Below are 144,179 nucleotides of genomic sequence, written 5' to 3' on the forward strand. Positions count from 1 at the left end.
GTAATTTGTAAAGTACAAATTCCCCCACAAATGACCTACCATATTTCGCCGTACACTGAGGTCCTGTGATAATATTAGTCCCGTCCATCAGCATCTCTGTAATTTGGCAGGGTCGTATATAATTTTTTCAAGGTTTTTGTTTCCTGTGTGCTTTTTTATCCATCTTTCGCGAAGAATGAAGGCTGCGTTGGAGTGTTTTGATAGTATTTTGGGTGCTGGGTCATATTGCTATACACTATACGATACAACTATACAATTTGCAGAAAGAGAAAGCTGAAAACCATCAGAAGAGCAAAACAAATTTTCTTTAATTAAATTTCGTTAATTTCTTAATCACACAAGGTCCTCAGATAATACTAATCCAGTGCGAATAGGGCTTTATTTGCCCTTTTCTGTTCATTTAATCACCCCATCACATCCCTTTATTGTTGCTGTCATGACCCTTGTTTCTTGTATATCTAATTTTTTTCTGACTACTTCCTGTGCTTAAATAAGCATTGCTCCCCTGCAGCCTTGCCATCAGACTTGGCCGGTCTGGTGATTAAACACTACATGCTTATATAACAAAATGTGCATGTCTGAGTCATGCTTGTAGGTCAGAGTGTAAAGGGCTGCAAGGCATGTGCCCTTTAGTTCCACCGATGCTGATGCTATTTGAGGATTTATCTGCATCTCTGTTTTGTGCATGGATGTTCTTGCACACGTGCCTGTCTCCATCTGCTTTCCTGAAAAAAAAAGAAAAAAAAAATGTGTGTGTTGTGTTTACAGGATGTTCATTCATGCAAGAGGAATGTGCTTTGATAACAGGCTGCAGAAGATTGTGTTGTGTGCATGTGTGAATCAGGCTTGATGGCAGTGCTGAAAGGTATGGCAGAGATCTCCTCTGACTCTTCCATGGATTGATAGATCCAGTCGCTGCTCATCCACCACAGCCAGACGAGTGTGTGCCCAGAATATGACTTTATAAATATCCCTGTAACTGTGCCATTAATTTCAGTGATGTGATCTGTCATCACAGCCAGACTTTAAATCCATGCACTATAGCCTTCTCACTCGTCTTAGTTGACAGTTTTGCAAGGTAAAAATAAAAAAGATGAAAAAAAGCACTAAAGAGATGATTTTAATGTCTCAATTGTTTCTCCTAGACAAAAGTGAGAATGGTGAGTAAAGACTTTTGCTCACGCCTCCTGATTTTCAGAAAATTTCACGTCTTCTCAAAAGTGCTCTCCACAATATTTTAAGCATGATTTGTAAATCAATAGAGTGAGATATTTCTTGTGAACTTGAACATTCCTCATCAAATACTACTTATATAATACTTGTATAGTTGCCATAGTATTTTAAGAATATGAGTTTTAGGATTCAAGATTAATTTCTATTGTGAATTGTTTAAAAATTAAAAGATTAAAATATGATCTTATGTAAAATATTAATGATTTAAAATTATTAATAATAATTCAAATGTATTTTTATTCAAATATATTTATGCCTTTTCCTTTATTATTTAGTACATTTATAACTAGGAATTATATTGCTATTACCTGCATGTTTTTGTGTTGTTGTTGTTGTTGTTGTGTTTTTTTTTTTTTTTTTTTTACATTTGTTTTAACTGCTTTATGGTCTTTGAACAAATATATGCACTGCTGGGATTTTGCCAAATGTTTTTTTTTAAGAAGCGCACCCACTAATTTAGGGCATTTTTACACTGGGCACATTTGCTTTCACGTCTTCTCAAAAGAGCACTTTTGAGAAGATGTGAAATTTTCAGAAAATCAGGAAGCGTGAGCAAAAGTCTTTACTCATCATTCTCACTGGGCACATTTGCTCCGAGTCCGATTGTTCCCAAAGCGTTGGTCTGGTTTCACACTCAACTTGACTCTATCGAACCCTGGTGCATTTGCGTGCATCTTATGTCATCAACGTGCACGGAACGAGGGTCAATATATAGATTTTTTTTATTAATATGATGCAATTATACAGAAGCAGGAAATGCCAGACTATAGGCTATGATCTTGAATGTTGTCTTTAGTGGGACTAGAATCCCAGTCTCCTGGACACAGTGCTGATGTTTTCTCTGAGTGAGCTAACTCAAGGTTGAGGATTTTGAGACCCATGTGTGGAGGAATAACAAAAGGAGACGTACAGTATAAACTTCAAGTCGCTTTTACTTTTAGAAGGTCCAAAAACAAAAGTACAAACACATAAACTAGAAGCAAAGCTTCCAATAGTCACAAAAAGGAAAACAAAACATACACAATAGCTCACAACAGACTCATGGAATGCAACGGGATACACAGGTAGGTAGGCTCAAGACTGAACAAAAAACAACGACTAAAGGCAAACTTAAAAAGGGCCCTACACAGGTGAGTATCATCAACAATGATTGCTTAGTACAACAGAGAGTGCTTGCCAATGGTTGCCCCCTGGCAACTGGGAGAATGATTTTCAGGCAAAAGACATCCTGCGCCCCCTTGTGACTTGGAGCAGTACCATTGGTCATGGCAGGAGTGTGACCCCTAGTGGCTGGAGGAAGTATTGCTGGCTAAAGTCTTACAGGAGCCCTCTCTTGATGAACGGCTCCTGACGTTCCGTACTTTGCACATGCTCAATAATCTCTGCAAGGAGTAAGCCAGTTGCCCCTCCACCATCCGAGGAACTGGAGGTAGTCTACCTACAGGAGACAAAGGGGAGTAGATGACAGGTTTGAGGCATGAGACATGGAATGTGGGGTGTATGCACATGGACCTGAGCAAAAGGAGTCGGTAAGAGACCGGGTTTATTTTCTTGAGAATCTTGAAAGGTCCAATGTATCTAGGACCTTGTTTAAGTGACTCGAGGCGCAATGGAAGATCCCGAGTCGAAAGCCACACTCTCTGCCCAGGACAGAGTGATGGACATATCCAGTGATGTCAAATGGCCTGTTTCTGTTGTTCCCGGGACAACTTTAACCCGAGGCCGAGCTCTCCGCCAACCCCCCGGCACCTCTGGAATAACTGGGCCGCTGCTGGAACCTGTGCTTGTAGGTCCGGTTCAGAAAACAGAGAGGGGGAACCCAAACTGGCATTCAAATGGAGACATACCCAATGATGAGTGATGGAGAGTGTTATGGGCAAATTCCACCCAGACCAGCTGGGAACTCCATGTACTCAGGATGTTCGAGATTAGACACCTGAGGGTCTTCTCAATCTCCTGGTTCACTCTCCCTGTCTGGCCATTGGATTGGGGATGGAACCATGAGGACAAGCTGATGGTGGAACCGATCAGACGTCCGAAAGCCTTCCAGAATCTTGAGGTAAACTGGGAACACTGATCAGACACCATATCCTGAGGAAACCCAAGAACTCTAAAGACATTTTGCATGAGAAGTTCCGCCGTCTGGCCTGCTGGCCTACAATAATCATTGTGTTATCTTGAGAGTTGGGTAGGCCATTAACAAAATCCATGAATATGTGGGACCAGGTCATCTCAGGATAGTGAGGGGATGTAGTTTACCTTGAGGGAGGGCTCCCATATTGTACAATATGGGATTTGAAGTAAATAGCTGTTTGAGTCGTTTGAATACCTGGTTAGCCTTCTCTGTCCACTGGAATGGTGTGCCAGACTTCCTGGTGAGAGCTGTGAGAGGTTACGCAATGGAACCGAAGCCCCGAATGAATCTCCTATAAAAGTTGGCGAAGGAAGCGTTGGATTTGTTTCAATGAATCAGGGTGCTTTCACACCTACCTCATTTAGTTCGGTTGAATCGCACTAGAGTTAATTTTCCCCATTGGTGCGGTTCGTTTGGGCAGGTGAGAATGTGGCAAAAATGTTCCCGCACGTTAATTCTGACCAATCGAAGTGCAGTTATGGAAGTGCGTTCAAGACACATCTGGCCATGAGTGATGTGGATGTTGTCCCGTGACTGCATTTTGGTTCGTTTTATCAACTCATAAACTGATCCGGACCAGAGCGATCAGTGTGGTGTGAAAAGGAACCAAAACGCCTGAAAAATGCTACAAAGTATAATTTTTCGCCCTTGGTCCGGACCAAATGAACCGAACTACAGATGTGAAAGCACCCTCAGAGTGGGGCCACTCCAGGACTGCACGAACCTTGCTGGGATCCATCTGTACACTGCCACATGATAGGATGAAACCCAAGAAAGAGACTGTAGTGATGTGGAACTCACTTTTCTCTAGCTTGACGAAGAGGTTGTTCAAGAGCAGACAAGACATAACCATGCCAACATGTTGAATGTGGTCTTCGTAACTCTGGGAAAATATTAAGATATCATTGAGTTATACAAAAACACATTGGTTCAGCATCTCTCTCAGGACATCTTTGATAAGTGATTGTAAGATGGCTGGGGCATTAGCTAGCTCGAATGGCATCACCTGATACTCATAATGTCCAGTAGGGGTGTTGAAAGCCATCTTCCATTTGTACCCCTCCCAGTTTCTCACTAGGTGATATGCATTCTGGGGATCCAACTTAGTGAAGATAGTAGCGCCCTGGAGGAGTTTGAAGGCTCTGGTCATAAGTGGCAGTGGATATCGATTCTTCAATGTGATGTTATTTAGGCCACGATTGTTAATGCATGGGCGAAGACCTCTGTCCTTCTTACCCACGAAAAAGAAGCCAGCCCCTCCCGGTGAATTGGAAGGCAGAATAAATTCATTCTAGAGTGCCTTATGAAAGTATGGAACAGTCAATGCCTTAGTTTTTGGCGTATTTGACTCATGCTGGATCCAGAGTTGTCGTTTAGGCCCCAAAAAAGACTTAGAAAAAGGCCTCAAAAAAGACTTCCAACGGCTGGAATTCTTACATCTCGTAAGAATTCCAGCCGTTGGACATGTATATTTCCATCTGGTGAAACGGCTAGTTGGCCAGTCAATCTGAGGATTTTGAGAAACTAGCCAAGGGTAACCAAGGATAACTGGGAACTCGGATGTGTCAATAATAAGAAAAGACAGTGATTCTTGATGAGAGTCTACTCATACTTCAACTCAAATGGGAATGGTACAGTGTGTTACCTGGCCGGACCTAGTGGTTGGAGGAAGTATTGCTGGCTAAAGTCTTACACCCCTTTAAAAATTACTTTCTTATCTGATGTCTTTCCTTCATAGCACACTCTGCTTTTTCATTCAATTGGTGAGGGTTAAAATAGTTCAATTGGTTTTCAGTCCATTTTGAAACATTACTTTTATGTAAAGTATTATTTAAAAATAAACCGTTAGCAGTATAACCACTGATATTTAGATTGCAGGCGTGTCTTTTACTCTGTCAGGAGATTTATATCAACAGCATGTTCGAGCAAAAGAAATACTGTATTTCCTAAAAAAGCCAATTATTTCTAGAACCAGATTATTATAGGCTTATTTCATCTGCGTCATCAGTGACCCAGAAGGAATAATCATCAGTATGGTAGAGGGATATGAGGCCATTTTTATCCTTTGGAAATGGAGAGGAGGTCTTGTATCCTAATATCTTGCACATACACTAATCAGAATGCCATGCTAGATTTGATCTTAGATGTGTGAGGTTTAGGCCATAGGTCATCATGATTTTGTTTTGAGTAAAAGTGCTCGACAAAAGAAATAAAAAATAAAATATCTATATATCTATATTATGGGCAGCTGCTGAATGCCACTGCTTTCACTGCAAGGATTTCACTGTGTTCATTGTCACTTAAAGCCTTAAAAACTCATTGAAAATTATAAATCAGTCATTTTTATTTAATGCTGTTCTTAAAAAACAAGACCAGATTAATGACTCAGCCTTAATGCTAACAAAAATAGGTTACAGATACTTGCGTCATTTCAATAATGTTATGAAATAGTAAATTCATGTTGCTTCAGCTGTATCAAAATCAGACTTCTCTTGTTTGCTTTCATGGTGAGAGCATGAGGCTGTTTATACAGTCATATGGCTTATCCCCATCTCAGAGACACAATAAAGCTTCAGTGTCAAAGGAGGTCAAAAGAAAGACAAAAGAAGATCGAATGAAGGCATATGATCAGCACATGTCAGTGCAGTTCCATTGGAAGCACTTGTCAATGAAACTATTTTAAGATCTGTATCGGGGAAAGAAAGAAAGAAAGAAAGAAAGAAAGAAAGAAAGAAAGAAAGAACAAAGTGAGTGGACAGGGAGAGAGGGAGAGAGAGAGAGAGAGAGAGAGAGAGAGAGAGAGAGGAGGGGGAGAATGACTAAACTCTCGGAAAAAGCAAAAGGGGAAGTCTGCAAATAAAGGGAGAGGAGGAGAAACGCTAGAAACCACATGTGGCTGTGAGGAGCCATAATCCAGCTATGGAGCGAGACAGAATTGCTGGTAAGTAAATCTTTCTCGCTCTTTCAGAATCTTGGTAAATCGTTTTGAAATTCACCCTTTACTTTTATTTTGTCTTTAGACAGATGTATAGAAAGTGCTGTTTTTGTGACACTCACTACTCTCAGTTTCTTCTCAGTTTGATTCAATCAGTTTAGAAGTACAGTAGTTGGTCCGAATAAACTGTACTGTGCCATTTGTTTCTATCTATTTGCCTATTTATCTATCTACTTATCTATATATCTAAGTGCACAAATCATTATGTTTGGTCTATCTTGATTGTGCTTTTCATTTTATAAGGAAGACACATGACCATGGGTGTGATTTCATCAATAAGGAAGTGGAACCTGATTTTAGTTTCTGCTTTTTGAGTTTTCTCATTCTACTTCTTTCACTCTGCATTTTAAGTATTTATTATTTTTTCAATACTGCCGTTAAACACAGTTCATTGATGAAGTGATTGGCATAATTGTTCAATGTGAAGGAGAACAATTTAGAAGTATACCTTTGTTGAATGTGGACAACTCCCTAGTAAATTTCACTAAGTTACTAGAGTATGTGTGTGAGAGTGACACAGTGAGAAGGTTTACCTTACTCAGCAGAATCTCCCATAAGGATTGTGTCAGTATCACACCGCAGAGCAGCTGTGCAGGGAGAGGTTTGCTGTGTGGCATGCCTCAAATCTTTGGAGCTACTGTAACATCAGCTGTTAGTGGGCAATGCCACACGCCTTGAACACACCCTGATACAGTATATTGTTTTGTATTTTTTCATTCATTCTTTTTGCACACCATTATGCTCTGTCTTTGTATTGTTGATCAGAATGCCATCTAAAACTGAGAATTACAAATATTTGTTTATATGTGTTCCAACATCAAAAGACTAACATTGTAGAATTGTATTGAATTTGGTCTGCTATGCAGTTTAACAGGTGACCACAGAGGGGCGTTGGAGCTTTTCTGCACCCTGAAATTATATATACTGTAGATTCGAATATAACTTTAGTTTGTGGTGAAAATGATGACAAGGAAATGGATGGAGTCTGTGAAAGTGTGTTTGTGTGAAAGGTGCTCATACAGTATGTGTGTAAAGCTGTTTGTGTTGTGGTGGAGTGTGTGTCTGTTATCAGGGATGGGAACAGATTTCCGAACTGTAAGTTCAGCTTTATCGAGGAAGTTGTGGGCAGAGCTACTTCCTGGTTCTGCGTATCCATTGGTTTGCCCATGTTGCCTTGGCAATTAACAAACCGGATTGTTTTGGAAGTGATATGTCGCAGAATCCTATAACTTTTTAACCCTTGAGTCTCCTCTCAGACACAAGATTATGTTACTTGTCAACACTTAAGCATAGTTAAGATAACAAGCACACAGAGAGAAACACTGATCATGTGTTACATGTAGATAACACTCTGCTGTTGCTGTGGAATATAGCAGAGAAAGCTTGTTGTGCTAATGCAATTTTAACAAATCGTATATGTGCCTGAAGTGGACTATCGAAATAAAGTCTTACATATGTAAGATTAATAAGGGAATTAGGATCAATATAACTCAAAGGTAATTGAATTACAGTGAATACCGAATTAATATGCAAATTATTCAGAATTAATATTTAACACTTTATCAACTATTCGTCCACCGATAAATTGAGATTAGGGTATTTTATAAATTCTGGACAGAATATTATCCCGTGGCCTACGGTGATAATATCATAAAATTATAATAACTGATTATGAGCAAGGTAACAGAATCTACAGTTTAAGGCAGTAACTTGTAAGCACACAGCACAAGACGCTTGTATATGTAAAATCAACCAAGACTTTATTGAACTACTCTAATACACACAAACTAAACTAACGAAAACACACACACATTCATTCAAACAGTGAGAGAAAAGTGATGTCATTAACGGAGGGTGAATGGAGTCCCAAATGTCTAGCGTTAGACACTATTTCTTGACCGCAACCTGAGAGAATCAATCTACTAGCACTTTAATCTTAGTTTGTTTTCTCAATAAGATTTGCACCAGTTCAGCCAGAATTAGGAGATATCGTGTACTTGCGTTTGGTTGCTCCTGTGTGCGCGTGCGTTCCCTTCTGTTGCGAAGTTGCTGGAGAGGGAATCTCTGGCGCTGATTGGCTGGCAGTCGGTCGATGATGCGTTCTGTGGGACCGCACTCGATGGTGAGTGGTTGGTTGGCTTTGCCGGGTGGCGCTTCGTTCGCGGGATTTCCTGGATTGCGGGTTGCTATGCAGAGTTTCCTCTGAGTCTGGAGCGACTCTGAGAGGGTTTCCTTTGACGAAGTTCAACGAAGGATCTTACGGAAGAGTTGATGAGTTTTGAGTGAGCTCTTGGTGGTTTGAAGAGTATGTAAGCATACACGCTGGACGATGGAAAGGTCAGCACAAACAAAGGCAAGAGCAAAAGTCACTGCAAGAGCAGGGCACAAAGCAGGCAAAGCAAAAAGCAACGCATAGGTGCTTGTCATTGGGTTATAAGCGTGTCCATCTGACCCGTCCTTCCTAGTGCGACAGCCAATCAGATATTGTCTTGGGCGGGACCTAAGCCCCGTTCTCCGGTTCTTGCATGTAATTAGCGTAATGTCCACGTGATCATGCGTGCCCAAACTCCTGAGAGTTTAGTTAAACGCTTTAATAAGCAAACTTAATAGTTTAAATATGGTGCATCCTACACACATCTACTTTATATCAAAATTCTAGAAATCATTTACCCATCAAGTAGGTACCAAAATACATATACTTCCCATAGTTGAGGTAGAAGTAAATAAGGATTTAGCTGTGATACGTGTTTAACACACAAAAATTACTTGAATAATATAAAGCATACATAATACAGAGAATACACATGTATAAGTTGAACTTCTGGTGATTAGCTCCTATAACTGAGGTAGAAAACCCTACAAATAGGCTGTAATGAAGTTAAACACACAGAAAGGACTCCACAGGTTATATACAACATACATAATACTTAAGATATATGTGAGGTAAATACTGGTGATCAATTCAGCTTATTGGAAGCAATTTTGAGACCGTTGTTTGTATTAAACCATAAGTGGGTTAATTTCAGTCTATTGGTTTTTTTTGAAGATAAAGGTCTCTGGAATTTACAACTGCAGAAAGGAGGTGTCCCCCTAGTTTAGGGTTTTGTGGCGATTCTGGGCCATAAGAATGCTTTAGCATCCTTCGTTTCCTGATAAGGCTGTGGATTTATGCCTTGGGGTCACCACAGGGTTCCTGGGCCATTTGGTCTTAAGTTTGGGGAACAAAGAGCACTCTTTTCCAGCTGTCCTGGCATCGCTGGTATGAGATTAGACACGCACCAAAAGGGAAAGGGGGGTGACGTCTCCTTTAGCCATCTCGGCACCATGACTGTGTTTTATGACTTACTAATGGTTAACTGGGGAATCGTTCCAAACTGTGGAATGCGGTGTTGGGTTCATATGAAATGAACTGTTCAAGGATAATCCTACATATTCCCCCTTTCGGTCGGTGATGTTCCAGGTGAGGACATCGGCGAGCGCTGGATAAAATAGGCAGAGAGAGAGAGAGAGACAACCACACATACAAACACAACACAACACTCCATCACTTAGCTGAGTTCTGGTGCAAGATTTCGCTTGAAATTGAAATATTCGCTATGTGATTGAAAGCTAAATCATTGGTATGGAAGATCTAGCCTACGTACAACTGCATGGTTATAATTATTTAATCGGTTGCGAGAGTGCCATGACCGGTAGCTCACGGGACTCTGCAATCCACGTTTTTGCACAGTGGACGTAGTGAGTCAATCCTATCGTCAGGCCCTATACCAAGTTTCTGTAGGTTTAAGATTGTTTAGGTGAGAGGAGTGGAAAGTGGAAGAGAAGGAAGGGAATAAAGAAAGTGTGCATTAGTAATGACTTCTAGTAATTACTTCTTGTTAGTGGGGCAATCTCAAAAGAGTGGGTGCATATCATTTGAATAACTCTGAGTAAGGTGTTTATGAAGACAATTGAGTGTTTCATTAAATGGGGTGTAGAGTGTGGTGAAATTGATCTGTGTCAGTCACTTTTGGTTTCCCCCTTTTCTTGTCTGTTGGAGCCCAAGTGCCCTTTTATCTGGTTTCGGTGGACCCAACGTAGGACTGGCTCATTGCGCTTTTGGCTCATCTTGATTCGGTATGCGACAGGTGAGAGCTTGTCCACGATTTCATGGGGTCCTGTCCAGCGAGGCAGGAACTTCTTTGACAGGCGATGGGGACCCGATTGTTGTGACTGCACAAAACTGTAGTACCACACTTTGTCTCCGATGTTGAGTTCTTGGTGAGAGGCCTTCTGGTCGTAATAGGCTTTGCGACCTTCTGCACTTTTCTGTAGTTGTTGTTGCGTAAAGGCAAAGGCGGTTCTTAGATGGCGATGCAACTCTTCAAGATACTGGTGGGTGGTATATGCCGTGACAAGGCTCATGTCACCTGGCTGGTAGAGCAGGTGGAGCGGCAGTGTCATTTGCCGTCCCGTCATTAGCTCAAAGGGTGGCACCCCGGTGGACTTGTTAGGAGTTGCTCTGATAGCCATTAGCACTAGCGGGAGCTTGATATCCCAATCCTTTTGGTTCGCAGACACATACTTCTTTAGCATGCTGACCACGGTTCGGTTGGAACGCTCCACTTGCCCAGAGGCGATAGGGTGGTGGCTGATGTGCAACTTGGCCTGTATGCCCAGGAGTTTCCAGACTTCCTGCATGATTTCGGCAGTGAAATGTGTTCCGCGGTCAGAGTTGACTTTCAGCGGCAGTCCAAATCTTGAAAAGATATGGTTCAGTAGGAGGCAGGCCGTGGTTTGAGCTGTATCATTGGGAGCGGGCAGGCACTCTACCCATTTGGTGAATTCACAGACAACGGTGAGGAAATATTTGTTACCCCTTGTTGACCTTGGAAGGGGTCCGACCCAGTCGATTTGGAGGTCCGACCATGGGAAGGACATTCCTTTTCGCTGTAGTGGTGCTCTGTGGTTCGGGTTCGCAGGTTGGAATTGGCAACACACCAGGCACCCTTTTACATATTCTGCTACATCTTGCTGCATGCCAGGCCAGTATGCCACTTGTCTTAGCGTTTCATAAGTGGCTTTGGCGCCGTGGTGTCCGGCACATGGTGCATCGTGGGAATGTGTGAGCATAACCCCCCTTTGGCACTGAGGGACAACAAGCTTGGGCGTAGTGAGTTCATCAGGGACATAAACCAGTATGCCATGGTTGAGATGTAGCATGTGCAGGAGTGCATTAAGATGCCGGAGGTCAGAGGAAGCAGCAAGGTCAGAGTTGGTTATGGGGTTTGATTGTGGGTCAGAGAGGTGATTAACAATAGTTTGGATGGCTGCATCCGAAGTTTGGAGAGTTATAATGTCATCATTGGAAATTTGGGGTGAGATGCTGATTTGGGAGGAGGCGGGGTTTTGCACGGCTTGTGCGTGCTGGTGGCGTGTGATGACAGAAACACATGGGCTGGGTGGGAGGGGTTTAAAAGTCCAAGGATCGCCATGTAGCGCGCCAGCTTTGGCCAGGGCATCAGTTTGGTCGTTGTAGTCTTTGTCTTGCCCTGGTTGCCGTGAATGACCACGGACCTTTTTCCAATAGACGAGCATGTCGTGTTTCGTGACTATGTCGTCGCATGCTTGGAAGAGATCTTGATGCTTGACAGGTTTGTTGTTGGATGTTTTGAACCCATTCTGTTTCCATATTGGTATGTGGCATGTGAAGCTCAGTCGAGCATAGTTTGAGTCAGTACAGATGAGGAGTTCTTTGATGTCGTGAGACACAGCAATTTGGAGCGTGATGAGGATGGCTGCTATTTCTGCATATTGTGATGTGTGAGGGCCCAGTTGGAGCCGTTGTGGTGGGCCGGGATTGTCGTTGAGCCAGACCACACCTGCTCCCGCCTTGAGGTTACCCTGGTGATTATATGAGCAGCCGTCAACATATGCTGTGGGCATCCCTTGACACACATTCTCCTCAAAGTATCTGTGGTTTGTTTGTGCTGGTTGTGGAGGTTCTTTAGGTTCAGGTAAATCGTTTGGGGTGTCATCGGAGCAGTTTTGACAGGCTGCCAGTCCATTGCCTAAGGAGGATTTGTGGCTTTGGGCATAGCGTGCTTCGACGTCACGTCCTTGGAGTGTCATCAGCCATGTGGCTATGCGAGCATTGGTGACCACGCCGTCTCTGATTCTCTGGCTGTTAAGGAAAGTTACAGGTTGGTGGCATGTCTCTATGATGACCTTTTGGGCACCAATGTAGTTTGAGAAACGTTGAATGGCCCACACTGTGCAGAGCAAGGCCTTTTCGCAGTCTGAGTATTTGGACTCTGGTGGAAGCAGCGTCTTGCTAGCATAGGCGACCACTCGCTTATCTCTGTCGTGGAGTTGGTATAGGCCCGCACTGAGACATTGGCTGGAGAATCCGGCTTCCAGGTAAAATTCTTTCCCTGGGTCAGGGTAGGTCAGACATGGGGCAGAGCAGAGGCGTTGTTTTAGCTCGCTCATGGCCTGGTCTTGAGCTTCTGACCACACAAATGGTTGGTCCTTCTTGAGAAGGGAAGTGAGTGGACGTGCAATGTCTGAGTAGTTCTCGATGAATTGTCGTGAGTAATTGCATACGCCTAAGAAGCTGCGAAGTTCTGACACATTAGTGGGCGTTTTGATGTTCTGAATTGCTTGGGTGCGGCTCGACTGTGGCTCGATACCTTGAGGTCCGATGCGCAAGCCCACATAGTTTACTTTGGTTTTACACCACTGTCCTTTGTGGAGAGCAATCTTAGCTCCTGCATTTGTTAGTTGGTTCAGAACATGATCTATCTCCTTCAGATGATCAGCGACATTGGTACTCTTCATGAGTACATCGTCCACATAGATAAGGTTGCCTCTGGTTCGTGCATCAGGGCATGCTTTGTTGAGGAAGATATTGAATTCTGCTGGTGAATTGGCATACCCGAAGGGGCACCGGGTGAATGTGTATTGTCGGTTCCCAAAGGTGAATGCCAGTTTGTGTTGGTCCTCTGGGTGCACAGGAATTGTCCAGAATCCTGAAGCGACGTCCAGAGTTGAAAGAATTGTTGCACCTTTGATTTTTGGAATTTCTTGGTCCAGCTGTGTCATGGGCCATCGTGATAAGGGCACCTGTTGGTTCAACTTACGATAGTCTATGGTGGGCCTCCATTTGCCATTGGGTTTCAGGACTGGCCATATGGGGGCTGAATAGGTGCTGTTGCAAGGACGGATGACTCCGTTTTCCAACATTGAGTCGATGATTTCCTGCACAGGCTCATATGATGCAATGGGAATTTTGTACTGCCGTACAAAAGTTGGTGGCGCACTTGGGTGCGTCGGTATGCGTACTGTGTGGATGTTGGTGAGTCCACAGTCCAAAGAGTCTTTTGCAAAGGAGTCTTTGTACTTATACAGGACTTTGTGAAGTCCCTGTCGGTCAGTGTCATTGTGGAGGGCGTCTGCCTCGTTCAGAATTTGTTGGAGCTGAGCGTTGAATCCTGCATACGGCTCTTCCACTGTAGGGTCGTCGGAGAGGCCCTTGACTGTGGTGGTTACCGGTTCGTTTGGTTCTGTCACAGGTTGTGTTGAGATGGTGTACACAGCGAGGTGTGCGTCATCCGTAAGTTCTGATCTGCAGACGTTTTCTTGGGACACTGGCAGGATGGAGGTGATGGCAATGGTTTTGAGGGGTGCTGTGAAAACTCTGTGGTCAATGCTTTCTTCTGGCAGTAAGTGGGCTGGTATGGGGCCTATGACAGGTACAGAGAGCTCAAAGTCATGGAATGTTTGGCTGATGAGCCATCCCAGGTGACTTGCTCTGGGGATCTTGATGTCGTTGGCAGTACAGTTGTTGAACAGTACATACACAGCACGAGATGACACTTCCATGAGAGGCGTGGCTTCTAGAGTTAGTCCCAGTTTTAAGCAGTTCTGGGAAGGCTCGAAGAAGCCCAGATTGTGGTTGAGGTTTTGGCCAGGTCGCATGTTGAGGCGGACACTGACACTCTTGGTGTAGGCAGGTATCGTGATCTCCTGTTCATTGGTTGTGGCACATACTTCTGGTATGGTTTGCCCAGATTGGAGATTCTTGAGGTTGACTGAAGTGCTTATTTGGCGAGACAAGGGAGCCCATATAGCTTCGTTCAAAGTGTCCACGTAGGCATTGATTCTGACCATAATGTCTGCTCCGATGTAGATATCGTGTGGCAGGTCGGGGACAACGAGGAAGTAGTGACTCAGGTGTCTGTCGTTCCAGCACATGTCTAAGGCACAGACAGTCTTAGAGGTAATCATGGTTAAGGAGCATGGATTCAGAGGGAAGCGGTTATGCTTGGTGGCATGTGGCAGTTCAGGCTTGTCTTTCTTTAAGGCTCTGAAGAGCTTCAGGCTGATGGCTGAGTTTTCTGCCCATAGGGCTAGCACAGAGTCAGGTACTGTAATGCCTTGAATGTCTATAGCTGTCATCAGTTGAAAGCCATTTGAGCCTGGTTCTGTGGTTTTGAATGCGCACAGAAGAGAAGTTTGATTCTTGCCATGTGGCACCAAGTTTGAGACTTGCTTTGGTCTTGGGCTTGAGTTTTCGCTCAGTGAGCTGGAACCAGTGTCTGTGACTTGACACTGCGCTTCTGTGGAGCATTGTGAGTGAAAGGGAAGGGGTTCCCGAACTTGGGCCCATATCTTTAGGTGCTTAAAGTCTATTAAGGGCTCAAAGCGATTCAGAAGGTCTTTGCCGATGAGAAGAGGATATGTGTCCAACGGCGAGATGTACACAGGGTGTATAAGGCTCATTGGTCCGACGGTCAGGTGGATTGGGGCCACCTGCTCCAACCGCAGTCCCGTGTGGGAATAGGCTTGAACGTTGAGTGCACACTTTTGAAGTCTGAGGGTTCCACTGGTTCTTTTGGTTCTTTCTTGAATTTCTTCTAAGAGCTGAGTGGACATTAGGGTGATGTCGGCTCCCGTGTCTACTAGGGCCTCTAGTTTGACATGGTGTTCTAGTGTGATGGAGAGATAGAACTTCCTTGCCACACCTTTCTCGATGAGGTCACCCAGAAGTTGAGGAACTGGAGTTTGGGTTGAGACAGGTAGAGTGTTGTGGTTTGTTTGCTGTTGCTCGCAGGGGTGACAGACAACCAAGATGGCGCTTTCTGGTACTTGAGTGGTTCCATCCTCCTCTGGTTCTTGGAGGTTTCCGTGGTATGAGTTGACATGTGTCGGATCAGGTTCTGAATCTGTTGCTAGGCATTCAGGTTCAGTCTCTTGTTTCCTTGACAATGGTGTTATGGCAGCGTTACTTGTCGTGTTTTGAGGGTGGTGAATGTGAGAGAGGTGGTTATTGCTCTGGCTGATGTGTACCAGGTGGTCGCTGTTCCCTTGCTTCGCCTCTAGTCACGCTGAATCTGACTTGTCTTTCTTTTCCCATTTCCTGTCCTCTTCATTGCGTTTGAAGAATTCTTTCATGAACATCTGCATCATTTCTTGTGAACTGATACCTGGTGCAGTCTGTTGTTCTTGTGTGGACTCAGTGTGGGGTTGGTCTGATTGATGCCTGGGTGGATTTCGTCGTCGACTCCTTGGGCTAGTTGTTCCTGGGGGCGTGTGTCGCTTTCCTTTAGACGTCCAGTTGGCCTCCCATGAACCTTTTCCTCTTGAGTTTCCATACGACCGTGTCTGGTTCCATGAATTATCCCAGCGGTTTTCGTGCGGCCATGACTGGTCCCATGATTTCTCCCAGTGGTGTCCAGACATGTGTGGCGGGTCTCGTTGCTTGTGCCAGTGATTGTTTGGTTGTTTGGGTCTGACACTGACATGAGAGTCCCGTTCTTTTCTGAAGGAGGAGTGTCTTTGTTCTTTAGGTGGCAGCTTGGTGCTTTCGTGATGCTGGGTGCCCTCTAGGGCTAATCCTTGATGTTGCGTATTGAAATCACAAACTGCTGGTGGTTTGGTTCCCTTTTCTGAGGCCATCTTTTGTTTGCCATAGGCTTTGTGGGCCAAATCCCTCAGCTGTTGTGTAGTCATTGTGCGAGGGCAGGCCATGACGCCTAGGTGGTGGCTTACTCCAGGGTGGAGGTTTCTCAGGAAGAGGGTTTTAAAGTTCAAGTCCTCCTCCATATCGGGTTCATTGCGTGAACCAAAGTACGCTCGTCTGAGTCTGTTGTAAAAGGCTTGGGGTGTCTCATGCCGGCCTTGTTTGGTTTCTAGGGCGGCCACCAGTCCTTGGTCTGCCTCTGGGTCTGCAAATTCTTTAATTAGGGCTTCTCGGAGGAGGTGGAAGTCTGACTTGGTGTGTGTAGGCTGTCTATCCAAGAAACTTCGCACCTCAGGACTGGATGTTGTTCGAAGCAAATAGAGTCTGTCTCTGTCTGTCACATTGGATCTCATTTCCAAGTGGAATTCAATATCTTGCAGGTAGGCCTGCACGTCTTGACTTCCTGACACATTTGGGGTGAATTTGTTGATGTTCCTGGCCAGTTTGTCAAGGTCTTTGAGTTCCAGGCCATGTGCAGCTTCATAGTCGGTTCGGAGAGACCCCCTTCTCTTGTCAGCAGGGTAGCGCTCCTCCGTGACAGCTGGATAGGGCTTTGGTGGTGATTCTTCACTTTTTCTTTGATGTGGCAATCCCAGGATAGGGGACGCAACTCTGCTGGGCAGGGGTGAGACCAGAGGACGCCTTGTCCTGGTTGGCTCAGGGTGCAGCTCATAAGCATGCTTGAGTTCTTCTCTGATTGAGTCGGATTCTTCTTTTACATAGTCGAGCTGTTGAGTCAAGTCGCTGATCTGATTTCGTGACCTTTCAAGATGGTTTTCAAGGGCCTTTATTCGGCTGTTCTTGTCTCTGAAGTCAGCCTTGGCCTTTTCCAGTAGCTGCTCTGCATACTGTAACTTGTTGGCCAGATCATCTTGGGCAGCCCTAGCTTGTTCTAATTCTCTGCTGGTGGTTGTTAATGTTTCTTGAAGCTTTTCGATTTCCTCTTTGGCGCCTGGCTCCACCTCGTCGGACCCTTCCTGTTGGTCCTGTGCTTCCAGTTCTAACTGGTTGATGCGTTGTTTTGCGCGAGTCAGCTTCTCCTGGAGGTGAGCTTCGTGCTCATCGCTCAGTTTGAGTGAGGCTATCAGCGTGTGACTCAGGGAGCCAGTGATCTTTGCTATTTCTTTGTGGTTATAGCTGCGGATTGGATCCTGTGCCGTGATGTCAGAGATGTTGGCATCCAGTTGTTCTTGCGTGTGCTGTCGTAGGTTGTCAGCAGCCTGGGGCAAGAGGCTGCTTGTCACCATACTTAACCAGTTCTCTAAGTCTTCCCAGTGGGTGGTGTGATCATCAGTGTGAGACATGTTGGCACAAGGTAGGGAAACCTGGAAAAGAGACTGGCACAGATCTGTGAAAGTGTGTGTGAGCTAAGTATGTGATGGGTGGTTAAGTGTGGTTTCCTGGAACTGTGGGCCTCCTTTGACGTGTACTGCTACTCGTAGTCTCTGTGGGAGAAAATAGTGCATACAGCTTGGAGGATACAGCTAAGAAGAGGGAGAGTGAGCAAAGACCAGACAAAGCAAGGTGATACTCAAAGATAGCAGATAGCAATCAGAGCTGTGAAACAAAGCACTAAAAATAAAAGAATAGTAATATTCTCAAGGAAGGGAAAATTATTTTTATTTTTTTTTGTAAATAATTTAATAGAGATATTTCAATGAAGATCAAATTGAAAGATACCTGGAATCTCTTAATTCCGTGTATTATTGTTGTTATAACTTCCTCCTGGTAGAAAGAAAGTGTTAACGACAATAATCGTGCTCCTTCTTATAGGATTGACACCATACATCTGTTACGTGCTCTTTTTTTTTTTTTTTGGAATGCGTTACGTGAGTGGTAGTCGTTTATTGCTCCTCCTATCAATTTATTTGGCTTAGACCGTATAGGATGCCAAAATCTGAGAGGGTAGTGTGCGGTGCAAGGAGGGTGAATTCACACAACTGTTAAAAACTTCAGAATGTTTGCGAACAGTTTCTTTTGAAAACTTCCTGTAATTACTGATTGATTCTCACAGGTTCAGTTACAGAAATATCATGGGTAGAAGAGAGAAGAGCAGAAAAGACAAGGAAGGAGTTAAATGCAAGTGAGGGAAGGGATACTGACTCAATTAGCATGTGGAACTAGTTGACCAATAGTTATGCTTTGGTTATATGCTAATCCACTAAGCCTTGCTGTGATTAAAGGCTGCTTTTATTTGGTGCACATCTAAATAAAACAATGTCAAAAGGGAGTTGTTTCCACTTTATCATTAAACTCGCAGAGTGTTTTATCTATACATTTATGTCAATAAATATATACATACATTACTGCTCCCACTGAAGATAGGAGAAGGGAAAATGGAGCGGAAGGGAAAACAATACTGGCAATAGGAGATTTTGAAAACAAAATTAATTAAAAGAAAATAAAAAAAAAATAAAAAAAAATAAAAATAAAATCAAATTAATGTAAAATTAAAAGTAAATAAACAAAATTTTAATTATTGTCGTCTCTTTATTTAAAACAAATGAACGATGAAGTTCCTCGTCATTTGTTTAAAAGAAATGAGACTAACAGTGTAATCCAAGCGTTAATAATAATTAACATGCAAAGGGACCGCCCATGACGGTACCGAATGAGAGAGAAAACAAATGAAAATGGGAAATAAACAATAAAACAGAGTGAATAAATAAAGTAAAATAAAGGAAGAAAAAAAAAGGAAGAAAAAAAAAATTAATAATAATAAAATAATACAAAAATAAAGAAAAATAAAATGGCTGATCTAATTGGTAACTGGTTTACTTAAACTTTGAAGGTCAAGATTTCCTATTACACAATTGAAGAGCTATTGCCAATGTAATGCTTAGGGTATTGGTGATTACGATTAGCCTAGATTTAACTCTAGTTAATTGTATATTCGTCACAAATTAAATACTTCTGAGTCAATATTCCTTTAATGGGGAGAGGGAGGTGAAAAAGAGTAAAACATAAAATGGGAATGTTCACAGATTGTTAGAGTGGAGATGTGAAAAGGTTAAATCATTTCAACACTGCTACACAACACACTGCATCCAGCTTCAGCGAGCCACACCAATGCTTGCGCTAACCTACGAGGCTAATGGCTTTAGCATAGACTTCCGTGAACACCTGAGTTGTTTACAACAGTGCGCGCATGCGCACTTGAGGGTCAACCCGAAAATCTTTTAAGACTTCCGTGTCACGGCTGTTACTATTTGGCACAGCCAAACAGTTCGAGACGCACGTGGGTATGTCTGCGTGCAGACAAAGTTCAAAACATTACATGAAATGGCGGCGCATTTCAGTATTACACAAACACTGGGCGCTAATTCTTTACGATATAGCGCTCAATAAATCTCAGCTCTTTGTGAGTGAGGCAAAATATTTCGTGCACTGCAGATGCACTGTTAAAACAATAACGTTTTGCGATCTCGGCGGATCGGAATTCTTCGTGTCAGTTTCTGTGGACACGCAACACAGCATGCAGGATTTACTGCATCAATTTTCTTGATCAAGATTAACAAAACTCCCATTCAAATCAGGCTCGGACACATGTAGTGTTTCGCGAGTAACAGTATCTACTTCACCAAGTGAGTCAATACAAACAGGTACATTAGTTAGCTACTCTAATGTCAACCTAGGGAGACAGCTTAGTTGATTTAATATTGGAACACGCAATAATTAATCAATCTAGCTATAACAAGGCCTTTTAGGAAGAAAGTTTACTTCTCTCCTGGTGCGCTGTAAGGCGACTTTCTTTTGTCTCAACAGACAATCTTAAATTCGTTTACTGCAATTTCAACAATAACAACAAAACACTTAAACAAACTAAACATGATCTAGATTCACATTCATTCACACAACGTCCTGTTATGCGCTCTTAACGTTACACATCAACAATAAAATACTCGTTTTCCTGTGTCTCTAATCTATCTTTCCGGACCAATAGATTAGCTACAATCACAAATGACTTGTTTTGTGCTTACAATTTAGTTTAAACTGCCAGCATTTTTCTCCACCAGATATGTAAGATTAATAAGGGAATTAGGATCAATATAACTCAAAGGTAATTGAATTACAGTGAATACCGAATTAATATGCAAATTATTCAGAATTAATATTTAACACTTTATCAACTATTCGTCCACCGATAAATTGAGATTAGGGTATTTTATAAATTCTGGACAGAATATTATCCCGTGGCCTACGGTGATAATATCATAAAATTATAATAACTGATTATGAGCAAGGTAACAGAATCTACAGTTTAAGGCAGTAACTTGTAAGCACACAGCACAAGACGCTTGTATATGTAAAATCAACCAAGACTTTATTGAACTACTCTAATACACACAAACTAAACTAACGAAAACACACACACATTCATTCAAACAGTGAGAGAAAAGTGATGTCATTAACGGAGGGTGAATGGAGTCCCAAATGTCTAGCGTTAGACACTATTTCTTGACCGCAACCTGAGAGAATCAATCTACTAGCACTTTAATCTTAGTTTGTTTTCTCAATAAGATTTGCACCAGTTCAGCCAGAATTAGGAGATATCGTGTACTTGCGTTTGGTTGCTCCTGTGTGCGCGTGCGTTCCCTTCTGTTGCGAAGTTGCTGGAGAGGGAATCTCTGGCGCTGATTGGCTGGCAGTCGGTCGATGATGCGTTCTGTGGGACCGCACTCGATGGTGAGTGGTTGGTTGGCTTTGCCGGGTGGCGCTTCGTTCGCGGGATTTCCTGGATTGCGGGTTGCTATGCAACGGAGTTTCCTCTGAGTCTGGAGCGACTCTGAGAGGGTTTCCTTTGACGAAGTTCAACGAAGGATCTTACGGAAGAGTTGATGAGTTTTGAGTGAGCTCTTGGTGGTTTGAAGAGTATGTAAGCATACACGCTGGACGATGGAAAGGTCAGCACAAACAAAGGCAAGAGCAAAAGTCACTGCAAGAGCAGGGCACAAAGCAGGCAAAGCAAAAAGCAACGCATAGGTGCTTGTCATTGGGTTATAAGCGTGTCCATCTGACCCGTCCTTCCTAGTGCGACAGCCAATCAGATATTGTCTTGGGCGGGACCTAAGCCCCGTTCTCCGGTTCTTGCATGTAATTAGCGTAATGTCCACGTGATCATGCGTGCCCAAACTCCTGAGAGTTTAGTTAAACGCTTTAATAAGCAAACTTAATAGTTTAAATATGGTGCATCCTACACACATCTACTTTATATCAAAATTCTAGAAATCATTTACCCATCAAGTAGGTACCAAAATACATATACTTCCCATAGTTGAGGTAGAAGTAAATAAGGATTTAGCTGTGATACGTGTTTAACACACAAAAATTACTTGAATAATATAAAGCATACATAATACAGAGAATACACATGTATAAGTTGAACTTCTGGTGATTAGCTCCTATAACTGAGGTAGAAAACCCTACAAATAGGCTGTAATGAAGTTAAACACACAGAAAGGACTCCACAGGTTATATACAACATACATAATACTTAAGATATATGTGAGGTAAATACTGGTGATCAATTCAGCTTATTGGAAGCAATTTTGAGACCGTTGTTTGTATTAAACCATAAGTGGGTTAATTTCAGTCTATTGGTTTTTTTTGAAGATAAAGGTCTCTGGAATTTACAACTGCAGAAAGGAGGTGTCCCCCTAGTTTAGGGTTTTGTGGCGATTCTGGGCCATAAGAATGCTTTAGCATCCTTCGTTTCCTGATAAGGCTGTGGATTTATGCCTTGGGGTCACCACAGGGTTCCTGGGCCATTTGGTCTTAAGTTTGGGGAACAAAGAGCACTCTTTTCCAGCTGTCCTGGCATCGCTGGTATGAGATTAGACACGCACCAAAAGGGAAAGGGGGGTGACGTCTCCTTTAGCCATCTCGGCACCATGACTGTGTTTTATGACTTACTAATGGTTAACTGGGGAATCGTTCCAAACTGTGGAATGCGGTGTTGGGTTCATATGAAATGAACTGTTCAAGGATAATCCTACACATATATTGTAACAAGGTTTGCTGATAAGGGAAGAAGGAGGTGGGAACCGCCGAGAGTACGCTCCACATAAACATTTAATCCAAAAATAAACAAACAACAAAACCAAAGTAAAGCAGCAGCCCCCCATGGACGACTACCGTATATAAGCATAAAACAACAACATAAAATCCAGAGCCTAGTCCTCTCTCATCCTTCACTGTCACTCCTCCTCTTATCATTCCGGAGCTCCTACCAGGGACTTTAGATGGCAAGAGTGCTCGCTCCGTTCCCACGGCTCTTGCCCCCACCCTGCTTAACACATACACCCATTGCCCTTCACGGGCCGGGGGGCACCAATGAGACTGCACTCTAATCCATCACAGCAGCCGCAACATCTGGGGGTAAAGACAGATGAGGTGAGAGAAAAGGAGACGGAAGTATGAGGAATGATAGAGGCGAGAGAGGGGAGAGAGCAAAAAATAATCTGTGTCCAGTTCCCAAAACGCATTGCCATCCACTCCTCCTCCAGCTGGGTGAACTCCTCTGTGATGCCTGCCAGTGTTGCTGCATACTGTTGGTGTTGGTGGACTGCCCTCTGACTCCTCCACCCCCTGGTGTACGGCAACAGCTCCTCCAGCTTTGGTCACCCGGCAGCGCCTCCCCACCATGGTGGACGGCAACAGGCTCCGGCCTCAGGCAAACGGCAGTAACTCCTCCATCCCCTCTCAGATGGCAGCCGCCCATCCACATCCCAGGCGGACGGCAGCGAGTTGATCCATCCCACCAGCAAGTTACTCCAGCCCACCGCCTCGAGCATTCATTGCGGTGGTCTATGCTCAGCTCTGCTCGATGGCATCGCGGATTTCCCACAACGTTGAGGGCTCTTTTTTAGCGCGTTCCTCCTTCCTCCTGGGTTTCAGCATCAATGTAACAAAGGTTCAAGTTCAGGGAAGAAGGAGGCGGAAACCGGCGAACATTCAACGTAAAACTTTAATCACAAAATAAACAAATAACAAAACGAAAGTAATGCGCCAGCCCCTCACAGACGACTGCTGCATATAAATATAATAAAACACAACATAAATGTCACAGGCCTGGTCCTCTACCCCATCCTTCACTATCGTCACTCCTCCTTTTATCCTTCCGGAGCTCCTCCGTGGGACTCTAGCAGTGCAGTAGCGCACGCACCACCGGCCTTGCACCGTTTCCCCTGCACTGCTTGCCACACACACACACACACACATATATATACATAGGTAACACTTTATTTCAATAGTCCACTTTAGACATTTAACTAAATACATAGTTCTGTCATGAAACTCTTGAAATACGCAGGCTGATATGTCCTTAACTCAAACTTGTTTTTTTTTTTCTTAATCTCTATCAGCTTCAACGTGATATCTTTGTTAACAACACAATGCACATTTGCTCAGCCATATTGGCTCAGGCACACATAGCTAGTTTAGGTCATTAGTTAAATAAATCTAAAGGTTGGCACCCAGGTACACATTGCTAAGACACTAGTTAAATAAATCTGGACTTCGCTAACCCAGATACACATAAGTCAAGCCAATAAATTTAAGGTATCTAGTCAGGTGACCAGGTACACACAGTAATAGTTCACTAGCTTTAAAGGGGGGGGTACAATGGTGTTTCATCTATTCAGAGTTGTTTACAGTGTTAAAGAGATGGATTCTCATGCTAAACATGGCCAAAGTTTTAAAAAAATATTTTGGACGAATAACAGAGAATTTCTGTGCCGAAAATCTTACTTCCGGGTTGGTACAAGTTTCGAGCTGGTTTTTTTCGATCATGGATCTAATGACGTAGACGAGAGTGGAACTCCTTATATGAGCATTTCTCTCGGAAAAGCGCGCCCGCGCACACGTCGACCAGAGGAGAGCGAGACCGCGCACATCAACGCGCTTCAACAGGAAATCATCGGCAGCGCTGCATAGGATTTGTTCAAGAATGTCTCTTCAAAGTGTGTTTTTGGATGTGAGGGAAAGCTTACCGTGTTCAGCTTCCCAAAGAACCCAGCGTTACAGGAACGGTGGATGCAGTTTGTTTTTCCGGGGCAGCAACGGAGTGTAGCAAGTGCGGTTGTGTGTTCTGGTCATTTCAGTGACGAACGTTTTATTAACAAGTCAGGTCGACGCTGGATTTGCAAATTGTTTGCTATTAAGACGTGGAACGGTCCCAGTGATAAAATACCCCATTCATGTAAGTACAACTGGATCAGATTTCTGTCTTTTGCTGGAAATCAGCACATAAGTGAATATATGTTGACTCTTTAGCGCCGCCCACGGCATGCCTCCAGGAGCTCGGCTTTTTCCGGAGAGAATCGAAAAGCTGTATTTTTCTTTTATAAATATGATAAAACTAAAGACTTTTTGGAGATATGAAGGATGCACTACTACTCTATAGGTACTCAAGATTAACATGAGATTAGGTGAAACTGTGTATGTTATGTACCCTTTAAGCCATGATGCCAAAAAAAAAAAAAAAAAAAAAAAACTGGAACACCCTATAAAATGGTAGATAGAGGTAATGTAAGGTAGTATCATGCATGCTATTTGTGCAGCAGCAGCATGTCTATGTATGTATTGGCAGTAGCAAGTCTCCATACTTGCTCTGCAGCAGCAACAGCAGTAGCAGCAGCAGCATAGCAGATCTATTCCACCAAGACCAAATACATTAACATTGTCATGTCCATTCTCATGTTAAACTCTCTGAGAGTTTACAACTAAGAACAGAACAGAACTAAAATTAACTTTGCAACTCTATGTCAACTACAAGTCATTAGAGTAACTGCTAACTGCTAACACTTTATTGTGTTGGTCCCCCAATAGACATTTGAACTACAAGTAACAGAGTAAGCATGCAAACTTATTCTGATTACTTGAAACCTAACCTATCTACTAATACTCTAATGAGAGTTGGTTGACATTTAGTTGCAAATTATTGAGAGTTAGTTGACATGTAATTGTAAAGTTACTTATAGTTAGTAGAATGTCTAAAGTGGTCTATTGAAATAAAGTGTAGAGTACTTATTAAGTAATATACTTAGAAAAAAAAAAATATATATACTGAAATGTGAACTGAATGTAATGTGTTCGGGCACTTTATTGTATGTTAATTGCAATTAAATGAAAATGTATTCAAGATTAAAATTATATTAAATGTATAACTTTAGAGTGCTTTTTGACCCACTTAAGTAGAACTTAAATACATATTTTTATGTAATTTCATAATTACTTTTATTGTCTTTGAAATGTATAGACAATTATTTATGGTAAACTAAATTTCTACTGAAACTTGTATATCATATATTTAATCGCAATTATACATTTGTAATGATAAAGTTGCTGTTCAGTACATTTAAAATACAGTATACTAACATTAATATTTAAATTTAAATTGAATATTGAATAACACACGACAGTTACAGTTATAAAGTACTTTACATGTCATAAAATCAGTGTACATAACAATGATTTAAAATGTGCTTTAAAGTAAATTTAACATTATTACAAAGTGTACTTTTTAAAGGTCTACTTAACTGTTAAGAAACAATGAATGTGAACTCTCTTTAAGGACACTTTAGTGCCCTTTTATTTAATTCATATAATATAATCTGCAAGTAAAATGTTTAAGAAACATACTTTTAAGATTTGAAGTACACTATAAGTGCACATTCAATACAGTTAAGCACACTTATTTTTTCACAGCAGTGTGTAAGAACACACAGTAAGTGAATTTGCATGTATTTTTCAGTCAATAACCTAGTTACAATGATACATATATGGTGTGTGTTCACAGGCAGCATCTGTGGACACATTTTGAATCACTTTGAAAGTAACTGCACAATCACTCATCCAGCAGTTTAATCACATGGCTGTGTAATTTCTACAGCCTTTAAAGTGAACATCCTGCGTTCAGTGACCTCCAAACCGGACCCACAAGTAGTGGTCTTGTTCCATTAAAGTGGCGTATGGGATATCCTGAATGACTCATGACCTCACACGTGTTCACAGACACACACATAAACCAACATTATATCAGTAATTATTACTCTGCTATTTTATAACAGAAAACTCAGTCTTACCTTTCAGAAACACTGGTGTTTAAGGGCTTTGAATAGCCGCAGCTTTGGCACAGAGATTCAGAGAAAGAGTAGCATAGAATTATTTTCTCTCAGTACCACCGCCCCTACAATAACAGTGTGAAAATAGTCACTGTAAATGCACAAGGGAGTTCAAGGTTGTTTGTGTGTATGAACAGTATGTGCATGCACAAAAGCAATACTATAGTATAAGTACAGTATTTTAAGTGTTTTTGTTTGTCAGACCTTATAAAACTCTAATACCAGACGGGCTGAAGGAAAATGCAAATTCACTCTCCACAATAGGTGGAGCTTTTGGAAAAGCAGATATACCCCAGGACCAAAGCTGCATTACTTTTTGTTTCTGACACCTGCTTGTCACAGAGAAGAAAGAAAGTCAAACTGTATTTACATGTATTGTAGAAAATCGTGCTGTGATCTGATTGGCTGACTGAGTCTTGATAAAGAGCACCTGTGGCCCCTTACTAATTATGTTTCAGTCTCCTCTTGTTTGAACCAAAAGCTGTTGTTCAGACATGGCTTGTGTGGAATTGTTGCGTTGTTGACCATGTAAGTTTCCTTTTTGATTGTTTGTTTAGTTTAAAGGATTGTGTTTGATATGATATATTGAATTCTAGTTATGTTTAGTAGCTCTTTAATGTTATACTCATTTGATTGTTAAAGCTGATTTCAGATGTATGATTTAAGATTTGCAATTGTGTTTGTATTTATTAATGGTTTTGTTTATGGGTTTTAGAAAACAACAATTACCATCACTGCCATCTGTGAAATGTCTACTCCTATATGTCACCACAAATAAACTGTGAAAAGTACTTGATGACTGAATGAGTTTTAATGGACCCACCATTCCAGTAGCAACAGCCAAATCAGCCTAGACTTTCTGCTAAATTTCTACATGGTCCTTCGAGCCGGAGAGGCTGCTGGAATGGAGACTGAGGATGACTGTGTGAAACCTAAACGTTCATCAAGGATTGTAAAACCTCCAAGATGGCACAAAGATTATATGATGACTCAGTTAAATCCTTCAATGCATCCAGTTGGACAATTGTCATACCAGCCAGAAGATTTGAGCCATTTGGTTGCATCACAAGGAGCTTCCATTACTGCAACTCAAAATGAGGTGAAGTCTTTGTCTGAGGAGATGGATCTTTGTCTTGTTGGATGTTGGACACATGATGAAGGATATGCAGAGGAAAAGAATTTCTTCATTTTCTACTGGTTCTGAATGCAGTTTTATTCAATCATCCCCTGTTCATATCCCAATACAAGCAAACCAGCAAGATGAGATGAACGCCAGAGATTCTATTGTGGATGAGCTGAGTGAATGTATGCGACGACATCAAACCAAGCAGGATAATGTGCTTTCTACACCACCAAAAGTTCAGAGACAAAATACTTTGCCCTCATCTCAGTATGTGCCACCTACCTCTTCAATGCCTACTTCCTCAGCAGCCACCACTAGAGGGCCATCATAGAGACAACACCAGCAGCTTTCTGATCCATGTCTGCCTATTAGGCTCTCAGTTCCACTCCCAGATAACCTCAGGTCACAACCTTTAATGCATCCAAATGTAATGGGTGAAGGCTTAACTCAGCAACAACGTAATGGTCTTTCATCTTCAGTCAGTCATCATCAAATGAATCCCAGTTTTTATCCCAGTGATCAAAAAGTAGGAAGGGATCAAAGCCTTTGGCCACCTGATCAAATGCAGGGAAATGCATTTTGTATGCCTGGTCTTCCGTGGATGCCTCCAAGTTGGCCAACCTTCCCTCCAAATGGCCTTTAAGGCCTCCATATCTACCTGATTTTCCTTATCCAGTATTCTATCCATCTCATATCCAAAATGTTCCACCAGTTCCTTCAAGGGTTGCAACATTGCCTCCTAGAGATTTATCAGCTGGATTTACTTATGCTTCTCTTGGTCATTCACATCAAACTTCTTTAGAACAGCAGACAACTAGAACTGTACCGCAGCAAGATAATCCTTCCATTATGTCTCATCAGAATCCTTTGATACCCAGAGTTATAACCACTGCATCAGCACCTCAGGGGCAGCAAAGGGATGTGAATCAAATAACTGCACTTTCCCCAATTGGAATGCAAATGGTGGTACCTAACCAGCATATGTCTATTCATTCACCCGTGAATGTGCCCCACACAAGTATGCCAGCTCTACATCCTTCCAGGTCAGCCCGTATTGAAAGACTTTCATTTCCATATTTGAAGAGTGATGACCCCCAAGAGTTTGCCATGCTGAATATGGCTTTAAAGAATTTGTTACCCTCAGAGGAAACTGAGCAATATAAGTATCATATTCTTCTTGATCATTTGAAGTTGGAGGCAGCTCGACTTCTGGCCTTGGCTTATGCCCATCTTTCCCAGCCTTATACTACTGCCTTAAAAGCTCTTCAGAAAAGATCTGGGCAACCCCACCAGTTGGTGCTGCGAGAGATTGCTACAATTCCAGGCTGATTTATACTTCTGCATCGGACCTATGCCGGAGCCTCTACGCTGTAGGCAACGCGTTGGTTTTCATTTATACTTCTGCGTCGTTGTCCGCGTTCACGGGCGCAGAGGGAGCATGTGAAACCCGAGGGAGCGGTCCTAGCAGACCAATCACAGCGCTTGCGTCCGCGTAGAGTTGACGCGTTGTTACATTTTTGGAGAGGTGCACATCAGGGTACACCGAAGGGTACGCGCGCTACACACAGCCTACGACGTAGCTACGGCGTAAGTTCGACGCAGAAGTATAAATTGGGCTTAAGAACTTTACTCTACCCGACTTTGCTCTACGGGTTCAAGCTCTTGTGAGAATGCTTCAATCCTGGGATCATGAAGAAGGAGCAAAGGAATTATCTTGTGCATCACATGTCCACCAGTTACTCAGTAAACTTCCAGCACATCAGGTTGCTAATTTTTCAAGATATGCTAAAACCACCTGACCAGACCAGTCCTATAACTTGGTGAATTTTTCAGTTTGGTTGGAAGAGGAATCAGATTGTCAGAATCTAGCTACCCAAGTGTTTGAACAATCTAAAAGTATGAAAAAGTATCAGGTAAGAGAAGCAAGGCCTACCAAGTCCCAATATCACACAGCTACTTTTCTTCATGGCATAAGTCAGGAAGTTAATTCCACTCAAAGAAAGAACACTGAAACTGCAAACCACGAAATTCAGAGACACACCAAGAAAGAGGGCCTTAAACCATCATGTGCAAGCTGTGGCAGTAATGATCATCATCTCAGTCATTGTCCTGAATTTCAGAGCTTCGATACGGCAGTCAAACGGAAATGGATTGTTGACAATAATCATTGTTGGAGATGTGGTTGGGCCCATAGATCATCTAAGTGTGACTTAAGAGGAAAATGTCTGTTGTGTCAAGATCGTCACTTAGGAGTACTGCATGAAGTAAATGTTCGCAAACCAGATTCTAGGATATTTTATTTGAGCTGATCAAGTGGTCCGAACTCTGTTCTTCTGAAAATTGTGAAGGTAGTTCTGAGCCACAAAGGAAAGACTCTGGAAACGTATGCCATCCTAGACGACGGTTCAGAGAGAACCATGCTCATGTCTTCTGCAGCAGAGATTTTAGGTCTTCATGGGGCGGCAGAATCATTGGTTCTTCGAATACAATAAAGTGTTCTCCTGGAAGTCCAGCTGCTTTGCATACTCGACTGGGATGGGCATTACATGGACCTACTTCCTTGGGTGAGAGGACTAATTCCACGGCTCAGTGTTTCTTCCAGGCATCTCTCTCCATGGATCAGTTGCATAAAGATGTGGAGAAGTTATGGCAAGTTGACGTAATTCCTTTCTCTCAGACTCCAAAGCATGCTCTGCGGTCTAAACAAGATAAGAAAGCTCTCGAGTGTCTAGACGAGAAAACAAAGCTTGAAGAAATTAACGGAATCAAAAGATATGTGACTCCTTTACTCCGAGTTGAGAATGCACCAGTCCTTAAAGCATCTCAAGAGGCAGTAATGCCGGCTTTGCGTCGAATGGAGAGACCGCTAGCTAAGGATCCAGATCAAGCAGCTATTTATGAGCAAGAGATTCAGAAGCTCATTGAAGCTGGATGTGTTAAGAAACTGAAGTTAAATGAGATTAATCTCAGTGACGAATCTTGGTATATTCCCCACCATCTTGTGGAACATAATGGCAAGCATCGTGTGGTATTTAATTGTTCCTATCAGTATCAAGGAGAGAGTTTGAATGCCTATTTGTTACCTGGACCGGTTTTAGGCCCTTCCTTGATTGGAGTTTTACTTCGGTTTAGAGAACATCAAGTTGCAATAAGTGGAGACATTAGATCAATGTTCCATCAAGTTTGTCTCCTGGCTTCTGATTCTCCTTTGCTACGCTTATGGCGAAATATGAGAAGAAATGATCCAGTCGATGTCTATGAATGGCAGGTCTTGCCTTTTGGTGCGACATGTAGCCCTTGTTGTGCCATATATGCTCTCCAGAAATGTGTTCAAAACCTTCCTGTCGAATTTCAAGATGTGCAGTCTTCTGTCTTGCATTCCTTTTATGTGGATAATTGTCTACAAAGTTTTCCAACTACTAAAGAGGCCAAGGAGATGCTTATGAAATTGCATTCTTCCTTGGCTGAAGGAGGTTTTGAGATTCGACAGTGGGCCAGTAACCATGTCTCTGTGACTGACCACTTACCAGCAGAAGCTCGTTCAGTAGATACTGACCTGTGGTTAAGTCATGACTGCACAGATCCATGCGAGGGAACTCTTGGACTGAGTTTGCATTGCTTGCAGGATACTTTGAGCTACAAGCACCGTCTAGTGGAGTATACTGTCCTAACTTTGCGAGTTGTATATCGGGTACTTGCTCATCAGTATGACCCTCTGGGTTTTATTATTCCATTCACGACACATGCTAAAGTTCTTCTGCAACAATTGTGGATGAAACCTACCAGAGGATGGGATAATCCAGATATCCCGGAGGGGATCAAGGCAGCTTGGAAGGCATGGGAAGGAGAGTTGCCAGATTTGGTCAAGCTCCAAGTACCTCGATGGTATGGTCCAAGAACAAACTGGGAAGAGCCAGTCATCAGAGAGCTTCACATATTCTGCGACGCATCCAAAAAGGCCTATGGTTCAGTTGCCTATTTGCGTCTGGTAAACGGAAACGGTGAGATTTCTATATCTCTGGTTATGGCTCGTTCAAGGGTAGCACCGAAGAAGACCATTTCTATTCCTCGTTTGGAACTGTGTGGAACTCACCTTGGATGTTGAAAGGGTGACACTTTGGACTGATTCCACAACTGTGTTGACCTGGATCTAGTCCGAATCCTGCCGGTACAAGATCTTCGTGGCAAACCGCATTACGGAGATTCTTGAGTATACTAGACCGGATCAGTGGAGATATGTTGACACTTTAAGTAATCCAGCAGATGACATCACTCGAGGCAAGAGACTTGATCAATTGTCCGCAACCAGTTCTTGGTTTCAAGAACCTTCCTTTCTATATTTGCCCCATCAGCAATGGCCAAAATCTCCAGCCTTAAGAACAGAGGAGGTTGGGACAGACCTGAGAAAACCTTTGTTTTGTGGACTTAATCAAGCATCAGGAAACTCTCTAAAGTATGATGCCTCTCAATTCAATACCTGGTCAGAGTTGATTGCAGCAACTGTTGAGAACCTCTCTTTGGACTTAAGAGCTGAGACTAAACCTTCTCAACACAAGCGGAATTATGTATTTTGCGTCAAGCCCAGATGGAAGATTTCCCTGAGGAATATAAACTGCTTAAAGATGGTCATGGAGCTCCCTCACACAGCCGTTTAGTTGGTTTGGCACCAGAGTATGATCCCGTTACAGAGCTGATAAGAGTGGGTGGACGACTTCGTCAGAGCGAGGATTTGGATCTTGAAGCTATTAATCCAATTGCTTTAGAATCATGTTACTTTTGGTTGCTGATTATGACTCCACTCTGTGCCATCCAGGACCACAAAGAGTGTTCGCTCAGCTTCGTCGGAAATACTGGGTTCTGAGAGGGCGATTAGTTAAGGAAGATCCAGAGATCATGTCTTGAATGTAGGAAGTGGAAAGGTGGGCCTTCAGTTCCTAGAATGGCTGATCTACCAGTTTCCAGACTTCGCCTGTATAAGCCCCCCTTTTGGTCGACAGGTATGGATTGTTTTGGGCCTTTAACCATCAAAGTAGGTCGCCAACATGAGAAGAGGTGGGGCATTATATTCAAATGCCAGACGACACGGTGTCTTCATTTAGAACTCCTCTCTGGTATGGATACTGACAGTTTCCTCTTGGCCCTTCGAAGATTTGTAGCCCGTAGAGGTAGGCCCTATGAAATATTATCTGATCAAGGAACTAATTTCAAGGGAGGAGAAAGAGAACTCCGGGAGGCGTTTTCGCAGCTTAGTCCCTCTTTCCAAGAGATACTTGCCCAACAGCAAATTAAATTCTCATTCAATCCGCCATATTCTCCCCATTTTGGAGGTACTTGGGAGAGAGAGATACGGTCTGTTAAGACGGCATTACGAGTAGTTCTGGGAATACAAGTAGTCTCAGAGGAAGTTTTGTATACAGTGCTCGTTGAAATTGAGGAGTTGTTAAACTCAAAACCTCTCAGCTATGTATCTTCAAATCTTTCAGACCCTGATCCAATCACACCAAATATCCTACTGATGGGGCGGCGAGATGCATCTCTTCCTCAAGTGATGTATGCAGATTCAGAACTACTTACTCGTAGAAAGTGGAGACACAGCCAAGTTCTTGCGGATCGATTCTGGGTCAGTTTTGTTCGAGATTATCTTCCAAGTCTTCAGACTCGTCAAAAGTGGGAACTTGATGGCTTCTGCCATTTTCATGATTGAGGAACCTCAGCTTCCTCGGGGACACTGGCCTGGTCAGTAAGATTTTGCCAAGTTCTGATGGAAGAGTGAGAGTTGCTGAGATTTTCAGCAAAGGGAAATATTTAATTCATCCAGTCAGCCGTCTGATTGTTCTTCCTGAATTGACTGATTCTGATAATTCAATCACATGAACTTTCTGTAAATGCAAATATGTTAACATATTTGGGGGCGGCTGTAGAAAATACTGCTGTGATCTGATTGGCTGACTGAGTCTTGATAAAGAGCACCTGTGGCCCCTTACTAATTATGTTTCAGTCTCCTCTTGTTTGAACCAAAAGCTGTTGTTCAGACATGGCTTGTGTGGAATTGTTGCGTTGTTGACCATGTAAGTTTCCTTTTTGATTGTTTGTTTAGTTTAAAGGATTGTGTTTGATATGATATATTGAATTCTAGTTATGTTTAGTAGCTCTTTAATGTTATACTCATTTGATTGTTAAAGCTGATTTCAGATGTATGATTTAAGATTTGCAATTGTGTTTGTATTTCTTAATGGTTTTGTTTATGGGTTTTAGAAACCAACAATTACCATCACTGCCATCTGTAAAATGTCTACTCCTATATGTCACCACAAATAAACTGGGAAAAGTCCTTGATGACTGAATGAGTTTTAATGGACCCACCATTCCAGTAGCAACAGCCAAATCAGCCTAGACTTTCTGCTAAATTTCTACATGTATTATAAGTGTTCATTTACACAAAGCCAGTCATATTTTAAGGAGTCATTTACACAACCGTTTACACACCGTTTTCAACTAAAAATTGAAAAAATTTTATGCTAAACTACAAAAACACAAATTTGTGAAAACAGTGACATCATGAACATGCATACTAAGTGTTCAGTCTATAGGCGCATAGTTTTTATTTTCTAGTGACCTCACATTACACCACCTACTGGCCTGGCATTCATAATAGCCTACAGCATTTTTTTTATCGTTTTCGCAGACAGGCCTATGTGTGTGTGCGGGGATTATTTTGACAACGTTGTCATCTGAATGCAAAAAACACAACATCGTTGTGCACATCGGTGCCATGTAAACATATCCTAAGTCATGTTTACATGCAGTATAATTTGCATACACTTTAATCCCGATTCATTCAGTCAGCAGCTTTCTCCGCTATGTATTTTCTCAGAGTTGCCGTAATAAACATGGCATCCGAGGACTACTTCATTATTTTTGATCCCTGTCGTTTTGCTTTATTTGATGTGTTTAATTGCGGGTTATCCCTCTCAAGTCATACTCTGGGGCTTTCTTGCATACTTAAGCATGCACACTCTTTTAAAGTGGCGGTGATTGTTGACATGCTACAGTAAAATAGATTGAAATGTATATGTATTTATACTGAAAGAAAAATATGGAATGTACTGCAGCTTGCTTATCCAAGAGTATAATGTATGTAAGTCCAACAGTCTGAGGTGCGTTTCCAAGCTTCGTCGTTACAAACATAGTTCAACGATTCAGCAATAGTTCCCTTTTGAGGGAACTCGACACTGCATAATTTTCTTATATGGGGAGGCGTCCTCGTGAAACCAGAGCTGTGTCCGAAACCGCTCACTCGTTCACTCATTCACTAATTCCTATAGTGTATGGCATTTGAGTGCACTATATCTGCAAGGAGTGAACGAAACGACGACGTCACAGAGTTAGCTGGTGGCAAAACAAAGGGAAATTAGGTAACACTTTAGAATAATGGTCCGTAGTTAACAAGTAACTATGCAGGAAGTAATAGGTAGTACTGCATTAACACCGAACTTAATACTATTAACTAATATGGAAGAAATATTAACTAAGCAGTAAGTATTATCTAAATTAGTACAAAGGTAGTTTCTTGGTAGGTATTGGATTATTACTAAAGAAATGTATCCTCACTGAGAACTACTTGTGAACTAAGAAAGAATAACCAATTAATTACTAATCACAAAAGTAACATGTCTAAAAAGTGAACAATTGTGGGGGTTTTTTTTAACTCTTAACATGGTCATAACATTTCAGAAGCTTGTGCCTCAAATGGGTTCTTAGTGGAAACCAGTTTATGAATATTATATTTCCCCAAATACATTAGCTACAGGTTGAGATTGTGACTACTACTCTTGCCAAAGGATGGACGCATGTTCTCTGTTTATTTCAAACTTAAACATAGACTAATACTAATAATGATAATTTGTTTAAAATTTTAAACAATTAGGAAGTGATGCTGACACTCATGATTGGATTAGTTCACTATTATGAGCTCTATTGAGTGTCAGTTCAATATGTCTCAGACTCCAAAGACCTACCTTTATGTTACAGTAGCCGCTAGAGGAGGACTTCTCTTTAGGATATGAATATAAACATTGATGTTCTCTTGTCAAAAACAATTTGCATCCTTAATGAAGAAATTGGCTGCATTTATGTTGCGATAATCGCAAAACCACATCTTCCAGATTACAATGTTTGTTAGAATATTACTAGTGCCTGTACAGTATGTGTTAAATATAAAATTAAATAACTTGTATTACTTGTGAAAAACATGCTAACTCCTCACTAATTACTCAAGCGTTACCTTGTTATCCCGCAGGAACTACTAGTGATGTGGCCCATTATTTTAAAGTGAAAAACATGCCAACTCCTCACTAATTACTCAAAATTAATGTTTTGACTCTATTGCATTCAATTGTCTTATCAATTAAATTTTCAGTCACATTTATTAATACAGTTTAACGTTACTCATAAATAATATTTCGCTCTGTTCATGCCTTCTGCTGCAAATTCGTTTCGGATGATTAGCCTATATGGTGTTAAACAAGAATACACTTTAAAACCTTAAAAATACCTTCTTTAATCGTTTAACCATTTTGTGTTTTATTTACTGTGAGACACAAAAGGTATTTTCTCCTATAGACCCATAATACACTAAAACACAACATAAATTCACAAAATATATCAATTTTATTAGCTTGATGTAATCCAAATCTTTAGAATCCATACGTTCCAAACAGATCCAAATTCAGCCCTTTATCCAGTGATCTTCATCTCCATTTCCGCTTCTCCCGAAACGTTACGACATGTTTTACGGCAGTGATATCAGACGCTTATTGGCTCTCGCATGCTTCGTCACAGATTACGACATGCCGTGTTTAAATTGGTGTACTATATTTGAATTGGAGAAGCGTGCGCGCCTTCACAGAGCGAACAGCGAACCGAAACCGGATTAACATTTTCATGGATTAATAACTTATATTCTGCTCTGTAACGTTACCTCATACAATACTGCCAGAGAGGACTGCGACACATCGTCATGTGAACAACTTTTGGTACCGGTTTTGATATTTTCTCAATAAATAAATGATTGTGATTATACCTGTCTGTTGTTTTTCTTTATAATTCTAGCTTACGTAACTTAGTTTACAGAAATGGTTAGGGGTAGGGGTAGGATTAGTTTTACTATGTTTTAATGCTATATTGTTAATAAAACTGCCATTTCCCTACACATATCTGTCCATTAAGTTTTATCCTTTTAATTTTGTCAATAAAATGGGTATGTTTAGGTGTGGGAGTAGGGTTAAGAGATCTTACATTTATAATCTATAAAATGGTAAAAGGGAAATTATACAGATATCGTTATGATATGAAATATTAGTAAATAGTTTACATTTTTTAGCTGTAAAATCGTAATAATGTTACGTTTAAACGTTGCAGATACGTCCATATTAACGTTATACGTTTCAGCATCGAAACGTACAAAAAAGTATGTTTTCTATCTTTGAGAAAATTATGTATTAATACCTACGCATTACAATGAGACCAGGCTGCACTAGTAGTTAACAAGGGATACCAAGGTAACGCTTGAGTAATTAGTGAGGAGTTAGCATGTTTTTCACTTTAAAATAATGGGCCACATCACTAGTAGTTCCTGCGGGATAACAAGGTAACGCTTGAGTAATTAGTGAGGAGTTAGCATGTTTTTCACAAGTAATACAAGTTATTTAATTTTATATTTAACACATACTGTACAGGCACTAGTAATATTCTAACAAACATTGTAATCTGGAAGATGTGGTTTTGCGATTATCGCAACATAAATGCAGCCAATTTCTTCATTAAGGATGCAAATTGTTTTTGGCAAGAGAACATCAATGTTTATATTCATATCCTAAAGAGAAGTCCTCCTCTGGCGGCTACTGTAACATAAAGGTAGGTCTTTGGAGTCTGAGACATATTGAACTGACACTCAATAGAGCTCATAATAGTGAACTAATCCAATCATGAGTGTCAGCATCACTTCCTAATTATTTAAAATTTTAAACAAATTATCATTATTAGTATTATTCTATGTTTAAGTTTGAAATAAACAGAGAACATGCGTGCAAGAGTAGTAGTCACAATCTCAACCTGTAGCTAATGTATTTGGGGGAATATAATATTCATAAACTGGTTTCCACTAAGAACCCATTTGAGGCACAAGCTTCTGAAATGTTATGACCATGTTAAGAGTTAAAAGAAAAACCCCACAATTGTTCACTTTTTAGACATGTTACTTTTGTGATTAGTAATTAATTGGTTATTCTTTCTTAGTTCACAAGTAGTTCTCAGTGAGGATACATTTCTTTAGTAATAATCAAATACCTACCAAGGAACTACCTTTGTACTAAATTAGATATTACTTACTGCTTAGTTAATATTGCTTCCATATTAGTTAATAGTATTAAGTTCGGTGTTAATGCAGTACTACCTATTACTTCCTGCATAGCTACTTGTTAACTACGGACCATTATTCTAAAGTGTTCCCGGAAATTAGCTTTATTTAGCTTAAATTATTATTATTATTAAATGTCATCTTGTTGTGTTGTTGGGTGTAAGAATCGACGAAGTACAGGCTCCAATTTGAAATTTTATCGAATAATGTTTTCTAAATGATTGAGATTATTTGTGAATCATCTATGATTGTATACATTGTTTTGATTGATTGTGACTAGACTTTTTGAAGAACCTGGTAAGAAAGGGTAATCAAATACATAGTTAAAAAATGAATATGCTGTATCTGGAATTTTTATTTCTAGAAAATATTCACATCATTAAAATTGCACCGTAATGTCACTCTTTACATTGTCGTCTTCTGTCTGGCCTTGGCGCTGGCTAGGCAGAACTGCGGATCGTAGGCCATTTAGTACAGTTATAGGTATCTAAAGATTTATATGCCCTCAGTTTCTCTTTACGCTCAGTTTCTCTATCAGGTAGGTGTAGAAGTCAGGCCATTCAACCGGAGGTAGCGTTAACGTTAATCCTGTCAGATCGTCCATCCATTGACTGAGCGTGTTCGGGTCAGCCTGTCTGGGATGTCCGTTAAAATTAACTTTTGCAAATAACAATCGCGGTCCTGGACAGTGAGTGACCTTGCACATTAATGGCTCGTTTCCACTGAGTGGTACGGTACAGTACAGTACGGTACGGTTCGGGTCGGTAAACCATGAATCGGCTAGCGTTTCCACTGCCAACAGTACCCTTACTTGATGGGCGTGGTATGCCGGAAAGAAGCGATCAACGTCATTTTCGCGCGAAGAAAGCAACATAAACAACAATGGATGACATACAGCAGATTTTGTTCTTGCTTCTCGGCGTGTTTGTCACAAGAAGCCAAGCGCCGACATTAGGCGTTTCTCAATAGCAAGTACGCAAAGTTCGGACTCAATTGCCAAGTCCGACTCAGGAGAATGACTCCCGAGGACGCGAGTTTGGTTATTCTGCAAATGGAACTCAGCTCGCTCTGCTACTCCGGTTATCTCTGTATATTTTAGGCAACAATAAAACGAAATATGTTATAAAACACCACACTGCCTCTTTCCGTTTTCATTTAAAGAAATCTGAAACATTATAGCCACACAAATGTGGTTCAGGCAACGCGTTTTAATTATATTCACTGCATATAACGTTAGACTATTTATAACGAAACGAAATATAAAACACAACCCTGCCTCTTTCTGTTTAAATATAATATAAAAATATTAAACATTTTAATATGGTCCAGGCAATATGTGCATTTGTACTAAACAACAGATGTTGCAGTAAACAACATTACAGATCATCTTCGTTGTATTAAAATTTAAAATGACAAAACTCAACCCAGTCTCTTTTTGTTAAATTTCAGTTTTATCAATATTACCCATTATAGAAGTAAAAGTAAAAGGTACAAGAAGCTATACAAATAAAGCAAACAATTCAGTCAAACATACAAAGTCAGCGCTCTAGTCTAACCATACAACGGTAAAGTTAAATAGCTTATATAAAGTTATGAAACTCCACTTAGCCCTCAGTCAAAACGATTGGCCAGGGAACAAATTATATATTCACGAGACCAAAAATCGCCCGTTAGATATACACAAGACGAATTATATCTCATGTTTAACCACTACAGAGACGTTAGAGTCAGCGGCAAACGTCAGAACGACTAGCCAAGGAAAGGCTGTTCCAGGCGTACATGAGCGCCGAGCGCCCGGTGATCGACTGGGTGATCGCCCGGTGATCGAATATATATAATTATATATTCCTCCGTGCCAGCTTTGTAGTTTCATCAATTGAAATTGTTAGAAACCCTCACGCTCATAGATGACGTAGTCGTTGAGCACCCTCAGGTGACCGTTATGATTACATTCGAAATGAATACGCAGCCTACAGATGATTAACGAATATTTTTAAATCATCCACTAAATTATCATCTCTTCCTTACAGTTTAATGAGTTAACAACAATGCCACAAATTATTAAAACACCTGGCTGTTAGTAAAACGCATTAAATTGAGTTAATGCCTTAATATATTTTAATAAAATTAATATAAAATTAATCTATATAATATTGTCTCTATATTGTAATATGATTTATTTGAGTAATGATTAATAAAAAGGTAGAAAAATCCCTAAAACTAGCATGAAATATTAAAGCAGAAATAAATCTGTAAAGCTGTAAAGTTTAAACTCGCTCTCTCCCACACTTTCACGCGCACTCAGTCCTCTCTGCATTGGATTGTGGGAAATAATGCTTCAGCAAGTGTACAACGTACACTCGAATTCAGAGAGGATCGGTATAAAGTAGTAAACGAATATAGGGAATGATGTCGTTCACTCAGAATCCGGACACCACTACAAAATGGCAGACTCCTGATATAGTGCACTATATAGTGGATAGGGAGCGGTTTCGGACACAACTTAGGTTTCTGTATCTTCACACCAATACCACTGGCCGACACAGTGTGATGAGGTCACACAAAGCACCCAAGCATAAACAGGGAGCTTGCAAGAGATAGAGATAAATTAAAGATATTATTATTATTATTATTATTATTATTTTTTATTTTTTTTATTTTTTTTAAGTAGATCTATGGATAAAGTTTGAGGTGGATGAGTTGTGAAGTGACCCACTCCCGTCTCTGTTGACTTCTTCAGAATGGATGTTAAAGCAAGGCTATGCTCCTTTTACATCTATAGAGCCTGACAGACATAGGGCCCTATCTTGCACCCAGCGCAATTGACTTTGTACACTGACGCATGTATCATTCCTATTTTGCACCCGCGCAAAGCGCGCTTTTCCCTCCACAGAAGCACGTCGCTAAACTAGGGAATGAACTTGCGCTCCCTGGGCGGTTCAGCGCAAAAAAGGAGGCGTGTTCCGGCGCAAACGTTCCTTCATGCTATTTTGCAGGTTTAGAAAACAATTGCGCCACTAACCAGGAAAAAATAGTTTAAAGTCAGTGGCGCGTTGCGCATGTTATTCATATGCTATTTTAAGGGCGCATGCTTGGCCATAATCAATGTAGCGTGTGCACAACGCGCATACACTTTGATTCTCTCATCTACACAGAAGCAGCAGTTTTCATTTTTGCAAATCATACATTATTATGATAGATAGATAGATAGATAGATAGATAGATAGATAGATAGATAGATAGATAGATAGATAGATAGATAGATAGATAGATAGACAATTTATTATAAAAGCATACATCTAGCTTACACATTTACCCAAATTATCATACTCCTTTTTAACCGAAGTTAATTTGGGTGGGTTTCTCCATCCCCAACGTCCCTGACGAGAGCGTTGCTCTCCTTGGCTGTGAACCGCTCCTGGCGCGCGTCTGGCAAATCCGCCGTTATAATAGGAATCCGCTTTAGAACAAAGCGCGTCTGCTCTTAAAGGGAATGTGAGATGACGCTCTGATTGGTTTATTTCACGTTACGCCCAAACCACACCTATGAATAATGAAGCTACTTCAGACCAACCCATTTTAGATTTGCGCCTGGCGCAAGAGTCATTTATCCCGCTGGGAAAATAGCAACAGCGCCAAGACCCGCCCACAAAGTTACTTGCGCTTTGAGCTTTGACACTTGCGTTTCAGATCGTTAAAATAGGGCCCATAGTCTGTCGGCCTCACCTGTTTATTAGCAGGGGCTTTAAATGGGGTTTGTCTCTCGGGCAAGTATCTTCGTAAGAGTGACTAGATGGGTGAGCTTGTATATGTAAATGGTTTCCACAGTCTCACTCTTTGTCCTCCCCAATACTTAGGTAATGAAATATGGTTATGCTTTTCGGTGAATGGGTAGTAGAGCTTACAGATGAAACTAGGAATGAAAACTACTTTTTATCTGTCACCTTCCCCAGTTTTTCAACTGAGGTTTTTGAGCAAGGCTGCGCTCCCGAAGTTGGCGCTAGCGTTTCAGAACGTCCCCGAGGCCTCGGGTGTCATTACATCATCGCATACAAAAGAAGTCCCATTTCCCATTTAACCAATAAAACAACTCCTTTGTGCCCTCCCCCTGCCCCGCCATTCTCTCTGGCTGCCACTGCACTGAGTTTGCAAGTGCAAAAGTTAGTTATGCATCAGATATATCGCGAAAACAGTTTCAAAAGTCAAAGTTTTTTGACGCAAAGTTTTAAATTGCAGTGACTGATTTGAGAAGTTGCAAGTGCCTAATTGAGGTTGTACTGTGAATGTGAATGAAAGAATAAGTGCAATACAAGTTTGTGTCTGTCATTGTATTTTTGTGAATGATATTTTAAACATTTGTGACTACTTGTTCATAATACAGGTTTATGACTATTGTTTGCAAGTGCAGATCTCATCATTCAACTTCAGATTTTTATTTTACAGTTCCCTTTCGAGGAAACTCGCACTGCGTTGATGACAACACTATGGGGAACACCCCTTAGCCTAACACGTCTGAAGCGTGAATGAAACTAATCCAATCCTATTGGCGCTGCGTGATGTGACGCAGGGCTGGACTGGGACAGAAAATCGGCCCTGGCATTTTGGCCCAGACATGGCCCACTACATGATCATAAACACCACCCATCTTTGCATGCCCTTGAATATGTTTTTGTTCAACTCCTATTCATAAAAACCACTAATGCCATGTAATGAGAGTTAACAGATGAAATAAGTACAAAATTGTAATTTATTAATACAATTGAACTATACTCCACAGTGATGCATCCAAAAAACAAGCTATAAGCTGCATTGGCATAGCAATACCAGTGTTTCTCACAGGATTTTTGGTAAAACTGTTGTGTATGGACTTCAGTCTTTCTAGGGGGATTTGGGGGCAATTGCTCCCCCTAAGAAAATGTTGTGCATTTTAATGTTAAATTCATCAATCTGGTGCAGTTTGAGGGTTCAAAATTAAAAGCTCCAACCCATATTCAGTGTGCAAATATAACAAAGAAAAAATCAAACCGCTTTTAGTAACAGTGTCTGTCTATATTACTACATAATAATAGTTATATAATATTAATCTCATGACAGTAGCCTAATAGCCATATATTGTAAAACAAATGCACTGAAAAATAAAGAAAACTTTCATAATTAGTTTTGTACTAATTTCTAAACTTGAAAGAGATAAGCACATGATCTTTTATTTTGACGGAAACTGCATCAAGCTTTTATTTTGGCGGAAAACATGGATAAAAACGCGTCTCATTAAACTTCTAGTAAACTTCTGTAATCGTCAACTATGCAGATGTGGAAATAATGCGTAACTGGGTAATGGGTTCCTACACTCATAGCCAAAGTGTTTTGAAAGTAGTTCTGCTTACCGCGCGCGGACTCTACACTTTCTCATCTCTCCCCTGATCCTCCTCACTATCCTCCTCATCAGCCACTGGAGCTGATGAAGGTCCTGCTGCTGCAGAAAACATATATATTTTGACACATTTTACAGCGTCTGCTATTTCTATTACACGCTATTTCTCTGCACATTCCATGCGTTTCTTCTCCATCTCTCAGACTATTTTGACAGATACACACTTGACACTGCACGCTAACTCAAAGCCCAAAGGGGGAGGTTTTTAAAGCTGTGATTGGGCCAGCCCAGTGTCAATCAAGAAAAGAACCAATGGGCCGCTGATCTACGCGTTTCATGGGCCGGTCTGTCAGTGGAAAAAAAACTAACGCTTACTTTTTTTTTGACCAATGCATTACACCGGCACTAACCCAGCGCCGTCAATTAAACAAAACAAAACGAATGGGCCGCCGATGTACGAGTTTTATGGGCCGTTAAAAAAAAAAAAAAAAAAGTATGAGATGTATCGGCCCAAAAAGCACGTCGGCCCACCGGGCATTTGCCCGGTATGCCAGATTACCAGTCCAGCCCTGATGTGACGGCATACATGAAAGCTACAAAGGGACGCTGGCACACAACAGCGTTAGCTTTTGCTCTTCAGCAAGCTCTCTCTGTTGTGTGAATCGTCTATTTGGTGGTGTTTGTGAAATATATATTATGAAATGGCAAGCAAGCTGTTTAAAAAGTGTGTGCATCCCTGCCCTCGTTTTATCACATGATATGTGTGTGTGCTGCTTGGGAGCGCAGCACGCCCAGGCAGCCCTTGAGGGGGCTGCTTGCGGCCACTGTGAAGCTCTGTCTATCAGAGTCAGCTTTATCTCCCGCCTGGCTGTATTTGATGAAGCCGGCCAGGCTCGCTGCGGTTTGGGTCCCGCGTCCGCTCAGATCGTGGGGCTCGCAGAGAGAGTTAGCAGAGGTGATCGAGACTGCTTCGGCACTTTCTCGGTCCTCATCTGATAGCTCAGATCCCTTCACTCCCCGTGCGGAAGCCCGCCCCGCGGCTTCTTCCGCTCGGGTTGAGAGCCCGGTGCTGCAGCTGTCTGACTCAGATGTAGACGTGCTCAGTGCTTCATAAAATAAATCAATACTATTCATCAAGGATGAATTATATTGATCAAAAGTTACAGTAAAGACATTTATAATGTTACAAAAGATTATATTTCAAATAAATGCTCTTCTTTCTATTCATCAAAGAATCCTGGAAAAAAAAAATTACACAACTGTTTTCAACATTGATATTAACAATGAATGTTGTTTGAGCATCAAATCCGCATATTAGAATGATTTCTGAATGATCATGTGACACTGAAGACTGGAGTAATTATGCTGAAAATTGATCACAGGAATAAATTACATTTTAAAATATCTTAAAATAGAAAACAGTTATTTTTAATTGTCATAATATTTAACAATATTACTGTTTTTTTGTTTGTTTGTTTTTTATCAAATAAACGCAGCCTTGGTGAGCAGAAGAGACTTCTTTTAAAAACATCAAAAATCTTACCGATTCAAAACTTTTGCAGAAGTGTAGTATGTGCAAAGTTTGTATTATTGCATCCCAAATCTTAGTATGCTGAACGTACAAGTAATGTGTCCCATATGGGTTTTTAATGCTGGTGAGTTTTCCAAATGTGCTTCCTTACATGCTTTTTGGCCAAATACTGCCCATAACCCTTTTGTTTTCACAATGTTCTCTGATCTTTTATGTAGGCAACATTTTTATTATTATATTTTTTCTTTAAATTATGGCCTGTTTTCTGTTGGCTCCTAATTGACACCATATTCCCTTCACTAAGCCCTTTTCTGAGGAGTAGGACAAATGAAAGCTGATGCTTCTTTAGTTCTATGAAGGAACTGGAAATTTAAGTCTATCTATCTTAATGTAGGGTCTGCCCTAAAGCTGTCGTAAGCCTTGACACAGAGGCCTTGTTAGAAAGCCAAGAAAAATAAAGCTTCGGTGAAGGTTGGCTGCTTTAACATATGCTGGCCTGGTTCTGAATCTAATGATTGTGTGCTGCTCATGAGAGAGACTGGGGGACTTCAGGTCATATGATTTCAAAAGTTGAACTTTTTACCATCTAGATGTGTTTAGTTATTTGTTAGTCAAACTATCTAATTGCCTGTTTATTTCTTTATCTTACATCTGCTTGGTGTCTAAGTATGGTGGGCTTCACAAATTAGCGTGGTCAAAATAATAGAGCTTTGAATTGGTTTAGGAGCAGTTGCTTCCGAGAACAGTAGATTTTAATGGAATTTTTTTGCCTGGAGTAAGAGCTTACAGGATATCCATGAACAACTACAGGCTGTCATACACATTACTCTGGCATGGATTTCCTTTTTGCAGATCCTATTTTTTCTTCTGATTTTTACTTTAATTCCAGGTGCGTGGGATGGACAAACTGTGCTCCCATAATCCCTGAAAAGCATTCTGGCTTTTCTTCAGAAACTGAAGCCAAAAAGAGCTCATGGGCTATGCTCGACCCAGCCAAACAGCTGTAGATACAGCATCAAATGTCACTCCATATAACTTTTAAAAGCATATTGTTTTAGTACACAAACAGCAGTCGGAGCAGGTTTCTGAAAGGCTGGTCAGTGGGTTGTGCATCACTTTTTTTATTGTTTTATTTGTTTTTTACAAGTTTTATTTGGAAGCTAACCTCAAGAAATTCAGGTAATAGTCAAATGTGAATATAATTGTGTAAATGGCCTTTTAAAAACTAAACTTCTTTAAAACACACTTTTCACACTCTCACTCATTTATTTAATTTGTCTACTAACAATGTTAACAATGCATCACATCTTAATGCTGTCTCTTCTTTTTAACCCACATGACCAAATGTCATTTGGAATTTTTTTATTTCACTCTTTTTTACTCACTCTTGGTTAGATTATATATAATTAATAATATTAAACTGCCGTTCAAAAGTTTGGGATCAGTAAGTTTTTAAAATGTTTTTAAAAGAAGTATGTTCTGCTCACCAAGGCTGCATTTATTTGATCCAAAATACAGTAAAAACTATATTTTATAAAAAAAAAAAAAAAACTATAAAAATATAAATAGGCTACTATATATATATATATATATATATATATATATATATATATACATATATATATATATATATATATATATATATATATATATATATATATATATATATATATATATATATAAATAAAGATAATTTTTATGATGGGAGTCATCTGGGACAAGTGGACTGGGACTGTGTCTGGGACAAAGGTAAATAATACAATCTAATATTTATGTGACTTGAACAAAATGAAAAGTGCTTGAAACGTTGTAAATCAGGAGATGAATCTTATGAAAGGTTTCTGATGTTCCATTATTCCCTCTGAAGCTGTTAGTCAAATGTTGCTTTTCTCAGAAACTCCAAATTGTTCACCTGAGCATAAAGTAATTGTACAAAGAAATAACAAATACTAACAGTTTTTCAGTTTGTGCTGAGTGACATTACAATTAAATAATTTGCCATACATATTATGCCATAGTGTATATGTTGTGTTGTTGCATGCTTTATTCATTACTGTTTGTGTGCTGACTGTGAGAAACTCATAAGGGATTTTCTTGGCACTCTGGGAAAGATTGTCTCTGGAATATCTGGCCCAACTTTACAGAGATTGTGTTTTCTCCCAAGTCATAAAGAACTGGGTGGTGGGATTTTGAATCCAGTGGCAGAGTGGTTTGGACATGCATGTGTTCTCTTTTAGACTGTAAGGTTTATTTTGACCATATTCACATATCCAGATTTGATTATAAAACATATACTGGAAGTGAACAAGATATTTAAATGAGCAGTTCAGATTTTATTAAATGTTTATGACAAAGTTTATGACAGTCTGCTATTAAGTTTAATATCAAGCTGTTGGTGAGATAAAATTATACTGTCTTTCAGCAAATCTTGTGTTTAACCATTTATTCAGATGCCATTACAGTAAAAGGTCAAAATAAATGTCACACAAGTGTTTTAGCTATGTTTTCCATCATTATAAAAATGTGAAGTATTTTATAGTTTTCCATTCAAAGAGTTGATTCCTCCAAAAAGGGAATAATAAGACTAGGGGCCAGATTTAATAAACCGGGCAAATTAGAGTGAGAGCACAATTCCAAAAAAGCACCGATTTGAATGGAAAGTTCTACGTGTGATTCCGAGATCTACTGACGACGAGTAAATTGAATAACACAGACGCAGGCGGATCATTTCCATGATGACCAACGCAATCTAGCAAGAGCAGTGCAAATGCATATACAATAAGGTCAACCACAAAAATAACTCCTTCAATTTTTTTTTAGCACTTATACTAATATGATATGACCTAATATGAATTTGTTTCTCGGTTTAGCAGTGTGAGGCAGACGATTATGACTGAGTCTAAGTTTTCTTGTCTAAAATTAATCTGACTAGAGTGATATTTAGTTTATTGGGAGAATAGAGTGTTCTTAGTGCATACTGTACGGTTGCAGCCATGGAGATAAAACACAAGTAGAAAATTTGAGAGGGTTAAGGTGTCTTTACAATAAATATGTAAAAAAAAATTGTTTTAAATATTACGATTTTGAGAAGCATCCAATAAAGACCAAAATAACACTTACCTAGCAGCGAATGCAAGCTTTGGGGAACTTGGTAAATTTGAGAAACTCAAACATGATTAAACATATAACTGTTACAACGCCAATCCTAGCTGAAGTATGTGATGTGCTTGATTCAAATAAAAGACATCCATTGCAACTGTAGTAAGTCTTTAAACTTTTACTAACTTTAAATAGGAGAATGTTCATTTTTGTACTTTTCCCTTCTGTGGTCAGTTATCCTCATAAATCACTTGCTATTAGCAGGTGTGGCAAGAAAATTAATAACAGAACAATGAAAATGATCTGCAATTATTTTGATCTGCGACAATTGGTCTGCGATTGCCTTTCAGTCTGCCTGAAATATTATGAAAATCTTTGAATCTCTCATACCCAAGTGATGGTCTTTATTAAAAGGTGTGGATTCATGAGGACAGGCACGTTTTTGTTTTGTAAAGCAAAACAATACCTCCAGAGACAAGGAATTCAAATGGGACCTTCTGAGAAAAGGTGAACTAGCTGCCAGTAATTATTTGAAGGATAAACAGTACATCAGGGCCGCTGCTGGCCAAATGGGTGCCCTAAGCAGAATTGGCACACACTAGCACGCTCACACACTAGCACGCTCGCTTTTGGCCCAACAGTGGAAACACGGCTATTGTTGTTGTTTTAAATTTTTGTTTCAAATATATTGTGCAGCCTTAGAAAAATGTTCTCATAATGCGGTTAATGGATTCTGGTCAGTGGAATGTGACACTTCTGTTTTTTTGCTGATCAATTGACACAGGTAAATTGCAATCAAGGATTTTTTTAAAAAAATCAAGCAATTTAATTTAATTGAGGAATCATGACAGCCCTACAAATATCTTTACCATGGTATAAAACACAATGCACATTAAAATAATTGAAATTACGTGACATAAATTGCATTAGTATCAAATCAGACAGATGAGTTGATGGTAATCAAAATATTAACGGAGTTAAACATGTTTAATCTCACCCATTAACTTCACTAGCCAAAAATATAAAGTTTCACATGTTTGTGAACATACCTGAAAGGGATGCACAGGATTCATCTTGGGCTTTTTTCTTTTTCACTTCTTAGCGGCAGACTGCTGTTGTCTTTTCCCGGGCATAGTTGTCCATCAATTATGATAATTTGCAGCCAGCCAAAACATACCACGTTCACCCTAAAATGCATTTTTTAATGTTTAAATTTATGTTTATGTTAATACTGAATGAAAGTTTTTTTTGAGCAACAGAGATGGGGGCCTTACACAAACTGTGTACTCAACGTATAGGGTGTGGCGGTACTGCAGTGCATTGTGAATGAATGTGCATGTTGTTTTTGCTCATATTTTTATTCATATACATTTATCCAGTAATTTGCTTTCTTTTACAATTACTGATATCTAAAATAAAGTGTATTTCTGTACACGTTGTTGCTGTTTCAGGCCCAATCTTTAGACAGAGCACTGAATTTGGCTGTTCCACCCAAATGAAAATTCATTATAAAGTAAAATGGTGTTTCATAACTCTTCACTGCTGATAAGTGCACCCTGGGTACCATGTCACTTTTACCATCTGCAGAATGTTTGCTGTGGTTTGGCCGACCTGCCTTACATTCTGGATACCCTCAGCCTTCCATTACTTTTCTAACACTATAAAATATAATTGTTGGGTTGAGTATAAATGAATGGCTTCTTTTGTATTATTACATAATTTGTATTTCAAACCTCAGATCTTTCTCTAGAATTTGATGGTTGGCTATACATGTGTTAACTACAGAAGATAAATCTAGGAATTTAACACACTATATTCCAATCTTAAAGTTTTCCAATCTGACCTTTTCCTCCAGCTCTGAAACGCTCATTTGAAGTGGAGGATGTGGACTCCTCCTCGCACTCTTCATCACCTCACACACGCCGAGTACCATCCAATGTTCAGCGTTCAGCCATGTCTCCGACCAGTGGAAGATATTACGAACTGGGCTCCAATGGTACCAAGCCCCCTGACACCTCGAGGCCCAAGGCACGAACCCCTGAACCTGTGTCACGTAGGACAGAGCTAGGCTTTGACATCTCATCCAACAACAACGGCAAAGCTATTGAAGGATCTCCCAGGTACAAACTAGTACATGTATCGTTGCAATTTTCACATAACTGCCAGTTACTAAATTTTATTGAGAAGACCAAAATTCTCTTGTGTGGCATTGTCTAGCAATTCCAGTTGTGTGGTCTTGCTGTGAGTACTTTTGGTTAGAATGAGAGCTGAATGAGCAAGCTCTGTGGTTCACAGACAAAAATAAAATAAGACTAGGCTATAGCCACTTAGATGACTGGTTTCAATAATGCTGAAAAGTCAGAACATGGAAGAGTAAAAATGCAAAGATGTTTTCAGGATTTACTGCATCAAAGACTAAGAAAATCTGTTCTTTAGATTCAAATATTCATAATACAGCAGTCAGTTTCTTTTTGTGTGTTTTAAATGAGTCATTGAATAATTTACTCAATTTGTTTAAAAACCTTCAGTAATGAACAAAACAACACTACTGTGTGTTGCTCTGAGACATGTATGTGTTTTGATCCTGTTTTGGTTTTGTACAGAACTACATTTGTCGGTGAAGCAAAAATACAAAAAGTAACTGCAAATATTGTGTCTGAAATGTAACTTTAATATTTTATATGAATAAAAGTAATAAAGACTGTGGCAAATTTGTACAATCTCCTTTGTACATTTTTGTAACATTTGCTTAAGCTCTCCTGAAGTTAAAGGACAAATCCAGTGAAAAATGAACCTAGGGGTAATTAACACATGGTTACCGAGTCGATCGTTCCCTGCGATGCGTTTTCATGAAAATCGAATGTATAGAGTTTTATCTTTAAAAACAGATTAGCTCATAACACTAGTATATGGGGCACAGAGTAAGTAAAAGTAAATCGCTAGTTAATACCACTAACAAGGCTCAAAATAGCCTCACACTAACACGGTAGCATAATGAGGGTCCCTACATGCAAACCGAAGCATTGAGAACTTTGTAAGTGTACAGACAGTTTAATAAGAATATACTTTATACAGACAGTACATTACGCGTTTACAGACAGGCGTCATCTTGGAAAACAGTCTCGACTAGTCGAGTCACGAACGCCGTGCTAAGTGAGCTGGTCGATAGGAATTACGCATAGTGAAATCTAACGTAGCACGGCGTTCGTGACTCGACTAGTCGAGACTGTTTTCCAAGATGACGCCTGTCTGTAAACACGTAATGTACTGTCTTTATAAAGTATCTTCTTATTAAACTGTCTGTACACTTACAAAGTTCTCAATGCTTCGGTTTGCATGTAGGGACCCTCATTATGCTACCGTGTTAGTGTGAGGCTATTTTGAGCCTTGTTAGTGGTATTAACTAGCGATTTACTTTTACTTACTCTGTGCCCCATATACTAGTGTTATAAGCTAATCTGTTTTTAAAGATAAAACTCTTTACATTCGATTTTCATGAAAACGCATCGCAGGGAACGATCGACTCGGTAACCATCTGTTAATTACCCCTAGGTTCATTTTTCACTGGATTTGTCCTTTAAGGTTTAGGAGTGGACCTTCATGACATTTAACCTACTAATCATACATTTTTGTAGAAAGTCATATGACATTACAAACTTGTATAATAGTTCTGGACTCACATTGAACAGTTTTAGAAACCAGAAAATACTATTTGAGTTACTTAGATTTCAAACATCAGTTTTTATGTTGTTTCTGCTCAGCCAACAAAAATAGTGCTGGACAAGTAAACAGTGAAAAAGGGATACAAACAGCCCTAGTGATGTTATATGAAAAATGAGCACTCTTGTCCAGTCAGATCAGAAGATCAGAACTAACAGTTGTATAATTCAGATTATGTAATGCTAAACTGAAAGATAAAATGTTATTGTGTCCTAGTCCTGGCACGGCCCGGTTTGGGCTGAAGAGACCAGATGTCTTGGGCCACAGTAAGACGCTCGAGACCCAGAAGCACTCAGTCACCTTTAGCAAGACACTGGAGACCATTGCCCCCATCACACGTGCAGCATCTACCATTGTTCCTCATGCCAGTGCTAAACTCCCAGAGACCACCTTCAGAAAGAGCGAGCCACCGAGTCCTGGAGATGGATCAGCAAGAAAGCATGAAATCAGTGTCACCAAAACAACAGACAACAGAGGTCATGACAGTCTCCACCATCCGCCGGTTACGACAAGGTGTCCATCGCCAAATCACGTTGGACGGAAATCCCCTGGTTCTGACGGGCATAGTAAGTACAGTCCAATAATATTTATGTTTTTGGTCACCGTGTACAGTATATTGGGTGTCTTTAACTACAATGTACTTACGTCAAAAAATAATGTTTGGTACAGTGTGCTTATTGTGTTTATGTTGGATTGCAAAACACTTTTGAGGTGGGACACGGCGGGTAAGGTTAGAGACTGGTTTCATGGTATGATTAGGTTAAGGGGTAGGGGTAATTATAGAAATTAATTACTTATGTAATCATATGTAGGAATTAAAAAAAATATATAAGTACAATATAAAAACATGTATGTATACTGTAAATGCATTGTAGTATAAACTACTAGTAGTAGTAAAGACACTCAAAATAAAGGGAGCATATGTTTTTTTTCTTTTCTTTTTTCTCTCAGAATAGAGGAATTAAGCTTTAAGATAACCACCAGCTGGTCAATGGTCTTCTCATAGGAATTGTTTTAATATTTCCGACCAAATTCAATGTTTTTGAACCAGGCAGTGGTGCACATATGTTATTTCATTAGCATTCTTTTCTTTGGTCTGTCACAAGGTGCCCTGGTCTATGGTTGGATCCTATTATCTTTAACCTCATCTCTTGCTTTAAAGGATGTTCAAACACTGTGTGAAACATAAATGCCTGTCATTATTGTTATTGAGAGGAGTTATTCCAGTCTTCTGCTTCATGTGATTTTGACTTTCTGTGCTTCATCCCCCTTAGCCTGAGCTCCAAGCTTTTCTGTTCTGTGTTTGATCTCAGCTGGATACTGAACTTACTCTGACTCTGACATCCTGAATGAGCCGTTGAGTTTCGGCCCTTACTGTCCATGAGAAATTAACAAGATGCAAATGAGCCATGAGTGGAAGAAAGCTGCAAGGCAGCCGCAGGCTTACTCTGTCTGGACGGGAGACTTTCAGTCCAGCTGTGCTTCAGACAGCCTTCATACTGAGACATAAACATACTGTGGTAACTCAGGATCACAAAGGACCTGAGGTAGAGGAGAACTGTGTTGAATGAGAGGGGAAGTGGTCGTATTTAAGTCAGTGCAGCTGTGGAGTATCTGAAAACTTTAATGGCATTTGTTGCTGAAACTATAAAAAACATCCAGAGGCTGTTTATGCCAGACTTCATTTAAAGTTTAAAATTGTTATAATGAAGGCTGTTGTTTATTTAAGGAGCATTAAATGTGATGGATATTCTGTCGGTTTTATTTATATTGGGGATAATGAAGGAGGAGGGCTTTGAGCACTTTTATGAAAGGTGGAACTATGGCTAAAGGTGGAACCTTATGGCTTAGTAGAGGTTACAGCAGGTGTACAACCTACAATCAGCTTACCATGTCTGAGTATGATGTAATATGCAGTCTGAAATTTTCTCTGCCTTTGTGGTTGTGAGTTGATTATGATGTTCTAGCAGCTCATGTCACATGGAGTTCATTGCTTTAGGAAAGACTGTTACGAAAAATATATACATATAACCTACATATATTCTGTATTCTTCCACAGTTTACGTCATAATGCTTTTATAAAACACATGTACATCACAACCAAACATTGACAGAACAAGAAATGGCACACATCACACATGTGGAAGCTCTCTTGGCCAGAGGAGTTCCTGTAAATACTAAAAAATAGAGGAAAGAACAGCTGCAGCCAAGAATGATCTAATGCCTAAACAGACACAGTGTGTGCGTGTGTGCGTGTATACATGAGGACACAAATGTGTATAATGACATGGGTATTACAACGTGAACATGGTTTACGAGGACACTTCCTGGCTTGACTTGGCTTTGAAAAACTTTGTTTTTTTTTGTTTTTTTAAATACTAAAAGTTTTCTGTGATGGGTAGGTTTAGGGGTAGGGTTAGTATAAAGGGATATGTGTTTATACCAGGTATTTTGTATGCTAAAGTCACTGTCACGACCCACACACGGAAAACAGGGATAGATCCAAATGCAGTTTTATTGGGTTAATCCGTATACAATATCCAGTCCAGGCAAGGCAAGGGTCAAAACCATATAAGCAATCCAAAATACAAATAAACAAGCACAAACAAGAAAACAGACCTCCAAAATGGTGTGATACATAACAAGGACTCCGTGACACACACTAAAACAGACAGGGTATATATACACAGGGAATTGACAATGCAAATGGGAAAATGGCTGAGTGCAATAATCAGTGATAAGGGACAGCTGAGTGCAATGATGAGACAAGGATCGTGGGGAATGTAGTTCAAGAATGTGACAGACACCGTGGGAAAGGAGGACATCTAGTGGTGACCCAGGGAACACAAACCAGACACTGTGACATAACCCCCCCTCTACGGAGCGGCTACCAGACGCTCCAAGACGTGACAGACAAAACAGAAGTTCAGGCGGGAGGTGGACTGGTGGAGGATCAGGGGGAGGGATGGGGGGCCAGGTCCATGGAGGGAAACGGAGACAGGAAGTGACAGTTCATCTGGTGGCCAGGACGGAGACGACAGTTCATCGGGCGACCAGGGCGAAGCAGACTTTCCCTCGAGTGGCCAGGGCGGAGCAGGTCGTGCATGCGGCCAGGGCTGAAACGACAGTCCATCGGGCGGCCAGGGCGGAGACTCTCCCTCGGGCGACCAGGGCGGAGACGACCCCTCGGGCGACCAGGGCGGAGACGACCCCTCGGGCGACCAGGGCGGAGACGACCCCTCGGGCGACCAGGGCGGAGACGACCCCTCGGGCGACCACGGAACAGGCACCGGTTCAGGAACAGACACCACCGGCTCAGGAACAGACAACACCGGCTCAGGAACTGGAACAGGCACCACCGGCTCAGGAACAGACACCACCGGCTCAGGAACAGACCCCACCGGCTCAGGAACAGACCCCACCGGCTCAGGAACAGACCCCACCGGCTCAGGTTCAGGAACAGACCCCACCGGCTCAGGTTCAGGAACAGACCCCACCGGCTCAGGTTCAGGAACAGACCCCACCGGCTCAGGTTCAGGAACAGACCCCACCGGCTCAGGTTCAGGAACAGACCCCACCGGCTCAGGTTCAGGAACAGACCCCACCGGCTCAGGTTCAGGAACAGACCCCACCGGCTCAGGTTCAGGAACAGACACCCCCGGCTCAGACATCACCGGCTCAGGAACAGACACCACCGGCTCAGGTTCAGGAACAGGCACCACCGGCTCAGGTTCAGGAACAGGCGCCACCGGCTCAGGTTCAGGAACAGGCGCCACCGGCTCAGGTTCAGGAACAGGCGCCACCGGCTCAGGTTCAGGAACAGGCGCCACCGGCTCAGGTTCAGGAACAGGCGCCACCGGCTCAGGTTCAGGAACAGGCGCCACCGGCTCAGGTTCAGGAACAGGCGCCACCGGCTCAGGAACAGACACCGGCTCAGCGGCCTTCTTGTCCGAAGACACAGGCTCGACGACGGCCATCTTGTCTGGAGACACAGGCTCGGTGGTGGCCATCTTGTCCGAAGACACAGGCTCGACAGACGTGACGTGAACAGGCTCGGCGGCGACCATCTTGTCTGAAGACACCGGATCCGGCTCGGCGGCGACCATCTTGTCCGAAGACACAGGCTCGACGACGGCCATCTTGTCTGGATACACAGGCTCGGCGGTGACCATCTTGTCCGGAGACACAGGCTCGGCGGTGACCATCTTGTCCGAAGACACAGGCTCGACAGATGTGACGTGAACAGTCTCAAGATCGGCAGACGTGACAGCCTCCATGTCTTGAGGGACGGTGGATGCCTGCTTCCCCCTCCTCCTCCGCCTACGATGGCAAGATGGTGGCATCGGATTTACCACCTCTGGGGATGCTGCAGCGTCCTCGACCGCTTCAGGAAGTGTTACAGTCTCCTGCAAGGGTATGGTGGCCATCTTGTCCGGAGAGATGGGCGTAGCTGGTGTATCCCATTGGCTCCGATGGTGTAAATACTTAGTGAATCCCCAGAAATCCAAAATCTCAAGTCCGTTCATCTCCCTCTGAGGCAAAGGATCATCAAGGCAGCTATTAAAAATATCTTTCAATGCTGCCTCGTTATACCTCATGCCTCTCGAGAGAGTCCAAAAAGTCTGCGTTAGACAACTCACCGTCTGGCCCCGCTGGCATAGGTTTGTTAAATTGATTAAACGTGCCTTCCTCTCCTGCTTAGTGGTTGGGGGAAGGATATGAAGACCCATACTGCTGGATCTATGCAGCAGTGTGACGGAGTCCTTCTGTCACGACCCACACACGGGAAACAGGGATAGATCCAAATGCAGTTTTATTGGGTTAATCCATATACAATATCCAGTCCAGGCAAGGCAAGGGTCAAAACCATACAAGCAATCCAAAATACAAATAAACAAGCACAAACAAGAAAACAGACCTCCAAAATGGTGTGATGCATAACAAGGACTCCATGACACACACTAAAACAGACAGGGTATATATACACAGGGAATTGACAATACAAATGGGAAAATGGCTGAGTGCAATAATCAGTGATAAGGGACAGCTGAGTGCAATGATGAGACAAGGATCGTGGGGAATGTAGTTCAAGAATGTGACAGACACCGTGGGGAAGGAGGACATCTAGTGGTGACCCAGGGAACACAAACCAGACACTGTGACAGTCACATAGTAAAAATTAGATTGACTTCTAATCACCTAAAACCAGTTTTACTTTCTATAATAACTGAAGAAACTTTTAATGTTCCAATTTATTTAAATCGGATATGCTTGGCTTGTGCAGAACCCCGAAGCACACAATTTGTAAAACTACAATTAAGATCTACAATTTGTAAATCGTTGCTTTATAGGTTGATTTGTTTCTTTTCTATCTAACTATACTCCCTATTACTCTCTGTGTTATGCTGTTTAGCATCTGTTAATGAGTTATACGCTACATCATTTCTTGAAACTAGCATACATATCTTCTAAAAAGTTTAATGGATCTTAAAACTAAGCAAAAGTTAAGTTTGGCTTTTTATAAGCATTAAATATTAATACATTTTAGAATAAAAGTCAACTCAGCTTGTTTTAGGAGTTTGTATCTAAAAGAAAAGGCCTACAACGGAAGACTTAATAAAGGAATGTTGCAGGTTTAATAAAACTTAACAGCATAGTTCACCCAATAATGAATATTCTGTTATTATTTATTTACCCTCAATTCATCCCAAACCTATAAGACTTTTGTTCATCCTTGCAACACAAATGAAAACCTGAGAGATTTCTGAAAGTCCACTGAAAGTTAATTCAAGCAAAACTTTCAAGCTTCATAAAGACATTGTAAAATGAATTGAGCATTTAATCGAATAAGTAAATGATGACAATCTAATATGCCGCCTATTAAGAATAGATTTTTTATTTATTTTTTCATCCTGCACTAGCTCACCCCGAGACATCATGAATGTGAAGATAGCATCACTGACACAGAAACGTTACTAATTTAGTGCTTATGGATTCTCTTGTTCTGATCTGCCCTCAGAACTTATATAATTATCATTGTTGTTTTTAAACTTCTTATTTCTGATATTCTACACAATTGAATGGTTCATGTGAAACTGTTATCATTTAGTATGCATTAGGTTCACTTTACTTAATTTTATTTTGTAATTGGTATTCACTTGCATGTAGTTACTTTTATGTACAATTACAGTAGGCTACTATATAACAGCTGTATATTCTGTAGTTGGCACTATACAACTATATAGTATACCACAATATAGTATACAGCACAGTAAAGCTGGGAGGGCAACATCTAACTATAGTTTTGTTGTGAGTGTGACAGATTAGGCTCCTTCCTGTTCATTCAGTTTTTTGGGGGGCAGGAAGTGACCTCACATCAGCTTGTTTCACGTCCTTCCTTCCAATTGTTTCTCCTTGATCTGACATTTAAAGGGATGGTTCGGAGTAATTTCAACCTAGGGTCCATGACCTTGAGCCAAACACCCCCCCCAGAAGCTTTTTTTCCCAATTCAAGGTTGTATCTCGTAAATTACCCCAATAATGCCCGGAATGGTACCAAACTTCTACAGTAGTACAAATAGGTTCTGTACTCATAAAACGAGGCAATGGAAAGTTTGTAAGTGCTGATTGTTGTTTGGCTCGAGGTCATGGTGCAAAGGACCCTAGGTTGAAATTACTCCAAACCATCCCTTTAAGAGCCTGTAAACACATGTAGTATATTTTATAGTTTTTGTAGTATATTTTGATTTGCTTTATTTCGTTTTTCTATAAAACCTCAGATCAGATCAGCCTAAATCCAGAAATTTTGAATCCAAAAATCAAACAATGTGATTTTTTTAATGTTGCTACTGTTTAACAGGCAACTGTCAATCCCCTGTTTTATTTAGATCTAAACTTGGTTTTCTGACTTATTCCTGACCTTGGTTCATATCCCAATCCATGGTTCCCTCCTATAGATCATCCTTATTGCAGAGGTTTCATTTAAAATATTTTCTGTTGGGTCTGTAACAAGTATAGCTGTGTCTTCTGCTTCAGTGAGGTCATACCCAGACCACCCATCCAAACGTTATCCATGGACGAGAGAGAGGGGCTGTCAAAATCATGATAAATTGATTTTTATCAACTAAGCGCCTCCTGCTGGTGCCTTAGACCCTCTGCAGAGTGTTTTGACTGGCTCCATGCCTCATCCTGCAGATGTGTGTGTGTTTGGTTCAGGTATTCCCTTCATTGTGCAGAGAAAATGTCCCCACAAGAATAGTAATACCAGATATTTTTTACCTTGTGGTGACATTGTTTTGGTGCCTATGAGGAAATCATACTAAATTATGTTGCTGTTTTTTTTTGTTTTTTATTCAAAAAAGTTTTCTGTGGGGATTGTGTTTACGGGTTGGGTTAGGATTAGGGGATATAACATACAGTACAGTCAATACAATATAAAAATCATTATGTCTATGGAAAGTTATAAAAAATGGACTCTTCTCACCAGCTGAATCTTTGATTAAGAGAGGGTGTTTGAGATTTCTAAGTAGAAAAGAGATACAAAGATTGTTTTCATTGTTTTTTCTTCTGTTTCTGTTGTACTCAGTTCTGTGATACTGCTGTGGATTCATTGTGATGTGAAAGATATTTTGTTTTATAAATTCACTTTCAACATAAGATACTGTAGCAAGGGCAAGTAGAATAGCGAAAGACCTTTCTGGCTCTCAGAAGTCATACTACTAGAGACAGCAGAGAACTACTAGCAGTCACATCAAACCATATTCTCTACATTCTACATGCATGCAAAAAATTCAATATTTTTTATTACAAATATATAATCAATCAGTATATATAACCAGTCATTGATTATAAATGTATTCAATCAGTAAAAAAGGCCTTGATTATGAAGGATACAACATATCCTCTTAATCATGGATTTTAAGGATGACATTACAGGATACCAAAGACCCTAAATTAAAAAAAATAAATAAATAAATAAATAATTGTTCAATGTGTAATAGGCATTTGTTTACAGATTAAATAAGTTTTTTAAAGGGATAGTTCACCCAAAAGTGAAGAATGTTGGTAACCAGACAGTTGATGGGACAGTCAGACGGCAGTTGATAATTCACAAAAAACATTGACAACCAATCAGAATTGACCTAACTTTAAAGAGCTTGAGCATTTAACTGTTATTGATATCACCTTGGTTACTGTTGTAACCTACATTCCCTGATGGCGGGAACGAGACGATGTGTTGATGTAGTGACATGATGGGTCGCACTTGGCGATACTTCAGAAAAGGCCAATGAGAATTAGCGAGTGGAATTTGCATGGCATTCCTCCGACATACGGGTATGAAAGGAGATGGCTTACTCCACTCATTCAGGTTTGTGCTGAAGAGCCGAGACAGTGTCCTGGCCATTTCAGAAATGAAAAATGAAAAATAAAAATGAAAATTCTGTAAGTAATTACTCACCCTCATGTTGTTCCAACCCTGTAAGACTTTCGTTCATCTTCAGAGCAGCAAAGTACAGTAAAGTTAAGTTGATGTGCATCTCTTTCTAGTCTGTCTGTATGTCTAACCCAGCTGGGCAGTGCATCTTTTGGTCTGTCTGTGTCTTGCTTGCTAAGGCCGGCCACTTCCAGGGCTGTGTTCTATGACTTTGTGCCTGACAAAAACAACGGTGTTTGTTTATAAACTGCAGCTCGTGTGTTAACATGCATTCATATGCGTGTGCACGAAATGAAACGTGCACTTTCCAGCAGAAACATCTGTGGGGACCAGTACAAAATGGGCGTGATGACACACCTCATAGGCACACATACGTTTGAAACGATACAATGCTTATCCAGTCTCCAAGTCAGTTTAGTTACAACTCTGCAATAAAGCAAGATGGAAAGCAATGTATTGACACTGACTATTGATTTATAGGTTATATTGCATTTAAAATATTGATTGCCTGGACATACTGGTCAATATGGATGCTCATCCCTCAGTAAATAATAACCATCAAGTATCAAGTATTGCTTTATCATTTAAAACACAGTGACATGCTATGGTAAGCCATTTTAGCTTTTATTCATTCACAGGATGCATTTTTTTATATCAATAAATTTGTACTATTTAAAATGTGAATTCTTGATATTAAAAATGTACTTTTCCTAGTAACAATGTCTATTTCTGATATCAGGAATTACATTTTCATTAGTACTAGTTAAAGGAGGGAGGATTGTAGTGGGAGCACTGGGGTGTCAGGAAGTGCCACATAGGGAAAGAAGTATCTGTGGTTGGTTCTGCCTGAGACAGGAGAAACTCACACCCGCAGTGACTGGGCACAGCGTTTACCAACAGGGAAACTGAACAGTGGAAAATACATCATAAGGGATTACCATCAGGGAATCAGCTCATATGGAGCACTCAACCCAAGTACACAATCTCACCTGAAAAGAGGCATACTATAAGTAATGGGCCAGGAAGCAAAATTCCGATGAGCTACCAATGAGTGCTGGAGAAATAGGATGGCATCCAGGGTTTGTCGTAAACGGGGAACTCGCATGGGCAAAAAAAAGTGCACATTATCGCCTTAGAGAGGGGGAAGGTGCTGTATGCAAATGCTACACCCAGCCAGTTGCCCAAACCTTACCTGTTCATACCCAATAATACTCGGGACAAACCGACTCAACCCAGAGATTGTAAAATCTTGTGAAGGTATTGGGTGTAGCCCAGCCTGCTGCTCTGCAGATGTCTGCCAGGGAGGCACTGCTTGCTAATGCCCAGGAGGGTGAGACACCCCAAGTGGGGTGTGCCTACACTCCCAGGGGGCACGCCATGTCCTGGGTTTGGTAATGCCAAAAAATAGCATCCACAATCCACTGAGTTTGGAGATAGCCCCTTCTGCTGTCCCTCGAAACAGACAAAGAGCTGCTCAAAGCATCTGAAATGAAAGCTTTAGCTTAAGTTATGCCAGGAAGACTTAGGGCCTGTCCCAATACCTCCCCTTACCCTAGATTTCTGCCCTAACCCATGTTTTTGCGCATTCTCGTGTAGGGGTAGGGTGTCCCAATACTCTAAAGAGCAAGGGGGAGTGCTATTCTCCCCTTAAAATCAACCCTCAAAACATAGTGCGGTCCGATGCAGGCTTAAAACGAAGTGGAAGATGAAATTACCCAGGATACCTTGCGGGCTCAGCAAGCCGGTAAATTTTTTTAAACAAGATGGCGGACACCGCTGGAAAGGAACAATTGAATTGTAATTATATTTTCGCAAATAAGCATGTTCAAATTTCTAAATATGTTGGAATATGTTAGTTTGATGCACATCCAATGGACTGTAAAGTTTTGAACACTAATGTTAGAAAATATTTCACGAAGCTATCTATACGATGTTGATATCTGCCGAGTGCTTCAAGAGAGTCTGCCCATCAAATATACATCTTATCTGGGTAGTTAATCTAATTTTATTTTCGATGTTGGCTTCCAATTATTATAAAAAGAAGACGTGAGGTAAAACTATTAAAAAATAGCCGCGTTCATCTAGTGCTTCATCTTTTTCTTCACAGCGCGCTGTCACTTCTCCCTAACGTTAAACCCAAACAGCACTGAGCACAATCAGTGATGGTTGTAAAATGCAGTGTCTGCTGATTATAAATTGTGGGAGGTGTTTGATTGTAAAATGACCGCGCAAGAGACGTTGACCCTGTTCCCATGGCGGCGCGCGTTCGGAAGCGGACTGCAACTAGACAAGCAAACTATACTTTGGGTTTCATGTGCGCGTCTAAACGATCAAATACAGACAAAAATATGGCTAAATGACCGGTTTGGAGATTCACTTTAACACAGTTTATGTCTTAAATGGGAGTTGGTTGTGGAATAGTAGGGAGAAAATTGTATTATTAGATCTGCATTCGGTCTTAAAGTGGCAGCGTCTAATAAACCTGCAAATGATTACACCTTTAATGTGAATAAAACAACTAAAGGCAAAGAGAAAATTTCTCCCAGCTCTTGAATGAATAACTTTAGCTTTAATGAGCATTAATCTATCTATAATAAACTATGCTGTGTTATTTTACATTTGATTACTTTATTAGATTTCTAGCATATTATTATGGATACTTATATCCTGATCATAACTGGGATAGTTATGTGCATGTATATAATTTGCATATAGTGGTGTCCCATTTCATAGGGAAAGATCTTCAACTCCACTTCCCCTCGTTGAGGGGACTTTACTTTTGAGGGCACTCAAAACCAAGTGGAAGTTTTAAGGGGGGAGAAATGGGACAGGGCCTTAATTACTACGTCACTTATTACCTTCATTTCTATCCAATCACGTCTTTATACTTTCTGTATAAAAGATCGGTACTTACACTTGTTTGAGTTTGCAGATGCCGATGCGACAACAACCTCCACCCTCCCCACCACCACCAGGATGGTCCTGTCCATACCTCTCAGGGGGGTCGGCTGCACCCCTGCCTTCGTCTTCAGGCAGGAGATGCAGATCCGCTACCCTCGGATTACGAACTATGGACGGGGCCTATGCCAAAGAACTTTATAATAATGCTTGCTGGGCTGTCAATAAATGTATGCTTCGTTACATTATTTTATCTCCCGAGTCTTTCTGGTAGAACTCTCTGTTCGGTCCAAAAATAAGTGTGCAGTGTGCGCACTGGACATGGCAGGAACTTGATCCCTAAAGTGGGTAGTGAACTTTGGGCACATTGCCAGGCGGGGGTCTCAGGACAACATGAGAGTATACTGGACTAAACTCAAGGTATGATTCGCTAACAGATAGCGCTCGCAGTTCCCTTGACTTCAAGGCTCAAAAAGAGCTCTCTGGGGGGCCAGGAAGACCAAAGAGAGGTCCCAAGAGGAAAAATGACATGGTCTTGGAGGATTCAACCTCCTCACGACTCTGAGGAACCTGATGATGACCCTAAGGACTTACCGTTGACTGCGTTGTGATGTGCTGTTGTAGCAGCAATATACACCTTCAAGGTGGAAGAGGATAGCAGCCTCTCCAGCCCTTCCTGCAGCAAGAAAGAAAGCACTGACCCGTGGTTCTTCGCCTCGGGAAGAACATCAATTAGTGAAGAGACTCCAATTCAATGCATACAGCCACCTCGTAGAGGGGGCCCTGGCTAGAATTATAGTGTCAGTCACTGCTGGTGATATTTGCGCAGTCCGCAGAGTCAGCTGTGTGCCAGGGCATCTGTGCTGAGTGGAGCTCCGCTCAGAGAATAACATAGAAGGCAGAGGGAGGATTCCACCGAAGCAAACAGATATATTGGTGCTTCGCCGAATCAACTCCAGATAAGCTGGACTACCTGGGGATGGAGTCTCTACTCTCCACAGAGCATCACCTGTCACGAGAATGAATCCACTGCACAACTGAGGTCACTCGGGATGTGAGTGGCATGCAGTGACTTCAGTCACTTATGTACACCCCCATTGCCGTGTTGTCTGTCTGGTCCAACAGATGCTTGCCATAGATTGATGGCTGAAACCTCCATAGGACCAGAAATACAGCCAGAAACTCAAGGCAGTTGATGTGTCAATGGAGTCGGGCCTTGTCCAGGGTCTATAGACTGCATGCTCGTTGCAAACAGCCCCCCAGCCTGACAAAAACTCACTTTGACACTTTTTATAAATTTCCCATAGAGATGCAAGGTCTGTCCAAGGACTGAAAGTGCAGCAGATCGGTGTGATGGCACACACAACAATGGCACACACAACAATGTGTGCCATGGCACCAAACCAATCTCAGGACTCAAGTCTTAAGTCAGTGCTGGAGCGGTCTCATTTGCATCAACTAGAGCGTTGTTACCGGAGCTAAGGACACCATATGCCCCAGGAGCCTCTGAAATTGTTTCAGTGGGACCGCTTTTCTGCCTGAAAGAATTTAGGCATTTCAGCACCGACTGGGCATTGACCTGAAACCCCAACCGGATGAGATGCTCGAGCACCAGGTCCTTGTGTGCACACAATAGATCTCAAGAGTGTGCTAGAATTAGCCAGGTGTCTAGATAGTTAATAAGGTAAATGCCCACTTCCCTTAGCTGTGCGAGAATTAGCATTCCCTTAGCATTCAGTGAAAATTCAGAAATGAAAATACACGTCCTTTAGGGCTATCGCCGCAAACCAATCTTGATGTTGAACCCATACCAAACACAGATGTGTTTTCGCCTGAAAATGAAAACAGCAGGAAAGTTGTGATTACAACGTTCCCATGGCCATGCTCTCGGAACTCGGGAGGTTGTGAGATATTGCACACGTTATGAGTCAGTTAACCCAATAATCGCGTCAAAGAAGCTGGTACATGGCACCACTGTCCTGCACAGTAGGGATGGAGAAATGAAGCCTCTTGAAGCTCTGAAGCTTTTCTCTGATTGTTCTGGGAAAAGATTCGTCAGGAGTGTCGAAAACAGTGCCATCTTGTGGCAGGTCAAATTTATAGCAGCCATAAACCCGAGTGCACAGCTCCGTTATTTTATCTTTTAAGTACAAATAAAAGCCTTTTCTAATTAATATAATTTGCATATTAAATTGTGGCTATAACTTAAATGTAACAATTATAAGAATACTAATTATACGTATACCAACAGGATAGGATGCAGGGAACATACACTGGTCGATGGAAGGGTGAATGTGTGAATGTGAAGTTCAAGCAGTTTCACTGTGACTTAGCTGGGTGGAATATGATGATCACAGGTGCAGATGGTACAGATTGAACACACAACGGCTCGGGATCAGACGACAGAAGACAGAAGACAGAAGACTGAAGACTGAAGACTGAAGACAGAAGACAGAAGACAGAAGACTGAAGATGGGCATCCGAAGACAGGTAGTCAGGCAGGTAAGTCTCAGGCTGGTAACGGGTAGCCTGGTAGACACCAGACCCTTCTCAGTTGTAACTGAGAGTGGGTCTAGGGAAGGTTCATTCACAGCCCATTTCCAAAGGGGCTTCACCAACGGACGTCGCACAAATGGCGCAATTGGATAGATCTAAAACCAATCAGAGCGATGAAGGAGATGGTGTATGCAGAGCAACGGAGTTAACAAGCTCAACAACTACTGACATTTAAAACATAACATTACTGATAAAAAAAAACTCCCCTGAATCTATGCTAACTAGACTGTAGGCTAATATAAGTTTCATCACGTCCGACCTTGACGATAGTGCATTCAACAAACGTGAGAGCATATAGCCTTCACAACTAGCACAGTGTATGTTAGGTGTATGTAGCCTATTTACAATCCAGTTCAGATGCCTTATTGTAACATTATGCTAGCCTACATTACAGTACGTTTACTTGACACTTCTTACCATTTGTAGGTCAGATGGACCTCGTCCACCACAATCCACATGAGGTTGTCCCGAAATACTTTGCTGCACAACATCTCTCGCCATTTCGTGTTGAGGAGCCAGGACTCAGGACTGCCAAATATCAGCTGGCATCGACCGCTTCGAATTAATTCTTCGTTGTCAGTGCCAAGTTGTAGAGCTGAGAGTGCAAGTTTTGTCGCTTCCTTGACCTGATCCTCCATGAGGGCTTCCAACGGAGAAATAACCACTACCAGGGGGCTCTCGCTAAGACCCATTCGTTTAGCCACCAACGGGGCAAGCTGGTATATCAGACTTTTGCCGAATCCAGTCGGCAAGACCGTGACAACATATTTTTTAGATATGAAGACTTTGAGTGTTGTTCTTTGCTTGGTTTTCCCAGATCGCGATAGCTGATTCGAACGAGTGATGTTCTGGATGTTCCACGGTGGCAGCCTTGTTTGTCATGTACAAAATCTGCTTCAACGCAGATTATTCAAGCACGGATTATCCAAGCGCTATCGTTATCGTGTAAAGCCCGCCTCAACGTTTGTGATTGGTGCATTGATTTGGAAAAAATGGGCTCTTGGCCAGACGGACTTGCAGAGCAAATCTCAAATTTGCCGGAAGTTCATCAGGGTTTTCCCAGGCTAGGTAACGGGAGTTGTAGCAAGAGAAGTCTGTACATGGTTAGACGAGACCAGACAATGGTGTGCAGGTTGTGTGTGGTATATATAGTGCAGGTAAATGAGGAGGTGCAGGTGCGTTGAATCAGTAGTTCGGGAAGAGTGAACGAGTGGGCGGAGCATGCGGATCTGGTGACGATGGGCTGATTGTCACCATGACAGTCCACCTTAAGAGACAATTACCATACTTATAATGAAACCATCATATTTAAAAATACTATATTAACCATATTACAAAATCAAATATAATTTATTGTTACCACTGTAAATCTATATTAAATTATTATAGGATCTTCTTCAATGCTTTCAGAATCTTTACTTAAAAAATAAATAAAAAATCTGTATTTTTTAAAATATTTTTTTATATTATTTTAATGACGGTATTTTATTCAACAAAAATTAATTATTTTTATTAAAATAAACAGAACATTGTACTAAAAAGTATAAACTTTATTAATTTATTTATTTATTATTAAGTAATATATTATTTTAGCTTAAGTATTTTTATACATAATGTGTGCATTTTGCCCCATGCTGGTGAACCTTTTACCCCATGTGTTCATACATTGCAACTTTTATGATTTATTTTCACACAAAATCTGTTGCTCCATCAATGTTCAATACAAACATTTTTTTTCTGCAATCATACTATGTGAAAAGCAAATTTTTCTTAAGGTGAGGCTTTTGTCCCGTTGTACCCTACTACTCCATGTTGTCACTGTCATGTGACGTAAGGCGTACTAATCTGTTGGCTTACTGTTTTTCGCATACTATCTAGTTCGGAAGTATTCAATTTCAGACACATCGATACTGTACACAGCCTCAAAGGAAGTGAGGAAATCTTTAACAAACACACCCAGTTGCACTCCAGAGTGTCCAGTTCAGAAACAAAAAGTTTAGTTCTGGTTGCTTTTATGTTGTTTTTGATAGAGTTGTGTGTATTGTTGACAGAGGACGCCTCTGTCTCTGAGAAGAGTTGAGCTGAGATGCGTCACTGGAAATATGACAGTCCTCTCTTGATGAAATTTCCGGAAACATGTGTTTACTTTATATGGCGAGAGGAAGGTCAGGGGTCATACAAGTTTCCCACCACAGTGCAAACCATCTCTGTTCAAATGACTTTATCCTGGGGCTCTTCTGACTTCCTCCTGTGTCTTATCCTAGATATTCTATGTGCCTGATCGCTCTCTGACATCTCTCTCCCTCTTAATCTCTCATTTTTTGTTCTTTTTTGTCTTAATATAATTATTTAAACACTTCAGTCTTTTAACTTTATAAGAGGTTGTACAGTGTGGCCTTAACCCTTTATGGGACATCGTCATTTATAAATGACGCAAGGAAAATTGCAGTTAAAATACAATGTTCAACCAAAAAAAATTATAATTTTAGTAATATCATAGACATCCCCTTCAGCCAATAAAATTAAAATCTATTTGCCATGTGTTGAACATTTTTGGCAACAAGGAAGTGAAGGGGACATTAGCACATGTTAGGTCACATGCTGTCAAGGCTCCATAGTGAGTTAATTTTAGACTAGAAAATACATATAAATTCATAAAATAAAATAAAAAATGAAATATCATTATACATCCAAAAGTTTTAATGCACATTTTGTAAAAACAATAGCTCAAAGAACAAAAAATCTGTGTGTTATATATGCATAAATAACAAAGTCCTTTTAAAGGGATACATATTTTCTGTGTAGCTGGCTATTGTTCAGTATTGGCAGTCAGTATAATAGTCTTTTCTGAGGTTGTGTTTTTAGGTTGATGTTAGTAAGTTTTATAGAAGGCAGAGAAGAAAATCTGAACCTTTTCCAGAAAGTATTGATGATCGTGATGGCATGCAGTGCATCAGAAAATGAGGTCATAGTAAGAAAGGAAGAATTTGACGATCAAGGAGGATAGAAGCAGTGAGGGTGAGGGTAGAGATGAAGAATATAAGGCATATATTGTTGTGGAAGTCAGGCACTTGGGTAAATTATCAAATGCCAGTTTGGAAGATGTGAAAGATGCCACTGCCTTTTGACCTCATACACTCACAAGCAGGGATGCTCTAAAAATGATGATTAACAAATCAAAAACAAAGAAGAGTCTTCTTCTTTTTTTCTTTTTTTTTTCACTGTGCTACAATCATTGATTTGGAATTTCAAAATAGAAACAATGTTTTCAATGCAATGTGTTTAACTACTTTCCAGGCAGTGAAATTGCATTTCAATTTGTATCAAGTTTTGTAATAATTATCACATGTGAGTTTCCAATGAAATGAAATAGAATGAAATAGAATGTTAATAAAGCTTTTTAATGTTTTTTGAAACACTAAGACCTTTTCACTGCTTTTCAGATAGTGGAAATGTATTTAAATGAAAATAATTAACCCTCATATTTGAATTAAAATGACTATTACCCTCATAGGAAAGAGTCAGTTATAAATGATGGCAGCCTAAATGATGTGTCTGAAATATATTTCTTTCATGACAACTCTCTGAGTGTTTGGCATGGTAATGGGTATGTCAGTGCTGATATATTTGGTCTTGGCGGAATAGATCTGCTACGCTGATGTAGCAGGACTTGCTACTGCCCTATAAGCGTAGCTTACTCCTACATCGAATGCAAGACTGTAAAACACAAAGCTTACTTAAAACTACGTTTTATACAGTTCAATTCATTTTAGTGCTATGAACACTCCGTTCCGCTGATTAGTTTATGGCATTAGCAGATAGGAAAGTTCCATTGGAGCAATGGATGAATGAACAGGAGGGCATGCCTCTGAACTGGCGCACAGCAACTTTCGGCAGCCACTTTGAAACGACTCTCGGCCAGCTATTTAAGTCATGCAGGTACAGCTCCTATGTCTCTGAATGGGGAACATCGAAGCTTATGATTAAATTTTATATTTGAAATCACCAATGAAATCTGATCTCAGTCTCACTGAACACAGTCTCATAAACTCAGTTTCTTTAGTGCAGTAATAAGCATGCGTCTGAGAACACTGTCTGTGTCTGCTTCACATATAATAAACATTGATCAACTTACACATCAGTTATGGTAAACGGATGCTCAAGCATGTTTGCTTGACGTGCGAGAACCAATGAGATTCATTGTCGTGTTACACAGCATGTTTGAGCTTCTGCAAGAGCCAATGAGGTTTGTTCTCATGTGTCAAGCAGCAAGTTTGAGCTTCCTCAGGTTCAGTTGAGCTTGTGTTTATGTTTGCTGATCGATGTTTATATGTAAATTAAAGCCTAAATTAAACCTGTTCATCATATAAAGTGATCGAGTCTCTTCAGAAAATTTTGACTGAACCACTCAATTCAAATGAAATAGTTTTACGATCTCTGTATGAAACATCAAGTGTCAGTTGTGTAGCTGTCTACGGAGGGACAGAAAGCTCTCATATTTAATCAAAAATATCTTAATTTTTTGTTCTAAAGTCTTATGGGTTTGGAACGACATGAGGGTGAGTAATTAATGACTTAATGAATTAATGAACTTTCATTTTTGAGTGAATTAAATCGTCATGAAATCAAAATTGACCGTTTTTCTTCACAGAATATTGCAGTGCTTATTATAAATGATATATCCATGCACATCAATTTTTTTATTATTTTTTTATTCATATGAACACATAATCTTTAATCAAAAACGTTAACCTCCCCTCCCCCTTAAAACTGCATCTGGTGTCTTCATGACGTATGTCTCGGCAGAGAGTGGGGCTATATTATCCTCCACAACTGACTGCAAACTGGCATTTTAATCATTCCAGAAGCTGTTTCGCTCATATATATATATGTACGTCACAATAGGAAGAAAAGACTATCGCAATATCTGTTTCATGCCGACTTTAAAAAATGAGGTTTCTTTTCAGCACAGGCCTTCAACATTCAATGCATCATCACAAGCTTGCATCAGAAAACACAACATGACTATTTGATTGTCCTTTAAATTTACAAACTCACCATTGTGTTGTAATTTTATCTAAAATATTGTGCTTTCACCTGACTCACCTGTTATCCAGCAAGCACAAGGAGCAATAGCATCTAAGTTTTTTATTGTTATTGTCATTAACATGCCTAATTTGGCTTCAGGCACATCCCTAATAACAAGGATCAACGCATAGGGATATTATTTGAACCCCAACCTCACCCCTTCCCCCGCAGTGGCCCGGCTGCATTGTGTTTTTGCGGTGGACTCAGATGAAAAGCATTGATGTGTCTGTTTGAGGGAGAGAATGAGAAATTATTTAGTCGGTGGGGGGTGCAAAATAACCTTTGACCTACCTTATGTTCCCTGTGTGTTCTGCACATTATGACCTCATGACTCACAGCTGTCAGCCTCAGAATACAGAACAGCAGGGTTCATCTAGCTCTAGGAGGTTTCATTCTCTAGTGATTCCGAAGTGATGAACAACACTATTCATGAGAGTTGTGATGTGGACCTGTGGTGTGAGTAACTGTAAACATGTTAGAAGCAGTGCAGCAAATTACCACACAACTGGAACAACTTAAACTCGATTACAATACACTGTCTGTCTTTTACCATACTTACTTAATCCTCTTCGTCCTGGGTGAGACATAAGGCCTCTACTGGCTCTTTCCATCTAGGTCTGTCCTGAGCTGTGAACTGTTCTTCTCCCCATGAGAGCCCCATTTCTTCCAGCTCTGTCGCCACTGTCCGTCTCCATGTTGTTCTTGGCCTGCCTCGTTTGCGCTCGCCAGGTGGTGTCCAACACAAAGCCACTTTGGGTATCCTTTCCTGAGACATCCTGAGTACATGACAGAGACATCTTATTCGGCGTATCTATCTCCTGAGATATGTTCTTGGATCTTGTCTTTTTGTACAGGTTGCCATTAGAGATGGTATTGGGCCAGTAGATGTTGCAGATCTTCCTAAGACAACTGTTATGGAAGCCATCTACCTTGCTCATGTCTGTTTTCACTATTCTCCAACATTCAGAGCCATAGAGATCCACTGATGTAACATTGCTGTTGTAAAGCTTGATCTTTGTTCTGAGGCTTATCTGTTTAGACTTCCAGATGGTTCTGAGCCTGCTAAAAGCTCCTCTTGCTTTATTTATTCGGGCCTTGATGTCTTTTTGGGCTCTGTTATCAGTGCTAATGGCAATTTTTCATTTATTTATAGCCTATTTGTCTGAGGTATAGTCTTTTACTATACCTCAGACAAATAGGCTTTAAACAAATGAACACATTTTCCCAAGGTTATTTTTCCCTTTTTAACTCTTTTGTTCCTGACAGGGACTTCAAATGGCCCATTTTGTAAGCAGCCATAAAGGAATTAGGTGGAGGCTGCTTCCGAAAGCTTACGATCATTTCACACATGATCTGTTTGCAGTTTGTATGCTGTAGGCCCATATATGTGGTGCAGAAGCATCTTAATTGCTTTCACGTAAGATGCATTTGCATTGCACAACTGCTTCACGGCTTCTGTATACCACAAATAAAGTAGTATTTACAGTAATATTTGTACCAAAAAAGTAGTTCTTTATTATTTTGATTTTAAATCCAAAAGTTACTGAAAAGAAATTGACTATGCCTTTTCTTTTTCTTTTTTTACAGTACAGTTATACAATCTTTCACAGACGTATTTCACGTTAAAACAATAAATATAAACAGCATAATATTCTATTTAGTACTTCTGCATAGATTTTTATATTTATTTGCTCAAGCAATGGCAAAATATTTAAACGTGGTACTTCTCTTACCCGACAATTTAGTATCACAAACATTTAAATTACAAATAGTTCAAATTGACCTGTTTGGGTTCTGTCACTTCGGTCTGGTTTACTCTTGATTGGTGACAGAGCACTGACACCTAATGACATTTAATTACTTACTACAATAGTAATTCTTGACTTTCTCTCGAAAAAAACCTTTCAGACGCCAGCTTTAATTTTTTAGCTAAACTGTCACAGAATGGAAAGTTCTGTCCGCGTGTGGTTTGTTGTGTTCTGTGTAGCACGCGGTTTGTGTTTATAATCAGCTGTGTGTTGTCTTGTGCTGTGGACCACGTGGCTCATTTGTTTTACATCTGCCGTGTGCTTTCGTGTTGTCATGTTTTGGTGAGAGCTCTCATTGGCTGCGTGTTCATATAATAGGCTTGTTCGACTTGCACAGACCGATCGGTTTATGACATCAAAGTACCGCGAGAGCGATTGAAAAGCATATGGAGCGTCTGCTCTCTAACCGCTCTCACGGTATTTTGATGTCATTCACCGATCGGTCTGTGCAGCGCTGGTTCAAGTCGAACAAGCCTAACGTTTTGTTTGAGCACATGGCTATTGTGTTCACTTGCAATGTGCTCTTGTTAGGGGTGTAACGGTTCACAAAATTCACGGTTTGGTTCAATACGATACACTTGTGCCACGGTTCGGTTCAATACGATACACTTGTGCCACGGTTCGGTACATTTTCGATACAGCAAAAAGAAAGAAATGCCAGAGAATTTTTTTTATTTTTTATTAAAACTAACAAAGTATGATTTTTTTTCTTTTTTTTTTTTTTTTCTTTGAGCAATGATGGAGCTATAATAGACTCTTCTTAGGAGCATATAAAACAAAACAGCTCCTTGGAAAAAATGAAATGTAGCCTAATATTGTAGTAGTTATAAACAAAGGTCTATTTTAGTTCAGATTAACATTTGAGGGCATCAATTTTATTCATAATGTCAAAATAAAACCAACGTAATGTTACTTGAAAGGATTATAGCCTACTATTCCTGCCAAACTTCCATGGTTACAGTTAGTGTTACTACAGTAAATCCATGGTGAATGTTGCAGATCTGTGGACACTGGATAGTTCATTCATGGCACTGTTTCTTCCAGGTTTCCACGTCAGCGCTGTTTGATCCGTTAATAACGGAGAAATGTGAATGTTTCTCACTAGATCTCGCAGCGATGTTATTACTTAAGTGGCGAATTCAAATTATTTATTTACTGGATCTCTTAGCACTGTCTGTGTAGTAACAGTGTCGCTTGATCAAGATCGGCTCGCGCTGCACTGGTCCAAACTGATAAACGGTCCGTCAACCACACAATAACGAGTAGCTCAGTTTCGTTCTGCACATTTGATGTTGGACACGTCTACATTAGAAAAATAACGAAATTTTGGTCGGCAGGAAAAATGGTCAAACTAACCGTTCGGTTTGAAAATGTGTACCGAACACCGAACCGAAAGCCTTGTACCGACCGGAACGGTTCAATATGAATACGCGTACCGTTACACCCCTAGCTCTTGTTGTTGTCATGTTTGGTGTAAGCACATGGCTTGTCATGTTTGTTTCTATGTGACTGCTCTCCTGCCTATTGTTGTAACTCCGTCCTTCTTCTTCATTATTGGTTCATTTGTCCCACCTGCTCTCCCTCATTAACCTCTGTATTTGCTCTCCTATTTATTCTCCTTGGCCCTCGTTTTCTTCAGTTTCCACACAAACTGGCTTCTATCAATATGAACGTTAGCGGTGGCTACGATCAAATCTTACGTTAGGTTTCAGCTCGTGTACACAAGTTTTTACCTGGTGATACTTCGAGCAAAGTTTCATGTTGTGTCGAGCCTTCTTAGTGTTTTTAAAATAGCGATTTTGATGCTGTCATAGAAGTGCCCCAAGCTCTCCCATTCAAAAGGCAATTTGACCGAAAACGAAAATACGGTCAAACTTAAAAGTGGCATTTCCATTCTAATTATGCTTTTAAACGAAAGTTTGCCTCGGGTAGATTAACAAAAAGACCCTAGGTTGCATTTTGATGAGAGTTACCCTTTAACGTAGAGGATAGTGGTATATCAGTGAGGGATACATCTATGCTGCCTTAAAAAAAAATTCAGATACAGGATATGTACGGTAGATAGGATGTGACACGATCATAGAATTCGGACATGCGCTCCTATCTCTGTATGCTCCCTGTGGAGGCAGTATTTTTCAGCTTTCAGACAGCCATTGTGTGAGGATCTACTGAGTAAAATTAAAGCACAAGCTTTGCATGTTTGGACACTTAAATGCTTCTAATCAATGGCTCACCGTGGATCTATAAGATGTCTGAAGGTGACAGCTTTACTCTAACCACATATCATCCTCAAACTAAATGTCCTTCAGTTGTTTGGGACAGAACAACACCAGGGGGACAGGAATGAATTAAACCCAAGCCTTTTCCAGATAAGACAGAGCTGCAGTCTTAAATCTCTGAAGGCCTTAAGAATGAGTCATCCTCACTGCCTCAGGACTAAGAAAGCTGTGAAATCAATTCCATATGCTATAATTATAAAGCGTGCATTTCACTATCATATCTGATCTTGCACAGCACAATTCCTCCTCTACACTCTCTATCTCGTTGTCTTTTTGTCTCTCTCTGTGGTTTTTCCTCATTTTGCTCTCGGGCAGTGATACACCTTAATTTGCTTTCTGATAACTTCCTGTGAGTAAAACAACATAAACATTCATTATAGAATAACAAACAATTCCAGTCTAGAAATCTCAGGAAGAGGCTTACTATGTGTGAAGAGCAACAACCGGCCAGTAATACTTGGATGTTTATGGTGGTTATCATGAACAGGAAGTCATGTGGTCAAACCTCTAAGGACCAATCTCGTATGTATATGCGTAATTAAGATAAGCAGAAAAAAACCTACAGGAAGTCTCTCTCTCTCTCTCTCTCTCTCTCTCTCTCTCTCTCTCTCTCTCTCTCTCTCTCTCTCTCTCTCTCTCTCTCTCTCTCTCTCTCTATGTGTGTCTTTCTCTGAACAAGAGTTCCTGAGTAACATAATGTAGCTGTTCTCAGACGTATTTAGGATTACACACTAATGCATCTCTGACAGACTATTTCCTACTCTAAAATCATGGCTTGACCTCTCTCATTATTCTCAGTGTCTTAAGAATTGTTTTGAAGTTTTTGCCATCTCAAAAGCCGAAATAAACGCTGAACGTTACTGTCCTATCATTACAATCGGTGTAGAATGCTGTTTTATCATTTCTGTTATCAGTCTAGCTAGGTGGCTGGATGTGGTGGTTACTCTCTCAGACACATGAAGTTTGTCTCAGAAGAACTGTTTCAAATGAACAGCGATACCTGGGTTTCCTTTAACCTAAAGATAGGCTACAGATTTTGTGCTTTTTAACGACTTCCTGCATTTTGCATGTTTACATTCTTGCCCATGCAAAAAATATAGACACACATATCCACTTGTATACACAGGCATACTTATGCACATGTTCAATTATGCGTTTTACTGCTGATACAGTGATAGGAAAGTTACGTTAAATCACTTTCTCTTGTACTGACAGTGACTGAATATTGTTGTGATTTATTATTTTTTCATTTTACTAAATGTATTATTAATAGTATGTAGTGAAGAGCATTATAATCATTATAAACTTACTGTAATTTGGTGTGCAATATTTCTAAGACATTTTTGCACTAATCTTCATGTAACATTCTGCTACAAAATATCTTTTTGAAAGAGAAAAGTAAATGGTTATTGTTTATTAATATTTTCTTTCAGTTCTAATATGATATATACTAGGCACAATGAACGAGTGATGCCAAAAGAGCTACTCAGTTATGCATTAAAATTGTTAAAATTAAGTAAATTTATTTAAAAAAAACTTACCATATCAGAATCTAAAGATATTTTGATTAGTAATGATAATAATTCATATCAATAGTTTAAAATATATTTTTTGGAGAACTAATTTGATTATGGGAAGAACATATTTCCACCAGAAGTTTATATTTACGCTAAAATATAAATATGTTAATATAAATATGTTTTAATACAATATGACATCTTAAATGAATGAATGAATGCATTTATAAAACAAGTTATTTTTCAGAATTCTAAACAAAACTGATCCACTTACAATTATATGCTACTAATAATAATTTAAGGGTCTCTTATACAAACAGACAAACAAATGTTTGTTTAATATCATGGTGGGGATTTTTGACTACCATTGCTGAGCTATGATATTTTCTACTTACTCTACCTAAAATGTCTCAGACATTATTTTATTAAGCCGTTATCCTTCCCTTACTGTACATTAAGTAAAAGTTTAGCAAATTTCTTGGAGACATTTGGTCGCCAAAATGTAAGCAAAACCTGAGCCACACACACACCATGACAGATTCTACTATACCCTGTATGAATGGGTGATGAGTGCTGCTTGGCTGTTCTGTGGTCACATGACTCTAGAGTGGGCGTGGCTGTGAGTCCAGCTGGTGTTGCAGGCTGACTCGGGCACAGAGAAAGAGGGACAGAAAGAGAGATAAAGAGCTACTAAACCAAGGGTGAGTCACTATCTGCTCTCCATGTTTACTTCGGTTAAAACAGACTTTCTCTGCGTGAGTTTTATATCTCTTTCCAAAGTCTCATTCAGAGAGGCTATAATGCTTTTACAGAGCTACAGACTGCGTGACGTGCGTGCGTGCGTGCGTGCGTGTGTGTGTGTGTTGCTGCATGCACAAGTTTCCCAGGTGTCCTAACGGTGTTCTTGCCAGTGAGGAAAGGAAGCAAGTGAGAGAGAAAGAGTAGAGGAGGTTTTGGCTAGCGTTTGTGGGATTTTGTACTGTGTTTTAAGACCTCTCTTTCTCTTGTTTGTCTGTGCATTAAAACAGATGATAAGCTCAGTGAACCCCTCCTTTACTTTTCTTCCACCCCCCTCCCTTTCTCCCCGCCTCCTGGCCCTCTCCTTTCTTTGTGTGGGGTGTGTGTCATCACTGCTCTCAGTTTCACCATCAGACATTTTTGGTCCGTTCTTTTAATTAGCCTAGTTTACATTGGGCCCAGCATCCCACATGTGTCAGCTGTTGACATTTGCTCTGAGTTTTTTTATAAATACCCAATCACCAATTATTTGAATGGCTTCCTATGTATTCTCTTATTTTTGACAATATAGTTTCTGTTGTTTAATTGTTATCATTAACATGTAAGTTAATGGCCTGTTTGTATTCAGCACAGATCTGTTCTGTTCCACTGTTTAACTTCTCATTCCATTTGTCAGTGTCAGATTACTTCCAGTCATTTTTTTTTTTTTTTTTTTTTACAGTAACAGAAGTTAGCAATCTATCGAGCACATTGATCTTTCAGGTGTGTTTGCGCTTCGTTATAAACCAATTACAAATACTTCTGTCATCTTCAGTTACATCAGCAAGGTTATATGATATGTTCAGCAGAGTTCCTTTTTCAGATAAAACTCCACTTCCTTATATATCGACCCAATTATTAAACAGAAAATCCTTCCACATCTGTAGAACAGCTGCCCTTTGACCTTTTTCTTTTGCTATAATATATTATTCCACTACAGCGGTTTTCCTTCTTTTTCGAAGCTTTAACCTATTTTGTAACATCATAACACACATCTAATGGTGTTTGAATACCCACAATTGAATATTTGTCATGCTCCAAATGTAAAGAGAAAGAAAGGAAAAAAATAAAACTTTGAGGTAGCCAGTTGGGGGTTAACTTTATTAGGCACTGCAATTACTTTTTATGGTACATTACATGGGTTAAATCTCAATGTAAGAATGATCGGTTCTGAAATGATGTGAAAATGAAAGATAATCTGTTGTTGAACACTGTTGTTAATTATTTACATGCGTGATGATGAGTGCATGCGGAAAATGAGAATGCTTGTGTCCCACCATACCATATCACATTTGTCTAAGATTGGCCATCAGTTTTATTAATGTTTTGGACATGTTAAAATGTGTAAAGCCTCAACATTTATGTTCAGTTTCCTATTTTGTTCTTCACAATAGTGGTAGACCGATAGGCCTATATATTGACAGGCTGATTCATTAACCAATATTTGCCTGTTTTGGGTTTGTCAGCTTTGGATGATAACCAGGCCTGCTTGGTACTTCTTCAAATGAATAAAAGAGGTATTCCAAGGTGTAATATATATATATATATATATATATATATATATATATATATATATATATATATATATATATATATATATATACATATATATATATATACATATATATATATATATACATATATACATATATATATATATATACATATATATATATGTATGTGTGTGTGTGTGTGTATGTGAAAAATAACTTAATAAGTGTTCATTTCAGCAATTGTGCATGCTTCTTGCAGTCATTATATTAAATTGGCTTTTTTTACCACCTTGATTCATGTACTGTTGGGAAAATAGCCAGGCAGCTACTATTCACACCGGTATGTTGACGGAAGTCGTGGGATTTCATGTGTTGTGTGATATCTCTGCGCCCAAGTAGCAGTGCTTCGCCTTAGTAGCTGTGCTTCGCCTATTCTTCCCCCTAATATAGTCCCAAGTCAATATCTGCCTAGGAAATTGCCTAGTGTTAATCTGCATCGCTATTTGTACTCGTTGTGAATACGCAGGCCACAAGAAGTAATTACATGTTTTTTTTTGTTTGTTTTTTTATCACTTTTACTCAGGCCATGCTAGCTGGCAACAAAGGATTCCATTCATTGTGCTAAGCTAAGCTAGCGCTGACCCTGTCAAACTAAAACAATGCATGCACTGAGACAAAAATGCATTTACCCACCTATCTAAATGTATGAAAGAATGTGAATAAGCCCTATTTCAAAAAACTGTGGAGTGTTCCTTTAAGCGTCAGATTAAACATTTACATTATAGTGCCGTAAATATGCATTGATTTCCTTGTGACTTATCTGAATAAAAATTTGTGATCATCAAATGATCATTTGTGATTGTGATCATTTTTCACATGGATCTTTTGGTTCTCTGCAATTTTGCTTGCCTACAGCACTCACTTACTTTCAGTGCCAGAGACACTTTCCTTACTAGAAGATTCTCTGTAGAAAACTATATTTTACCACCCTTCGTCACCATCTGCTTGTGGCATGTAATGGCAAAGGTTGAATTCTCACGGGACGAGCAGAATGAAAGATGAGGCCTCCAGTAGCATTCTTCATGCTGAGCACCAGAGTTCAGTCTACAGATCAACATTGAGTAGTATTCATCTGGCTTTTAACAGGAGTTTTGAGGTAAACTAGCTGTACACAGCTCAAAACAGATGGAAAAGAGAATGGCCTAAATACATGCCTAGCTCTTGGTTTGTTCTGTGGAGTATTTTATCCGGGGTCTGACATGGTTGTGCATTGGCAGCTTTGATAGTGTTTGATGCATGCTGTCCAAGGAGTCTAAATTTACCTCATGAGACACTGAAATGAAAATCAACACAAATATAAATTGGATTACAGTACACTTCTGGTTGTTTCAGGTGCCCTTGAAAGAAACATTCTGTTTCCAAAAGATTAGGCTATTAGATAGGCTTGGGCTTATTTAGAATTCCACAAGGATTGGTGGAACATTGTACACATCAATTTTAAAAATGAATTTAATCAATTTACAACAAAAGCAGCCAATATTATTAGCAATAAATGCCTCCCCCAAGCCCCTAACCATTCACCCCATTATGCCAGTCAACAAAGAGGAAAAACAACAACTGAATTTTAAAATTCAAAGTTAACTTCTTTGTTCAACAAATACCATTATTATATAAAATGCTAGCCCAATCCCACCATATAATACCTACAAAAATGGCAGGTTTCCCAGCAATTTCATGCTTACTTTTCTTTATATTTAAGGCACTGTTAAGTCATCTTTTGTGCTATCACCATCCCATATTGTATTGTCAGCATTTGGAATTGTTCCATACTGGAATACTGAATAGATCTGCTATGGTGAAGTATAGCAACCTAATTGCCAATTTAGTGTATAGAACATGACTTGAAGGGCTTCTGTCCAATTATCCTCAGAGCTCTCCAGTTCATTATAAACACAGACAAAGTTTTACATAAATTATGATAGTTCACAAGATTTTGTTCCATGTAATGTGATTGTCTGTTCTAATGAGACTTTAGGTCAATGTTTCACTCTTTTGTCTGATGCATCTGGTGAACACATGAAGCATGTGAAGATCATCCGTGTCTTCCAGCTGGTGCTTTTTACATGAAAGTTTCTAGAAATGCTCCATGTAACTCAAGGCTCCATATATCTGCTTCAGTCAAAGAGAGACATAAAACTTTATTACCGCTTCCTCCTTCAACTTCATCCTGGATCTGTGGAAATGGCCTCTTGTGCTTTCCTACTGGTTGTCTAGATCTGGCTATACACACCACATAGTTTCATACAGTTATTCAGAGTGGACTGAGTGTCACAAATTGAGGATTTGCAATCAAAATGTATGAACTCAAAAAGATCATTCTTCTGCCATGAGGAATTTTTCCCATCGGACCACATCTGTGGGAGCTTGTGTTTAAAATGTGCAATAGATAATTCAGCATTAGTTCTGCCTGACTTTCCTTGCATGTATTATGGATGGTTATTTTTGCATTCACATAATATCTCTGAACCATGATATATTTGGTTGCTGTGTTGGGAGTTTCCTGAAATGTCTTCAGTGTGGTATCAAAATAAGGTGGTATCATTTACTTCCTCCTTTATTATGTCATTCTTTCTCTTTTCAGTAAGAACAGCCTTAGCAACATTTACATTCTTAGCCTAGCTTAACCGAGACACGTTTAAATACACATTTAAGGCAACTGTCAGGTCTATAGGCTTCATTGGCTGTTGACACTAATTGTTAGTTGTACAAATGCTTTTCATTCAACTGACTTTGAATGTCTGTTGCCAGACCAAAGTCCAGTCACAGGGGCCAATATACTCTAAACACGGGCAAATTCCCAACTGTTCTGGGTCAGAATGAAGACAGAATTAAATTGCATGTCGTTTGTGAGGAATGAATTGTTAGATGGCCTTGTTTCAGTGTTTGTCTTGCTTTTCTGTGGCTATATGGTTTCTGTACAGGGTTGGATCAGCTTCAGAAGGGGGACACACAAACTCTTGGGTTCTTAAAGTGAAAACAGGAAATCAACCATGTCAGATTTTCGACTGAGAGTGAGAGAGTTATCTGTGGTTTTACATGTCTTGGAGAACTCAATGGAAACATGAGATCTGTGGAATACTGAGCTATAGTTGGGGATTGTGTGGTTCTAAATGTTGTAATTTTCAGAGAGGACAAACCCGGTCATACTTCTAGATGTACCTGATGCATACATACTGTGGTCTTTGACCAAACTGCAAAATACAATATTAAATGTTCCAACTGACAAACTATTCAGAATTTACTATTTGAACAGCTTCATAAAGAAGTGACATAAAAGGTAATCTGATAAATTCTATAATAAGACATTACATGAGAAACATAAATGTGACATTTAGCAAAAGCAGAATGTGCATGCAAATTTGCTCGCATGAGTGTGCATGGACACACTTTAGCGGTAGACCCTATTTCCTGTTTGTTAGAACACTGACACATGCTAGTGAAAAATATAGGCCACAAACTTTGCATGAGAGACAGGATAACTGCCACTGAAGCTACATCTTTTCGAAACTGACTTGTATTGTTTTCTGTAAAGAGAGTTTATGGTTTAAGAGCTGTGAAGATTGAGATTGACTGACTGAGATTATGGTCTTGTGTATTGGAGTCCACAGAGTGGGCTGATCATGCCTAGAGCTCTTATGTTGCATGTGGCATACAGGGTCTGTGTCAAATCTGTGTCATCACCATATTACCCTTGGCTTTAAATATGTTATGGTGTAGGTTTTTGTCCCACAATTTATGACCTATAAGAAACAAAGCTTTTTTTGCATGTCTCTCTTTTGCTATGCCATATACAATATAAATCCCATAAACGGGCATGTTTATTCAGGTCCATACAGATTTTATGATTTAAAGGGATACTCTACTGAAAAATGAAAATTCTGTCATCATATACTCACCCTCTTGTTGTTTCAAACCTGTGTGAATTTCTTTCTTCTGCTGAACAGAAAGGAAGATATTTAGAAGAATGTCAGTAACCAGACAGTTTTAGATACCATTGACTTCCATAGTATATTTTTTTCCTACTATGGAAGTCAATGGTATCTAAAACTATCTGGTTACTGACAATCTTCTAAATATCTTCCTTTCTGTTCAGCAGAAGAAATAAATTCATACAGGTTTGAAACAACATGAGGGTAAGTATGATGACAGAATTTTCATTTTTCGGTAGAGTATCCCTTTAAAGGTGCAGTATGTAATATTGACAGCGGTTGAAATGGGTACTGCAGTCCAAATATTGGAAAGAGTTGTTTCTCCCGCCCCCTTCTCCTCAAGACTCGACACTTACGCGGGTTGCCAGATTGAGGACATGCAACGAGCGAGCACAATTGACAATGGAAGGCGAGGAGACTTACACACTGTAAGTTGATGAGTTGATTTATTCTTGTTTTAATATGCTCCCGTTAATATAGATTTTTAGATGAATGCCTAGGCTTTTTAGGTTGGATGGAATCTGTGATCTCTGACCTAGTTAAGCCCCTTTCACAAAGCCCCCTGGGAAATTGACGTAAAATTTGCTAGAGTGCCTTCTGTGTGAACACAAACACGTCCAGGGGTTGATGCCGAGATCGATGCCGGGATGAGGACCTAGTAACATTGCCGTGATCAGTCCTGGAACAAAACAAACAAAACACTTTTGTTTTGTGTGAACAAAAGCCAAGACTAATGCGCTGAAGCTGAGATTGTTCGACGTGTACGTTACACGTCACATCCTAACATCACTTGTCTTTACGGGATCTTTACGGAATGTGTGTGAATACACTCAAAGATTCAGGAAAATCACCGGCAGTGTGAATGAACCCAAATCAAATGATCCCATTGTCCGTCTGTCAAAATACTATTGGGTAAATTGGTAGTGGGTGGAAACTCCGACCAAAACAAAAACAGACATTCCGACACGGAACAGAATGCACATTTCAAAGTAGAATAACTGGCTGAAGTATTGTTTTTTAGAGAAACAAGTATGTGAACTTAGCACATTTCCTAAATATATGCAGACATGTTATGGTAGTTTTATGCTTTAGTAAAGTCAAAAAATGACATGCAACACCTTAAGTTTTTTGTTGGCTGGTAAATAAATTTTTTGTAATAAATCCTTTTTGTAATTTGGTTCATTTATTATTATTTTTGAATAGCAACCAACCTACAAAATGTTTATACAGTTTCTCTGCATATTAAGCTAGGAAAGGAGAACGTTTTTGTAACATCTACAAAATTATGTACCTTTTAAGAGGCCACTTTTAGCATTATTATTTGCATTATTTGATCTTTCTGTGGAGTTACAATCCACATACAGTATTTCATGCTTACTGAGCCTTCATTTGATGAGTCTTAGGTTAAAAAAATCTTTTTTTTTCTAGGTGATTTGTTTTAATTAGATTAAATTCTAAATCTTACAATCTTGTATGGTTTGTGTTTAGATTCTGAAAAGGCTCTTTCGCAGATCTGCAAAGGGTAAATAAGGACTGATGAGACAGCATCTTATAGTAGCATCATTTGTCTGAAATACAGTAATATTGATGTTTATTATGGCATTGTGTACAGTATGTTGCTAAAGTGCCTGGACAGTTAGAGAACCACTGCTCTAGATAATCCATTGTTTTTGGCGGTGATATGGAATTTAGCTCTTCACATTTTAAATTAGGCTTACCAAAAGTGGAACTAATTGAGATTTATTTACAGTATATTTTAAATCATAGTTTGTGTGCCTGTGTCACTGCCCCCTTTCCTATTCATGCCTCATTTTGTTTCTTAGCAGATGGCAAACAACAGGTGCTGGCATCACCTACTCGCAGGGCAGCATAGTCATGTACTCAATGGCACAAATTATGGTTGGTCTTTGTATTAAACCATAATTAACATGACCACATGTTGTGATCACTCAACAATCCAGCAAAAATCCTGCCTTAAATACAATAATAACTATTTGGCATACTCTGAACATGCAGTTGGTAGATTTTCCCTCTGTCTTCTCAAAACTACAGGCTAAACTTACATGGATAACATTCCACTTTGGCATTAAAAAACTGTGGTTCACTCAAGTTTGAAGTGTGGATTTCACATGTGATTGACTATTGGGTTAACATATGAAAAATATAGGTCACAGTAAACCATGAGGCTTCCCTGAGGCGAATGGAAAGTCCTAGGCCTCAATGCTGAACCTCGTTGATGGGTTAGGTTTACCTAGACCTATCATTTTATTTTAATTGGCTTTAGGAGTTTTGCCAAAACTCCACACAATCTGAAAGACTGCATTAATCACACAATGTTTGGAGCCAGAGGCTGAAATGAAGGTGGAGCCTGAGGGTTGTAGTTTCCCTGATTCTGCTCTTGACTCTTGTTATGTTATGCCAATATGCCTCTAAGTTGCATTCATTTGTGAAAAACATGCGTGTGTATGAGTCTAAATTGGGACTTACAAAAGCTTTTCCTGAACAGGTGGCCAAATCTAGATATGAAATCACACATTTACAGTGAGAGGTTTTGTAGAACGATTATTCAGGATTTGTTATAAAAGGAAAAGTGAAAAATAAGATCAAGTATATAGTGTGAGAGACCCCAGCAGTCACCTTATGGTGACCACTGTCTATAACATGTTTCTAATTTGAATAATGAGTAAGACATAGAAGCACATGAGCACACAGCATGTTTAGTTTGCTAATTCTTGCACTTAAATGGCATAGGTTAAATTCTCTGGACAAAACATGGCTGCTTGTGGTTCGATAACTGTCAAGTGTTTTAGGTTAAACTTTCAGGCCTGTCACTCTCTGTTTTCTTAGAAAAGACTCTGTGAAGTAGTGTGTGTAACTCACTGACAGGAAATCATTTTTTCAACGTTTTAATACTGTACATAAGCCACAGAGGAACACATGCAAAACAAGTTTTGCATTTGACTAATAGTTTTGACTTGACTTCTTAGACACATGAATCATACCTCAAAACATGGTAGTGTAATAATAAAACATAAAGCATATAAAACGAATAAAGATTGTTCTTCAAAATGATAGTAAAACTAAGCAAAAAAAAACAACAAAAAAAACTGCTATTTGGCTACAGCCGTTGCCATTCTCAGTTTGGTGTTTTATTGAACTCTACTCTTATACTTCATAATTAGTGATATTTACAGATGTGTAAATTACAGCATACACTGTGTTGGTTAAGTCACAGATCAGGATTTCATAGTTTCCACCTCAGGCATCTGATGAAGCAATAGTGAGTTTCATAAGTTATGTTTGTACATGCCTATACTTTTTTTTTTCTTTGTTGTGTAATATCACCTTGCATTATCATTCGGATATACTATATTTGTGTTATTGATTTAAATGTTATTTATTTATGAAATCACCATTGGCATATTTGGGTATTTTTTGAGGTATATTCTTCTTGGTGAAAAATATTGGCTTTTGTGCAAGTGTCTAGACGCTCTATGAAAAGAGGAAGCCACAATTAGTCGTTATAAAAGGAAAAGCAGCCATCATGTCTCCTCCCACTCTCACATGTTGAGTGTGTGTCACTTGTTCACTGTCAGACACACATTTTTTCAAGCTACTGAATCATCAAATACAACAACTTTGCAGACTATCCTTTCGTCTTCTGGGTGAGTTTGTGGTTATCACCATTTTTGGTATCTTTTGGTTAAGTTGATGATCAATTGATCATTTGAGAAGAATTTAGTTTGCTCTGGTTTGATGAATTAATTAAAAGCTTGATAAAAGTGGTTTTGTAAAACATTGGTAATATAATGGTAATTAAGAAAAGAAATGTTGGAGTGCACAAAACATTGATGTAGCTATGAGTGTATGCTCTTATATTTACATGTGTGTCTTGTAAGCTGAGGAATCTGTAACTGTTGTGGGTTTTCTGGCCTACTTTATTTCCATGTGTTCTGAGATCTGGTCTCTTTTCAGAAATCTATTAATATAATATTTGTTTGCTCATAAATATTTTGCACAATGTTCAGTGCAACCAGGAATCAGACTTTTTTTCATTTTACATACTATTACATTCAAAATATGAGGAACATTTGGATAATTTAAATGTGACTTTTACACAAAGTGAAAAATGCTGTTTGGTTTAATTGACCCACATCTAGTGGACCACTAAACTTCTGAATGCAGTGGTAATGCTTGTGTCAAGCTGCCATTGTGCCACTTCTAATAGCAATGTTTTGTCATAGCAGCTCGCAGACAAACCAACGTTAATAGCTCTGAGAGGGTCTACTTTATTCTGCACATGCACATGAAAAATGTTCAAGCCAAAAATTTTGCAAAATAATCTTAACCTGATCTGTCTCTGTCTTTCTTTCTGTCTCTCATAATTTCATTAGGGCCAGAGGTCATTACAAGTATTTACGGCAATATGGCAGACGTAGGAAAGACGCCTGTGGCACGGAGTGAGAACACCAGCAGTGAGTTTGGCTATGTGGGCATTGATGCCATCTTGGAACAGATGAGGAGGAAAGCCATGAAACAAGGCTTTGAGTTTAACATCATGGTAGTGGGTAAGTACAGGTGTGAGTGTGCAAGCACAAATGCATGTATGCTTTTCGTTGTTATGTACAAAATACACATTCAATATCACTAAATGCAAATGGTTAAAGCTGCAGTCTGTAACTTTTGGCGCTCTAATGGTTAATAAACAGAACTGCATGCGTCTTGCGTAAAAACATTGTAGCCGGAGTTACACACCTGTACCAGTCTAAAATAGTCTGAATATAAACACTTATTATAGATGTACCGTAGTGATTCAGGATAAGACAAAAACACGGTTTGGAAAATCAATTCATGATGTACTCTCTTATGATGTAAATTTTGAGCACAAAAAAAAAGTTGCGGACTGCAGCTTTAAATAGAGATGGATCGGAGGGTCCAGTCCTGCTCCTGGAAGGCCTCTGTCCTGCAGAGTTGAACCCCCAATTAAACACACCAGAACCAACTAATCAAGGTCTTTCTAGGCATACTAGAAACTTCCAGTCAGGTGTGTTGAGGCAAGATGGAGCTAAACTCTGCAGGACAGTGGCCCTCCAGGACCGAGTTTGGACACCCCTGCGCTACATTTTTCAAATACAAATTTGAAGAGGGTCAAACATTACACTTGAAACATGAAACATATGTTTTTTTAACATGAAAAACATATACTTAATATAATTTGTTTATTAAAATAAATGTAATGAAGGGATAGTCAGTTAAAATTTGGCCTGGTTATAAATTGGCTGGTGGCAGGCATAACTTCACATCCTCGATTAACAAGTCAAATACTTGTTGTGTAATTTACTATTTCAAATGTTTGTTTTTTTTTTTGTATAAAAAAATGTATTTTATGTAATTCATGTTTGGAAAACTTGGATAGCTATGTCCAAAAATAAAATAAAAATCACTTTGATTTGGTTATGGAATGTAATCTATGCATGAGAACTTTTGAACTCGCTTGAGTTTTGCACACAAGAAAAATTATCTATTAATGGAACTACAGTATTTCAGCTAATTCAATCAGCCATAAAAAAAGATTAATGGGCCGAATTTTGAATTTTCAAGCTATTAGCTAAAGAGCCCTGCTCAATATTAATTGTTGAACAAAACTTAATTTCATATTACCCATAACATATAATGAGTACTATACACAATTACTCCTACACTTCTCTGTCTCTAAAGTTTATTAGTCACACACTTCATGGAGTGGCAGTGAATTGCTAATTTTGCAGTTTTAGGGTGTGTTCACACTTTTAGTTCGGTTCTTTTGGTCCAGAAAGAAAAAATGATACATTTAGTCACTTGGCATTCACACTGTCATTTTTAAGACATAAATATCACAAAATAAATAGAAAAATGCATTTCCGGGGGAACTGCAAAGTGTGCTTGCTCGGGTGCAGTGCACTAACGTTAGCAGGTAGTGGATAAGGGTGCGTTGAAGTTTGCTTGATCTGAGAATTTCAACAATAGTACTTTTTTCAAGATTGTGCAAAAAGGTGAAAAGTTATGTGCATTAAGAGACATGTCTGCAATGTAGACTAGTGCCAATGGCATTGTTTATGTGGCTTGGTTGTTGGTTTTGAAATAATTGGTTATGAATATACAGCAGAGAGTGGGAGTGTTTTGGGTGATGAAATAGTATTGAAAAGAAGTTGACCGTCTTAATTTACTGTATCCAATAAGCCAATACAAAACTCACCCAGCTGTTCTGTGGTTGAGTGTTCTCTTTGATTAGGAACAAATTTACTATCTCAAATTAAGGTCTACCGTAATTAGCGATGCTTTGATTGCTGCAATCAGCGCTGGACCGGCATTTTCTGTCTTCCGCTGAGCCCTGGCCGTAGACAGATCATGTTTCACGCTGTCAATGCAGTGGTCTGCGTTGCGCTGATCTTATTCACACTATCGAGTGTAGGTGCAGCATTCTAACATTGAGTCACAATGAGCTGTTTGTGAAGAAATTATCCGCTTCCAAATTATGTCATTTTAGTCACTAAATTGAAACATTAAAAAACAATTTGGTCTTTATGGTGTGCGAGTGATAGAGCGCGGCAGCAACGAACCAACTGATCAGCTTGCAGCATAACAACATTGAATGTTCAGCCGAACAGCTGATCATAGCTGTACAGGGCGCCTTATTATTTTTCATTTCCATAAATATATCTAGTAGTAAAGCTAATGCAAGGGCTAGAAATCAATTAATCTTTTGCTGATACTTCCTTGTCACCATGGAGAGCGCAGTTCATGGTTGCATAGCAACGACAGACGCCACGGGACAGCAAGCGCTTGTGGAAAGGAGAGAGCAGTGCACTCGCGCTTTCCACTTGTTTTTACACATCTAAGGTGCGTTCCATTCGACAGGGTCCATGCGCAGTGTTCACTGCTCCCCTACTCCCTGAGCACGGTATGCCCTGCAAACGTCATCAAAGAAAGTCAACGACGGGGTCTCGCAGATTATGATATAACATAAATATATATAGGACTACATTCATATTTTAATTTTTATTATTATATTATATATTTACAATTATATTGCACTATTTTACAACTACCTAAAATACAATCACTTCACAAACTAGCTAATACTGTCGTTTGTATAACAATGGCGAAATGTATGAATACTTACACACATACGTAAACTCCTCCATCGTTAGTTATGACCGTTCTGACTGGTGATGACGTGGTGCGCGAAATGACAGTTGGGTGATCATCGCTCTCCACTTCCTGTTAAGTGATGTATCGATGTTCCCTTATTCCCTATGCCGTGCGCAGTGCCCTTCGAACTGAACATGTTCGCTCCCTTCGGATTGGAATCTCACTTAAGATGGCGGAAAACACCGTGAAGTCCACTTCGCAGTCCACAACGCACCTCTAGAGCGACGTTGTTGATTGTTTGAGCATGTGACTGCGCATTTCTCCTTGTTTTCTATTGTTATGCGCAGCATATTTCCCGTGCGCACAAACACAGCCACAGACAATGAATTGTTTGTTCGGTTAGCGAAGAAGAGCATGATGTATTTTGTATAAAGTTTTTTTTTTTTTTTTATTAACTGTTTTGAGAACTGGAAATGCACAATTCATGCATACAAATCTGTATATATTAATAAATGAAGATGATTAAATTAGACCGATGCAAAAAATGAAATTCAGGCCCTGCATTTATTAAGATAAACTTAGTAAAAACGAATGCAGTCTATACACTGACTTGGCAGCTCTGTGAAATGTAATACAACAGTGCCACCTACTGTCTAAATGCATTAACATTAAAAGTGTGAGGTGAAACTTTTGCATAGACATAGGTAAATGGGTTTGTCAATTAGCCTGAAATAAATAAAAAAATTAAAAAAAAATTCAGATCTTGTGCATCCTCACATTGGAGTCCCGAGTTCATGTACAAAGTTTGGTTTCGATACGTGACAGAGTTCCTGAAATATGGACGACTTCCTGTTTGGCGACTACGCCGCTGATTTTGTTTGGCTGTGACGGGCAAACGCTTCCGAAAATCAAAAATCCTTCTAGTAACTTTTGTGAGGCTTGGTCCAAGGATCATGTACGTCCAGTTTTGTGAAGTTCGGACCAAATTTGTGACCTGTGAAAATTTAGTTTCGCTTTCTGTTCAATCCAATATTGCGGACGAATGACATGGACTCGTGATGTCATCTTCGCGAGCAACTTACACCGGTACTGACCGTACGTTTTAAAGTTGGAGCGGTGTCTCTGTCTCAAAGGGCCTAGGCGCAGGAGCTGGGCAAAAGAATAAGAATAAGAAGAATAAGAATAAGAATAAGAATAAGAACTAGAATGTACATTTCCTGAAGAAAATGTGAAGTGGTGCTTGCAGTGGCAAAATTCGCCACTGGGCAGATGCTAACACAATTGACATGTAGTGATACCATGATATACCACATTTTAGCATTATTTACCACGATTTACCATGTTTCTAAGATGATTTATTACGATTTAACATATTCCAGCATGATTTACTATGATTAACATGTTGTTAGAATGATGTTAGCAGGATTAGCATGTTGTTAGCATGATTAGCATGTTGGTTGGATGATGCTAGCATGATTAGCATGTTGCTAGCATGTTTTTAGCTAGATGCTAACATGATTAGCATGTTGCTAGCATGATTAGCATGGTGCTAGCATGATGCTAGCTTGATTAGCATGTTGCTAGCATAATGTTAGCATGATTCGCATGTTGCTAGCATGATGCTAGCTTGATTAGCATGATGCTAGCATTATGCTAGCTTGATTAACATGTTGTTAGCATGATGCTAGCTTTATTAGCATGTTGGTAGCCTAATGCTAACATGATTAGCATGTTGCTAGCATGATGCTAGCTTGATTAGCATTATGCTAGCTTGATTAGCATGTTGCTAGCATGATTAGCATTTTGCTAGCACGATGCTAGCTTGATTAGCATGTTGCTAGCATAATGCTAGCATGATTAGCATGTTGCTAGCATAATGTTAGCATGATTAGCATGTTGCTAGCATGATGCTAGCTTGATTAGCATGTTGCTAGCATAATGCTAGCTTGATTAGCATGTTGCTAGCATGATGCTAGCTTGATTAGCATGATGTTAGCATTATGCTAGCTTGATTAGCATGTTGTTAGCATTATGTTAGCTTTATTAGCATGTTGGTAGCATAATGCTAGCATGATTAGCATGTTGCTAGCATGATGCTAGCTTGATTAGCATGTTGCTAACATGATGCTAGCTTGATTAGCATGTTGCTAGCTTGATTAGCATGTTGCCAGCATGTTTTTAGCAAGATGCTGTTGCCAGGTGGTTGCTATGGTGTTCTGGGTGGTTGCTATGGTGTTGCTAGGCAGTTGCTAAGGTGTTCTGGGTGGTTGCTAGGCAGTTGCTAGGGTATTCTTGGTGGTTGCTAGGGCGTTGCTAGGTGGTTGCTAGGGTGTTCTGGGTGGTTGCTATGGTGTTGCTAGGCAGTTGCTATGGTATTCTGGGTGGATACTAGGGCATTGCTAGGCAGTTGCTAGGGTGTTCTGGTTGGTTGCTAGGTGTTCTGGGTGGTTGCTAGGCAGTTGCTAGGTGTTCTAGGTGGTTGCTAGGCAGTTGCTAGGGTGTTCTGGGTGCTTGCTAGAGTTTTTTGTGGTTACTAGAGCATTTCTAGACGTTGCTAGGGTGTTCAGGGTGGTTGCTAAGGTGTTTTTGTTAGTTGCTATGGTGTTACTAGGTGGTTGGTAGTTGTCAAATATGGTTACTATGGAGTTTTTATAGAGTTCTTAAAATCTTTAATAACGAGTGCCTTCTGTACGGCACTCGGCCTGCGGCCTCGTGCCTATGGCCGAATAGGCACAAGCATGGAGCAATATCGCAAGGCCACAATAGTAAAATTGCTTTAAAAAATATAAAAAAAATTAAAAAATGTTTTTTTTTGGTTTAGGGTGGTTGCTAGGGAGCTCTTAGTGGTTGCTAGGGTGCTGAAACTGGTTGCTAGGGTGTGGCTATGAAGATTTTAGGCCATAACTTATTGGCTGCTTGATAATATAAATCCTCTGAGGGAGAGAGAGAGGGAGAGATGCAGGGGTGTCAGGCCCTTTGGAGTGGTGTGTGTGTGAAAACGTCGGTTGGGATTCAAATATTTTTAGAACTCCCAATGTAAAGTCAATGGGACTTTTTTGGCCGCTTTTTCGTCCGCTGTGCGAACATCGTACACCCGATCGCTTAGAAAAGTCATAGCACACCTCTCCTCAATGAGCCGGTCGATTTGACACCTCATTCAGGGGTCTGTGACAAACGGTGCGGGGCGAGTTACGCGCCAAACTTTTGTCCGGAATAATAATAAGAAAAATAATAATAACTAGAATGTACATTTCCTGAAGAAAATGTGAAGTGGTGCTTGCAGTGGCAAAACTCACCACTTGGTTGCTAAAGTGCGTTTAGCTAGTTTTTAGCAAGATTATAACAAAATGATCATCATGCTAGCATTATAAGCATGTGACTAACATAATGCTAGCATGTTGCTAGCATGATGCTAATATGATAATGTAGCTAACGTGAATGTAGCTAGCATGATTAGCATGTTGTTAGCATGATGCTAGCATTTTTTAACAAGATGCTAACATGAATAGCATGTTTGCTAGCATGTTTGTAGCAAGAAGCTAGCATGATTAGCATGTAGCTAGTATCATGCTAGCATTATTAGCATGTTGCTAGCATCATGCTAGCATTATTAGCATCATGCTAGCATTATGTTAGCATGATTAGCATGTAGCTAGCATGATGCTAGCTTGTTTTACCATGTTGCTAGCATGGTTTACCATGATTTACCATAGTTTACCATGATTTACCACAATTTACCATAGTTTACCAGATTTACTATAGTATACCATGATTTACCATGTTCAAGTATGATTTACTATGATTCTACCATGATTTACCACGATTTACTATAGTTTACCATGATTTACTATAGTATACCATGATTTACCATGTTCAAGTATGATTTACTGATTCTAGCATGATTTACCATAGTTTACCATGATTTACCATAGTTTACCACGATTTACCACGATTTACTATAGTATACCATGATTTACCATGTTGAAGTATGATTTACTGATTCTAGCATGATTTACCATAGTTTACCATGATTTAGCATAGTTTACCATGATTTACCACGATTTACCATAGTTTACCATGATTTACTATAGTATACCATGATATACCATGTTCAAGTATGATTTACTGATTCTAGCATGATTTATCATAGTTTACCATGATTTACCATAGTTTACCATGATTTACCATAGTTTACCATGATTTACTATAGTATACCATGATTTACCATGTTGAAGTATGATTTACTGATTCTAGCATGATTTACCATAGTTTACCATGATTTACCATAGTTTACCATGATTTACCACGATTTACCAAAGTTTACCATGATTTACTATAGTATACCATGATATACCATGTTCAAGTATGATTTACTGATTTTAGCATGATTTATCATAGTTTACCATGATTTACCATAGTTTACCATGATTTACCATAGTTTACCATGATTTACTATAGTATACCATGATTTACCATGTTCAAGTATGATTTACTATGATTCTAGCATGATTTACCATAGTGTACCATGATTTACCATAGTTTACCATGATTTACCACGATTTACCATTGTTTACCATGATTTACTATAGTATACCATGATATACCATGTTCAAGTATGATTTACTGATTCTAGCATGATTTATCATAGTTTACCATGATTTACCATAGTTTACCATGATTTACCATAGTTTACCATGATTTACTATAGTATACCATGATTTACCATGTTGAAGTATGATTTACTGATTCTAGCATGATTTACCATAGTTTACCATGATTTACCATAGTTTACCATGATTTACCACGATTTACCATAGTTTACCATGATTTACTATAGTATACCATGATATACCATGTTCAAGTATGATTTACTGATTTTAGCATGATTTATCATAGTTTACCATGATTTACCATAGTTTACCATGATTTACCATAGTTTACCATGATTTACTATAGTATACCATGATTTACTATAGTATACCATGATTTACCATGTTCAAGTATGATTTACTATGATTCTAGCATGATTTACCATAGTTTACCATGATTTACCACGATTTACCATAGTTTACTATGATTTACTATAGTATACCATGATTTACCATGTTTTAGTATGATTTACTATGATTCTAGGATGATTTACCATAGTTTACCATGATTTAGTCAAAAGAGCCAAGTCCCATCTCTATACTATGTTTTGATGCAGAGATATACGTTTTGCTAAACGGTTGCTAGGGTACTCTTTTTGGTTGCTATGGAGTTACTTGGCAGCTGCCAATGATGAAATTCCAAAGGTTCTTGTCACTATGAATGATATAAACCAACTCCCATGCCTCTGTGACATTCAGAATGGAAGATATGCCTCTTTGGATTTTGGTTGCTAGGGTACTCTGTTTGGTTGCTATGGAGTTACTTGGCAGCTGCCAATGATGCAGTTCCAAAGGCTTCTTGTCACTATGAATGATATAAACCAACTCCCATGCCTCTGTGACATTCAGAATGGAAGATATCCCTCTTTGGATTGTGGTTGCTAAGGTGCTCGACAATGGTTGCTAGGGAGGGGCTTGGAAGTGTTGAGGTGATTCATGATTGGCTGTTTGCTGCCCCAAGTCAAATGAGACCACCCCCATGTTTCTATGACAATTCAGTCTGGAGATATCTCTTTGAACTCTTTCAATGGAAGTCTATGGAACTTGTTGCTAAGGGGCTCTAAATAGTTGCTAGGGCGTGGCTTGATAGCTTCACAATGATCCCGAGAGACTGATTGGTCGTCTGAGTAAAATGAGCCCTCCCCCTTGTCTCTATGACACTGTGATCCAGAGCTACGTTCAATACAAAGTCCCTATGCAATTTACCATAGTAGGAAAAGCATGTGTGTTTCACGGGACGTTCCTTCCCCATAGTAAGTCAAAGGGGCAACTTTGGGCATCTCCTGCCCCCCAGGGGTGCAACTTTTACCCCATTGAGAGGTATGTTCTTACAGAGCCTGTCAGCCTCTTCAAATGTGGCAAATCACACGTTTCTGCGAAATCGTCGCTCAGAGTTATGACTCGTCAAAGTTTGTCGCAATGTTAAGTCTATGGGATTTTTCGGACGCTTTTTCGCCCCTGGGGCGAACACCGCACCCCCGATCGCTTATAAAAGTCATAGCACACCTCTCCTTAATGAGCCGGTCGATTTGACACCTCATTCATGGATCTGTGACAAACGGTGCGGGACGAGTTACGCGCCAAACTTTGTGTGGAATAATAAAAAGAAGAATAATAATAATAAGTATGAGCAATAACAATAGTGATGCCTTGCTTTCAGCAAGCACCACTAATAAGTATGAGCAATAACAATAGTGATGCTTTCAAAAAAGCACCACTAATAAGAAGAAGAAGAAGAAGAAGAAGAAGAAAACTTAAGAAGAACAATAAGTGTGCTGCTTTCAGCAAGCACACTTAATAAAAAACGATTCTATGATATTTTGCGACGGAACCTGCCGAACATCCAAAACAATGCTTTGTGCTGGGCTGAATACGCTCGTTACATATGTTACAAATACGTGTGCATATGTTGGTATTTTACCAGCTGAGAACTCGTGAAGACCTTATAAAATGTGTAAAGGAGTCAAAATAGCACCAGGAATTCCTATTGTGCACACAAACAAAGATCTGCTGCAAGGAGACGGTGTTTCCGATGCCTGTACCAAACTGTAATGGGAAATGTAGCTCCTATGATGAGAAGAACCAGGTATGCTTGAACATTCAGTCCTTTTTAGGGTTGCATTTTGTGATGTCACATCACATCTTGCTTTTGGTTCTTTCAGATGTCTTTGGTCTGTGTTGCGTTCATATTTCAGTCGAACTGCCCACTTTTTTCAGGGGTCTTAGGCCGCTTGTTTGGTGCACCCCAAGGTTTGGATGGCTGTGTTCACAGTTATTCTTCACACTAGTGTTGCTTTCGTCAACGAAAATTATGACGAAATATTGTCGTCAACGAACTGTTATCACCTGACGAAAACGAGACGAGACGAGACGTAAATGCTGGTCATGTGACAATGACTAAAATACATGTATAATGCATTATCGTTGACGAATAAAAACGAGACTAAATGTGGTTTACAAAATAAAAACTATGCTAAAATGTCTCTTCATTTTCGTTGACCAAAACGAGACGAGACGAAATGTTATAACGTCACGACGAATGAGAGAGTTGTGCGTGAACCCATAGCTTTGTCGGCTTTAAATTCTGGTTTGCGATCTGGTCACCCGATTATCAGCGAATTTAACAATATTATTCCATTAGTTATTCTATTAAAATGTCTTATTGATATATTTGACACATTCATAATCATTACTTTTGCCGGTTCTTTGTTCTCTGTTATGTGCGTTATTGGCAGCGTCTCTGGTTACATGAACGCGTCACCACATCAGCACCAGAACATGGAGATTTTATTTTAGAGAATAATCGCACAACCTATTCGATATTCTATAATTAAATAAACTAATCGAATATCCAAAAATCGTGACTCATCCCTGCATGGAATCTCTTGTTTCTTTTCCCAAATCTTCACTCACGTCTCACCCATTTTCTAAAGGGATTATAAACGTTTCTTCATTGGTTCGCTTTTAATTAGGCCTATTATATTCGTATTCTTTACTGTGGTAAAGTAGAAAAACACTGTAGGACAGATAGCCTACATTTGTACTTGCATGTCAAATTCTTTTTAACACAGTTTGTGCTTGTTATATTAGACATAGGGCGCGTCAAGTTTAGTTGTAAAGCGCGTTTCACACGCGCGGGTGATTTTTAGTTTCACTTTCTCTGGCAGCGCAATCTCAAACATAGCCTAAATATTTCGCCCTTGTGGAGGATAAAATTCGCTCTTCAGACCAATTTACATCAAGTAGAAAACACGAAGATATCATAAAGAGCTCGATGGTCTCTTTTCTGCTCGTGTCCCACATAGGCCTGTCGCGATAGTCGATAAGTCAATTAATCGCACGATAAAAAAAAATGAGCTCGATAATTTTTCCGGCCGCGATAATTCCATTTGCATGCTTGTTTGTTTTCCTCGTCTCTCTCTCTCTACCAAAGAGACTGGATGACCACTCTCGGTTCTTTAGCGTATAGGAGTAGTGAACCGTCTTGTCAGTTGCATGGTCTTTGTGTGGGGAGGCGGCGCGCGGCGCTTGTCAGTCACATGGTCTTTGTATGGGAAAGCGCCGGCGGGACTGTTTGCGGCTACTGCCGGGAGAGAGAGAAGACGCTAGTTGTGAGTTGCGACAGCGAGCCCGATCACATGAAAATGCGTATCTATACCACGAATGTTCTTGTGCCATTTATACGCCAAAAATAGTTTTTGCGTGCATATGATACGCTCTTTATGGCGTGTAATACGCACGCACTCCTCACCCCTAATCCTAACCAAGTATTTTCAGTGCGTAGCATACACGCAATAAAGTGCGTCTCCGTCTTCCCGACAGTACACAATCACTTGACAAAGTAACAGGAGGACAAAGTAACAGGAGTAACAGTGCAAAATTGTGCGATATGGCTTGTTGAGGCTTTTTTTTATTTGTTTACAAAGGTCCTAACTGTCAGTTTTGCCTGTTATGGAATGTATCACTATTTATGCCTAATGTCTAAAGCCTAATGTTTAATATTTTTTGAAGTGCAATTTTGTTTACATCCATTTTATTTATTAACAGACATTTATTTTGTTAAAAGACACTAAGAGTCCATTGCTTTTATTGTTTTTGGTTGTTTTGTTCATTTTTTTGGATATTTAAAATGTTTTCCGTTTTCAATGTTTAATATTCTTTAGAAATAAAAGTTTATAGATCGTTGAAAAGGTGTCCCTGCATTATTATGCCATTATAATTATATTAAATGAAAATGGTCTCAGAACGACAATATTATCGTTTATCGCGATAATTTCTTGGACAATTTATCGTCCAGCAAAATTTGTTATCGTGACAGGCCTAGTCCCACATCCCTCTCAGAGCGCAGAGTGGTAGGCTATATCACGCGTCTTTGTGTGGAAATATAAAACGAGTTTTTATTTTTTTAAATAACCCCTCAACCACCGCCGGTAGTTGGTCCATTACCGCGGTGGTAAAAAAACTGCCACCGTCACAGCCCTAAATATACTAAATATAATAAGATAACCTTGTTTGAAATTCTATATTGACTGGGTTAAATAGAATTGCATTACTAAAAAGAGACTAAAATACAATTTTCATTGACTAAAACTAGACTAAAATGTCATTAGTTTTCGTCGACTAAAACTAGACTAAAATGTCATCAGTTTTCGTTGACTAAAACTAGACTAAAATGTCATCAGTTTTCGTCGACTAAAACTTGACTAGACTAAAAAGAGTATGAACGTGACTAAAACTAATAAAAACTAAAACGACAGCTTGACACAAAGACTAGACTAAAACTAAAATTAAAACAGGCCGCCAAAAACAACACTACTTCACACTTCATATCTTCACACTTACTCAAATGAACCGCACTAACAGAGCAATCACACCAGACTGCATTTTAATCAAACCAGACCTGCCAAGTGTGATCACACCCTTAGTTTCTAGCAGTGGTGTAGCTTAGTTTTTTGTAGTGAGTATACTGTGACCCCCCCCAAGCCGGTAAACGATTATTTTGTGCTGCTTCGGTTTCTTAGATATTAAAATAATATGTATGGGTCATTCTGAGGTCACTCAGCCCCCCACATGCTCCAAATTCACCCAAAATAGTCTCAATCGTTTGTGCTTTGTTTGTGCTGGTTTGTGCCGGTTAAAGTTTTGTTTGTGCTGCTTCGGTATGAAGGTAATATGATGCCATAAATAATCGCATGTGCAGGGTAAAATTTGTGAAAGTTTACATAAGATTCCAAGCGTAAATTAAATTTGCATGCGCAAGATTTGTAAAGGTGTAAATTCAGTATGGACTCATATAGTCAGCCTAATGGTGCACGGCCTATTAAGCAATCATGATTTATTTGTTTATTTATTTAGCATGTAGGCCTATGTATGCATTAAAAGTACCATTTCGGCAACAAGAATGTTTCTGAGCCAAATGAAGATAAAGATGTGTTCTGGTGACTGGCGTGTTTATTGAACCAATCAGATAAGAGTAAATTGAGAGTCAGTGAGAAGCTCATTTGATTGGCTACATGAAGAAGGTGGATCCGCCCTCCTCTTCGCTTGCAAAACTGAGTGAGAGAATCGTGCCAAAACTGGAAGCTCATGTAAAAGAAAGACGCAACTGTACAAATCGGGTTATTTAGGGAACTTTTTTGCCTCATGCACACAAGTCATTTAGACATTTGCAACAGTTTATTTTTTTACACAAAGTTTGATTTTATGCAATTAATCTGTTTTGCAGTTCCTGACTCTGTTGTTTTCGCTTGCAAATTGCTGTTCACAGGCCTGCAATGCTTTATGCTGTATGTGTGCACAAAAACCGTGCCAAAAGTGCGGAAAAATGGAAGTCAGAAGAATACAGATCCTATTTATTTTGCGTTAGCATGAAGCTGCAGTTTCACAATACATGAATTACACTTACGAATAACAGTAAAATGCTGCAAATAGTTTTTTTCTTACACTTGAAAGGCGATTTATACCTTTACAATCTTCTCTTGCGCATGCAAATTTAATTTACGCTTGGAATCTTATGTACACTTTCACAAATCTTACCCTGCGCATGCGATTCTTTATGGCATCATATTACCTTCATACTTATGTGTTTAAAATATTAGACACTGAATTATAGACGATGACGTCACTCAGCCCCCCGACCTGCTTCAAATTCACCCAAAATTGTCTCGTTTGTTTGTGCCGGTAAAAGTTTAGTTTGTGCTGCTTCGGTTTTTAAAATATTAGACACGGAATATAAATGTTGATATTTAGCACTGAATACAATAGGCTACTGACTGAATAAAAAAGATCACTCAATTGGTCACAAAGATCAATAGTAACAGTCATTCTGGTTACTATATTAGCCTATATATGTTACTAAGTTAGGTTTATCTTGTTTTGTGTGTAGTCAGTACGATGTATGAGCATTTTATTTGGGGTTTGCATTTATTCAATCTCTTACCAAAATGTTAGATGCTAGTCAAGATGTTTTAATAGACCAACAACTTTTTGTAGTCCCTGTGGTGTTTATTAAAAACTTATTGGTGTTCAGACATTATGCAGCAGCTCAATATTCATCTGGTGTCAGACATTTTTTTCTGTCACTCACTTTCTCTCTGGGCAAAATGGATTTGTGCGAGTGTGCCGTCAAGTCATAGTTTTAAGTAACTTCAGCAGTTCTGGGCACGAGAACTGCACAAATCTCCTCGGTGTGAACACACTTTTAGAGTCGAATTGATGAAGACTTTCTGTCAAGAGTAATCATCACATAATTTGTTCAATAAACAATTATCTTTACTTCAGTCACTGGTCGCCTGATTGTACTTTTAATTTTTGTACAAGGAGTATCATCTTCTACACTAAGAGCCTGTAATGAACAGCCCAATGGTGATCAAGTGTTTAATTAAAAACTTCTGATAAAAGTCTGGTAACTTGCGTGTGCACATATTCAAAGAACTGTGTAAGGGTAGAATGGAACCCCATGTATGGAGGGCATCAGAGTCAACAAAACTGATGGATTTTGGAAATCCTGAGCCAAGTCATCTGCCTAATTTGGCCACCCTACGCAAAGCAAAGCAAGAGAGAATTGTTTTAGAATTAGGCGTCACTCAGTGTCACTGCAGATGGTAGCATTAAATACATTGGACTGGACAAGTTTTTCTGTCACTATTGGAGTCAAACACAAATGTATATCTACAAGACATTATCAAAGACATCTACTAACCCCACTGCGAGTTTTGATGCAACTGGCTCAGTGGTGAGGAAACTACAGAGACAAAATGGCAAGTCTGGCCATATATTCCTATATCAGGGTGTTCTGGCAGGGGATGGTGGCTCAAGTGTCCTAGTGGTGCAAATACTGTCAGAGAGACATGATGTTAATGCAATAACACATTGGCTGACAGAATGGATACGTGCACCAACTCCAAAAGAGGTTGTGAGTGACTTTTCTCTGGCTTTGCTCTGAGCTTTGGTCAAGGCTTTTACTCCTCATCCTGATCTAAAGACCTACATCAGTGAGTGTTGTGGTGTCTTACTCGGCAAACAGTCAGCAACAGTTCCATCTTGTTTTGTTCGGGTTGATGTTGCACACTGCATCAAGATGATCTGCCAGTGGGGATGCTTGAAGAAAAAAAAAACACATTACGATAAAGATTTCTCTGCTAGGTCAATGGCTCAGCTTCTCATGTCACAATCCATGGACGATGCAAGAGAGCTACTACACAGTATTACTGTTGTGGCTCTCAGCGAAGCAGAGGGCAATGACAGCTCTGGAGCCCCCTCACATCAGAAAGGTGCAAGAAATACCTGAAATCCCGAATTGCAGAAGAGTGTCATCATTCCAGATGTAGAGGGTGAGGACCTGAAAGAAGTGGATCCATGTGACCAAACACAGACAGACCTGTGGCAGTGGGTTGCAGACATATGTGAGGAGAGCAGGTCACTTGCCGTAACTAATGGTGATCATGACAATATGCACTTCCTCCCTGAGATTATTCCCAATATAATCTGGCTGGCAAATTACTTACCACTCTGAACAGGGTTGATCCCTAATGATCCCTCATTTTCGAAGCACCAACATCACCGCAAGTTCAGCCAATGTTTAAGGCAAGTTCAAAAACATCAAACACTGCCTTTTCAAGCATGAAAACTTGCCTATTCGAGTGGATCGATTAATTGCTCAACATCTGTCCTTCATTGAAGGCAACATGCAAATTTGTTCTGCAAAACAAAAAGGTGAAGAGGATGCAGCTGTTGCAACAGTGATCGACACAGGAGTCAATCCACTGCCTACCACAACCTCCAGTGTAGATGGAAAGCCAGAAATGGATGCTTCCTGCTCTGGGAAGTCTGACACTGCCACAAACATCCAACCAACAGATGAAGAAGCTGTTGAAAACTGGAGAGGCTTAGCGGTTCCACCCAAAAAGAGGAAGAGGATTTCATACCTCTCTCCTTGTCCTGAATGGCTCCATGCAGATTCATCTGTGAGGGGGAAAAAACTGAAAGTGGACCTGTTGAAAAATGGAAATAATCAACAGCCTGTTAAACTACTCCACTATCATTGAAAAGTCAATGACAAAACATGCATTTGTTTCCTTCACAAAACAGTCCTCCTCACAGTGTTGTGGTCTCAGCAAACAATCCACAAGCGAAATTCCATTTGTTTGTACTTATGTTGCCGTATTGCATCCTTCTGGCATGGCTCATCTTCAGAGTCCCCCTGCCTCAGGCCAATCCAAAGTCCGTCACAGTGTCCCTCTGCATTCAAGACAGAAACCTCTGGATAAATGCTCTGTGCAGGGAAAGTTCCTCACAGTTACACTCTGGGAGAACGTCTGTGGATTGACACTGACCTGGGTGAATTTCCCTCCAATCTGATATATTCTTTTAATATCTAAAAACCGAAGCAGCACAAACGCAAATTTTTATAGCACAAACGAAGCACAAATGATTGAGCCTATTTTGCCGATGTTTTGCGTTGGGTGGGGGGCCAACTTCACGCAGGTCATAACTCACCACTCACTAATGCATACAGTATATGTCTACATATCTACACATACTTGCAATAACTCAGGAAGGAAATGGTACAATGAATTTTCCCTACATGTGAGCTGCATCTGGATACAATTTTGTGATGATAGCACAAAGTAATCAAAAGTGACAGCATTTGGAACTAATGTAGCCTTTTTGTCTAGTCCTTGACACCCCCCTAATTGGCATTTTTAAAATCGTTGATCCTCCGTGAGGAATCTCGTAATCGACGCAATGGATTAAATGTTGATTTTGCACTCGAGAACATCCATTGTAAGTAATGATGTGCCATTTTTTTTACGATCTGTGCATGTTTCGTAAAGTTATGAGCAAAAACGCCACGTGAAAGCTACATTTGTTTTTAGTTGGTGCCTATGGAGTTTTATGTGTTGTAACTCCATGAGGAATATCTTGTGATCGACGCAATTAATTTGTTGGACTCAACATAATAGTGAGAATCTGCTGTAAATAATAAATGTGCCATTTTACACGATCGGAGCATGTTTCGTGAGGTTACGAGCGAAAACGTGAGCGAAAAAAATATAAAACTTGTGCCGAGAATGACCGCCAAGCAACTGTTGTTGTACCAGAGATTGTCTTATAGGGAGATGAGAGGGTCTGTATCTCTTATAATTGGAGAAAGTGCAACAGCTAACTTGGATCACGTGAGGCACCTCAGCCTATCGTGTAATGGCAGTGACTTCAATTCCCGCAGTTCAAAGTTTTATGACAGTCAGTTACAGATTACGTTAATCAGTTTCTTGTGTATTATTAGCTCGTTGGTTTTGTGAATAAGTATTCTGTAATTGGTGTTATATCGCTAGTAAAGGCACAGTAGGACTGCATTGTTTGTGGAATGTGCTTTACTGCGGAAAAAAGAGCGCAAATATCTTTATTAGCTGCAAACAGTTCGTCAATGCAGGGAGCATAAAACTACAATTAAGATTACACTAAAAACTTAATTGTAATTTATTTAGTGCATATCTAATTTATTAAAATTATATGTATTTTTTACCATCATTCATTAAAAAGCATTATATCATCATTAGGCACACAGCAGTCATAAATCATTACAATACAATAACCTGACAGCGTTTTTTTTTTTTTTTTTTCATTAAACAACATGCAATATAGCATTATTTATAATTAAATTATACATTTTCTCATTCTTTTTTGGGTTTACAGAAATCCTTGACCTTTCCTAGTGGGTATACGGCATATACCCGTGTATCACGTAGAATACACCACTGGTTTCTAGTCATTGCCATTACATCTTGGATTCAAAATGGCTTGGAATCTGGTAGATCCATTTGAATCTACAACCTTTCGGTTACTAGCCGAGATCTTCTTCGCTTACCAGCAGGCAACAATTTCACCTCTAGTGGTCCAATACGAATGCCCTGAATGTCCCCAACTGACTCTTAATCATGACCTTGGTTTCAGATTCAGACTATATTATTCCTATATATGCCATATTCACAGACCCAAGTGCATCAGTATGGACCGCTCCACAATATGGGTTGACTTGCCTGCCTCCAGCAGTATATATCCCTGATTTTATTTGTTTTTCTTGGCAATGTGTAAAACTCTGAAGCATGGAACCTGTAGCCACTTGCATAGTCTTAGAAGGATTGTTTTGTGATCGTGCTGTTTGTCTTTTGCTTTGAGGACTTAAGAACTGAGATAAAAGCTTTTGCATCTCTGAATGAACACGTTGATGTTTGTTTCAATCATGTACTTTGGTAAGTGAATATATAGATAGGTAGTGGCTTTACAGAAATATTCAAGGTGTGTTCATGGGTTTATCTCTCTTTAATGTCCTGCATTCTTTAAGCTGTTGATGAGTGATTTTGTCAGTTTGCTCAGTTTCTGAGGTTTGTTGTCTAACTATAATCCTCTAATCACTTTTTATCAGCTCCTTTAAGCTTGAACATATTCAAACATTTGCAAACATCTAATGGTTGGAGGTTACTTTCAGGGATTTTATAGTTCATTATTTATCATTTACATGCCCACCAATATGCCCCCCCCACCCCCACCACCACAAGAATGTTCAATCGGACATGGTTAATGCTTTCTGCAGTGAGAGCATCTGCCTGGCTGCTCCACTCAACTGATTCCAGCTGCAACCTTTGTTCTTGCTTTATCATAGATGTCAACGAGAGATCCAACAAGCTGCTCCCATGAACCTCCTCTAGAAACACTGACTCTTTTATAGTCCACATTATGATGAGGGGTGTGTGTGTGTGTGTGTGTGTGTGTGTGTGTGTGCGTGTGTGTGTGTGTGTGTTTGTGTGTGTGTGTGTGTGTGTGATTGAAAGAACCAGGGGCAGGTGGTGGGTTAGAATATGAAGGTGAAGAATACACTCAAACACGCATTTTTTAAGTCCCTTGCCATGACCGTACCAATATGCAAAATGTACTGTCCATATTAAATTCATTTACACACATGCATACTTTATAGTACTATGCTTTATTCATTCAATTTAAAACATCGATTTTTCTTTCTTTTTTTGTCTTTTCATTTGTACAGGTCAGAGTGGTCTGGGTAAATCCACACTAATGAACACACTTTTTAAATCTAAAGTGAGTCGCAGATCTGTGATGACAACTGAGGAAGAACGAATTCCCAAGACCATTGAAATCAAGTCCATCAGTCATGGTAAAAAGGCCTGATGAACTAAAACTAAAACGGATAAGCAGAAGTCTTATTTTAACAATTCTGACTTTCTCATAAGTTTGGTTATCTACAGTGCACATTCACCTCTTCAAACTCATTTTGTATACAGAGATTGAGGAAAAAGGAGTGAGAATGAAGCTGACCGTCATCGATACACCAGGCTTTGGAGACCAGATAAACAATGAGAACTGGTAAGTATCTCCTTATTTATCAATCAGTACTGATACCTGCTATGAAAAACATATCAATGTATATAACATGGACTATAAGTAACTTAAGACTAACTGCTATTGAACTATTTCATAGTTTACCTGGTGGTCGTGCTCATGTGTTTTCTGGTGTCTCTCTGATCTGTTTGCAGCTGGCAGCCCATCATGACGTTCATTAATGCACAATACGAACAGTATTTACAGGAAGAGATCAACATCGACAGGAAGAAGAGGATTCCAGACTCACGAGTCCACTGCTGCATATACTTTATTCCTCCTACTGGACACTGGTGAGACACACACACACACACACACAACCAAGCAAAGTTGCTTTTGTTATTGTTACATTATGTTTCTTTAGACGGGAGGGCCTATATCTGTATATATCTTTGGGTGAATCCATACTATATACTGCTGCTCACCGCACTCAGGTGTGAAGTCATGGTGAAGAATCGTTAATCTTGTTATTTAAGTTTTATAGGTTTTAGCTCGATGTAGTGTTTTCTTTTTTTTAATTTGTTGTAAAAGTTGTATGTTTCAAGTCATAATCTGTCTGATTAGTCTTCTCTTCAGTGAAGTTTCTTCCATTTATACAATAGTTTACAACTATTTCTTCCAGTATATACAACTTGTTTTGGAATATAAAAGTAACTCTATATAACCTTTTTATTTTGCTCAACAAACTTGCTACACAAGATATGAAAGTTCTACAGTGCATCACTGTTATGGAATGTTAACACTCAGCTTAACTTGAACCGCAAGTTTATTTAACTCGTATCCACACGTTGTTATGATTTGCTTTGGGTGATCCAATCTAAGAGTTCAACGTTAAATGCAGGTATATAAGGGGCACAAAACACCAACATTTGAAGGCATCCGAAAATGCATTGGACCACATAGTAATGCAAAATACTAATCTAATATACTAAATATTAATGCATTCTGGACTGGTGAACAGTAAAGGACCACCTACTCACAATCACTGCGCTAAAAGTTTTAAACTTTTATGTGCTGTTTTGTGCACCTTTATTTGCATTTGGAAGATTTAGTTAATACAGGTATGTGATCTGTATATTTGAGAAAAATGGTGCGCAAAAGTTTTCATTGTTTTTTTAGTAAAAATTATAAAATGAAATTGGAGACCCTTCACAATCTGATCAGAAGTTGTTACATGAAACACGTTTACTACATGGCATAAACACTCTTGTGATCGGATCACTGAGATGGATCTTCACTGTGTGTGGAACCACTTTGTGTGTGTTTGACAGGGCTAGAAGAAAAATAACATTGTGTGGTCCTGCAAGTGGTTTGCTGTCTTGTTTTCTAGGTATATGTGTATGTGTGTAGTGTCTGCACAGGAGAGAGGAGGGCTTGGGCGGTTAAGTCTTTTAAAGAGGGCATTTCCCTCTATGAGTATGTGTTGGTGTACACACTGTTATTAGATACTGTCTCACAGCTGCTGCGTGCTTGTGAGATATCTGAACAGCTGCTCATCTTGCCACATGTCATATAAGTCGCACACAGACTTCAGTGCCTGTGTTTGAAAATGTGTCCAGGAAACAGCTCCGTTCACCTCAAGAACATGAGCGGAAGTATGGGTGGAGCTAGAGGGGCAATGGGCCTAGCAGAAATCTGATCGGCCCCTTCTTTTCTCCTGTCTTGGAAAATTATTGGTTATAGTAAGCCAAAAGGATTTTTCCAAACAAAACTTTGGATGTTCAATTGTAGTGCCATCAGACAATCAGTATTCATGGACATATTATTCACTACGAACATGACATTTACTACTAACTGGATATTGCAGAGCGGGATTTGTACAGCTATTGTTAATATATACACTATGAGGTTATAAATTACAAGATCATACTATCATTCATATGTCACATGAAATTCATTTAGCATCTCTGCATATTTTGGCAGCGCCAACTGTCTTAACTGTTACTTATGCATTTTTCAGAGAATTCCAGGAAGTACTTGAACTTATGGCAGCAATTGAGTATTTTAAATGACGTGTTACTAAGGCTTTTAAGCAATTTAACACACACACACACACACATAGTGCTACACAACATATATCTGTACGTTTTTCAGTTAGTTATTATGCCATAATTCCACAATGAGGAAGTACTATGTTTAAAATTGCATCCCTGAATAATGTTGTGTAATAGCAGTGGGATGTCTTTGCATGTAATATTACAGATATTTATTTATGTTGTCAAGTGCCTTCAGGGTTTGAGCATCAGACATCAAGACCACAATTCACTGTCAGCATTTGGCTCTTTGGCTCGTCACTTTTAAATCATCATGTTTTCAGAAAAGCAGAAACCAACTATAAACTCTGTAGTTGTTAATCAAATCCCAGAATCAGCTGTCAGCACTGGCTGCAAATTTGCTATGAGTTTCATTTTTGGGCATTTCACACAGATCATTTGAGACCTTGTGGAGACTTTTATAATCTCATTAGTGGAAGTTGTACTCTGTTGGCTAGCCATTTCCATGTGGTTTATTGGAAAACAGGAAGTGAAATGAGAAGTATCCACCACAGATGGTGACTCCTTCCTCTATGAAAGAATTATGAGACAGATGTGGGTAGGTGCTCGAATATCAAATTGGTATTTTCCCTGCCAGGGCTCATGCAAGTTATGTGCATCTGATAATGCAATAAGTTTCCTTTCAAATATACATGAGGATATCAATTCAATTCAATTCAGTTCAATTCAAAACCTCAATTCTGTTTTGTGGGCTTACACTTTTTAACATCCTGTAATATACTGCATGTGTGAAGGTAATGCTTATATATTTAAAGATTCATGTAATCGTGAATACACTTAATTCCTTAGAGCTTCTCGTGCACGTGTATATTTCGTGTGCTTTAGCACTCAGCGGAATATTCAAAGCCCTCAAGCTCTGCGGTCCTCCCCATGTGATAGTAAGCAAGCCCAGATTGTGACATCGTTTTGTCCTGCGGACTAAGAGGCTCTGTGCATGTTCATTCCAGTTTATTAAAAAGACAAAATGCAGTGTGTCGTGAGTTGAGTGAACCGGATGTTTGGACATTAAAGATGTCAGTGTTTGTTGCTTGTTTGTTTGTGCCTTGTGGTTGTGAATGCAGTACACTCAAATCAACCCAGCATACCCAAATACACATGCCAGCTTGTTATATGTACAAGTTTTTTAGTACAAGTAATGCAAAGTCTCAAGCACAGAAGAAAGTTCAACATATCCTTAAGGGCGTACTTCACCCAAAAATGTATTTTGTCATAATTTACTTACCTTGTGTTGTTCTAAACTCATATGGTTTTCTTTCTACTTTAGACCATTTCTTTTTATTATTGTTATTATTTTATCAAAAAAGCACCACAAAAGTAGTCCATACAAATGAGGTCATATGAGCTTTGTGAGAGAAACAAGTCATTAAATATGTGCTATTGTGAAAATATGTGCTATTGTGTGATTTTGTGATTTTGAATCGGGGACATCATGATTGTTACAAGACAAACAAGAACCAATAATGTACAATATTTAGATATGAAAACATGAATGAGATTTCAGAATTGCAGCAATATGCTGCTTATTGTGCTTTTTGGTTTTTGTCATTTTTGAGCTAGACAGTCCCAGTCACCATTCACTTCCGCTTTGTGGAAAAGAGCAGCGCCAACTTGTTCCACATAAAATCAGATTGATATAAGGGTGAATACATTTTCCCCCCACTTCTTAAACTTTTAACCATCTGTAGTAAATTCTTCACATCGGTAGTTTGTCAGTCTTTTGATACCTTGTTATTTATTTGTGCTGCTCTTACAGTATTAGAATGGGATACTTGAGGTTAAACTACTTTTACACTCTATTACTTTAACTGTTTTAAATAAAGATTAAACATTAGACCGACTGAATAGACATTACACAATGATCTCCAATTTGTCCATTTTGAGTCTGATTGCTTTGCTTTGTTTTCTTCCTTGTTTTAGTTTGCGGCCAATTGACATTGAGTTTATGAGACACCTAAGTAAAGTGGTGAACATCGTTCCTGTTATCGCCAAAGCAGACACACTGACCCTGGAGGAGAGAGACTTCTTCAAAAAGAAGGTGTGTTCCACAGAAAGTATATAATGGACCTCTTCCAACTGTATGATAAGAGGTTTTATTACATCTTTAAAATTCCTTACCTTGTAAATTGCTGGTGAGGGTCTTTCCCCTCTTGTCTATATCATTCACCCGGGTCATAAAATGAATTTATCTGGGAGCATCTGGCATGTTTCCATTAATTTGAGGACATTTTGCCTCACTCATCCAAGAAGCTACACCAGTTGTATAATGATGGATTTTTTTTTTTTAAAGCATTTAACCTCATTACAAACTGTCATCACACAATGTCTGTGAGAACCTCTGTGGGTAAATATCTGTGGGAATCACTTTCCTGATGGTGTGAATTGGTGCAAAACTCTTCCCCCCTGAGCATGTCTTGTTGGCATGTTGAGTAATGGACTACACTTGGGCATGTGCATAATCATGCAACACTGTTCCAGTCCTAGATGCTGATTATTTGGTACAGTGTTCTAGCATTTTGAAATACATTATATCATTTTTAATATTATTATTAAATTCACATGCCCACTTAAATGGCATCTCTTCTCTTATGAGTATTGCAACTAGACAAAGTTGTAATGCATGCACAGCTGGTTCAACCACCTTCATTTGCCAATGACATGTTTGACATAAAAACTTTTTAAATAAAATATGTGGCACATGCCTAACACCCTTCAGCATTTGACTATATTCGCAATATACCATATTATTGCTTAATTACAGTATTAGTTGTTTTATATCCTATAATAATCTAGCATTGTTTTCTCCATTTAAATGGGCTCACTATAACCACCCATAATTTGTAGAACTGATGTGTGGAAAATATCTTCAATCATGCTTGGACATTCTTAATTATGGAGGAAAAGCCCTAGAACCTAGATCTTGAGTATTTTTGGGTTCTTTTTTTGGGTTCAGGGGCCGGTGAGGCATTTTGTGTTTTGTTTGACCTCAACTTTAACTGTAACTCGGCAGAACTTCAAAGGCTGGTAGAGGCGGTTTACAGGACAGATCCAGCAGTGGGCAGCTGGAGTTGGTACAGCATATGGAGGTTTGCCATAAAACCAGCACAAACATGTGAACTGATGACTTACTCTTTGGTGTACAGAAATAATAGGGTATCCAAAAGTAAGAGGAGATCTTGAGGACTGCATGTATCTAGCTGTTTAGTATGTTAATTTAAAGTGAAGTGATTGGCTACTGATTGAAGTGATTAAATTAGTATTATTACTTCATGTTTTTTTTTCAATGAACATGTCGGCCTATGCTCTTGTAGTAGGTGAAGGCAACTTTATCCTTCACATACTTCACCTCACATGACGTCTGTTGGTTTTGCCTTTGTAAAAGATGCCAGAGGAAACTCAGTGGGCGTCCACGCTACCGTTTCCTCCTAACATTTGCTTCACCTGCCAAACGGAACAAACTGTAGGCTCCAGAAGCTCTTCAGGCTTTTACGCAACTGTTATGTTTGGCTGTGTGGTCAGCGCACAATCCTTAGATCCTTTCCCTCCACCCCACGCGGCCTTTGACCTGACAGGAGAGTGGGATGACTCTATTTTCAACCTTGAGAACATTGATGTGGACTTCCTGAATTTGTCTGGTTTATTTGCTTTAATGTTCAGCTCAGGACATCAAGCACATGGAAGCAGAGATTCAAAACATACACCAGCTCAGAGTGTATTCTGTGAAGGGTGTAGTTTTGATTCTTCGTCATTCATTAAAGGCTCCCGCAGGCTGAAAGCTCTCTCACTGTGTTCTTTTCATTATGCTCCCAATGGCCTGTTTAAATCTTCACTGCCAGAGGTCTGAATTCATGTGGGTTACGATTATTCAGTTTGACATCTGAAAAGCGACGGCGTGGTGACCCTTAATATACAGTAGAGAATGCGTTACTAAAGGAAAAGTTCACCCAGAAAATGAAAAGAATTATGTCACCTTTCTACTCTTCTTTATGTTGTTCCAAACCCGTATGACTTTCTTTCTTCTGTGGAACACAAATGGAGAAAACATGCATTACTGGCTGCTCATTTCCTTATAATGAAATTAAAGGGGGAGTTGCAAAATGACCAAACAAATAAATAAATAAATAAAATAACCACACCATGAAAGTGTCATAAGAGTTGCATAAGGTCATGCAAGTGTTAACTAGCACTGGTAACTAAAACTATTTAAAAAAAAATGTTTGAAAAAAAAAAAAAAAAAAAAAAAAAAGGACTACAATTAAATGTAAAAAACCTTAAGGAGCTACTTACTAAGGAAAATTAGAAATGCTGCTTTGGCAGCTAACTGAAATAAAGTAAATTGAAGTACTAAAATGACAAAAACTTGAGTTTATTTTCTTATAAAACACATTTCTGTGACAACAAGTTCACCCACAATAATAAATCCAAATATTACAAAATAAAAAAGAACTACATAAAAGACCAAAATTTAGTTCAGTTAAACTAAAACTAAAATAAATATAGAAATGAAAGCTAAATAATATTTAATAATATAAACTATAATAATATAAGCTAAGACATATATATATATATATATATATATATATATATATATATATATAACAAGTAAAAGCATGACAAACAACAAAATAAGTAACAAAATAAGTACTAAAACTTAAACTAAACTTAAAGTGAAATCAAAAATATAAAAATAAAAGATAATTCAAAATATTAATAAATACTATAATAGTATATAAATAATTTGAAAATAACATTGGTCCATATGACTACACTATATTCCAAGTGTTCAGAATCCATATGTTTGGACGTTTTGTCATTTGACACAAGTATGGACTACTTGAAACTTGGATCTCTTTCATTATGTGGAAAAGGTCTAAATTATTTGTTTACAAATAGGACTAATTCTTTTCTCAACTTCAAATCACTAAGTCAATAGTTAACAGCTCAAAAGAGGGGAAATTATCAGTGAAAAACTTTGACATTTTTGTACATCACAAAAAGTTACTGTATAGCTTCTGATGATTTGGAATATATTGAGATGAATGGTACATTTTTATGATGCCATTGCATCCTTTTTGAAGCTTGAACTGAACTCACCAAACCCTATTTATTTCATGGAAAAGGGCAGCCGGTACATTCTTTAGCGTTTCTTCTGTGTTCCATGCAGGTTTTCAACAAGAAAATTATGACCAAATTTTCTTTTTCAGGTGATCTATTTCTTTAATTTCATGTTTTTTCTTGAGGCCTTTACTTATTAATGTGTTAATTATTATTATTATTTTTTTTTTTTTTTATGAATTATCCTCTTTTGTTGACTAGATAATTAGCCCTCTTTCTGTATAGGATGCCTCATAAGCCCCTTTCACACAGAGATTCCGGAAAATATGATTGTAATATGATCGAAAAAATGATTTTCCGGAATGAGAGAGTGCGTTCACACACGACTCGTAAAAATCCCGTAAAGACACGTGACATCGATGTGACTTGTAATGTCTCAGCAGCGTCTTAAGTTTGCTTATGAGCTGCGATTTCTCTCTCGAGAAACCAAGCTTGTCCATTTTGTTCTCTGATTCGATCATAAACTTGCTCATTACGTACCGTTTCACAGCTGGCGAACGATCCCGCGCTTCAGCGTCATCACTACGACACGGCATTATTACGGCTTTTGTTCACACAGCGCGCGTTCCGGGACTGAACACGGCAATGTTACTAGGTCCCCAACCCGGCATCGATCCCGGCTTCAATCCCGGGTCGTGTTTGCGTTCACACAGAAGGCACTCTGGCAATTTGCCGGCAATTTCCCGGGTTCAAAGCGCTGTGTGAAAGGGGGTATAAATAACTACATAACCTAATGTTCTGTGCACACGCATGCATGTCCTCCATAGATGAACAAAGAACTAAACAATGATTCATGATTTTTGTTCTGCTGTGTATGTGCAGATAAGAGAGGACTTGCGAGCCAATGAAATCGACATCTATCCTCAAAAGGAGTTTGATGAGGATGCAGAAGACAGAATGATTAATGAGAAGATCAGGGTATGTCCACTTGTCACTTTATATCTTTATCACTTTTATTGGCGTATGCATTGAAAAGAGCTGTCTTGTTTATGACACACTTCATGGAGTAGTCTTTCCATTTCAGCCTGGCTGGGCTGTATATTGTTATTACAAGTGTTGCTTTTGTATATTGAGGGTTTCCATGTGATATGTGTTATAGGAGATGATCCCTTTTGCTGTGGTGGGAAGTGATCAAGAATATCAGGTCAATGGAAAAAGACTTCTGGGCAGGAAAACAAGATGGGGGACAGTAGAAGGTAGTACACACACACACACACACACACACACACACACACACACACACACACACACATTATGTTTTCATGTTTTATGGGGACTTTTCATAGATTTAATGATGTGTATACTGTACAAACTGTATATTCTATCCCCCTACACTAACCCTACCCCTAAACCTAACCATCCCACAAAACTTTATGCATTTTTACAATAAAAAAAAAACACTTTTCTTCAGTCTTACATTTTCTTGCCCAAACTCACATCTGCACATCCTCTCTGGCAGTAAGCTTTGTTCTTGGATTAGTGTCCTGTGTTTCTTTTTTTTATTTAAAAACATTTGGTTGTGTGTGTAAGGAAATTCATGTACTCGTGTCCACATCATCCTACATCACTGTTATTGATTTACTGTATTTAAGCAGATTCTCGAGATTTAAACAGTTAAGCCAAACTTTTAAAGAGCCACATCACAAATGCTCTCTACAGGATATCTTAGACAATATACATTTACACACTAGGGCTAAGTTAATGTATCCGATTATTTTAATGTTTAATGCAATTCATATTTTTATATGTCATTAAAACATTTATTCAAATGGAAAATAAGTGTTCATTCTGTAATGTTTAAAAATGTATATGAAAATGTAATCTAGTTATTGTAGTTTAGCTTTAGAAAATGTTGATTGCATTTAATGCTGTTTTAGAAATGTAGAATCTTTGTAGTTCTAAATCAGAAAGTGTAATAATATAGAACTGAATGAGACATGTTAACTACAAAATATATGACATTAATTGCTGTATAGAATTAAAATAATTGCTAAACAATTTTATTCAGTTTATAGCCCTAATATACACATTTCACATCTGTGTGGTTCTCATTCTTGCTGCCAAGAGCAAATCAAGTTCCTGGACCCGAATCTTAGTTACCGAGAATTCAAACTACTCCTTCACATAGAAAACATTTGATCAATAGTAATTCGAAAAAGCTCTATCTTGCATAGACAAGAGAGTGGTAAAAGTTAATTGATTGAAAGTAGTAACTATCATTAATATGTGAAGAGTGTTGAAAGTGCTGTAAGTGCAGTCTTCTTATTGAAGATGCCTTTGTATGTTATAAATAAGAGTAAAGTGGCATTCACACAAACAGTTATTTGCAGTGACCGGAAGTCATTGATTTACAATGAAAATGTGATTAACAATAGGAGTGCAGATCAGCTCACGTGACCTTTTAGGCATATAGTATTTAGAGAGTCAGTATGTGTGTACGAGTTAAAAATAGAGGACGAAACAGAAGCACAGAATTAATTTCTATATATTCTCTAATTTATCATTCCATGTCTAGTTGCTTTATGTTTGTCTTTCTCACCACATTCTTTTTCTTACATTACCCCATATTGCCATATTTATTTAATATTAATCAGCCCTGCATGTTATTTTTTTAACTACCAAAAATCAACAGAATCCAAAAATGCTCAATTTCCTTAATTAATGGGGTCTTTTAAGAGTCTGTATGCATTCATGCACACACTCACTGTCTCGGTAGTCTATTTTAAATGTGATGTTACTTAGCTGACGGCACCATTGATTTCCATATATATAGTTGTTGTTATTGTTGTTATTATTTAAACAGTTAAGCCAAACTTTTAAAGAGCCTCATCACAAATGCTCTCTACAGGATATCTTAGACAATATACATTTACACACTAGGGCACAGGATATATATATATATATATATATATATATATATATATATATATATATATATATAATATATATAATATAATATATATAATATAATATATATATATATATATACATATATACATATATATATATATATATATATATATATATATATATATATATATATATATATATATATATATAATTAATATATATATATAATTTTTTTTTTTTTCTTTTTTTTTTTTTCTACTGTAAAAGTCAATGGGTTACCAACATTTTTTTAAAAGTGTGATTTTTGGGTCAACTATCCATTTAAAGAAGCATTTTGCTGCTCAAATATGCTTACTCTGGTGTCATCTGTTTTACTGCACTGCTATCTAGTGGCAATAACATGCTAGCACACCTCAAGCACAGTAGCAAATATAGAAACATAGAGTTGCAGATAGACTGTTTATTTAACACGCACCAATGCTAAATTTCTCTTTATTGTAATCATTATGTTCACAACTTGTAATAATCACTTCAATGAGCTCATTGTTTCTGCCTTAAATTAATACATTGTTAGTTAATTGCATGATTTGTAGCATATATGTACTTGGACATAGTCACCTTTGAAAACAGATCACTCTAAAACGGTGTGTATTGTGAAAGGTACTATACAAATAAATGTGAATTGAATTATACAATATGTTATATAAATAATTTGTTAATGGTTTTTCATGACTGAAATACTCTCTAAAACCACACCATCTTCCCTTTTCTAATTGTTTTTGCAGTTGAAAACACCACACACTGCGAGTTTGCCTATTTGCGGGACCTGCTCATCAGGTATTCTACAATTCAACATTTCAGTTCTTGGATAAACAAGACTACAGTTCATTTGTTAATAAATACATTTCAATAGGCTATAAGTGTTTACTCTGTGTCTGTTTTCGCTGTTCTAGAACTCACATGCAGAACATCAAAGATATTGCAAGCAGCATCCATTACGAGATGTACCGCGTACGCAGACTCAATGAGAATAACACACAACCAAACGGGCAGCAAGCAATCCACGCCAATGGCGTACCTGAGCATGAAGTCCTCTCCCATGAGATGTAGATGTTTGTCTGACCATCCATCCATACCTCCATCAGTCCGTCCATCTATCTATTTCTCCTTCTTTCTCTTAATTTTCAACAGTCTCTCCTTTCACTCTGCCTTCATCATTTTGTCATTGTGTCAGCTGACTATTGTTTACCCCAACAAATATTTCTGATCTGTGGAATATGAATCTTTAAGTGTGTAGCAAAATGTGATGTTCTGTAATGAGAATATTATTAAAGACGTGTTACTATGTTTTTTCCCCCTCAATGTTATCATTTATGGTAACTGCTCAGAGCTCAGAAACAATGTCAAAAATCCAACATGCCACTATGCTTAACGTTCTCCAACTTATTCATTACAAAATAACACATTAAAGTGGTTAAATTGCAATTTAATAAACAATACATACATACAAATGTAATGAATACATACTGAATGGCTATTGGGTATAAAAAATGAGGGTGTCTACAGCATAAAAATCCAAATAAATTATGCTTTTTACTATTTGAAAATATAATGGAACAAAGACAAGTGGAAAAGGATCTATAGTATATTACATGACTTCTGACTGTTCATTCACACATTTTTAGAAAAGAGCTTTGATCTTGATTGAAGCATTGTATGAATAACATTTTAGTTGAGTGTAAATATAATTCTGGTTTAGTGTCCCCCTTTGTGTAGTGACTGCCCTGTGTTGTATCTTTACTGGTCTATGAAATTCTAATGTGCTTTGTGCCATGTTTGCATTTGTGTGTGTTTTTAAAGCATAGTTCATTTATTTTGTCATTCTAAATATTGTTGTGCTTTTTAATTGTAAAGGCTTTGACATATGTATGTGAAATTAAATGTTCTTTTTGTTTTAAAGAAAGGCAAACATTTTTTTTTAAGTTGTAAAGAGTTATGTATTTATATACTGCATCATGTTACCCAGATGTAATAGTGTGGCTTTTGTAGGTCAAATGTTCAGATTTCCAGAATTGCACCACAGTGACTCAAACCAGCTGTACTTTTTTTTTTTTTTTTTTTTTGCAACTCTCAGTATTCAGTAAAGCAAGTCCTGAGCCATTCTATTCTCTATCTGTATTCTGTAGTATACATGTGACCATGATTTGTTGATAGATGTGTTTCATGCTTCATGTTTCATGCTTAGTGACCCCCAACAGTTTTAGACACTTAAGCCACACTTAAAAGGTCATCAATGTATTTGCATTATGTACAGTAGCAAAATATCAAAACAAGTGGCATCTCAAGCACACTAATTTATAAGAAATTGATTTTTTGAATGTCTGTCAACTAGAGGGGAGGAGTTTTTATACCTCCACAAAAAAATACCTTGACATCAGGTAAAAGTTTTATTTTTTTTTGCAGATGCCATTTGGTTTAATATTTTTATTATTTTTTTTTTTTTTTTTAAGTGTGACAAAGTGTACAAAATTGTACAAATATTTTCTGGGCCAATATATAGATAGATATGGGAGAAGTTGCGTCATTTTAAATAAAACACAGTTAAACTGTGTTCTGGACATAATTATGCTGACTATTTTTCTATTTAAGAAAAACATTCTTACCATTCACAATTCTTATTTTTGCCCATTTGCAGATGATCTGTCATAAGATTTTTTGGTTTTAATTGTTTTTAACCCTGATAAAATATTATATTATTATTCATAATATTATATTATAATATTATTATTCAAAATATTATAATTTAAAAGATAATCCCCCAATTTCACAGACACACCTAGTCCCAGACTATAATGCATGTTTGAGCTGTTTTAACTGAAAGCAACTTGCACTGACATATCTTAAAATATATCAGTGCCATTGTTTTGTCTCAATATGCACATCAGTAATTTTTTTTTTTTTAAGGCACTTTTATAAAAGCTACTTAAATGTCTTAATTATCTAAGGCCTAATCCAGGCTTAATTTAAACCCTGTCTATGAAACCGGGCCAATGCATACTGCTTAAAAATGGGGACAGTTGTGTTTCTAGTCTCAGGTTCCAAAGTCCCACCTAGTGCGGCTTTTAGTGATTTGCATAATATTTGAAACATGACATGGCTGTCATGTTATTTTTCAGCCATAATGAACAGAAACCAAATATCCTAGTCTTTTATTTTTCTATTCAACCCATATTGTGTAATCCATATATGCCCAGACTGACCAGAAATATTATATACATCAAAACAGATTATTTTATGAATATTGTACCCACTGTATTTTGAAGTATTATACGGTAAGATTTATTTTACACTGTAGATTTGGGGAAAAAAATAAATAAAAATTGCTATTTTTATTGTCATCTAATTTTGCATCTGATTATTTCTAGTTTTACCAAAGACTTGGTTGAACATTGAACAAATATATTGTTTGTACACTTAAGGTTGTAAGATAAAATGAATATAGCTAAATTAAATTAATGCTAGGCTTGTAATTTGTTCTGTATATCATCAGCGTTGATGTAAGTTTATGAATCAGAAGGTAATATGCTTCTTATGTAGGATCTCTGAGGTAATGATCATGAGGATATTATGCTAAACTGAATGTAAGAATGCACAGTGAATGCTTGTAATTTTAAAACAAAGATATGAAACAGACTATATTCTGTACAGAAGCCTTATGAAAATGGGAAACATTTATTTATCCAGCTATGGAAATAACCAAAATGTCATTTCACCAGGAGCTCCCAGCAGAGTGAGAGAGAAATTGATAGTAAATTAAGTAATCTGTATCCTTGGGCATCACGTGTGTAGCCTATATTCAGTAAGTTACAAGAAAGTGGAAAATATGCCATTAAAAGGTTATTTCAATATGGGCTGACAATACCTTTGAGATTGCATATGTGTTTACATCTAGATTATAAGCCTATATAAACCTTGAATATAGTTAAATCTGAATAAATATGACCCTATTCTCAGGCATATTGATGGACAGACACTATTTTTTTTACCCATTTTCCTTTTTCATAAAGGCAAGTTTTGGATAGTTTACAGAATACAATATTATGAATACCATAATGGGCAAGATATAGGCTACATTTGCATCTGTTCATTTAAAACGTTTTGGATGAACCAATGTACAAGAATGAATCAGGTTGTTTTTAACTGAGAGCGGGGTCTGTTTAGGACAAACTGACAAGACTTTCGAAAGCTATTTTAAAATATGAGAGAAACAGGATCGTTTAAGAGGAACCAGATTACTCGTATGAATATGACTTACAAGGAAGACTTGTTGCCTGGAATTCCTACCGAAACTGATTTTAGACAGGCTTCACATTTAGGCAACGGTCTAATGATCTACAGCCAAAGGGAGCTATGGTGATAACTAAGGAAATATGTAATAACTGCTAATTTCTCGCTAGAAATTAAAGTTGTTCCATTTACGGGCAATTCTTAGACTATGGGCACTTTCATGTCCTTTGATCATATTTTATAAAAAAACATTTAATTTTGAAAAATTAACACTTTCATAGTTACATTTACAATGAAAGTACTTTAGGAACTTTTTACCGGTATTCTACGATGATTTTTTTCACCTTTTTAAACATGATTATACATTCAAATATTGCTGTTTTGTGCTTGTCCCACACCCAGACTTCTGATCTTCAATAATGAAAAAGAAGTGTAAAAAAATGATTTATCTATTTTTTTTTTTATATGACTGAATAAAGTATCAGTAAAAGAATCAAAACATAATTGAGGTATTTAAGGTCAGACAACTATTACAGTTTTTTCTCGATTGCTTAAACACATTTCTTGAAACTATGCCTCGTATTCTCAAAACTATAAACACAAATCCATAACGTCTCACCCAGTTCCCCAAACATCCTATTTTCAGGTCAAAATGAAGCTCTACACTCAAAACCATTCACTCTTGCTGAAAAACCAAAATTTGCCCTCAGACAGGACACACAAGCCCTCAAAATCACACACACTACAACATAGTCTAAGACACTGGTGCAATAAATTCAAAACAACATTTCCAAAACTGGTAAGTTATGTTGCTTGTGGTTCCCCCCCTCACAAACCTTTTCACATGATGAACACAAAAGACACAACCAGTGGATACATTGGCACATTTTTATTCATACACAGAAAACACACACACACAAAAATATTTTTTTTTCCTGTTTTACTCTTTTTTTTTTTTTTACTCTTTTTTTTTATTCTCTCCTCTAATTTTTTTTATTTATATTTACTTACAGTAAGATGTGTGTGACCAATATGACAGTAAAAGAGCACACACAAACCATATTCTAATATGGAATTCGAATTGTATTGGAATGGTAAAGAGTGTTGGTCGTGACAGGAGGGTCTCCACTCAAAGATACAATATGATGGATACGTCTAAGGATGTTCCACATATGGTTGAAATACCATCACTGGCCTAGAAAGACAACATTCTGGGAGTCAAGACTATAAAGGATGAAGGATGCCCTCCCTTCACTGTCATACTCTGCAGCCACTCCATGTGACTGTTCGACTGCTGGCCTTTTCTTGCAAGAAAATAAACCTCATCAAAGACTATTGGAAATGTTTGTCTCTTATTCAGTGATAGAATTTTGTTTGCCACCACACCTCCCTGAAGGTTCTCGAGGCGACGGTAAAGCGATTCAAATTTGGCCTTACTCGTAGCCCAGCCTCCCTCATAGTCATACCATTGACTAACACATGGGCAACTAGAGTGGCTTGAATTTCATCTGAGACTGCTTGTCTTCTTGTCCTTGCCCTTCCTCCTCCTCATTCTTATCCCTCTTCCTTCATGTCTTTCTGGATCCATTGTTCCAAAACGCAATAAACTGATTTGGGCCCTTTTATATATCTATTGAAGGTTCTGATTGATGTGTGTTAAATTTTGACTCTTAGTGTTTCCACCTGGGTAATTGTGTGCTAACTGAGCTGAAGCTGTGCTAACTCGAGTGGACAATTTTGAATGCTAGTGCTTTCTAAATGACAACATGGTCTAAGCAATGAGAAATGAAGGGATTTGTGTGTAGAGTTTTGCAGTGACAGTTCAACAAATCTGACTCATGTGTCAAAACAGGGAATAGTGTTTATAGTTTAGTGAAATGGGTGTGCTTTTTGATAAATGGTGTTATGGTTTTGAAATTTTAGTTCAAAAGCCTGGTTATAGTGTTTAAGCAATCGAGAAAAACTGTAATGTGAGTTTATATACAAAATGTAGTTGTCCCACAGTATTGCCGTAATTTCCACCACAACGCTGTAATGTCCCTTTAAAAAATTTTTTTGAAAGATTGTTTGGGTAGTTTCTATGGAGATGAACAATGACATCACAGCACATGTCTGACATGGAGGAGATTTTAAATTTCTTCAGCAACTTGGAGAAGAAAACTCAAGGTAAATGTTGCTTGAAATGAAAATATTTTTATATATTTTCATTTCCAAACATGGCGTAACAATAAATGAGTTTGTAAATAAATTGATTTTTTAACACAAATAGATGTATTTTGCATGCATGCAATGCTAACTACCAATTCATAGCTAATCTGTAATACTAGCTTGGATGTTTTTACAAAATACTGTAGGATTGTCATTTCCACCACCATCATTTCCACCACATTACCTTCTTGGGTGGAAATGACAAAGGTGAGGTGGAAATGACATTTATGCTTACAAGGTGCAATTCATAGATTGAGTGGCTGCATATGAATATTTTATTATTATTAGATAATAATTTGTATCTTTTTAATAACGTTTTATTACAATTAGAATGTTACAATTTTACAATTACAATTTATGCGTAACTTACATTTTTTATGTGACTATTTGTGGTTAAAGTTGTTTACAGTAAGACTGTAACTGTTCATCTGGTTATGGAACCAAACAGACTAATGACTAATGATTTGTTAAATGGGTTTCAAATAAATGTTTTCTGTTTTTCTACATGGACGTCCATTCATTGTCATTTCCACAACACCCAGTCATTTCCACCACCTCATAACGTTTAAAAAAAAATATGTACAAAATTCTAATCACTCATTAAAAATTTCTGCATAGTTTATGGGATAATGTTCCACTTAATGTAATAACACAAGTAGTTATTTTTCTGAAATGTATCTAACCAATGCAATATTATATTTCAGGTTGTGGTGGGTGTAAGCTTTGTGTTTGGGCCTCATGACAATTAATTAGCTTAATCCACAAATATGGTAATTGCAATATAGGTATAAATTGGTAAAACTATGTTTGAAAGTGGTCTTACACTGTTAAGAAATTATGTATATCATAATAATTTTAAATAATAATAAAATATTTACATGTGATGGAAATGACATTTGTTCAGTGCGGATCGGAAAATATGTCAAAAAACACCCATTTGTCTTATAATGTAAGTGCGTTCTCTTATGGATCATTAAACTAGACTAGTTATATTTAACTGTTAGACTGTGACAATTCTGATTTGAACACTTTTTTTTTACCTCAAGTTCACAAGGCCAAAAGTGCCCGTAGTTGAAGAACCACCCTTACACAGAAATTAACTAACATTATTCAGACGCCATTTTATTTTATTTCTAGCAGAAATTGTCACGGAATCGAACAAACAGGATAGTGGGATAACACAGACAGTGAAGGATCTATGGCTACATCCGAAATCGCATACTTCCCTATAGTCTATAGTAGGTGAAAAACAGTAGGCTATGTGACGAAAGAAGCATCCGAATTCACAGCACTCATAAAAGAGTAGGTTCTGAAGTGTGCACTGTGCATATGATGGACACTTTACTATCCATGAGGCCACAGGAGAGGATTTATGAATGGCAGTGAAGCAACGCAACTGATGGTAGGTCACATGATAATGACAACACGGCGGATGTAGTACGTTCGGATTACATTCACACTACAAACATAGGATGTACTTTTTTAGCGGTCGCAAAGTCATTACTTATTCAAAATAAGTACCTCATGAAAGTAGCCTATGCGATTTCGGACGCAGCCTATATGTTCTATCTTGCTGGAACAATCGGTTAGCGGCACAAATCCATGGCGATAGTTTTTACATGTTGCGTTCATTGCTGGAGTGACTGAGAAGGGTCCACTGTCATTATAAAGTAGGCTACGAGAGCGTCATCTAGAAGCGAAATAAAAAAACAATCACTGACGCCTCGTGGAGTTTTTGACACGTGAAGCAGCACGGAGAGGGACACTTCAGATGCAGATTTAAAATAGACAACAAAACGGCATGTATAGTATACAGTACTACACGTTTTCATATCATTAAAGTCATTAATTTGTTGACTTAGTGTTTGCTGTGGCCTCAAAGTGACATTACTCCCTCATCCTGTTCAAATGAATACTCACATGCACACATGTATAATATGCAGTAGGGTCTATTATCACACTGAGACACTATTCTCTGACTGTCTCCTGGCATGATGCCAAGCCTTTTTACAAAGGAAGGTGGGGCTGTTACCCTACCCATATGCAAATGAATCTCATTTTGATTAAAAGACAGCTGCAAATTTAATTAGATTCTACAGCAGAGAGAAATATCATGTCGGTTCTCTCTGGAGGGGAGTGATTTGCTTGAATTAATGTTTGCCAGTCTTGCACTTGAAGTAAACACAGGGATAAAGAGCAAAGTATGTTGTTGCAGATCTTTTTTGAAGGGCAATGAGGCGTTTCTATAGAACATCACTGATGGAAAACCCTCTTGCATCGTTTAATGAGGTTTGGAGCATTAAAAGCCCAAATAACAAGATAGCAGAAACCTAAAAGAGCTGTCTTAAATAATAAGCACACAGATTATTTAAATAAGAGCCAGCCTCCCTCCCTCTCTATGATTATATTCAATCTTTAACAAATGCAAAATAATATGCAGGATCAGCATTTTACTGGTTGAGAATGTTTAAAACAGATATCCCAGAACCATAGGAAACCAGAATTGATTTTTTTTATTTTTTTTTTATGATATCAGTATTGTGTGTCTCCTAGTTTACACCCTTCATCTGGTCGGCATTAAATACAAGTTCAAAACTGAAAGACATTTGTAAAAATCCAGCTGTCAGTCACTGATTTCAAAAAGTGCACATATAAAAGGAATGTCATTGCAGTCAGGAGCTTGAAAAAATTCTAGACAAGTGTGATATCAGGTACTTTCAACAATTGCTGAAAAAGAATTAATTCAATGGCCAACTAAAGGGCTTTGTACATGTACCATATGAAAGAAATAAAGCCAAACTGGTTTGTATATAGTGTGCATAGCACAAACAATATCTGACAATGAGCTGAAACAGAAGCAGGAACTAAATACAGAGATGATTAACTAAAGGACGAACAGCTGATTAGTGTAGTGTCCATGGTGACTGATCGGTGGTGGGAAACACAGAAAAAGAAACACATGTGATGAAACAAACTAAAAGTCCATGAACTGAATGTAACTGAACATAGTTGTTGTGTTTCTGCCCAACTCTTCTCTTTTTTTCTGCTCTTGTTGTTCCTCTAATCTTCAGTGATTCTGTTTGTTAACTGCATATGTCATCACTAATGTACAATCATCACGTGTAGAGTGAATCTAACTGCAACATTGCTTCACTGTTACTTTTCCTCTCTATAGATTGGGACCATATGAAAACTGAGCATTGTTTGTTTAACACTGAGGATTTTACTGCGTACCAGTGAACATGTAACCAGCAACAATAATTTTTATTTATCAAATAATTAAAATGTATCAAATGGTTCCAAAAAAATAATTTGGAAAATTGTCTTGGTCTTTATTTAACTACGAACACACACTCAGCAACGTGATAGGAAACACATCCACAAGTTTTGTTGTGGTCTTGCTGGGATCATACCAGCACCCAAAAGACAACCTGCTGGTCCACCAGCTCACCAGCATCCCATGCTGGGGACCAGCAAACCAGCAACCAGCATCCAATGCTGGGATCCATCAAACCAGCAACCAGTATCCCATGGTCCCAGCGAGCAAAACATACCTTATGCTGGTGACTAGCAATGCTGGATTGTTCAGCAGGGATGCTCTTCTGTGTAATGTGTGGAGCGGTCACTGTAGTTCTCACTGTGGTGAAGACTCATTCCCACTTTCCTCTGAATTTGTCACAGAGCTTACTTTCAGACAGGGTTGGTCTTCTCACATCGAACTTTTTCTCACTGCTCCGGTACAGTACAGTTCAATGTAACTTCTTTGTTGCTTTTCTAATAAGGAGCTAAGCAGTAAGATTCTCAGATCTACTGTTGGGTATCTAATTGGGTATCTTAGCTTTGTAAAATTGCTGCAAACCTACTTAGTCCCTTCATTTGTTAACTTAATGACAAGGTGTCAAGGTGGGAGGGAAACTGTGAATACCTGCTTGGTAAGATCCAGGCTACTGCTGTTATGTCATTTTGGTCACTAGGGCCTGAACATTAGTGATAGCACCTATGTCTCCTGGATGGCTGAAAGTATTTATTGTGCTCTGATTTGCGTAGCTAAGGTTATCTGAATGACATGGTATTTCTCTTATTTCAGCTGCCCCCTGTGTTAGGGTGGGTGTAGTGTCTAGTGCTGCTGTGTGAGACATGGGAAAATATGTGAAATCAGATTCACAGTTATAGTGCCCTCCAGCCCTCACACTTTTTCTTTTCTTTTCTTTCCTTCTTTCACCCCTTACTATGTCACCCACACACATGCCCACGCATATACAGTTTTCAACTTATTTTTATATGAAAACACACTTAAATCTTTCCTTATTTACATTTATATGATCAGATTTACTCTCCTAGGTATGCAAATTTGCCCTTTCTCAAAAATCTGTTAGCTGAGAATACATTTTCAGTGGCCGAAAAATAATAACGTTGCCCTCCAGGAGGAATCCACATCTAAGTTGGGTTATTTTTCCCTCCTCGTGAATTTGGTAATAATAACCAATTTGTTTATGTAGACCCAGCTGAAACCATATCAGGGTATTTTGTGGCGTATATCCTCAAAATGAACTCTACACTGAATAAGCAGGTGGGGGGCTTTTAAATTCCAGTAGAACCTAAATTGTGTCCAAAAACTCCTCAAATCCCTATCTTGAGATGATAGAAAGTAAGCCTAGCAGTATACTCTTTATTTATTCCTTCACAGGGCAATTTCTGCAGCATCAGCAATAAAATACAAACTGGCACAACAAAAGATATCACAAACATACACGAACCACAAAACCCGGGCACAAACATATATGTGTTCTTTTCTCGCATGTTCAAGTATGTGCTGCAAATCAAACCGTTGATCGTAAAAGTGGAAACCTGATCAGTTCATTCAGTCTTGGTGATTTGAAAGACCTGATGGATGTATTACATGCAGGTGACACGCTCACACAATATCTGATTTAGAAGGGGCTGGACAGCACACTTATGGTGTGGGAAAATTTGAGATAGAACCCACTTCAGGTGCAAATTGCTTTCTACCAACATATTGGCAATGCCAATCTTTATTTCTGAGACTGAGGACCCTTGTCTCTGGTCATTACTTTTCATTCCAATTTGAGCATATGTGGGAATGTGACACAGAGTGAAATGCAGATATGGAATATTTTAAAGACTCAGGCAATAAGAAATTAATTTTCCCCCTGGTTGCATTTGACTTGTAGATCGGAGGTGGAGGTGGGCTACTGGCCACACCAAAGATATCTAATGTTTGCTCTTATGCTGCTGTCCTTGAAGATGCCAAATTGTACAAGAAATATACAATCGACGCTCTCCCTGGGCCATCTCCAATCGACGATCCCTAACGTCTCCAGTCGACGCTTAATAAATACCTGGGCCGTCTCCAATCGACGATCCCTAACGTCTCCAATCGACGCTTAATAAATACCTGTGTCGTCTCCAATCGACGATCCCCCTGGGCCGTCTCCAATCGACGCTTAATAAATACCTGGGCCGTCTCCAATCGATGATCCCTTTCTATTCTAAGTCTACCTAACTAACTTACTTCCTTAACTAGCTTTCTTCCTGCGCAGGAATAATCGACAAACAGACCCCAGCAAATGTCCTTTAAATGCTTTAATCACGACCGGAGGATCTCTCGAGCAGTTCTCAGAGAATCTCCCCCAAGAAGAAGCAAGGCCGGAGGATCTCAGACAAATTCCATTGAGAATCCCACCAGCTATCTCCAATACAACAGTTTTTATAGAATAGGGAGGTATGGCAAAATTATATGAATTTGATTGGTTCTTCATATGCAAACCCTTCTGTTACTAGGTAAAGCAAATTTTGTTTTAATGATTACTTTATTGTTAATCACAAGGTTCAAATTTAGTCATCTGTCTAGTTTCAGTTCCCAAATTTGTTATTTATACACTCACACTACCAAAGTAAAAGGGGTATGGCAACACAACATACAACATTCAAAAACACAGGACAGAACGTTTTTAGTACATTGTGTTTCAAAGTGTTATCATGTTAGGCCTGAAAATAGAAGTAAGGTTAGATGTTAGAGTTAATATTAGTTTGATATACAGTTTACTATTTTATCTATTAAAAATCCACCACAGGATCAAAGCTCTGGAAGCCAAACTGTTACCAACCCCATTTTTACTGGAGTAAAAGTACGAATGCCTTTGAATGCAAATAAAAAGTACTGATGAGACTACAGTTGGCTGATTATGGTTATTGGCTCACTTTGAAATGAGACCAGTTCAGTCATATTTTACTTTAAAAAAAGGGGACATAACACACACAGTTTCTGCCAATCTCATGTTAATCTTGAGTACCTATTCATACTTTGCACGTGACGTCACAAGTACTGGCTGGCGGGCAAGAACATCGTTCTCCAGCAACGAAACCCAGTAAACTAATCAAGGATTTTGCCAGGACGTCGCCAGTTTTACTATACAAAAGTTGGTGTTTTGAGGTATAAACGACATGCCAGATAGTTGTTGTGCGATTGGATGCACTAACCTCAGATGAGATAAACAACCTTCACAGTATAACGTTACACGTTTGTGCAGTAATCATATTCCATCACTCCATCAAAGGTAATTTCAACATTTGTTTGAATACAATGGGTGTATGATCATGTAGCCTAATTAATCGTGTCTTTAAGTTACCCTGTAGTTTCGTAAATCAACACCACCAGCTGGTTCGGCGAGTCAGCTGTTTGTGTTATGAGTCTAAGCTAGGCTAACTGTGCGTTCACACCGCCGCCGCCGAGAGCGGCAAAGTCCTGGAACTACAGGACTTGATTTACGTTGAAAATACCCGTTTGTTGCCCGCCAGGTATCCATGGTAGTCACGTGACTGCAAAGTATGAATAGAGCAGTATTCCATCCTTCATATCGCCGAAGAGTCTTTAGTTTTATCAGATTTATAAAAGACAGATTCGCTGTATCGATTCTTTCCGAAAACAGCCGAGCACCTGGAGGTGTGCAGTGCAGCGCTGCCGACGGCTTCTGTAACCCGAACGAAGCACGTTGATGAGCGCGCTCTCGCTCTGGTTGATGTGTGCGCACGTTCTTCCGAGAGAAGTGCCCCTAAAAGGAATTCCACCCTTTATGACGTCATACAGGGTCATACTCGAAAAAAACTTTCCAAAACTTATACGAATCCTGAAGGAGTGTATTTGGCACAGAAATACTGCATGAGAATCCAACTGCATGAGAATCCAACTCGTTAACAGTGTAAATAAGTCAGAATGCATGAAATAGCATTAGACATCCCATTTAAACTTAAAATAAAAACTGTTCATATAAAAAAATTACAAATATAAATACTAAAATAGTATATATATAATAATAAAATAACACTGCTGAAATGTTGTGGAGTAAAACAATATTATGCTTTGGTATGTAGTGAAACTAAAGTTTCCCAAACATATAATGTGCTGTATGTTAAAGGTCCCGTTCTTCGTGATCCCATGTTTCAAACTTTAGTTAGTGTGTAATGTTGTTGTTAGAGTATAAATAATATCTGTAAAATTATAAAGCTCAAAGTTCAATGCCAAGCGAGATATTTTATTTAACAGAAGTCGCCTACATTGAACGGCTCGTTTGGACTACATCCCTCTACTTCCTTCTTTAATGATGTCACTAGAACAGTTTTTTGACTAACCTCCGCCCACAGGAATGCTCCCTCAACTCTACCGAAATTCGTTTATGTACTTGCGCACTTCTTATAACTTACCGTGTTTACTCAGTGATTTTCTGAAGTAAAACTGACGCTTCATCTTTTGTGTGATGTTCAATAAACTTTATTAAACTCATCAGTATATGTTTGATCATCATTCGGACCTGGTCCGAAACAGCAGACTTGTAGGCTATTAATAAATAATGGATACATACAAGCAGATGACAAATACGTTATAATAACCGTAATTAAACTACTAAACTATACCTTTTCCATCTCTATACAGCACTCTGACTCTGTAGGCATTATTGTCCGACTCGAAATGAACACCGTTACTGAGAGTTTCTGATATTATCATCATTCCGTGAGATGAAATTGTCCTGAGAGACTGAGTGTGAGCTCATGAAGACACTAAAACAGCGCGTTTTTCTGAGCCCCAAAAAATGACAATTTAAACATGCTGTAAAAAATGATCTGTTGGGTATTTTGAGCTGAAACTTCACATACACACTCTGGGGACATCAGAGACTTATTTTACATCTTGTGAAAAGGGGCATAATACGGGACCTTTAAGGCCCGTTCACACCAAGGACGATAACTATAAAGATAACGATAAAGATATAATTCTAAAAATCGTTCTCCATATTAAAGAATAACAAAGTTCACACCACAACTATAACGATAAAGATATGAGGAACGATATCGTTGGGATCACTTTCAGAACGATTTTTTTTCCAGCTGTCGAACGATAAAACACTGACAGCCAATCAGAATCCATTCTAATTTAAAGGTCTCGCGCATTTAAATGGCAGATGACATTGCAGAGAAGTTAATCTTCTAATTCTGTAAGCTAATTCGAGGTACAAAAAAATCCTCCACTGTTTGAAAAGTCAAACCCCCTTTTCAAGGATACGTTAAAAAAGATGGATATATGGAAAGCAATCGGTCATATCCTGGGAATAAATGGTGAGAAGTATTAATGATGAGATATTATGCAGTTTAGCATAGTGTAGCCTAACAAAATTACCTCAGGTAAAATGAAAATATGAATAAAATTTGTCTTCAAAAGACGACAACTCTCTAATCAGAGTGACGGATTCTCCCAACTCCTCTCGTCTTTTAAGGATATCGTGTACCCAAAAGCGGCTGTTTTTCTTTTGATATTTTTTTGTAACGTAAAGCAGCAGCAGGTCATCCATTTTCGCTACTTTGAAACCGCAGCGCGGGCGCGCGCGTGCTTAGAATAAAAAGACCGTTATCGGTCGTTGGTGTGGACGCATATATAGTTATCTTTATCGTTATCTTTATAGTTATCGTGGTTGGTGTGAACGGGCCTTTACTGTCCACCCTTATTTGTAACACTTTAAGACATGGTTTTCAATATTTTAAAGTTAATGAGAAAATGGGAGTGGTCCTCTGGCCTGCTCTTTGATCACAGAAGAATATTCATCTCAACACCTTAACTCTCTCTTTACCCCTCCCCCAGTCCTGCTGCATCGCCCTGCTTGCGCTGGGCATCACCATTTATTACTTACACACAAAAACACACACATGCTTTACTGCTCGCTGCCCCACCTGAGCACATTTGTCATCTCCGTTCCACATTCGTTCCCTCACTGATGGAAAAAACTTGCACCAATATGCAAAAAAGACAGAAAAGGTAAATGTGGGTTGCCTGGGCAACAGCGAGGTTATTTCCAAACGCTGATGGAAATCAATGTCATGTGCCAAGCTGCTCTGTCCTCAGGAAAATTAGAAAAATAGGGAGGGGGAATGTGCATACTGTGTGTGTGTGTGTGTGTGTGTGTGTGTGTGTGTGTGTGTGTGTGTGTGAGAGAGAGAGAGAGAGAGAGAGAGAGAGAGAGAGAGCTGAAAGAACAAAGAGAAAAGAAAAGAAACAGCAAAGGGAGGAGAGAAATCACATTTCTCCTTGTGTTCCTTAAGGGCTTCTGACTGTTCTTCAAAGGAAGCAGAGAAATTCGCCATTTCATTAGGCTCTTTTTGCAGCCCCCATCAATTTTCTACCTTATTTGTTTATGCAGTAGGAAACATACCCCCCTGGATGGGCCACAGTATGAATAACAAGCAGTTTCAAAGATTGGATATTGTTTTTTCCCACTAATCTGCTCTCCTGCATGAAAACATCACAGCCATAATTTTGATCTTGTGAAATGGTAAAATGTAGAGATTTTGTGCATAAATAAAAATCAATCAATTGATTACTGAACATTTACATGAATGTATAGTGTACTGTATGTACTGAATGTACTGTTTGTTAATTTATTTTTATACTTTGTAATTTGCTTTATTGCATATTGTTTCATTGTCATGCTAATCAGTGAAATCATTAAGTTTAGTTGATTCCATAATTGTTCTCACATTGCTGTCTATGTATGTCTATCTGAGTGTCAGTCTTTAAGTCTAGGTCTATGTGCTTCTTTATATTTCTTTGGGATATTTTAAAGTCGAACTTTTGGGTTCTTCAGACATCACAGAACAGAATGGTTGCTGTGTATTATATATGATTTTAAAACACCCCATTTCTGAAAGGTAGTATTGATAAGGCCTTTTTTAGATTTCTATTAAGACTACAAAAAACTACAAAATTTGACCCAATTTATGAGAGTTCATGGATCCCAATCATCACTATTTTCTTGGCTCTATTTCTATTTCCCAGTAGCTGCTGTCAGGAGATTAGTATTTTTCTGAGGCATCATACAAACCCTCAAGCTGCAATGAATGACAAAAAATTTTGAATATTAGTGGACTTATATTTTGTCAGCACCATGTTGTGTACTGAATTGTCGTGAAAGGATATGTAAATCACTAAGCAAAGTTAAAATTGGTTTTGTCATTAGTTAAATAGTTAAATAGGTATAACTTTGTTATAACTATAATTCAAATTGAGCAAACATTACATTCCAGTTATAATGCAACTGCAAGTATATGTGAATAAAAGCCTATTAAATCTGTTCATCATATAAAGTGAACATGTCTCTTCAGAAAATTTGGACTTGGTAGTTGTGTAGACTGTCAATAGAGGGACAGAAATCTCTCAGATTTCATTAAAAATATATATTCATTTGTGTTCAGAAGAGGGTTTGGAATGACATGAGGATGAGTAAATGATGACAGAATGTCCATTCAACCGTTTTTTGAATGAATTTAGAATGCACTGTAAAACTCATTAACCAGCTGGCCCCCTATGGCTGCTTGCAAGGGTACACTATGGGTAGAAGATTTGTGTCTGTATTTTTTTGCTTACATGCACACTAGAGAAGGGTCACATGCACATGTCTGTGTTGCTGTGTAGTATGCAAGTGAGCATGGGTATTGTAACGGTCACCAGCTGGAGTGCCCTTGAGAGCCACCAGAGGACACTCCACACCAGACTATTGTCACTCACAAACTACATTTCCCAGAACTCACTGCCCGGACTCATCATCATTGATTGCATTCACCTGTATCTCATTACCTTGTTAGTTTCAGCCTATTTATTCCATGTTCACTCATTCACTCACTGCGAAGTTTTGTATGTTGTTGCACTGCACTTCTGAGCATTTTCCCTGGTTTTCATGTTGCTTGGTTTTTTGGATTTCTTGCCTGTTCCGTGGATTACTCTTGTGCCTCTGACCCCTGCCTGTTTTGTTTCTTTGTCTGTTTGGACTGCCTTCCTGTGCTTGACCCTCTGCTTGTGTTTGATTACGATTCTGGATAACCCTTTTAATAAACTGCATTTGGATCCTCTACCTTCGTGTCTCGGAGCAGTTCATAACAGGTATATGTTTCAAGGCACCACACTTGTTTAATGGCTGATGCAGTAAAGTGAACAGATCAGGCATAGTTAGATGAAACCTCCAGTTTTATTTACATATTTAACACTGTGTTCACACTTCCCTTGACACATTTGCAAAGCCCCCACTTATCCCATTAGCTCCCATACATGACAGTGTTTGATGTATCTACACATTCAAACCAGCTTGCACAACATTTAGCTCTCACAGTGAGCCTGCAGAAGACTTTACCTCTGCTAAAACAAAAAAATAATATTAAACAGTCATTCCTTTTATTGAAGTACTTCCATGTTCCCAGATAATGTGTACTTAGCATATACAAAAATAATATATATAGCCTATATATATATATATATTTTTTTTTTGTTTTTTTTTTTGAGAAAAACATTCAAATATGTAATTATTGCAACAGTGCATGATTTTTCAGCTTGAGCAAACAATTCTGGTACAACTTTTCTAGTGCGTGAAATCGCCCTCATGCCAGCCAACCAATGAGAGCATGGAACAATGAGGACAGTTAATAGCAATTGCCCCCAATTGGGAGAATCTTTTCTGCCACCATCAGTGTGAAGCATCCACCTGAAGGATGGAACAGGAGTCCTAGTGCATCAGAACAGCCATTACACTATCAGTAAAGAGTATAACTATAAAAGGTATATGGACAAGATGGATAGAGTGCAATGGACAAATTTGGCCAGGATGTCTGCATTCCCTTGCACAAAGAAAATATATTTCCTTATATATGAATGATCAATATATGAAACTATTTAATGAATATTGAAAATATACAGAATAATATTTATGTTAATGTTACAATATATTTACTTATATATTGTAATGTATGCAATTTTTATAATCATAAATATACTTCATAACATATATTAATCTGATGTGTGCACCATCCAACTTTGAAAATGAGCTAACTGCTCATTATAAACAAGGTACGGAATAAGGAAATAAAACAAGAACTAAAGGGCCCAAAAGAACAGTTGTAAAATAATAAAAAAGTAATAGTTGCTAAAGTAATAAAGTAATGATATAAAGGTTAATAATAGCAATAGATGTAAAAAAATAAAAAATAAATAAAAAACATTGTTACAATTGTCAATATGCTTTAGGATACTTGATACTTGTATCTTCCACAATCGACTGCCATCCTGCATTATGTTTTGTTAACAATCCAGTCAAATTCTGATGGCTAAAATATATAATTTTTTTACACATTGCAGAATTAAAATGGGTTGTGAATGCTGTTTCATGCTCACATTAAAGGAAATTGCAACACAAGCTGAACATAACTGCTGGCCCTAGTTATTCTATCTAATTATACTTTGAGAAGATTAGGAGGAGGTGACAGAAGAAAGATGGAAAGAAAAGACAAGACAAGAGACAGGCACCAGGAAAATCCTGCCTGGACAGTGTGATGGCACAGAAGCTTTTACAGCCTGTTCAGAAGCGTCATTCCTCACATCTTTTGACATTTTCTATTATGTCTTTCACACATGGGTGAGTCTCTGTTTTTTTTTTTCTCCTTTTTTTTCTATTTTCCAGGCTATCCCGCTCTCCTCTCACCTTCACTCTGTTTTTTTTTTTCTAATGCCTCTCTCACTCACCCTGAATTTCTATGTCTCATCTTCACACACTATATTCAGGGAAAATGAATGAGTGAGAAAAAGAGATCAAGTGAGTTTGCTGACTATGACAGGTACATAATGCTTTATGTGGTTACAATTTACTTAATTAAAATGATTAATGTAATGTCTCTTTTCCTTTCCAGGAGCAGGTTTGATCCGATTATTCGAAGATGAAGACTGAAGAGGACTGACAAATGACAAGACTGACGACAGGTATGAGCACAGGTTGGAGTCAGGTTAGTTAAAGCACAGTAGTGGTTAACGAGACCAGACAATGAGAAGTGCAGATTGAGGATTTATATGCATGGTCCTGATGAGTGTTGCTGGTGGAACTGTTTGGTTCACCTTCCATACCTCATTTTGGCTGTTTTTGTTTATTTGTGTTTCAGTGGTTTGGTAATTATTGTTACATTATTTTGGGTTCTCCATCAAACACGCCATATTTTGTGTGGCAACACTTTATTATTTTGGGTCTGAGTTTGATTTGTTGTATTTACCTGCAGTTAGGTATTTCAAATTTCAATATGTAAAGTCAAATTTTCCCATTATTTTAGATAATTATTGCAGATCACAGTCAGGTATCTAACTCTTAACATAAACTCACATCCTTTTGGTTGTTAGCCCCTTTTCCCCAAAATCCAGAGAGAACCCATGGATCGAAAATGCTATTTCTCTTTAAGAAGTACAAACTGAACATCTCCATTGACTTTGTTTCTGCTTTTGTCAAACAATGGTGTGTGGTTGAACCATTTTTAGTTTGTGTTCAGTTTCTCTTTCAACAATAAAAATGTTTATTGGACTCTGTCTTATGTCTGTGTAGATATTACCTTATGGCACAGAAATTAACATACGTCTGCCCTGAGGTAGAGAGAGAGAAAGAGAGAGATGAGGTGGTGTCAGAATCCTGATTAATGAGAGTTTAATTTAATCAGCACTTCCCATCTCTGTAGTGGCTTATTATTTTTAACAGCTCTCTCCCTCTCTCTCTGGAGTGCCCTGTATGTGGTGATAGTGAGTGAGTGAGTGAATAGAGGAGTTATGATTAATGGAAATTCATGGCTTGTGCAGTATGTCTCCTCTGACTCTCTCTCTCTCTCTCTCTCTCTCTCTCTCTCTCTCTCTCTCTCTCTCTCTCTCTCTCTCTCTCTCTCGCTCTCTCTCTCTTTCTCTCGCTCTCTCTCTCTCTCTCTCTCTCGAACAAAGCTGATGGCTGCAGTGCCTCTGCAGCTCAATGGCTGTTGTCTGAAATAAGAGGAGATGAACAGCATGGAAAGAATTGAGAATATGCAAATGTACCACTGTCAAATCACTATCATCTGACTTTATGTGTGTGTTTTTATGCACTAGTGTAGGTTATATGGTCATTGTTTCCTTTTCAAAGCACAGAAAGTGTGGTAGGCAAGAAAATGACTCAAAACAATTTGGCAATACAAAAAAAAAAAAAAAAAAAATACATTTAAACAAATATGATATCTCTTAAAGCAAAATATCTCTGAAGTATATTCCCATTAATATTTACCTTTATTTAGCACACCAGGGTGACTAGGAACATGAAATTGTCTAGCTATGACAATTTGTGAGGAAACACAAAGGCCAAATTCCCTTAATCATTCATCACAATGAGTAAAAACTGAAGAGAAGCACCAACATGAACTTGTGAATCTGAAGGATCCGAAGAGATTCTGTATGGAGGAATGGTCTCTGATCTCTTGTCAGTTACTCTCCAAACTCATCAGGCATTATAGAAGAAAACTCAGAGCTGTTATCTTGGCAAAAGGAGGTTTCAAAAATTATTTAATAATAGGGAGCCAATAATTATGGCCAGTTTTGGAGAAAAGCATTTATTTCATAATGTGATTTACCCCACACTTTCAATTCTTTTACTTCAATGAAAGGTTAGATTTGTGCGAATTTTTTGAATGAAAGATCAAAAGGATAAACAATGCAGATTTATTTTTTACAGCCATTTACAGACAAGTAGTTTTTTAAGGCTTGGTTTGTAGGGAATTACAAACCTGCGCACATATATTCAAACGCGCATACCAATAGACTCAACTCGTAATACGCATGTGCACGCCATCAGTGTTCTCACAGGTTTCGCATTTAAAGTCTGTGTAGAGTTTCCTGTTAAAACGGTGTTGTGTTAGCAACTAAGTTAATAACTAATGATCGTTGCGACCGAAGTGAATCAATCAAATTAACTTTAGCTGGAAATTAACTTTATAAATGAAGATGACTGACTGACCACAACTGTATGATCAATATTAGATGATTTAATGGTATATTGAACTTATACAGAATAATATATTGTGTTAATGTATTATTACACATAAGGAATAATACATAAGGAATTGCCGCTTTTCATATATCAAAAAATGTGACAATTTATTTACTTATATCATAATGTATGTAATTTTATATTTAGTAATACACTTCATAACATATAGATGTACTTGTGTATAAATATATTGAACATACAGTATATTTACTCATACAGTATACACACACATAGAAAAATATAATATGACAGATTTCTTTTTAGAATTATTTACATCAAATATTTATTTCATATATAGCTAATTAACAATAGCACAAGCTAAACACACCTGCATTAAGATATTTAGCAAAGCAACTATCAATGTGCTGAAGAGTGCACAGCCATAACTTTTTTTTAAAAAGTAACACGCCAATTGTCAACCTAACCATAGGCTCTACTCTTCAGCACCCCAAAAACTCATATATACTAGAAATAAGATATACTTATCTTATTCCAAAATAATAGAACATTAAATACTAACAGATCTCTCCCTATATTTCTATACACCATGTTTCTCTGAGGAGCTCAGTGAATTCAAGCATGGTACCGTAATAAGTTGCCACCTGTGTAATAAGCTAATTCGTGAAATTTCCTCACTACTAAATATTCCACGGTCAACTGTTAGTTTATAACAAAGTGGAAGCAATTGGGAACAACAGCAACTCAGCCACGAAGTGGTAGGCCACATAAAATCACAGAGCAGGGTCAGCGCATGCTGTCAATAGCTACAGACCTCCAAACTTCATGTGGCCTTCAGATTATCTCAAGAACCGTGCTTAGAGAGCTCAATAGAATGGGTTTCCATGGCCGAGCAGCTGCATCCAAGCCTAATGCAAAACTCACCAAATGCAATGCAAAGCATCGGATGCAGTGATGTGTGACATGAGAGTTATGACGTTTGTGTGACGTCAGTAATGGGCGCCGTGTTACGTACACATATAAGCGTCACACACTCGTAGCTCAGGTAAGCTACTCTCCTCTGGGGTGCTGTCTCTTCTCCTGGCTGGGTTTGTGATTGGGGTGAAGCATTTCAGGTAGGAAAAAGTGATGTATTGGCAGCTAAGAGTTGATGTGTAAACGCTAACAGGAGTGTTTTGTTTAGGTAGCTTCACTTTCCATCTGCTGTTCCCCTCCCGTGTGGCTTTGTCACTCCGTAAGCGAGTTTTATACTCATATGTGCGCATGCCCTCTAATCTTGCCTTTTACGTTGGCGTGTTACCTTCCCCTGTCGGCCTGGTACGTATGTTTAATTAAAATCTTATGTAATTTCAGCATTTGGCAATGTTAATGACTGTTAGTATGGCTTTAGGGCGTTAGTGTATAGGAACGTACACTGGATTATTATTCCTTTTAAACGGAGTGTTTGAATGTGTTGACTAGTCAGAGTCCCGCAACGACCTGCTGGTAAGTGCAAAATCTCTTTGTTCGTAAGTCTCGACGAATGATTTTGCATGCCGTCTCTTTTTAATTGTTTGTTTAAATTTTAGGAGAAAGTGTGGCTTCGCTTTCACGACTGTATCGCTGCTTTGTTCCCACGAGGAGCACACGTCCAGTGTGCTGTCTTCATCAGGATCGCTTTTGAGCGTACTCCCGTCTATTGGGGCGTGTGGAATATTATTATTTTTTTTCTTTTGCTTTGGTTTGCGTGGTTGAGCTCTTTTCTTTAAGGGCATTTGTTTATTTTGTTTCATATTGTGTTTTTGTTGTGATTTACTTATTTTTGTGTTATAATTCAGTGGCTGATTCCTTTTCATTCTAAAAGAAAACCATTTATCTTGGGTGTATTGAGTATTGTTTATTTTGCTGATTAGTCAGCTGACCTTATAATTTCAACTTAATTTAATTATTGGTTTGATTTAACTGGCTTGATGGTTGTAGCTGTCTTACCATTTTCAGATATTTGTTTATTTTTTCTATTTTTGTCTTCGGATGATTCTTAATGGTTTAGTAAACTTAATCTGAAGTTTTTCTCTTATGTGGTTGTTTGGTTGCAAAATGTAACTTTGTTACTAACTTATGTTTGGCGTGTGCGTGTGTATTCCTCAGGAGCTGCAGGTTTACTCGGGACGAGGGCGTGTGACGTGCGGTGGTGGTGTTTCTCACGGATTGCAGTGCTTTGCTGTATGCATGAGATCTCACATTAGTACAAGTGTGCGTGTGTGTGGCACAAACCGGAATTGATCTTTCACCTAATTAACCTGAAGTAAGGTTGCAGCACTGTGGATTGTCGTGTGTGTGTGTGAGTACGTGTGTGTGCCCCAATCTGTTGTTAAGCACTGGATTGTTATTTTAAACTGATTAAAATAAAGCACCTTTTGTAATTTTGTACACAAGTCTGTGTCTCCTATTTATAACTGCCTTGGTGGTGAACCTGTGTAGCCTTTAGGCATAATTCCTGGGGTGAAACTCCCAAGGTGGCGTAGTCGGTGTTCTGGTAACTGTAATTGTATTCAGGCCTAGTGAGTGGGTCTTTTGTAATCGTCTCGGATGCCACAGATGTAAAGCACGCCGCTCAGGACTCAGAGCAGAGCACTGGACTCAGAGCAGTGGAGACGTGTTCTCTGGAGTGACAAATCATGTTTCTCTGTCTGGCAATCTGATGGAAGTGTCTGGGTTTGGCGGTTGCCAGGAGAACGGAACTTGCCTGACTGCATTGTGCCAAGTGTAAAGTTTGGTGGAGGAGGGATTATGGTGTTTGGGCTTGGTCCCTTAGTTCCAGTGAAAGGAACTCTTAATGCTTCAGCATACCAAGACATTTTGGACAATTTCATGCTCCCAACTTTGTGGGAAAAGTTTGGCGATGACCCCTTCCTGTTCCAACATGACTGCGCACCAGTGCACAAAGCAAGGTCCATAAAGATATGGATGAGCGAGTTTAGTGTGGAGGAACTTGACTGGGCTGCACAGAGTCCTGACCTTAACCCGATAGAACACCTTTGGGAGGAATTAGAGCGGAGACTGCGAGCCAGGCCTTCTCGTCCAACATCAGTGCCTAACCTCACAAATGCGAAGGGTGGGCCAACTCCATATTAAACCTTATACAGATTAGGATGCCATTAAAGTTCATGTGCATGTCAAGTCAAGTCACATTTATTTATATAGCGCTTTTACAATACAGCTTGTTTCAAAGCAGCTTTACAGAGATAACAGGAAAATAATGCATCAAAGTTTGTTTCCAGAAGAAAATAGCGTTACAGTCCAGCTTAAGTAAGTTCAGTGATGTTTCATTTTTGTTGTAAAAAAGTTATTCATTTAGTTAATTTATATATATAGCCAATCTAGAGAAAACCGTAATGTCATCGTCCAGCTCAGTTCAGTTCTCATATAATGGTGTCAATGCAGGCAGATCAATATTATTGTTGAATATTAAATTAAATGTTACATTTAATGTCCCCAAGTAAGCAAGCCAGAAGCCAATGGCAACAAAGTTGAAAAAAGGCGAGAAAGGCGACAGTGGCAAGGAACCAAAACTCCATTAGGTGGCAGAATGGAGAAAAAACCTCTGGAGAAACCAGGCACATGTACGTAAAGGCCGATGTCCCAAAACGTTTGCCAATATAGTGTATATTCACATTTATATGGGTACATGTATTTGTATATGCACTATATGTACACAATAAAGGATAAAACTTTATGAATATATTTAGTAACATTATTTTTGTCATCATTTCTAAATATTTTTATATGTATTAGTATATAGCCATACATTGTTAATGCATATATTGCAGTATATTTAAACATAAGCACTAGTTTCCTATATGTGGAAATGTATTTTGTAATCTATTGCATTATATTTTGTGGTATATTCACATACATTTTTATTTTGTAAGGGTAAACTGATGGATTAATTACAAAGTAAACAACTCACCCACTTATAGATCCCCATATTATATACCTTTAATGAATACCTTTAATATATACTGTTAATGATATATACTAATTTCAGAAGTGTGCGTGTGTGTGTGTGTGTGTGTGTGTGTGTGAGAGAGAGAGAGAGAGAGAGAGAGAGAGAGAGAGAGAGAGAGAGAGAGAGAGAGAGAGAGAGAGAGAGAGAGAGAGAGAGAGAGAGAGAGAGAGAGAGAGAGAGAGAGAGAGAGAGAGAGAGAGAATATTTCATAAAACTGACCATCTGTGTTTGTTTGTGTTTAGACTTCTAACATTTACACTCCCTTTGGAAGCTGCTCTGAATTTGCAGTTTCTGTATTGGCATATTAAAAAGTGTAGTAGTGAAGATCCAACACCTCTGATCCATCAACCAGAGAAACGGCAACACATTCATGATGTGAGAGATTCTCACCATAAAAATCCCACACAGTATACTTAAGGGAAATGTTGAAGTTTAATGGCTCGGTTTTCAAAGTTAATCTGTCTCTCAGCACTAAGACCATGCCAGACATAGACACATTCACCCCTGCTCATACTTTAATAATCTCTTTGCTATTTATTTCAGTATGCTGGATGTGGAAATGGCCTTCGCCTCTGTAGAGAGAGAACCACTGCCTCTTTATTGCTGTTTGAAAAGCACTTCACCGCCAAGTCTTTGATCGACAAGATTCTTGCAGGCAGATCACTTTCATAGAGTTTTGAAATATTACCTTTGTTCTCCAGCACATTATCGAAGTCCCGTAGTCCTTTCAGGAGCAAGCAGGGGATACTGGACACATCCTCATCTGCAGGGGAGGATATTCTTCCATTCAGATGGGAGTTTTATTGGCTAGAACATGAAATGTGTATGTGTTTGAGAGGGAGAGAGAGAATAGATAGAAAAAAAAGAAAAAAAAACTATTTGCCAAGGTGGTGTGTGTGATGTGTCCATTCTTGTGTCTGCTTGGCCAAAACAGCACATTGCGTTAAGTATACCTCTGCTTTATTTTTATATTACTCCAGCTACTGCTGTTGCAAATCACTGTCGGGCTGAAAATTCACCTAATTCCATGAAATTACAGTCATCCCTCAAAATATCCCAAAAAGGGATATTGTATGTAGAAGGGAAGGGAAGGGAGATTGCTTTTGCAGTGTTCTGTGCACAAAAAAAGATATTTCAATATCTGAAAAATCAGATGCACAATATTGAAAGTGTCATCTAATTGAAACAGATTTAGGGCCGCAGGCATGTGTTAATGTACTGCTTTCCTCTCTGCTGTCTGTTGCTTTATGATTCATTTACACTGAAAGGCTTATTGAGAGCATGGTTTATAAACCACACAAATGACGTAGAATGCTGTAGGAAGGAGGATTGGTCCGTCTTGTTCCTCCCAGAAGCAATGTACATAGATGCCTTTGTCCACTTCTCTTTCACTGCATTTTCATCTTTGTTTCCCACACAGTCCCTGTTTCATATTTAAATTATTCCTCCTTTTTCTTTCCTCAGTCGGTTTAATGGTTGCTATTTGTCACCTATTGTTGCACATACCACTGATCTCTGCCAGCAGTTGCCTGTTCAGTAATCACACTGTGTCAACAGAGTAACTGCTGGCACTAATTTGCACATGTATTTACAGCCCTCAACAGTAGGTGAGCCTCTGAGGCTTAATTCATGAATGTTTTTACATTTTTGTCCTCGTAAAGCTTTTCACTAATAAAATTGCAGTCATACCCCTCCTCTACACTTCAGAAGTTGTTTTGAAAGCCAGACTTTTTTGATTATTTGGCATTAAGTCTGGTGCATATTACAGTTTATTCTACAGCTTGGAAGCTCATTTAAATTGTCACAGTGCTCTGGTCTGCAGACAACACTAAAGAAATTAGCAGAAACCATGTTAATTTGACTTTGTTTACTTTGCCTCCATCCAGATATAAGCAGAATGTTTCAGAGACAAAAATGATAAACTTTAAGTTATAAATTGTTTGATGAATTTAATGGCAATCCTGAATTCATGAGTCTGGACATTTGCAGTTGTTTTAAAGGGCGAAGGCCTTTTATAGGGCGAAGTGCCAAGAACCTTGCAAACTTTGGCAAATCCAGCAACTATTTTTTTCCACTAACTGCCT

The 144,179-nt window shown here is 38.9% G+C and overlaps 1 protein-coding gene across 3 annotated transcripts; it reads left to right on the plus strand.

The window, feature by feature from the left end:
• The first annotated feature begins 6,159 nt into the window (after nucleotides 1-6,159).
• septin9b (septin 9b) lies at nucleotides 6,160-118,443 on the plus strand. Of its 3 annotated transcripts, XM_084128044.1 has the most exons (12): nucleotides 6,160-6,308; nucleotides 49,886-50,150; nucleotides 51,967-52,316; nucleotides 86,984-87,157; nucleotides 105,915-106,043; nucleotides 106,171-106,252; nucleotides 106,423-106,560; nucleotides 110,239-110,356; nucleotides 114,256-114,351; nucleotides 114,533-114,629; nucleotides 117,069-117,120; nucleotides 117,237-118,443. In XM_084128044.1, exons 1-12 carry the CDS (start codon nucleotides 6,287-6,289, stop codon nucleotides 117,391-117,393), a joined length of 1,680 nt encoding a protein of 559 aa, XP_083984170.1. In that variant the 5' UTR covers nucleotides 6,160-6,286; the 3' UTR covers nucleotides 117,394-118,443. The 3 variants fall into 3 exon arrangements, with proteins under 3 accessions (XP_083984170.1, XP_083984172.1, XP_083984171.1); XM_084128046.1 differs by lacking the exons at nucleotides 6,160-6,308; nucleotides 49,886-50,150; nucleotides 51,967-52,316 and adding an exon at nucleotides 76,935-77,031; XM_084128045.1 differs by lacking the exons at nucleotides 6,160-6,308; nucleotides 49,886-50,150; nucleotides 51,967-52,316 and adding an exon at nucleotides 86,141-86,254.
• The last annotated feature ends 25,736 nt before the right edge of the window (nucleotides 118,444-144,179 follow it).

The sequence above is a fragment of the Abramis brama genome (assembly GCF_963993115.1).
Source record: "Abramis brama genome assembly, chromosome: 11".
In the NCBI taxonomy this organism is placed as follows: Eukaryota; Metazoa; Chordata; class Actinopteri; order Cypriniformes; family Leuciscidae; genus Abramis; species Abramis brama.

What these genes read in the sequence shown, in the direction of transcription:
- septin9b (XM_084128044.1), top strand. Translation starts at nt 6,287, where the DNA reads ATGGAGCGAGACAGAATTGCTG. An exon ending in GCTATTGAAGGATCTCCCAG is followed by an intron (nt 50,151 to 51,966) that starts GTACAAACTAGT and finishes ATTGTGTCCTAG; the next exon opens with TCCTGGCACGGCCCGGTTTG. An exon ending in CAGATAAACAATGAGAACTG is followed by an intron (nt 106,253 to 106,422) that starts GTAAGTATCTCC and finishes ATCTGTTTGCAG; the next exon opens with CTGGCAGCCCATCATGACGT.